Source organism: Haliotis rubra, unplaced genomic scaffold (assembly GCF_003918875.1).
Source record: "Haliotis rubra isolate DU_JTF1 unplaced genomic scaffold, ASM391887v1 Scf750, whole genome shotgun sequence".
NCBI lineage: Eukaryota > Metazoa > Mollusca > Gastropoda > Lepetellida > Haliotidae > Haliotis > Haliotis rubra.
The window spans coordinates 339,337-483,515 of NW_025767469.1; the positions used below are offsets into that span (position 1 = coordinate 339,337).

At 40.3% G+C, this 144,179-nt stretch overlaps 2 protein-coding genes across 6 annotated transcripts; both read right to left on the reverse strand.

Annotated features, from left to right (window-relative positions):
• Positions 1-1,757: 1,757 nt before the first annotated feature.
• On the reverse strand, positions 1,758-12,093 carry LOC124260133. The gene is made up of 8 exons (XM_046694379.1): positions 11,792-12,093; positions 10,972-11,120; positions 8,393-8,506; positions 7,922-7,948; positions 6,214-6,400; positions 3,807-3,935; positions 2,439-2,514; positions 1,758-2,232 (listed from the first exon to the last, which is right to left on the reverse strand). Exons 1-8 carry the CDS (start codon positions 11,985-11,987, stop codon positions 1,758-1,760), a joined length of 1,353 nt encoding a protein of 450 aa, XP_046550335.1. The 5' UTR covers positions 11,988-12,093.
• LOC124260126 (protein MTSS 1-like) lies at positions 12,020-111,016 on the reverse strand. Of its 5 annotated transcripts, none has more exons than XM_046694370.1 (11): positions 110,603-111,016; positions 85,298-85,359; positions 79,456-79,529; positions 40,109-40,193; positions 38,681-38,772; positions 37,960-38,034; positions 20,543-20,700; positions 19,792-19,947; positions 17,248-17,388; positions 15,561-15,677; positions 12,020-12,232 (listed from the first exon to the last, which is right to left on the reverse strand). In XM_046694370.1, exons 1-11 carry the CDS (start codon positions 110,678-110,680, stop codon positions 12,020-12,022), a joined length of 1,251 nt encoding a protein of 416 aa, XP_046550326.1. In that variant the 5' UTR covers positions 110,681-111,016. The 5 variants fall into 5 exon arrangements, with proteins under 5 accessions (XP_046550326.1, XP_046550325.1, XP_046550324.1 ...); XM_046694369.1 differs by having other exon boundaries at positions 17,248-17,391; XM_046694368.1 differs by having other exon boundaries at positions 19,786-19,947.
• Between the last annotated feature and the right edge of the window lie 33,163 nt (positions 111,017-144,179).

The following is a 144,179-nucleotide window of genomic DNA, read 5'->3' on the forward strand; positions in this document are numbered from 1 at the left end:
CGATGTACATAAAGGTCGTCTGAGCAGACACTGGAATAGTAGACTTGATACTGTTGTGTGTACTGTCATATTACAAAGGGATCATGGAGACCAGAATCGCAGTTTCACTGAAGGAAGGACAAGCCAGAACAACGCAGCAAAAACATATTTTGCCTTTTTTGAAACATACATATCACAATTTCAAACTTATTTTGATACATATGATCATAAATTGGCTTTTATCAAAGAAGTCAAATTTCTCCACTCTTGAGAAAACACAATTTGAGAAAGTTAATGTGATTTCGCCAGTACATTGAGATCGAAAATATTTCCTTCAGAAACAAGTCTGCAACTTTTCATGCATAAACACTTTCATGCGAAGTTGACAAACAGCAGTTCTTGAGTCCATGCGAGAAGATTCCTACTATCGAAGATACATTGAGATCACGTGACTACATATTGCGTTCAAAAGCACCTTTGAAAATAACATGAAATAACTACTGTACCACTGATACAGATGGAGATGCTGAATCATTCAGGTGAAGAAGATGGAGGAGAAATCTCAATTCACATGATTATTGCAATTAACACAAGTCCAGTCGTAAATAAATTGTCTATTGAACATAGTCATCTTAACCTGAATACAACGGCATAATTCTCTACGTGCATATAGGTCTTTATTAAAAATGCTTCTAAAACATAACAGAACCTCTACAACAACTGGACAAAGATCTGCTTAAATAAAAAAGTTAACAAATAAATCAACTAAAGTGACTTGGCGATAAGAGTAAGAGCATTGTACAAAAGCAGTATGGTAAAATTCGATAAGAAGTCATCTGAAATTTAAAATAACTGCGCTAAAACATCTTCAGCATCCCAGCATTGTTCCCCTTGAATATCACAAGAGTATTTTCAAGGCAGCAGCAGGTTACACTGCTTCCGTTACTACATCTGACACTTGTAAGAATCATCTGTACAGCAAAGACACTGATCACAGGACCTGGAACATCTTCTCCATGGGTAACCTCGTCTTGAAAGCAGTATATTGCTCCAGATCGACAAAACTGGCGTAATTCCACGGAAACCTGCAGGATCATGGAAAATGGCCACCTCCACAACTGCTATCGCTCCTATACCCAGGGAACACTAGATCCATTGAAAGACTGCATACAACTGCTGCTAGACGAGCTCACCAGCTGGTGGAAATAGTTCTTGGGAAAATAGCGCTAACTCCACTGCAATTAGTTACCATGGTAACATCACTTCTTTGATGCCAACACTTACATTTTTCCTGTTTGTCAACAGTTATATTTCTTCGTTTCAAAAGTAAAAATTCCATGCAACATTTCATCAATCTTGACACAGTGTTGAATAAATCCTGCTTCACAAGATGCAAAGCATTGTCACACAGCCAAAGCTCATCATGCTTAACTGCACCCAACTACCGCCTGCAAAACCTTGAGAACGTTGAGAGAGCCCAAATGTACATCTCAAGAAAACATCTGACAAATCACACGTACATTACTCATCAAAGTAACAAACTGCAATGGTTCCAGCAAAACAACAGTTTCAAAAAGCCACAATGTATTAAACTTCAGAACTATCAGCAACCCTTCGTTTGAGTTCTAACACAAGTGAGTCTTGAGTAGGTGCACGGGGAGGAGGAGGGGCTTTACTGTAGATCTGCTCCATCTCCTGCAGCTCCTCCTCAGTGGGAGGCAGCGGAAGGTCATCGTTTGTGGTCGGCGCCCCTGCCACCGACTCGGAAAACTTGCGTGTCAGGCTTTGTATAACATTGGCATGTCCGTGTGTTTGCTCCAGTATAATGTGAGGCTCTGCATAGTGGGGACTACTTCCTGGGGCCGCTCTGCTAGGCGAAGCTGACCCTCCACTGTGCTGTTGGTGCGGCGCCTGCTGCTGTGGCCGGTGATGTTGTGGGATACGTCTCTGTTGATGGTGGTTGTGGGGTGATGCAGGATGTCCTTGCGGGTGCCCTTGTCCATGACCTTGATGTCCTTGAAGGTGCCCTGGGCCATGACCTTGAGGATGTCCTTGATGTTGCCCTGGACCATGTCCTTGATGTTGCCCTGGGCCATGACCTTGAGAATATCCTGGTGGATGACCTGGGCCATGGCCTTGTGGGTGACCTTGAGGATGGCCATGACCTTGAGGATGGCCATGACCTTGAGGATGACCATGACCTTGTGGGTGTCCACTTGAGTGTCCTTGAGGATGAGGATGACCTTGTCGTTGCTGTTGTTGTCTCAATTTAGTATCATGTATACTCTGCTGGATTAGTTGCAGTTCAGCATACGGGCCATCAGAGTGCTTATCCCCGCTGGGAATCCGCTTATGCTGCATAACTGGGCCCTGAGGAGGCCCAGATATCTCCTTGGGGGCGAAGCACGGACCTTCTGGGCTGCTGGGGATGCGCCTGTTACAGATACTGTCCTCCTCACAGGGGGAGGGGGCCTGGCGCTGTTGGCAGAAGTGTGCGGCGTGAAAGACTGTTGTTGGTTGTTGGGGTCGGGATGCCTGCAGCGGAAAGGAGAAAATCAGATGAAGAAAAAGGTTACACATCACAATATTATTAAAAACCTTACGACTATCAATCTCAATGATACAGTATTCTGAACAAGCAATAAAGAATCGCAAATAATTTAATTATTTATTACAAGTGAAAAGTGATTCAACATCAGTACATTATCCATCTGTTACAACATGGATGCTCATTACACAGGAAGCAGCAGAAGGAACGATGGGATGTCAGGTTTAGACTCAAGCTGCACGGAATGGCCATGTTAGTTGACACAAAGCATGCTGGTTCGAGGTGTTAGTGGCAGGAAGGTATCAGCTTCAGTTTGTACATGTATTTACAGTATTTTGGGTTTAAAGCAACTTTCAACAGTATTTCAGTCATGCCATAGGATGTCAATACCGTTACAGCCCAAAGCAATGCAGATGATTGATATTACCACCTCACTTAAGTCTCATGAACATGAGTTTGGTGCATCCAAACCAAGAAACAAGCAGGGCCGATTAACCAATGATCACTGCTTCAGGAAGTGCCAAGGGAGGTAACTCAATAAATAAATTTATCATCAGAATTCCCCTCCCACTTTCTCAGTCTTCCAAAAGTATATAAGCTTAAACCAGAGACACTCAAAAAATGAAAAACAGGACTTATCAAAGCATTAATTTTATCTGACGAGCAGCCATCAATTCAGCCATATCTGAATTCTGTTAACTGGCCCTCTAGAAACACGAAGTTACACGAACTGTTAAGTCGGGTCATGGAGTATATTCAGCATTTGTGACCCGTGAATATCCGGATTAGAATGGGTCTTCAGTAACCCATGCTTGTCATAAGAGGCAATCAACAGGATCGGGTGGTCAGGCTCGCTGACTTGATTGACACATGTCATCATATCCCAATTGCATTGAACTGTGTTACTGAAAACCAATTCTTACCCGGATCTTCACAGGTTTTTAAATCTTGGGCAGGCAAACTGATGCTCAAGATAATGATCACAGATCCATGCCTTTCATCAGGCAAGGGTATGTTGCTTCAATATTTCCAGATAAACAAATATCTTTGCATTTTTATTCACTGATCCAGAAATATTACAGCAACGACACAAGGGCCTTTGGGTCAAAGACACACATTCAGCCAAATGATAGTGACCACCCAATCCTCAGTGGTCACTCCAATAGCATGTTGTACTGGGACCTATTCTTACACGAATCTCAACGGGCATTTTGGAGCAGAACTACAGACCGCTCCATGCTAGAATTGTATACATATGGTCCTTTACAATGACACACACCTGCTGTTGACGCAGGGCGTTTGGGTTGCAATACACTACGATAGGCAGTATACACGTCCCGACTGCGCGGAATCGTGTAATATTTCTCGTGATCAGTTTCCACGACGCCTGTAGGAGCTATTTGAAAATCTGCAAACATAGCAAAAAACAAAACATGACAGACAGGCACGATGCAACAGTGAAGAAATGTAGCAGTACTTGCTGAGAGAGCGACACATCCCAAGAAACCAGTGTTTGTGGTGACTATCTTAACATGGATACACAAGTAAAGTACTTCTGAAATCATGTGGGGCGGTGGGGTAGCCTAGTGATTAACATGCTCCCTCGTCACACTGAAGACCTGGCCGCAATTGCTCGAAACAAACTTAAGTCTGAGTTTTGACTTAAGTTAGAGCTTTTACTCAAATTTGAGAAAAATCCATTTTCCAGAATGAACTGAAATCGACATTAAACTCAAACATAGTAGACAATTTGAGTTTTGTGGATAGATTACTTAAGTTATTTGGGCTTTTTCATTTTATAAGTGCAGTTGAGTTAAAAATACAGATTGAAATTTGAGTAAAAACTTAAGTTTGTTTCGAGAAATCGGGGCCTGGATTCGATTCTAGACATGGGTACAATGTGTGAAGCCCATTTCTAGCGTCCCCCGCTGTGATATTGCTGGAATATTGCTAAAAGCAGCATAGAACCATACTCACTCACTCTAAATTCATGTTAATACATACAACTTATCACTAATTTTTCAGCTTTGTGGATTTCACTCATAACAGGACCTATCAACAGAACAGTTATTAAAGCTTAGTTGTATATTTCCGCATTAATGCCATCTAAAAAAACGTTGAAATTTCAGAAAAGAACTTGAAATTTTTTATTTTGGAACAAATATTGATTTTAAACAAATTATTCCTACCAGAGACACTAAGTCAAGTATCCTTGAGAAATTCTGGGGTTTCATGTAGTTAGGAATTGAACCTGGGACTTTGGTAAAGGCTTTAATCACTAGGCAAAACCCATCTCCTCCATACTCATATCATAGGACACCAACCTAGGTGCACATTCTTCATGTGATATCTAACTTTCAAATTTAAAAGCACCCCAATACCAGATTCCTGGGAGTGTCTAATTCTTCTCTCAGCAAGTAACACAGCATAATCGTGTATTTATAATAAACAAAACACATACCAAACTTATCACGGAGACAAGAAAATAAACTCCAGTTGCCTACCACTGCAAGACCAAAAAATTGATGTGGATACATTCATAAATATCACAATCACATGCTACAAGTAATATCAAACAACAGTCAAACATGCAAGGGCAGTTGATCAAGGTTTCATAAACTGCAGGGAGTATATTTCTGAGAGTATCCAACTGGAGATTTATTTACAGGAACTTAACCTTTTGCATATTGCATACTTATCATCCCAGTCATGGAAGGTGACCTTTGATCTAACACTGACTGTTTTGACTTGTTTCTGAGACCTTTTTGGGGTCCAAAGGTTTTGAAAATCTATCAATATTTTAAAGCAATTTTTGTGTTTATTACACCATTGTTCAAACCAAGGTTTTTGAAAATCAATCAGTATGTTTAAAACCAACAATGTTGATGCAAAAAATATTATTTCCTATCTTTTATACCATTAAAACAAGAAGTTTTGAAATCCAAGTATATTTGTTTAAGTAATCCATTTGTTTCAATGGCAAAATGATATAAGCTAGCTCCTTAAATATGTTGAAACATTCTCTTGAAACACATTTTTTAAAAATCATTCAGTACGTTTTGAAGTCGGTGTCTGGACGCCAAAAATTATGATCCATAACAACCACGTCTTCCAAAATGAGAATATTTTTTTATGAAAATGTGAACTGCATGCAGACATACCTGGCATTCATGAGAAAAATAATATTCCCTTGAAACAAAATATTTGCAGACATGCTATATGCTTGACATATCCGTGAAAATGAACAATAAAAAAAACTTGATCATCCCACAACATGCATTCTGTCTACATGGCACAGTGAACGTCAATCAACAACTTCAACACGAGGGATGAGAATGGAATCTCATTGAAGCAAATGGGGATAACTATTGACCGAACACTGATATTCAAAACAAGGGGGGATAACTCAGTACTAAGTTGTTACACTTTCTGTATAGCTTAACTGAACTGCAGACCAATTGGTAAAATGATATATTTAAAAAACAAAGCACCTGCTGAACATTAAATTATCATAATCAAAACATTTTATAAACATTTCGAATTCTAAACCCAAAGATGCCTTTGAAAGGAATGACTTGGTAAATTTCGTAAAATGAAACCTTTATGTTTATCTCATCAAAAAGTGTAACAGTTTGCTAATCACTTCACTCCGACAACATCACTTTGTAACCACGGCAACTGCCTACCTCCTGAGGCTATGGTGTCCTCTGATCCTGACGGCGTACTGTTCATGGTGCCGTAGCCACTGGAGCACTGTAGCGATGTGTGGCTGGTGTGGCTCTGGGTGTCGTACGTACATTCCAGAGCTGCGGTACTCGCCTCCAATTCCCGTATCGCCTCGGCTAACTCCAGGGAATTCTGCTGCATTTGTTGCTGGAAGATACAAGTCGACAATAAAGCAACAGCTGAAAACAGTCAGTCACGAGCCACAAGTTAACGCTAGAGAGGCTGCTAAGAGCAGCAAAGTCATGAAATGAATGTGAAAAGCCCTACCTTCAATTTTTCAGTTGCTTCATTGATCTCAAAGAAATCATTATCAAACGAAGGAACTTTTGTCAAATTGTCAGCACTTCTGTACTTCAGTTGCACATGTTTTTCTATAAACATCTTAAAGTGTTTATGCATTCTAAAATATAATGTTTTTTGCTCCTGTGAACTCACAAACCACTGACTGGCTTGTCATTGCACACAGTTTATGAGAAGCACTGCTTTTAAACTGACATTGTGGCTTTATTAACGGAAGGGGAATTCCTATTAATTATACAAATTTCATATTTGCATTAATTTCATGACTTAAACTGACTATTTCCATTAATATTTATTAATGCATATATCATGTAATTTATCAGTGAACAGGAAAATACTTAATAAATCTGTTACGAATTTTTCAAGCATTAAATTATCTAAACTTAAGAAATTTATATGATTCAGTTTATATTTAAGAATAAAATGAAGCACTTACAGAGTGTTGGACAAATACATTTGATACATTTTTTTACAAAGACACATTTACAAATCTAAAACGTTAATTACTTGATCTAGACTTTTGTTTCAGTATCAATGAAGAACTGATAAACATGTTCATGCACAAACACAGACATTCTTTAAGAAAATTGTTAGTTGTCGAAATGTCAACATTCTTTTGAGACCATGATGCACAAGATTGAACAAGGAAACTAGAATTCACTGACACTGGACAAACATTAGTTACTTTCTTAACTACACAATATTTGCTAACTTAGCACATGAAAATGAAACTACAATATTGACCATTAACACTACAGACACAAGTTTTAGTTATTCCTAAGAGGATCTAATTAGTTATATTAGTTCCCTGTTATTTTCCAATTATTACTGACAAGCTTGGCCCTGTGTTGTGCAGAAACAAAAGCAAAAAGCATTACACAATCAAAGCGTGAGTGAACATGTGTCATATTTCTCATGTTGTGCCCGGAAACAACAAACTTTACTTAAAATGGGTTAAGGTGTAAAAGCAGGGGAGGTAATTGGGGAAGTATTCCAATTTACATTAACTTGTCCTCACTATTACTGAATAGGCAGGATAATTGTTTCAAGTAAAGGTATAAACACAAATACTTCATAATAATATGAATGTTGTGATATAAAAAATTAAATGGTTTTATAATTTTATAGTTGAACATTATTGATACACCACCCAAAGCAGAGACCATATACCGGTATATGGTCTCTGCCCAAAGTGACAATAATTTACTTTACTCCTTGAACTGTGACAATTTAAGATGCCCATAAATATTGTAAATAAATAGAACTAGTAAATTTTTGGCAGATGGTTCTGAGATAGTGACTCTTGAAAAACAGGTGCAGATGGAAGAGAAGCATCTTTGCTTGATCTTATTGTGAAAAATGTCCTACCAGGCTGTCTGGGCTTCCGTTTCTAGTCTAAAGGAGAAACGAAATAATTTAAGTTTTCTTTCCATACTTCGGCATCTACAAACACTGAAAATTTCTCCCTTTTCAAAGAACTTCTATTTCAAGTATCAGGAAACAATAATTTTTTTTTTTTTTTTTAAAGATCAACGAAGAAGTAGTCTAAAGAAATTAACATACGGAAAACTTCACAATTCACAAAAATTCCACAAGACATACTACAGATGCTGCACTAACATACTTCGTTATTCTTTTCTAATCCAGAAACCATTTATCACAGACTGTTACAAAAAGACAACAATTTAAAACAATTTTTACTACAAATTGAATCGAATCAAAGAATCCAAAAGTGCCAGAAAAAAGTGCAATATCCAAAAACCTTGACACCACAGAAGCAAATCTATCTGGAGCGCACACTTTTCACACGCGATGGCGACAGACGTCAATCAATCTTGCCTTATGTACATCATCCTCGTCGCTATCATATTCAACATTTAAGGCTGCGGTGCAGCTATCAAGTGACTTGATGGCCTCCTGAAGGTCCAACATATCTGATTGAGTCAGGGACGGCTGTTCAGAGGAGCAAGAGGTCAAAGGTCAGAGGTCAAACCAAGAAGATAGCTCGAAAATAAACTAAAACATGTTGGTAATTCAACATAGACATGTTCAACCTATAGAGAGTGTGTTAAAAAGAGAACTTTGCTGTCGGACACCCACTGTGATTGAATTAACAAAAATTGTTTGTATTTCAATCCCAAGAAGTAGATATATTGGTCTCCTGAATAATTTTGATTTGGCGAACATTGTCCCAGATCACACGATGTTAAGATTAGTTTGAGAAGACAGCTTTTGTGTACTTATATTGCCATGGCAGCTATCGGCTTTCAATATTGACTCTAAGCTAAGCAATCCTTGTTTTATCCCTTGGAGTCATCATATCCCAATTGCGTAGATCAATGCTCATGCTATTGATCAATGGATTGTCTAGTCCAGACTCAATTATTTACACACTGCAGCCATATAGCTGGAATGTTGCTGAGTGCGGCGTAAAACTAAACTCAATCACTTATACCCTTGAGCCAAATGCAATGAAATATGTACCATCTTTTAACATATTTTCGGATAAAACACGGGCAGCAGACATAATTTATTCCGTTCATCAAGGCACCTAACTTATACTGACAAAGTTGAAACTTAAAGTTCTTTAAGTTGTAACGGGTCCAACAACAAGGCTATGAAGACACTACAAGTTGTACTCTCACACTAATGGCTTCCCTGTAATCTTCCAGGAAATCAACCACAATTGCTAAAATGTCGAGAGACGGCTGAAGGAGAGACCTAGGATCAAGTGAATCAGGGATGTGTGTCCGACAAGAAAGTATGACTACATATTACTGCTTAGAAAGGAGGACAAACCCTTGAGCAAGAAGACAACCACAGAGGGATTCAAACCAATGTTCGCAAGTGAACACTTTAACCGCTGCACTACCCCCACTGACTCTAATCACTCAAGTTTTGGTTGAGAATACTGATCAAAAGAATCAGCCAAAGTCTGAATTAATCAGTAGTTCCCATTTATGATTGGGTTGGCTTCAGGGTTCCAGCGTTCTAAGCAGTCATAGGCTCTACATAAATTGTTAAAACACAGCATAAACACAAGACTTGCAACTAAGTATAAGCAAAGCATTCATTTGAACAGAATTTCCGGTGGAGACCAATTACGATAAAACTTTCTCAATGTTTACACTTCTCTTTTTAATTCTAAATTTTCATACTTTGTTTCTGCCAATTTTGATAATTAGTGAGAAAAAATCATCAGTGAGAAGACTTATGTAACAGGAATGCCAAATATCAGAAAATGTTAAGAACTTGACCTGGTACTACTTCAGCATAAAGGAAAGGGTCCAAATAATGTCTCCGATCACTTCCATATTCACCTTTTGTAATAGTAAATAGCTCCACCTCAATGTTCAAAACATATCTCTTTAAAAAATAATCTTAAAAAATCAAACTTTTTATCTTTGTCTTAGTAGCATGTGAATATAGAAGTAGATCAAACAAGCATCAAATGCTGTTTCCAGAAGAGCAAAGTTTGAAAGAAAATGATGTCAAACAAAGAGGAAAGTTCCAGCTTGCTTGATTGAGAGAGCATGCTCTACAACTGGTTTCAGTGTTAGCAATCAGCATGTCAATCATTAAAGAATTAGTCACATATAATGGCGAGACAGTTTCATAGAGTTGTGAATGTCACCAAGGGAGACAACAATATGTTACACCATATCAGGATTCAGGGCGCATACAGGCCTTTTAAGGCCCAAAGTCGGCCGAAACCCTTATCTACCTACCTATTAGGATTCAATTACAAGTGTACACTGAACAAATATATTGACACTGACTAAATTTAAAACAAGAAAATATATTGTGGGTTCTTCCAAGACGTTTCTAGTTTTTGAATAAAGGAAATTGAAATATCAGTTCATAATATATGACAGAAACAACTGACACATTTCAACTCAAATAATTTTCTTTCCCCAGTCATATATCCAGGGATCTGTCCCAAAATCAATCTTAGAACTATAACATTACCTATAGAGATAAAATATATGAATTACAATTATTTCAGGCATAAGATGGCTTTGTTGAACAAGGGGCCTGGGTTTAGTCTGCTGCAATTAGATCTCTAAGAAATCTTATCTCCCTTTATCAAACATGGATCTATGATACAAACAGCACCAAGATAACAATATATAACAGCACAGGATGAAATGGAAACTTTGATGACAAGTAAAACAGAATTGTAAGAGTTATCCCCCTTGGACTGTAAGAGTTATCCCCCTTGGATTGTAAGAGTTATCCCCTCAGACTGTAAGAGTTATCCCCTCAGACTGTAAGAGTTATCGCCCTTAGACTGTAAGAGTTGTCCCCCTTGGTGATGTCCACAGAAGCCCAGTGGTTAAGTCTTGTATGAGTCAGCTACAGGAGTGATGATGTGACCATGACATGGCCAGCTGGAGCCCCCGGAGTCCTGTCGTTACCTGTGCAGCAGCATTATTAGATGGGGTTGGGGGCGAGGACGATGTGTCGCTGTCGGGGGAGTGGACGATCACTGGCTCCACGTCCTTCTTCTTATCAGCAGCCATCTGAGCTATCTCAGCGGCGTTTGCGTAGATCGGCGATTGGGAAACTGAAACCAGGATACCCACAAAATAATGTAACACACGCAATTATCCAAGTACTGGTGCAGACACACACACACATCTCCCTCTATTGAAGAGAGCAAAACATTAGTACCCTGTGAACCACAGCTCCGTGAAGCATACCACTCATGTACATCGAACACACACTCTTTGTGAAGCATTCAAAACATTCATACATTGAAAACTCCACTAATTTAGAGCCTACAAAAATATATGTATACAGAGCAACCCACACTATTGATGACAACAAAATATTTATACATTTATCAACATTGCTTTTTTGAGTGAGTGAGTGAATGAGTGAGTGAGTTTAGTTTTACGCCGCTTTTAGAAATATTCAAGCAATATCACGTCAGGGGACACTAGAAATGGGCTTCACAAATTGTACCAATGTGAGGAATCGAACACAGGTCTTCGGCGTGACGAATGAACGGTTTAACCACTAGGCTACCCGACTGCCCCTGCTTTTTTAAAGCAGATTTCACCTTTATAAATTTGGTTATAATAAACAGAAATCTAAATTATTCCTTGAAAAGTTTTCCACGAAACTAATAATACTGCAAATTATCTTATGACTGCATTCATCAAACAAGCAAACCCAGGCATGGCTAAAGGACGTAACTCAATATGGCAAATGAAGTCATCCTACAAAACTCACCTGTATGAGGCACCATAGGAGGTGGCACAGCCTTGGGTTTGGGTTTGGGCCCAAGCGGTGGGAGGACTGGCTGCATCTTGTTGATTGTAGCAGACGGTCGCGAGTATGGCGACGCACTCACAGTACTGTGTGGACGTCCATGTTTAGCTCCGCCCTGAGCTCCACGGGAATCGGCCTCCTTCAGCTTCTCTAACATCTCCGGTGCTGGAGGTTGGAAAAGTTCCGCTTTCAGAGCTGGGCGATTGTGATGTGACTTTTCATAGGCAGACGAAATCGTGTGTGGGCGGAAGTCATCTCCCTTCTGAGCGCGCTGTTGGGGGCATTAGGCCAGTTGTTCCATGTGGAGCTGGCAGACGGGGTAGCGGGGTAGTGTTCTGAGGGTGTGGTTGGGGTGGAGTCAACGTCAGGGGTACCAGTACTAGTACTGTCCTTGTCCGAGTTCTGAAAATAGTTGTCTTTCTTGTCAACAAATTATTACAATATTAACTATATACAAACATATCAAAACTTGAAAAAGTAATAATTGTTTTAATACAAAAGACTCAAGACTTCAGATCCATATTTTGATTCTCCTAAGGCGAGATGCTGTCTTCAGCTGACTGGGTGACGTTACATATGAGTATGATGTTAAAGCCAGGTAAGCTAATAACAATATATTACCATCTCACAACATTTGTAACTTAATCTTAACACAAGGTTTTATTATTCGTTTTTGGCTTGGTTTACGGATTAACTGAACTTAAAAACTGACAGAAAATATCAGAATGAAAAGCTTTTTTTTTTTCAAAAATGACTGTAAATATGAATATGAATGCACACTGCAAATGTAACCCAGTCAAATGACTGTAAAAACTTCTTTTACCAAAATTATCAGAGATATTTATGTGATTGCAAGTAAAAAATTTGCAACCATAAATCATTTTTCTTTATTTTCTTATCAAGTAAAGGAACCAAATCAAATCAAACTTTTGACTAATTTTTTCGACCGTAAATCAAAATCCGTCAACCAAATACCAAGGTCTGTCTCAGTTTGTCTGTCTCAATGCACTCGATGCACGTTACAGATTCAAGGTACTTGAAGCATTAAGAAGCAGCAAGCTGCAATTAGAGGTTAAAAGGCACAACACTGAGGGTGGGCAGGTGATGGTAAAATGCAAGCTGGACACACAACACTTACACCCACAAAATCATCTGATAGTTCGGTGATGGTGTGCAAGCTTACTGTTGATACACCTAGACAATGCAAGACAGTGTTCGAAATTAAACATGAAATTCCAGGGTCCTTGCCGTAACTCAAAAAGACCCTAGATTCAAACACTTACTGAGCAAACTTCAAGGACCCCCGAAGACCTGTCAAAATTTCAAACACTGCATGTCCTGCCATATTTGACATACCAATGCCTAGTGTCTACGTAGTTAAAAACATTCTATTGGAAGCTGAGTAAAATGCACTAGAAACCTGGTTTTACTCTCCGGGGTGATCAGCAACTTATTTATGTTTAGTTACATTCAGAAGCCACAATAAACTGACTGACTGACTGAGTTTGGTTTTACGCCGCTTTTAGGAATATTCCAGCAACATCACGGCAGGGGACACCAGAAATGGGCTTCACACAATGTACCCGTGTGGAGATTCGAACCCGGGTCTTCGGCGTGACGAGCCAACGCTTTAACTACTATGCTACCCCACCGCCCCGACACAATAAACAAAAACAGAATAAGTCTTGGTTCAATATATTTTGTTTGATTGCTCCTTTTATGATAGATTACAAAAAAATGTGACTAAAGATAGTTTGTGAGCAACATCTTATCGAATGCATATTTAGTCTGTGGTCAATGCTAAAGAGGAAGTCTTTTTTGGAAAGTCTGTTGTTTGTTGTTTAACGTTGTACTCAGCATTATTCCAGCTATATGACAGTTGTCTGTATATGTCTGAGGCTGAACCAGACAATCCAGTGACTGACATCATGAGCATCCTTCTACTCAACTAGGATGTGAGGACAAGCATCAACCACGCCTTTTCTGTTAGTCGCCTCTCAAGACAAGCATGGATTGCTGAGGAGTCATTCTTAATGTGATCCTCATAAATACATATGTCTGCAATTGTGCAAAACAACTAAACATCCTGCACTAGACCGACTGACTGAGTTTGGTTTTACGCCGCTTTTAGCAATATTCCAGCAATATCACGGCGGGGGACAGCAGAAATGGGTTTCACTCATTGTACCCATGTGGGGATTCGAACCCGGGTCTTCGGCGTGACGAGCCAACGCTTTAACCACTAGACTACTCCACCGCCACTCCTGCACTAGAAACAGTACAAGTATTTATTTTTTTCCTCATAAAAGAGATCAACTCAACGATTGTCTGTGACAGTGACCATGGCATTCCCAGAGTTCAGCTACTCTTCCAAATGACCAATGAGTGTAGGTATGACTGAGATGACTGAGGCACTTTTCACAGCAAGCAATGACCTAACATCTGACTAAGTATATGACATGATCGATCTGAGGGGCACCTGTTGCCATGACGATGCTATGGAATGACATGATTATTGTTGCAAGTTGAACAAATGTTGTGAAAGCAAGAAAAGGGAAATAGTTCTGAAGCTTCTTATAACATTGAAATATTAAACATTGCTTCATGAATGTGGACTGTCTGTCTGTATGGAGACAAGTGTTTCTACTTCCATTTCACTAATATTTCAATTCATGTTTTGCAGATAGTAAGGTTTTACGCTGCTTTCCAGCAGTATCATGACCGGGAGACACCAGAAATGGGCTTCACACAGTGCACACGTGTTGGAAATTGAAAACAAGTCTTCAGCATTACGGGCAAACACTTTAACCACAAAGCTACCCTACCACCCCTCCTGTTTTGAAATACCTGATTGGTTTTTGTGTCAGACCTACTTACATACAGCTTTGAAATTGTAGTACGACAACAATAAAGAGCAGTATTAATATATATTCTACGAAACATCGGACTCATATTGCGTGTACAATAGTATTTCTTTGCTTTTCTTCACTGATCGGTATACCCCAAAGGGATCATTCATTCATCCATAGTGCTTACTCATGCATGATCAGGTACATGCTTACAATATTGGGGGGGATTAACTGACTCTACAGAGATAACATGGATATACTGTAGGAAATGCCATGCTGACCAGGAAACGATGTTTGGCCCTGAATGGCACTGGTCAGACGAACAGTAATTCATATCAATATATCACCAGATGCATTCAAGGAAAGGGATGGACGGTATAACATATTTCCAATTTTATGAGGTAAAATACAGTTTTCATTCTTCATGCTGCAAAGAGGTAATCTCCCCTCGGGGCAAATATTCATTACTTCAACATTTGTGAAGGCATTCAAGGAAAGGGATGGACGGTATAACATATTTCCAATTTTATGAGGTAAAATACAGTTTTCATTCTTCATGCTGCAAAGAGGTAATCTCCCCTCGGGGCAAATATTCATTACTTCAACATTTGTGAAGGCATTCAAGGAAAGGGATGGACGGTATAACATATTTCCAATTTTATGAGGTAAAATACAGTTTTCATTCTTCATGCTGCAAAGAGGTAATCTCCACTCGGGGCAAATATTCATAACTTCAACATTTGTGAAACTTTGACGGAGGAGAGGTTTCTGTCAAGACGAGGGTAAAACCAGGCAGATCTATGACTAATGTCTAGATGCTGAGAGGCAGTTGCCGACTGTTGGCGTGTACGGTCTAGACGAAGTGTGGGGACAAAGCCTACCTGTGGCAGATTAAGGGATAGGGGAGTGGTGGGCCGCAAGAACAGCGTATCCTGGGACGTGAAGCCGGAGTCCTGTGATGACACGCTCATTAAGCGTTGAGTTCCCACGGTCGGTTGCTGTGTGTGTGGAGAGAGAAAATAATAGCATACACATGCCCAAATGCATGATGGTTGTCGGGTATTCAGAACGGCTGCTCGTATACGCCTTATATCCAAAATTGGTACAAACCGGTAATATTGCCAAGACAGCTCAGGACCTTACCATTATCGCCCCAAAATGCCAAATATTAAACGGACAAATGACTTCAAGAAAAAACTGTGTAAAAATCACACGTCTTACAAGGAATCAGATGTGACTTAAATTTCTGTGGAAAATTGCTAATGTAACCTTTTCAATTGGGTCATAAAGATTGTGCATTTCAGATTTACAAGAGCTGTCAGTGACAAGAAACTCAATTTAAAACTGAAACCATAATTTCACGAAAGTTAAATTTCCTGATGTGACGGCCTAATGAGCAGCAGCGCTGCATACAGCAAGCGTCTTGATTGACTGCAACATGCACAAACCGCAGACACCATAAACATGATTCAATATAGCATGCACCAGTAGCTCAATGTCGTAGCTCAAATAATGAACATCTGCAAATAAATGGACATCGACCCAGCTGGCGACACGATTCAGCGGACACGATCATTGACTGGATGGTATGAAGGCATGCAGCAATCATGTAGGTTATATGCAGTGCCAGGAAAGACTGATCGAGTGATGGAGGGAATCATGGGAAGAGGAGATAACAGCGTTTACGTCTGTTACGATAAGAACGTTCGACTACACAGTGATCATGGGATTACAAAAAGGCATAATGGGTAAACAACCCTATATTCTAATGTACTATTAGGAGCACAACTGATAATGGGTAAATGACAGTGAAGAGGATTTTGGTTGAACATTGAAAAAACGTATTGTTTGATGACAGCAAAAAGACAAGAGTGGTTGCTCTGATATCATATTAGTATATATTTATAAGAAATTGTGACAACTCTCAATGATTTACCATATATACAGAAATATAGACTGTTACGTTATTGTTTCATTGTACTCTGTTATCACAGCATATCACACAGATTAATATAGTCTCTGAAATAAACAATATTATATTGGAACCTTCAAGTATCTTAACTTCCTGAAAAGCTCAAACAGGGATGTGAGTAAAGCCTGGGATGAATATTTCATCAAAGCCATGCTTCGGGATCTGTAAGAGAGACTACATGTAACAGTGTAGGGGAGTGGTGGGATCCAAGCATTCAGACTGGTTTCCATTAGGCACAGATCAAACATTACAAGACTAACCAAGATTATTCTCTCTACTGTACAATAGAGCTTGTTTGTTGCTTAACACCTCATGAGTTATATGAATGTAAAAAATTGAGCCTGAACGAGCCAACAAGTGATTGATGTCACGAACATCATTCTCAATATTGTCAGAAACCAGCTGCTGCAATCAGTACGGCAATGACGCATCTGACAAGATATACTTCAGTGTAGTACCGGAATTGAATAATGCAAATTTAAAGTAGTCCCGCCATGGTATAACAAACAAAGATATGGTATAGTTAATCACATTGTTAAACATTTCACAGGACAAATTTCTACCGAGCACTGACAAATACAACGTTGGAGGTGTACCTGTGAAGTTGTGCGGTTGCGCACGTTGTGGTGGCTGGGCGAGTGCGACTGCGTGGAGCCGCTGGAGGAGCTGTTAATGCTGCTGATGCTGCACATGCTAGACTTGCGCGATCCTAGTGAGCTGGGTGAACTTGGTGGCGTCTGCTGGAAAAATAGAACAATCTACATGACTACAAAGAAACGTTGTCATTTTCCAACAGACAAAATATTCAGAAGCAAAATAAAAAAGAAAGACACACAAACTCCTTCAGCAAAACAATCAACAGATGTTTATGATTTTCAAAACTCAAAGAAAACTGAAAGATTTATACAGAGTTATCTCCCTTTGCACAATTCTGATATTCTCTTGCAATGAATTATATTAAAGCAGATATATAATATACATTATTTATCCCCATAATCATGATTATCATTTCCATATTCGCAGGAGTTAAAGATAAAAGAAAAGAATGTCTTTTTATTTAATTCAAAACCAAATTCCCAGCAAGGCTGCAGTTGTTCAGAAACACATATTTCATAATGAGACTATTAATAAATCGTGGTCTATTCAAGTGGCCAGGTCAGATTATCTGTAGTAACATGAAAGAATCAGATGTCTCTTAACCTTTTTTGAATACTATATATAATACACTTAACAACTCCATTGTCGATTCTTCCCAGGAATAGCTGTTAACAAAGAACACAAGAAGCAGAACAGAGTGATAGAAGGATCAGAGACAGCGTTTTCACTGAGCAGCTTGGCGCTATGACAAGTACTTCCTTCCTGCCGACACACAGTGTGTCAGATTTGCTAGTCTATGAGTCATGGTGATACTTGCACTCTGAACAGTTGTATCAAATATCACTATTACACCAAGTGTCCAAAAGATCTAGGGGTTGGATATGCATGGTGTCCCTTTTCATTTTTCAAGTTGTTATGTTGTTGTTGTTGTTGTTGTTTACATCTGTAATTCCATTTGTCAATATTATCTTCAAGTGTCACTCACTCACTCACCAGATCAAACCCCAACCATTGGTCAATATTATCTTCAAGTGTCACTCACTCATCAACCAGATTAAACCCCCACCATTGGTCAATATTATCTTCAAGTGTCACTCACTCACCAACCAGATTAAACCCCACCATTGGTCAATATTATCTTCAAGTATCCCTTGCATTCACTCTCACTCTCCCACCCATCCACCCCCCTCATTAACTCCCCACCACCGCACCAGAATAAATGAATAGTATTTACTGAAGAAACAAAAACAAAACTTGAAAATCTGGATAATATCATGTCTTTGGTAAGAGGTATCAAATGAGAAGAACATGGCTCAAAATATAACCATGTATGGTTCTAGATTTCTTCAGCTCAGTCAAATCCCCATGTAATGTGCTGCACTGTAAACATGGCTTGTCTATCTCCTAATACATACTCTTTCAAACTGACATGGAAATTTATGGGCTGTGAATATTCTCAGTACAGCCATTCAAAGTTTTGTGTCAACCTTTAGAACACATGACAGACGGTTTCACTTCCAGGAGCCCTATCCTCAGAGTGGTAGCTGCTTTACAGGGCTAGATGGTGGGTACACAGGAAAAGGGTATTAAACAACTGAAGTGGATCAGAAGGGAGTATCAATTCACTAATTGGGTCAGAAAAGAGGTATCAAACCAATGAAGCAGTCAGAAGGGGTATCAAGTGGTACTTCACCAATCTCGGTCCCTAACAAGGTCTTAAACCCAAGGATGGGCAGATTGGGGTGTGTGGGGATGAAGTGGGTTGGTTGCTTTGTAATAACAGCATTGGGTCCAAAGTAAGGTATCAAACCATTAAAGTATGTCAGGAGGGGTATCACAAGGAATGGAATAGAGGCATATAAAGGTCAGAAAGGGGTATCAAATGACTTAAGTGGTTCAGCAAGAGGTATCAAACCAGTGAGCTGGGTGAGAAGAGAGGCATTTAATGACTAAAGTGAGTCAGACAGGCATATCAAAATGAGAAAAATACCAGGTACAGATCAAACAGTGCAGAGAAAGCTTGCAAAGTGAGACAAAACTCCACACATGTCCCATCCAGGATGATCAAATACATACTACTTATCTCTATATAACAGTATCAATGACAAACTTACCAGATTTCTTAAAAATTCTTTCACATTTATATCATGCCAAGCTGACATGAATAGACATGGTATTCAAAGAGATGGCCCAATAGTTGCTTTTCAAAATATTTACAAGGTAATTAGAGATACAAGAAGATAGAATTAATTACACTTCCACACTATCTTTACCTTGCAAAGGAGTACATATCAATCTTGCACTATGTGGCACTGTTAATGTCAGAGTGAACTATTTTCTTGTCTACTGGCTTATTTTTGGAGTGACTCATCCAAAATGACCAAAACATTTTTAAATTTGGAAACAATATATATATAAATGACTTTTTGCGTGGAAATGTCTGGATACTTGTCCTCCTCCCACTGATACCATACATCCTGACTGAGACGGGACTCCACAGCCACATCAAACAATACTCCCTGTCAGACGGTCTTTACCTTTACCTGAAAGTTCCACACGCTGTGGTCGACCCCCTTCAGGTCCATGATCACCTGCTCACTAGATGGCGGCAGTGTACTGGGGTCGGAACTCTGATTACACAAGCTGTCGATGATCTCCTGGAGGTGCGTGACCTCTGTGAGGAGGCTGATCTCATTGTCCTGAAACACACAGACGCGTGTACATTCATGGAGGAATAACACTGTCAAAAGTCAGGCATTACTACATTTGTACTCAGGAAAAATAATGTTCAATTCAACAGTATTACTGAAATCACCCAAATTAAGATATTTCACTGAAATAAGATTACATCTGTTTAATCAATTCACATATTTTCCCCAAAGTATCATCTGGGACAGTAGAATGTTTGGGTACGCCTGATGAGTGATTATTGCTAAAAGCTGTATCAGAAACCTTGCAGCTCCATGCAGTCTGAAATAAAGCTGTTCAGTAACAGAAAAAGTCAAAAGTTAAGTTGAGATTTTAGTTAGTTATCTGTCTCCCAGAACATAAAGAACACATTAAGAAATAAATCCAGCCAACATCAAGAACGACTGGCAAGTCTAGATTGCGTCTGCTCTTGGAAATCATTGCTCTGGACACATTTAGGTTTTATTGTATACTTTGAAGATACAGATCTTTAAAAAAGATAACTGTATTTCTGGGACTACATGTTAGTCTAGTCAATTTTTAGAAACTATTAATCCCTGTTCAAATCTTGTTATGGGTTCAGCATTCAGTCCTGGCTCTACTCACAACAAACGGCTTGAGAGCACTGACGAAGACACAGTATCTGGCCCGCTCCTCGATGAGGGCTGTCCGCACACAGCTCTTTTCAGATTCCTCCAAAAGGAGGTACTTGTCGTTTACATCCTGCATGGCGTTGTCCAGTCTGCTCTGAATGTCACCCTTGCCTGAAACAAAGAGAAGAGACTTAGGGAACGGACTGTCTGACATCTGCATGTTTCTACTGCCTGGACAAAAAGAGAGGCCATTCAGGCAACTGACAATTTCACCTTCTGCATGTCTACCTTGCATGAAATGAAGACAAGACAAAGAAGGAACTGACCACACGTCATAATTCTAGAAATATTCTGCCATAATACTATTTACCCAACTCATCCATTATCTGTATTTTTCTTAAGAATGGTGTACGTAACATGTACACATCACGTTCAGGTCAGAACAGGACCCAGCGAACTCCAAGACTGCCATCAGAGCCAAATAAAATGTGTTTCGGTTTTTGCCTTTCTGTAGTTCACTATCCCACTCAGTTGAGATATAAATGTAAATATGTAATTTTCTGAGTAAAATTGATATTTTATACTTATCCTGACTCATGCTCTTTTGCTTGTCCCCTTCCTCTTGCGAACATAGTGGAACACTTGTATCTCCTTAATTGAAGCTCCCTTCAATGTAAAATCACTAATTGGTACTCACCCCCGAGTTACCTCCCCTGCCGTAAGCGCGTGAACAGGTGTCGCCACCCTCTGGCCTCATGCTTCACTCTCTCCTGATTTTGTGAGCCCAACACTTGAATTTACAGGGAAATCCAAAGTGTTATGTGGGGAGGATGGAGGAGCACTCATGAGTCAGGATAAGTATAAAATATCAATTTTACTCAGAAAATTACATATTTTTCCTTATCCTGACTCATGCTCTTTGTTTGTAGAATCCAATCGGAGAGGTGGTGGGTAAACAGAATACTTTGGATTAATTAGTGATTTAAGTAAGTGATATTGTAATAACTTCAATGGAACTTCATAAGGCATTGAGACTTAGGATATTTCCTTATAATAATCCATAGATATATACACTATAAGTGGGGTATTACCTTACTAATATACTGATATATCAATATATATATATAAACTGCTACTCTAACGTAGCTGTACACTGAATATAACTCAGTATGAGCTTAAGGTTGAATAACCTAAGCTAAATATGTACATAGCCCTAGAACTCCATGGAGTTATAAGCTAGTGAATATATGTATCATATATCTAATAATCTCGTGGGGGTGAATATTAACGCCACGAGGGACTGTCAATTGCTGAGCGAGGACCAAAGGACCGAAATGATGAATGCCAGAGACGCCCTCGGTGGTGATATCTCTGAGATAGTGATTAGCAAACACCATGTTAGATTTCCAAAAGCATCCTTCCATAATTGTATTCAATGAACAGTTACCATGAAGGGCGAGGGTGGATGCCAATGCCCTGATTTCATGGGGATTTGATGCTGTTGGAGGGTCCAGTCCTGCTGCCTTATAGGGCCAGAAATGACAGTTCTTATCCATATTGATATGGTGGTACGAGAGACTTCTGTCTGATTTGTAGGCTTATAACGGGATGAACAATCTTCTGAGCGATCTTCTTGTTTTGTTTTGGAACGACGTAAATAGATTATGAGAGCTCAGACTGGGCATAGAGATAAGTCCAATGTATCTTGAGATCCAAGAATTGAGGATAGCGCAGGGATGTGAAATAACCTGTCTGGTTGACCTGGTAGTTGATTTTAGCGATGAAATCCCATCTTAATCCCAGGTGCGCTGTCTTTGATTTTCATCAAACTGTATCCTCTCATAATCTAGAGCATGAATTTCAGATATTCTGGCTGCCGTGGCTAGCGATAACAGGAAGACTGTTTTCTGTGAGAGAAATTCAAACGCTTGTCGATTCCAATGGTTCGTAATCCTCACTTGTGAGGTGTCGAAAACTACATTCAGATCCCAAGCTGGGCGTGGAATTTCCGCTTTGGTCCTCCAATCGGAAAGCACGTAGTAAGGCCAGTAACTCTGGTGTTCTTGTTAATTTAACACCCGCTCTCATAGAAATCACAGAACTAAGCCGCAAGATATGTTGACAATGTCGAGCCTTTTAAATGTTTGTTTTGCCGTAAGTAACACAAATAGTCTGCCACTTGAGGATGCGCGAGCATCTCTCGCTGTAAAACCCTTGTTTGTTGCATAATTTTTCAAACTTTGCCACTTGTCATCGCGACAAGTTACGCTGAGTATCGTGAAGGCAAGTTTGACCGCTTTTGCAGCCCTGGTAGAATATCCTCTCTTGTTTAAACACATTTTAATACAGTCCATAACGTGAAGTTTGAATACTTCTGGGTTTCTGTGCACCTGTTTGGTGTGAGGATGTATTAACAGGTTTGCGCCGCTTGGGTAGTTCTAGTGCCGTTGACCGATATCTTGTATTAAGGCGGAAACCACGCTCTGGCCGGCCAATAGGGCGACCAAAGTGAGTTGTAGGCTCTGGCGCTTGGTTGATTTTCTGTAATACTAGAGGTATTATTGCTGGGGCGGAAACGCTGCGACGCATTGAGGCCTTCCCATGAAATGCTTAGAGCGCCTGTTGCCCATGCTTGTGGGTCTGGCACTGGTGACACGTAATGTCGGTAGTTGATTGTTGAACCTTGTGGCTTAATAGATCTACTAGCGGCCCTATTTGCTTGATTATCTGTGCAAATATCTCTGTATTGAGCATCCATTCTGTCGGGCGACGGTAGATGTGGGCCGAGAGTGCGCCTGCTAGTATATTCCTGGCTCCGGAATGTGGCATGCTTTGACATGTAGATTTAGATCTTGGATTAATTCAACAGTTGAAAGGTTAAATTCAAAAGGTTCGGCGATCTCGTTGAGCCTTGTCTGTTCACATAAAACGCCACTGTCGAAGTTGTCGGTATGTATCATCAGGTGCGCATTCTGTAGAATGTTGCTCCAATGTCTTATGGCGCTGATTACAGCTTTCATCTCTAATGCGCTTATGTGGAGTTTGCTTCTAGCTGAGTCCATAACCCTGATGCCGTCCCGGTTGGAGAGATGAGCTCCCCAACCTTGGAGCGACGCCGCCTACATATAGATGGGTCTTGAATTCCTGCTCTGCTAAACAAATCCCTTCGCAGACATTCGATTTCTTTGTCCACCATAATAGATGAGGTCTGAGATGTATCGGTAGACTGAATGGTTGTAGGTCGTCGAGATGTGTATTGACGAAGACCTGTAACGGACGTAACTGTAATCTGCCTATGACTGTCAAGTCTTGGGCTGATGTTAGAAGACCTAGTAAGCTCTGCCATTGTCGAAGTGGTAGCGTGACAGTAGAGCTGGTGGAATGATCTGTTGGATCTTGAGCCAACGGTCTTCTGGTACTACTATACGGTTGAGATTGGTGATAAATCGGATTCCTAGGAATTGCAGATCTTGGCGATGGTACTAGGTCCGACTTGTGTAAGTTTACTAACCATCCCAGCTGTGTTAGTAGCTTTATGATGTAGTTTAACTGTAGTTTGAGATGCTGTGGATCTTGATCTACTTGTATCCCGTCGTCGAGGAAGAACGCACTGCGTAGCCCTTGACGATGTAGATAGATAACAATCGGTTTCGCTATCCTCGTGAATAACCATGGGGCTGATGCTATTCAATGGGAGTACTTTCCACTGGTAATGTAACCCGCCTAGCGTAAAACCGGAAGGTATTTCCTGGATTCGGGATGTATTGGGATGTGCAGATAAGCATCTTGTAGATCTATACTGCCCATGTAGTCCATGGGGCTTAATCATCTGCCGAAGCTGCGTAGATGTATCATAGTGAACCTGGGTGGTTTGTTTAAGTAAGTCTTGTTGAATAAGCTCATGTTGTAAATGAGTCTGTATTTCTCCTTGGAGTTCTTCTTGGGTACTAGGAAAACTGGGGAGTAGAAACCTGGTTCGATGTTTCCTTGCTCTATTACTTCTATGGCCTGCTTGGTTAGGAGTAATGTAACCTCTTAACTTTAGTAGTTGTTGTGCCTCTACCTCGAACTTGTGAGGGTTGACTGTTAGTGGAGGCTTGGCCTGTAGTGGGATACTTAAAACCGCTGAAGAATGTTGGAGACATAGGTGTCTTGAAGTATTCCCCAGTTTTCCCAGTGTAGTTGAAGACGCCCACCCACTTGTGACGGTTGTACTGGAACGGCTGGGGTGGAAGACTCCAGTCGCTCCAACCTGTCTTTCAGCGCTTATAGTTGCGGGAACCTCTGGGTGTCCTGCCTCGCCCTGACCCTCCTCTATAGTTGCCATATGGGCTTAATTTAAAAGAATCTCTTCCCTGAACTGGCAATCTTCCTGTCTCTAGCTCTTTGTAGGCCCGTGAATTTAGATCTCCTGAGTATCTTTGTGAAGTCTGTCGAATGACACTGGCTAGCGGTCCATCGATTTAATCATCAGGACTTTCTAGAATCCTTGGTGACTTCTTTGGAGACTGTGTCTATTCCTCCGCCAAATATGGATGGGGAAGACCACGGGCTGTATATAGTGGAGCTGTAAAGTTCTCACCCCAGTTGCAGGAAGCTAGGAGGCCTTGACGACGAGCTAAGGTCAGTGCTGCTGAGACAGACGCCAGATGATCTGTTAAAACTGCTGGTCCTTTCTTTTGCATCAGTAGGGCCGAGTAAATCATTCTGTCATCTTCAGAGGTCGTCGGTTCAAATCTGGAGATAAGTGTCTCATTTATTGTTCTAGATCTATTTAGACCGAAGAACATACTCGCCATGGTTTCTATCTGAACCAATTTCCATCATCAATCTTGTAGTACTTGTTCTGGCATCGAGATCAGCTTATAGTTCTCATCGATGTCTTGGCGCTTTGAAGAAGGGTTCCATATTATGCGTGGAGAACTTCTTGGCGCTGAAATTTGGCAGATGTGGCGCCTGAACCTTTGTGGCTTTGTTAAATGCTGTATCTAGGTTCTGAGGTACCGCTAATCGGGTCGATTGGGGTAGTGTAATAGCATCTGCGCCATCTTCTTTCATCAGATAAGTCTGCTCTTTATTGCCACTCTTGAAGGTGATGAGAGATCTAGATTATTGACCATCCAATATCTTATCTCTGCATCTGAGAAAATAATTCCTCCATCATCTTCCATTCCATCATCATAGATAAGAGGTTGTTGCTCTTCTGATGTAGGGCTGTGTGGCTCTATCTCTATATCGCTTGACGCTTGTGGAGATCTAGTTGTAGGCTTATGTGCAGACCTGTGAGGTGATCGACGTGGTGATCGGCGAGGTGATCGCCTTGGTGATCTATATCGATAGGTTGACCTTCTTGGCGATCTATGAGGGGACTGATAGCTTCGCAAGCTCTTGTGTAGTCCCTTGCTGATCTTTTAGATGAAGACGATCTGGGTTCAGGTGTCCTTCGCGAACGCCTTCGCGAAGCTTCGTATGCGTCCGGTCCTGGGGAACGATGATATGACCTTCGCGAAGGCTTGCGTGTGGTCTGGTGATCAGATTCCATATCTGAGTATGACGCCGAAGAAGGTGATGATTCTTCCCGCCGCCAAGGCCTTCGCCGAAGGCTGTACATCTGGGTCCTTCGTCGAGGTGGTCTGTGACTTCCTTCGCTCGAAGGCTGCATTGTCGCGGGCTGCTACGTTGACAGATGGTGCCCCTGGGTGTTGTCTCACGTTGGAGCCTTCGCCAAGGCTCGGACCCTGGGATGGCTGCTTCTCCAGTCTATAGTGGCCTTCCATCATAATCATGATCTGTTTCATAAGATCGTTTGGGATGATCTGCGACGAGTAGATGGTGCCCTTTCTGCTGTGTTAGCGGTGGGGCCCTCAGCCATCTCGCCTGACATCAGTGTAGAGGCATCAGGCTGCTTGTTGATCTCTGCTGACGCCACTGTCGCTGTCACTGGTCGCTTCTTGTATGCATGTCGGGTATGATGATCGGCTGGTCATCGTAGAGGCCCAATTCTGCTGCTGGAACGATCTCGCCTGAGAAAGTTCTCGATGACTTCAGAGATTTCCCTTTGGAGGAAGACGCTGCCCTGGGGTACGAAGTCTGCGCGTTGAGAAGACGTTGAGGCCCTCTTGGACTTTGTCTGCGATGACTGGATGTCTGGAGAGGCCGGTCGCTTCTTAGAGGTGACGGACTGCATCCCACGCCCCTCTTCCGATGGGGTCTCAAGCAGAACACCAGACGGAGGGGATCACTCGACAGCAGTTGACTGGATGGGCAATCCGACGATCGGCCATGTCTACACCTAGTTGGCGCGGACCTATCTGCAACACGCCTCAAGACGCAAAGATGGTATTTATCAAAGGCAGAATTGGTTAAATTTATGCAGTAACTGCAACGTGAGTCAAACGCACAAGCGTAGTACAACTAGGGCATACCACATGCGGATCCGCAGAGCGAAAAACGTAATCTACAAATAGTACAGTTTTTCATCAATGTAAAACTAGCTGAACAATCACTTAACTCACGGAATAAACAGTAGAAATAACGATTAATTATTAACGCAAATAACTGAAGGATACTAGCTATACCTTTATAGTAAACTATAAAAGGTAACTAACTAAGAAAACCAAAGGATATAGTGTGTAAGGAGACACAGGCGCTCTCACATCCTGCTCACTGGGCTTAAGAAGGAGAGAGTGAAGCATGAGGCCAGAGGGTGGCGACACCTGTTCCCGCGCCACGGCAGGGGAGGTAACTCGTGGGTGAGTACCAATTAGTGATTTTACATTGAAGGAGCTTCAATTAAGGAGATACAAGTGTTCCACTATGTTCGCAAGAGGAAGGGGACAAGCAAAAGAGCATGAGTCAGGATAAGGAAAAATAATGAAACCCACCCCACCAAGATAAAACAAGGCCTCCACCCCCAAGTTTTCAATGGCTTCATCCTCCAAAGTCTCCACCACCAAGGAACATCCACCATGACCACCATGTCATCCTCTACCCCTAAAAGTTTTCCCTCCTGTGTCCTGTTCGCATTGCAATCTCTGTTGATGCAAGAGAGACTGACATTTCGTTAAAACTAATCAAAATTGTAGACTGCATGCAACATATAAGTGACACTTCCATTTGAATTTCACAAACCCCTGTAATGGAGGTCTGAGCACGTGCAATAAGATATTGGTAAAATTCCTGGAATCAACTGAAACATTCCACATGTCATCAGCCTGGTATTCCATGTTTCTATATTCAATTACACTTGAGAGGAACTTGCCACTCAAATATAGACAGACCCTGCAAGCACCCATAACCCTGTTTACTTACTCCATGGTAATACCTATCAAAATATTAATATATTTCTTAAATATAAAACGCCCATGCTGCAACAAACACAACAGAAATGATAGAAAACGGGTTAGGATACTAAATGCAAATTGATATTGATTTTCCAGAACACCATGATAAAAAAAGAACTTATTCATGACATGATCATATTTCTACCAAAGCTGATGCTTCTGGCACCAGTGCTGTAATCAGTGAACAGTATTCATTGACTAGCAACAGTGCTGAAGATGACGTCTGCTCAATGACAACATGATAATCTTATTTCTACCAAAGCTGATGCTTCTGGCACCAGTCCTGTAATCAGTGAACAATATTCATTGACTAGCAACAGTGCTGAAGATGACGTCTGCTTTACTTCTGTTCCCAGCCATCTGCTCTCGGGGCACAGTGACATGCAGACGACAAAAAACAATATGGAGGGCAGACAGCAGATCTATCTCGTAGGTGACAGTAATAGCAGTTACAGGAAGTGCTGCCATCATGGGATGCACCAGATCTTATCTTAAAGATAAACTCTCTTATCAAAGACACTGCTTTATAGCACACAGAGAGAGCAGACATCGAACAGAAGTGGCAATTGTTACATCTTCCTGTGTTGATCCAAAGAGGGGACCAAATCTTTAAGCTCAATATCGACAGTTTTTAACAACTATTTTTGATGACTATGCAAAAAAGTTAAGTTAGTAACATAATCTTCATTTTTCTAAATTTGAGCTGTTTTTAACCCCGTTTGATTCTAATATCTAAGGACAAAGAAAGTTGGTGAGCAGGGTCAAATATAGACTAACAACTAGTCTCTGAAATGAACATATTTTACTGAAAAAAGTTCATAGTAAAAAAAATATTAAAATATAATGAAAAGGAGCCCTGAGACTTTCTTCATTTAGGAAATCTAAACTTGCCAATTTTCTAGACTTGCGTGGGCTTTCTTGGATATATTTGCTTCAGGGTCTGTACGACAAACTAGGTCAAATAAACTTTTCACTTTTAATTAATCTGCTCCTATCACTGGTTAGCAGTTACTTGTAGGTAGAAAAATTTGAAGTGACACTACTAGACTTTCCAAAGGCCCAGGTTCGATTCACCACATGGGTACAATGTGTGAAGCCCATTTCTGGCGACTCTCCCACCATGATATTGCTGGAATATTGCTAAAATCGCGTAAAACCATACTAACTCACTCACTTCAGAATCCTTGGTTAAAGCCAACAGGCACAGGTTTGGTACCATTAGGTCAAGAATGACAGAGTGAACCCATGATCAGCAGATCCTAGCACCTACGGGGCCCAAAGGACAGACATTACACAGAGATGACACAGAAAAGACACATGCATCTTCATACAGATCACATGTCGGGCTGTGGATTTTCCTTGCAGGATGACAACACTATCACTTCTGGGAAAGAAAAGTAACTGATGAAGCAGCATCCGAGGCAGTCCCTGCATCACGAAGCAACACACACCAGGCCATTCAGTAATTAATAGCTAAAACTCTGTCTATTTTCACGCCACGGCTACTCAAGTGGATTTATTCACATTCCCCATGGGTGAGGATATGCTTAGAACACGAGCATCTCCACATCATGCCCAACATGGAAATAGCCACTGCATTATCAATCAGCACCACTAGAGTGCTGCTCTAATCAGCTAATGTAGTTAGGGTTAACCAGGCTATCTCCTAGACACAACCAATTAACCCTTTATGAGGCATGTCAGCAAATAGCCATCGCGGAGTGCTTCATTTACATAATGGTGTCTAATCAATAAATATGTCCCTCATTCTAGACCTCAGGAAGAGCTGGTCCAAAGAGATTGTTTGAATACAAGATATATTAAATATTTATAAGAGAATGAACTCAGTCGTATCCATTGATGGAATACAAAGGAATATTATGTATTTATAACTGTACGTACCCCACAGCATCCACTGATAATCAATAATCAAAACGGAACAAAAATCTGGAGGGGTTCACTGAAAAGCTGACCATTTTTTGCTGACCAGCAATTTTTTCCCCAACACTGTTGAACCAACCTATGGCCTCCAGTTTATCAACCAGCATTGGAGGATAGGTCTGCCAGAGATGTACAATTCTGCTGTTGCTAATGAATGCAAATACATGTAGAAATGGTATAATTCGAAGGGTAGTTGTGAAAAGTGTAGTATGTCTTACTACTTTGAAACAGTAGGATGTTAAAATGAGAGTGTAATTTATAATACTTGTAATACCAATATTACAAAGTCTAAGATACTGTTTTCATCTGTATACTCAATCAATTCATGTATAACAATTCATCTTTTCGTCAACCAGAATCACACCAATATAATGATTGATTATTATTGATTACAGGATTGCTTTCATTCAAGCTGAGGTCAGGATTTGATAATCTCTATCCTGATCAGTATAATACATGTCCTGAGCTCAATGACAGCTGAATTATAACTGGACAATACTGAGTTCGATTTTCAAAAATTTCCCACGTACACATTCTCATCATTCTCAGTCACCTGTTGTTAGACAACCTTTCCATGACCCATTGGGGAAATTGTGGTCAGTTCCTCAGACAAATCCCTCACAATTAGTTTTCTCCAGCAACAAGCAACAGCAGGATGCCTCATTGCAAGACTGCTTGTTTAAAACAAGGTTTCATATTGCAGAGTGGCAAGCAGACGTCACAGGCTGGGGTTATTCAAGGCGCAGCAGACGTAACAGAACCCATGGATCTTATAGCAATGACTCATCTTTTGGAGCCTATGCATCAGCAGTAAATATTATCAATCAATTCATCACATAAGAAAAGGAAACACACAACATTAAAAACCCAAAACTTCATCATATTTTTTCTCAGTATTTTGAGATTCTAGACTGTGGGTCTTGAAAAATATCTGGAAACACATCATCTTGAGAGACAGGTTTTATGAAAGACATGATCTGAAGAGAGGGGTGTATAAAGAGAAAGTGTTTGAAAAGATAAGCCCACTAGTGCTACAACTATCTTAAATCAGTGTAAAGAGTATGGTAGTCATGATCTTCAACACACCAAGATTGCTTTGTTTAATTGCAACAGGGTATGGAGTGATTGGGTCTGTGAGAACAGTGTCTGGAAAGATAAGTTACAGTTCCAACGAATATGACTGTCAGTAGCTTTAATCACAAACAGACTGGCACTGGTTACCATGGGTTAAAATAATGATGAACATCAAATGGACATTATTTCAGCCATATAGCAATGGTAACTATGATTGAGACGTCACACCTTGCATCTGTCAGTAATTACTAGGGGTGGGTATTGCAGAGAATTTTCATATTGCGATATATTGCGATGCGAAAGCATATATTGCGATATGTATTGCAATATATTGCAAGAAGTTAATGCTTGATTTATAAAGCAAAAACACAACAAAATCACTACGCTTGATTAAGCTTTAATAAAAACTGTTAATTTACTTTACCATTGCATATTTTACATACCGCGTTCCTCTTATCAATAGTTCCATCTAACGTGAACTTTTTCAACCCAAAATGCTGCCATACTGAAGCTTTGCCCTAGTATTTGGCACCACAATAAATATTGTTCGTTGTTGGGGTCGAGATTTTACAACAAACGCAAGACTTCCTGTGTGAAAAACGGAAATATCCGAAGATTTCCGAGTGTTACGAAGTTTTCCGAATGCATGTGAAAATACCGGTTTTTGATCAACATATCGCAATACGTATCGTTTTCATGTCTGAACCGGTTATATTGCGCAGCCCTAGTAATTACAGCGTCAGTTTCATTCATTAGTCGGTGTAATTAACCACAACACATCTCTAGACATAGGCTATCAACACTCATCAGTGGGAACACATAATACTTCAACATTTGATGTCCTGCCTGATTATTATCTATAAATGACATGTGCCCTTGCTTAATGATCAGCGCTATGCTGTGCAGGATTGGTAGTTAGTGCCATGCTGTTCTACATCATTAACTACAGTGCTTTGGCATTCCATATTGTTCTTTATCATGCTTTGTTATTCCATATTATTATTCAGTATTTGGCTGATCAAAATAGAAAATAACAGTGCTCCGTTGTTCCACATTGATATCTACAAGGCTTTGCTGTTCCACATTGTTTTTTACAGTGTTCTGCTGTTCAACATTGTTATTTAAAGAGCTCTGCAATTTAACACTGTTATTACCAGAGCTCTGAATATGAAAATTGATTTCAAGTTATATCTTTAATTATCACTTCAACATGAATCCTTGCAATATTTTGAGAACATCTGAAACCTATATGTATGTATATTTAAGCGAAGGCCAAGGGAAGTTTAAGGGAAATACATTAAGGAATGCCTGCGGTACGAGAGAAGTGTTCACTTTCCGTTCACAGGCACAAACCACTAATTAGTCATCTCCGCTAATTGGAAGTTGCGGAAACAAGTCGCCCCAGCAAGAAGTCACACAATGCCACTTTTAAAAAACTGCTCGTTTATTTAAGTGTCTAAACAAGGAGAACTATATTTTCTTTTCCTTTTTCACATTTAGTTTTGAATTTGTATTTCAATTAACTGTTCGTAGATGCTCTGAAACAGATTATGTATCAGGTGTGTACATATTCATTCGAGTACATTCGGGACTTCCACAGACAAATACGGAAGGATGTCAAAGTGAGTGAGTGAGTGAGTGAGTGAGTGAGTGAGTGAGTGAGTGAGTGAGTGAGTGAGTGAGTGAGTGAGTGAGTGAGTGAGAGTGAGTGAGTGAGTGAGTGAGAGTGAGTGAGTGAGTGAGTGAGTGAGTGAGTGAGTGAGTGAGTGAGTGAGTTTTACGCCACTTTTTGCAATATTCCAGCAATATCATGGCGGGGGGACACCAGAAATGGGTTTCACACATAGTCCCCATGTGGGGGATGTCAAAGTACTTTCGTGTACTTCTACTGACTGTCATTTGTCACTGATGTCCACAGTCACGCTACAATGGGACACACAGTGAGGAAACCAAACCACAATGGAGCCACCAGCCTGGAAATCACGACACATCTACCACCAGTCTGTCACGAGTGCTCAAATGTAACCTGGTACTGGAGTTATGCATGGTTATCACACTGTAGAGGTGACATTGGGTTCAACGTCACATTCACAATAATGTCATTTGCATGCCTGTGTGTCTGGTTGAACTAATCTGGACTGATGCCAGATTTATTACGCTAGCACAGTGAGATACCATGCTGTAGTTGATCATGGATGCCCCACTCAAGTATACAGACTCCAAGCCCACCAGTCCTTGTCACTTCCCCTGCATCAGTCAGGGTAACAACAAGTGCCATATTTAATGTCTTTTGATATCATCAAACCACAATTCCTCCACTCTCAGGTCAGAGGCTTTATGTAAAGGACAATGGAGTCCTCCACTGCTAAGATTTTAGTGAGAGATAGTTGTGTTGCCCATGAACTGTAGGCAGTGTGTGCTGGTTTCTGAGGAATGTGCACTGACTTGACCTTCTATCTGTCACTAGAGCATTGACCAGTGTGTTATGCAAGCTTGGAAGATTAGGGACTTTTGAGACTACTACCAGGGACTTTTGAGACTACTAGCCCAATTATGGAACTTCGAATTATTTTCAGGAGATTTCAGTTTGATACACACTGACATAGATTTGTTGGTTTGTTCAAAGCCACAATCAGCACTAATCGAGTGGTCATTAGGCATCAAGTCAGATCATCGACCAATGATCGATGTAGTACGCTTGGTTGGTTGGTTTGTTGTCGCCTTTTACAACAAGCATGGGTTGCTGAAGACAGGAGCTTCATGGGTATGATGTACTGACTGACTGAGTTTGGTTTTACGCCGCCTTTATCAATATTCCAGCAACATCACGGCGGGGGACACCAGAAATGGGCTTCACACATTGTACCCATGTGGGGATTCGACCCCGGGTTTTCGGCGTGACGAGGCAACGCTTTAACCACTAGGCTACCCCACCGCCCCGAGTATGATGCAGCAAGCAACAATCTGAACACATGTAATCAACTCAGTCTAACCACTCTATGCCTGTAGCAATCATGTTAGGTTGCCGAGGACCTAGTCTAAACCACAACCCCCGGATCAGACACAGGATTAGTATCATAGTATCAGCAGACGTCACTGGACTGAAAGAAATCTTGCCACTGGTTTCAGACCTATGACTAGGATTACAGTCTGCTACACCCATACCCATATTGAAAAGAACTTGAAATAGTAGCTCCCAACAGGTACACTTCTGCAACAAGATATCAACAAGCTGGGTATGCGACAAGAGACATCTCCCTCCATACAGCATTTCTGTCAACCATGCACTAAGAGCTCTTTCGCTTCTCCTGATCATACCCTGCAGACATGTTATCTGATGTCTTCAGCTGCCTGTCACAACATTACACAGATGGGAATGCCAAGTTATAACATGAAACAAGAAGACAAAGTCATCAATATCCCCCGCAATGGCAAAATACTCTTCATGATTATGTCTACGAGTTATGATTATGTCAAATATTTAGGTGTGTATATAGAAAAGTGGAAGGAGAGCATTGAAAGGTGCACTATCACCAATTTCAGTCTCAGTCAGCCATGGAAAGGCCAAAAATATTTTATTCAGAATTCCAAAACTACCAAAAGGCACCAGTACACAACCAGACCAATCTATGTGCCAAGTTTGGTGAAGAAATAGTGAACGGTTTTAGAGTTCTGCTCCGGAAAAGAGCACTACCATCAATTTCAGTCTAAGTCGAACTTGTTGCCATGGAAACGCCAAAAATATTTTATTCAGAATTCCAAAACTACCAAAAGGCACCAGTACACCACCAGATCAATGTATGTGCCAAGTTTGGTGAAGAAATATTGAATGCTTTTAGAGTTCTGCTCCGGAAAAGAGCACTACCACCAATTTCAGTCTAAGTCGAACTTGTTGCCATGGAAATGCCAAAAACATTGTATTCAGAATTCCAAAACTGCCAAAAGGCACCAGTACACCACCAGATCAATGTATGTGCCAAGTTTGGTGAAGAAATATTGAATGCTTTTAGAGTTCTGCTCCGGAAAAGAGCACTACCACCAATTTCAGTCTAAGTCGAACTTGTTGCCATGGAAACGCCAAAAACATTGTATTCAGAATTCCAAAACTGCCAAAAGGCACCAGTACACCACCAGATCAATGTATGTGCCAAGTTTGGTGAAGAAATATTGAATGCTTTTAGAGTTCTGCTCCAGAAAAGACAAATGTGCACGGATGGACGGTTGGACAAACGGACGGACAGGCGGACGGAGTCCATTTTAATACCCCCCGAAAAACGCGTTGCGGGGGATAATAACAACCTGTATCATGTATCTAAAAGCAATTGGGTGAGTGAGTTGGGTTGACGCTGCTTTTAGCAATATTCCAGCAATATCACTGCATGGGACCAAGAAATGGTCTCCATACATTATATCTATGTGGAGATTCAAACCCGGGCTTTGGCGTGACGAGCAAATGCTTTAACCACTTGGCTACCTTACCACCCTAAACACAGAAGGAATCCTGTTGTCCAAGGTCCTTTTCTCGTGTTGTGGTGTTCTAATAATGCTTCCTTCACTGGTTTTAATCAGCTGAACACAGAACACATCCACAGGATAAGTTCCAAATCTATTATAATCTGCTCTAACCTGTCATATCTTCATGATCAGACCACACAAAAGAAATAAACAGACAATTATAAAGAAAACCTCTTCTGTCCCAAAATAAATTCCAACTTTACAAATACTTCATTCATAAAAAAATAAATTCAAATTCACATTTTAAATTTTAATTTAAGTGAAATTTATAAAGAATTCTTAAAAACAACGTCATGATAAAACATCACAAGGACTGATGGTTTTATTCCAATCTCCTCTGTGCAGATTCGGCTGAGAATGAATGGCCGCAGACTAATCACGGAGTCTCGAGGCAAGGTGCAGGGTGTTTATTCATTCAGCATGTTCCCTTTTAGCGACCTTCTCACATCATATAAACAATGGGAAATTGGATTTCTCCACAAAGTGTTCACGAAACTAAACACCTCATACATCTCAAGCATCATTAATCCTGGAAGTGAGCTCTTAATATAAGTTGTACGAGTTCTAACAGCATCATGAGAGCTCTATGTAGTTTCATGAGTCCCGTCAGGTTTTATACGAGCCAAGGTAAGCGGTATAAAACCAAACGCAGGACACATAAAAATACATACATCCTCATGATACTCACAACAATTGATCTTGCCGACATGTTTAAATCTGACACTGTAAAAGAATTAAAACAAATTAAAATTTGATAGAAGCTGTTTGAGGTTATGTTACTTGTAAAGTGTCAAGTGACTTCAAAACATATGGTTTTCCTTCCTTGTAGGGTATATCAGATTTATTCTCCTTAGGAATCCATGTGCAAGGTGTTTTCTTTGTGGGAGGGAATAAAGGAATTTATTCACCCACTCAGAAATGTATTTCCCTCTCGGGCACTATTTTATCAAGATTGTATAAACCAATAAGATGTCAACATTCTGATATGAAGGTAAGATAAAGTTTAAACCGGTATTTACGTTGTTGCTCATGCTGTGGTTAACGAACTAATGGTATCCGCCATACTTTAACATAGATATAGATTGCTTTAACCAAGACAACCGACAGTCATATTTCTCATGCTTTAACACGGAACTACATTAGTCTTAACTCTGTTTTAACACCAGTTAAATCTTACTATAAAAATATAGTGAGTGAGCTTAGTTTTATGCCGCTTTTAGCAATATTTCAGCAATATCATGGCGGGGACGTCAGAAACGGGCTCATGTGGGGAACCGAACCCTGGTCTTTGGCATGACAAGCAAAAACTTTAAGCATGGGCTATCCCACCGGCCCTATAAAAATATAGAAATTAATGAAATAGTTTTCAGAATTTAGTAGGCTATGTCAGTTCAGTGTCTGCATACCATCATCATGATGGAATTAGACCATTCCCTTTTTAAGTTCCACGAGTGAGTTTGTTCTAAGGCTGATTTCAGCATTATCTCAGTGCCATTGTGTGTTGTCATTGACAGACAAGTGATCAGTTAGGTCAACAAACATGTTCTAACTGAACAAAATGAACAATTTCTGTTCATGAAATATAGAGCATCCAATTTTCTTTCTTGAATGTCTGAATAACTTTGCATAACAATGTTTGCAAACAATATCCATAAATATTGGAGAAGAATTGAACCAAAGTTCCTAAAAGACATTTACAGCTTTGTTCCTGACAGTCCATCGATTGTAACAGGGTGAACTGAACATTCAAGTCCACAACCAGCAGATCCTGGCATGAATAAGGGACATAACTCTGCACTGCAGATAACAGCACACCAGCCGAGTGAGCCATCATGCCTTAAAACTAAATATAGATTTCGTGAGAGTTCTAAAGTCGAACCCTGCAAGGTCACGAACTCTGCCAAACAAAACTCTCCAGAATCTGTTCCCTGATCTGGTCTGGGCCTGAGAAGGAATTAACAGCCAAGTGTAGCAGATCACAGCATTTCAAGCCCTTACCACACACATGAAGCCAGTTAAAGCTGGACTGGGATACTGTCTGTTAGTAGAGAGTAAATACTCTGCTATTCCAGCCTTCTCTTCTAAATGATATCCAAGCTGTTAACCCTGTAATCCTGTGTTGGAAAGTCAATATGGCTGCCACCTTAATTGAAGCTGTACCGACACTTTCCATGGATCTTGTGGTTAGGGAGCAATTCCATTCCAGAGCGTCAATATTTGGACTCTCTATTCAATAAATTCTTCTTATCACTTTTGTGGTCCATGCCAGTGGACATATTCAGAAATAGCATGTTTTACTTATTGGTTGTGAAGAGGAATAACAAGGAATGGTTACAGAAGACACTGAAAGGTACACAGAGGGAGAGAGGGAAAACAACTCATCTAGACGGGTGAGCTTAAGGACATATCCTCAGAGTTTCTGTCAGGTGGTTTGTGTCATGGCATTGCAATATTCAAGCTGTATGATGGCAGCCTTGGATTGGGCTGAGGACATATATATATTATGAGTGTGGTAAAAAATGTTTCGTTCGTTTTATTCCATCCAAGCTAAACTTACCTTTCTTCACTTTCTTCTGTAATCTGACTGTGTCTGAAGCTGCTTTCTTTATTTCTTGTCTGGCTTTCTTATATTCTGAAACACAAGCACCATCCAGCTTATTCTAGCTAACAACATCAAAACATTGACATCATCCTTCATACTTCAGTTTAATAACTAAACATTAAAATCATCCAGCTTATTCTAGCTAACAACATCGAAACATTGACATCATCAATCATACTTCAGTTTAATAATAACTAAACATTAAAATCATCCAGCTTATTCTAGCTAACAACATCGAAACATTTACATCATCCTTCTTGTTTTAGCGCAACAACAACTAAACATTGACATCATCCTTCTTGCTTTAGCTCAGTGAGAACCAAACGTAACATCATACGTCACTTCTAGAAGACCAGGAATCCAAGTAAGTGAGTGAGTGTTTTACGCCACACACAGCAATATTCCAGCTATATGGCGGCGGTCTGTAAATAATCGAGTCTGAACCAGACAATCCAGTGATCAACAACATGAGCATAGATCTGTGCAATTGGGAACCAATGACATGTGTCAACCAAGTCAGCTAGTCTGACCACCCGATCCCATTAGTCGCCTCTTACGACAGGCACGGGTTACTGAAGGCCAATATTCTAACCCGGACCTTCACGGGTAGAATCCAGGTAAGCCACGTATTGTAAAGGAAAAAAACTCATTGGCATGACAAACAAGAGTTACCTACCCTTAGCATGATCCTTATCCAGTTGAGCTACGACCTTCTTCCATTCCTCCAGCTTGTCCTGAATCGGTGCGACCAAGGTATCCAGCATGCATCTGTAGGGGCATACATACAGGATTATGCAATGTCCAGTAAGAGTAAACTAAATAAACTCTCATATACTAACACGTGTGATATTTACGTTATCACGATGTTCGTCACTGTCGTATTGCTGGCATATGGCTGACTGGGATATTAATCAAACAACAAACTCTAACTGTCCACACACCTTTTCCTTTGCTTCAGTCTCATCCTGACTATAATCATAACATTGTGAGTAAAAGAATGTGTGAGTGATTGACATTAATGAAGCTTACTAACTTGGGCTGCGCAATATAACCAGTTTACCAGTATATACCGGTTCAGATATGAAAACAATACGTATTGCGAAACGTTGATCGAAAACAGATATTTTAACATGCATTCTGAAAACTTTGTAACACTTGGAAATCTTCGGATATTTCCGTTTTTCATATCGGAAGTCATGCGTTTGTTGTAAAATGGCGACCCCCAACAACGAACAATTTATTGTGGTGTCAATACTAGGGCAAAGGCATCAGTATGCCAGCATTTGGGGTTGAAAAAGTTCACGGTAGATGGAACTATTGATAAGAGGAACGCGGTATGTAAAATATGCAATGGTAAAGTAAATCAAAAGTTTATATTAAAGCTTAATCAAGCATAGTGATTTTGTTGTGTTTTTGCTTTATAAATCAAGCATTAACTTCTGGCAATATATCGCAATATGAAAATTCTCTGCAATACCCACCCCTATTACTAACTGAACAGTGTTCCAGTTATATCACTGCATTGAACATTTACTCACTCATCCACCAATCAAACCACCTGCTCACCAAAACTCACTTTCCTTGCCAACCCCACCCTTCCCTCAATTGGAAATTAATTCATTCATTTTCTCCTACTCCCTCCTTAAACACGACTCACGAATGGACAACACAAGGTAATCATTTGTCGACAGGTCACTTCAGACCTGATGCAGTATGGCGAGATCTGGGAGAAGACATGAAATCTATGTATGTTGTAACCACTATCCAGGGGTGGAAATAACTTTAAAATTGCTAGTGTACTCCGGAACAGTGGCACATGTAAAATCACTTGCCCTGATAATTTTCCACTATACCGGCTGTTTTCTTGTTGATTTTTTAAATAAACAACATAATTAATATTGGAAAGTCAACTGGACACCGGTACAGTGTCATATCCAAATTTGCTTGCCCGACAGAAAAAAAACACTGGACTCAGGCGTCGGGCAATGGGTTATTTCAGGTCAAGCTGACCAGTGACTGTGTCAGCGCACTTTACTGCACTGGATCCTCCCAAGACTCCCTAAAATCTTTAACGTCTCCGTCAATGCTGAAGCAGCACGCTTACCCTGTGAATGACTTGAGTTTGCTTTCTATACTTCTGTGTCTCATGCACAGTCGGGTCAGAGCTGATCCAATCTCCTTGGTTGCTCCTGCAAAACAAAGAATAATCATTAGTAAATAGGAATGATTAAAATACTTGCTCAGTGACAAGAATATACAAACATGCTGCTTTGACCATTCAAAAGGCTGTCAGTTCCTATTGTGGAATCACTGAATCTGGTAGAAACAATCACAGGTTTGTCAATAGAATGCATATGGAGATTCCAGTTCAGGGTTCAAACTCCTGCCCACAGGCCCCTGGCACATAGATCTTGTAGGGGCATACTGTTTCAAAGACGTATCAGTGCTTAAATTTATGTGTCAAACCATTTGTAACAAACAGTTGCAGTTTTTTAAATGAGTTTAGTTTTACGCCGCTTTTAGCAATACTCCAGTAATATCACAGCAGAGGGACACCAGAAATGGGCTTCACACATTGTACTCGTGCTGGGAATTGAACCCGGGGCTTCGGCGTGACAAGTGAACACTTTAACCACTAGGCTACCCCACCACAATTGTCCATAACAGCAGTTGTCAGCAAACACTATTTACTATCACAGTATCAACTGATTGAATAACAACATTTACACAATCCAAGGGAATTACACACCAAAGGCTGAAAACAACAGTTATTTCATCAGCGGATTGTTGATTTATTTTGTCAGGAAACAGACCATTGCTGCACACATTTCATCAATAGAATAGACCATCGGCAGGGACCCTTCACATCATGTCTGTATTCCACAGATCAATGGTTGGACAAACGGGCCACTATCTTACATAACCCAGAAACAAACAGAATTCAATTTCAGTTGAGTCAAAGACCTCATGAATACATCTGTATGTCCATCTAATTAATACACTATCAACATTAGTTGAGAAATGCTTCCTTCAAATGCCCTTCCGGAAACCACCAACTGACAACACAAGCCTGGAAGATCGAAGGGATACCTGACCAGAATACACCACCATGACTTCCCAGTTTCACCGGACCCAGCTCTGTAACTACCAGTTTATACTCATGAGTATACTTATTCATGTATTGCAGTGAGTGAGTAAGTTCAGCAATATCAAGGTGGGGGGGGACCGCCTCCGTGGTGTAGTGGTTAGAGCGTCCGCCCGGAGAGCGGAAGGTTGAGGGTTCGATCCCTGACCGCGTCATACCAAAAGACGTTAAAATATGGTACCTGTTGGTCCCTGCCTGGCGCTCGGCATTAATGGGTACAACAAGGACTGGTCGGCTCGGAGTCAGTATGTGTCTGAGTGGGGTATTCATGCTTCACGGTATCTCAGTAGGCTAGCACCATGAAACCAACTAAAGTCTACACATACACACGCATGCACGTCGTCATATGAGCGAAATATTCTCAAGTACGACGTAAAACCCAATTTCACCTCACCTCACCTCACCTCAAGGTGGGGGACACTAGAAATGGGCTTCACGTATTGTACCCATGTAGTGAAAGGAACCTAGGTCTTCGGTATGCTGAGCGAATGCTTTTACCACTAGGCTACCCACTATCCCCCTTTTGGATTAAGCAGTAATAGCAATGAGGTGAGGTAACATGTCACGAAACGCTGCATTGTCTCAACTTCTACCAGTTTTACAGTGCTAACAACTGAGATACCATGGTGCAGTTTAACATTGATACAAACGATACTGACATAAACCAATGAATCATTGTTGATGCCGTGATGCTGAATGCAAGGCAAGGTAGGGATGCCACAATACAGCGATACTTTTTCATTCATTCAAAACTGTATCGATATTTAGTTTTGAAAGTATCGGTTTAAATATGTTTAGGTATTGTTTACATTTTGCAATTGTATCATGTTTTTTGATGTTATGAGAGTTATAAATGATTATTTTTCATGCACAAAGACGGGAAATTAGAACTTTTTAATCTCTGAGAATCAAAAAGGGTGATCTTTTAATGGACAATAATAAATTATGACATATCAATGTTCAAAATGTAACTAAATTTACGCAATAATGCAGCGAAAATAGGTATCATGATACGTATCGAATCGTGACATGGGTATTGTGATACGTATCGATTCATGAAACTTATGTGTCATGACATCCTTAAGGCAAGGTAACAAAAAAGTATCTTTAAAAAATCAGGATCTTTGGGCTGACGTTCTATTCAAAAGACATTGGCAGTACGCAATTGGAACCAGCCTTCAATTATTACCTTCAGATGACAATTAAATTTCGCCGTTCTAAAGATCATAACATGCCTATCTATAGTGTGCCATGACAAATTTTTCACTAGGCAAATAAAATCAAAGCTATGGTGCAACTAAAGAAATAAGAGAGCAATGGAAGGGCTTTTTTCGGAACGGATCTGCAGGGAAACAAGAATTTATTAATTTTCTTTTTCGGCCTTTCACCATCTGTTGCACAGTGTTGGAACAACTCAGGTGAAACTTCCACATATTCCAGTCACATTAGCAGATACATTACCATGCTGTTATAAACTACACAGAATATATTTCTACAGCCCTGCTTGCACCGGACATGAGGCCTCTTTCCAACCTTCAAGGTTTGTGAACAGCAGAGATCTACATTACATTCCCCTCACAACTAACTACAATAAGCTGCAAAACATTTGGTCCCAATGAGCAGTTAAGTGTGAAATGGGTGTTAAATTACATCTACTTCTTGTCCCTTGTTCCTGATTGTCAAATGTATTTTAGTAGGTAAACCCAGGCTAAAGAATGTGGTGAGCATGTTCTCGTTTAGATCGTCTAGCTGATAGCTTTGAGCACTTGTCTCGAGGTACATGGTTTATTATGGGTGTTCTGAACATTACCTGGAGTAGGTGTGCAATTCTACACAGTTTATGTAGAATGAGTCCAAATCACAGACAATGAACAAACAGTTGTAGATAGAATCTGCTCATTGGACCAAAGATTTGCATGTTCTTGGGAATCTGAGTTCATTTGTGCTGCCAGACTGGACGTGGTATTTGTGGAGAGTTTGTACACAAGACATAAACTGTGTAATTGCATCATTTTATCATTTGTTTGATTATCAGTACATGCTTATGAAGGAAGACAAGAAGAAAACAGGGTTGTGGTTTAACAGCTGTGTTTACTTTTCTTTTCATGCTGTACTCTTAAAACTTGGAATTTGGACCAAACAAACCAGATAAATGCAGATCCTACGTCATCAGTGTACAATGACACACAATGAAGTGAGGTGAGGTGAAATTGGGTTTAACGTCGTGCTTGAGAATATGTATCTCATATGACGACGTGCATGTGTGTGTGTGTGTGTGTGTGTATGTGTATGTGCGGCTGCTGGTACTTGCCCAGACTGAAGCTGGTTTTATAGTGCTAGCCCACTGAGATACCATGCCACAGTGAAGCAGGAATACCCCACTCAGACACATTATACTGACTCTGAGCCGACCAGTCCTTGTTGTACCTATTAATGCCGAGCGCGCCAGGCAGGGACCAACAAGTACCATACTTTAACGTCTTTTGGTATGACGCGGTCGAGGATCGAACCCGCGACCTTCCGCTTTCCGGGCGGACGCTCTAACCACTACACCACGGAGGCGGTCCACAATGAAGTGAGTGTGTGAGTGAGTGTGAGATCATGGGTTACTGAAGATCAATTCTAACCTGGATCTTCATGGGTCGAGTGAGTGAGTGAGTGAGTGAGTGAGTGATATTTACCACTCAAGTGAAACTCATGATCTAGGGTATGGTGCTAACAAACCCAAAATCATCATCAGGCCAACCTAGGATTCAAACCCTCGATAACAAGTTTCTGGCCCAAGGGAAGTAACTCTGCACTGTGAGCTGAACCAGGTGCTTTTGTATAATGTTGCCAGGACAAGGATGATTACCGGGTAAATCTGGTCAAGCCTCCATAATGAAAACATATAAAGACTTCATGAAATAAAGTGTTATTTAATACAGCTATTTGAAAGAAGCCCAGAGAATCTTTTCAGAAAATTGAAGAAACCTATCCTGCTAAGGTATTGCAGACCTGCTTGGGAGATTAGGGGGTAAGTCTCGGAATAAGTCTTGGGATAAGTCTTGGGATCAACCTGACAGACTAATCAGGTCCATCATGGTATATTGGTTCGAAACACATAGAACCTTTCAAAGTTAATTGTAGAATCAAGAGTTCCATTCTTCATATACCAGCTATCTGCATACCAACTGTAATTTATTTTAAATCCTGCAAATCTAACAAATCCACGCCTGTCACCACCATTCTTGTCACATGATACATTTGAAGCCACAACCACCTATGTGAGGGCAACACTATCACCAAACAGTGACTGCCCTACAGAACAGTACAAACACCCGAGACATCATGAATGTCTGAGCAGCTGACCTTCGACCTCCGCCTGACCAATATCAAATACAGACACAATGGCAGCTCACCCGGTCTCCTCGTTAACAAACGCAGCCAACGATAGCGTATCTTTTACCTGTGCTATCAAACACACCTATCTATTTACCTACTGGTTTATGTCTGTACACAGGTGATCAATGCACACCTGGTTAGTGTCAATAAAGGCAAGCCACTGCTCGTTAACAGGTAACGGCACACTTCATAGGGGGTAATTCTCTTCGGCTTAACTAGAGGTTTCAAAAGAAAGGGGAGATAACTAAAGCAAAAGACATGTTTGATGGATGGATTGCAACAGATTTTCTAGACAAACAAAACTAATAAAAGGGTATTACTTGTCTTCGGGCCTATTTAAAGCCTATAGACTGACATTCTTAAAAAAACACCAGCAGAATCACGTCTAAATGTCCCCTACAAGAATAATTTCTATATTTGTTTACAGGTTACTCCACCAACCAGTTGCCAAAGTTCAACCCTAACAACATAAAACATTTACATTCATCTCTTTCGCTTAAGTGTATGCAGCTAAAAAGAAAAGTTTAAACTAGTTGTGTGGATAGTATATTTGTTACCTAAACCAAAGTGCAGACAGTCTAGTTTCTTTTTCATGCATCTGAATATATTTTTTTTACAGGACAATAAAAACATTAAAGTCAAATGACCCCAACTTGGAGACCCTGACAATAAATTATTTCTTCCCTATTATATTATGAAAGTTTCAATGACATTTACTGAAGAAACTCCAAATTACTTATAATTTCATTTAAGAAAACAACCTAAAGTGGTCCGGAAACAACTATTATTTCACCTGGCCTTAGCTATTTTAAACCACAACCAAGCATCATAGAGGTGAGGAGATCGCTGACCCCAGTTAGAACCCCACAGAAGGCATCTCTCAGTGTGACTGTGTTACAAAGTTATCTACCTCCTTGTGATCACAGACAGGTGTAGTCTCCCCTTGTCACAGATATGCCAGGTAACAGCGAACACCTGTTCCAACCAGGCGACCCTGTTTGTAGGGTCAGGTACAAACCCCCGGCTTTATGTCAACATTATAGACTTGCTCGTTTCTAAATGGTTAGTTGGTTGATTTGTTGTTTAACGCCGCACTCAGCAGTATTCCAGCTATATAGCTGTATATGATAGCGTCTGGACCAGACAGTCCAATGATCAACATCATGAGCATCGATTTACACAACTGGGATACGATAAGCATTTTCAAATGGAGCATCTTCACCATTACTCAACAACAGTGAATTGTCTGCACTTGAATTGGTCGACCTTTGTCATAGAAATATAGAGAATATTTTCTAAAACTGAATATTTATTGACGTTTTTGAAAATCAAAACCACATTCAGGAGCTGTGGGTTATATTTTATTCAGCAGTCAGCAATATTCAAGCTGTACGACAAATGGCATTATTGGACAAGGCAAACCAGTGGTTGATAGTATGAGCAATGGCACACAATCAGCAAGGTGACACTACCTTCTACATTCCCATTACCCAGCTCATACAAGCAAAAATATAGGTGGGCTATTCTGATTCCAAGTGAGGGAATTATGTGCAATATTCACACAATGACAGTCGTTGGTTTCCTGATGCAGATTTTATCACAGCAGGGGTCCAGGGTAGCAGAATGGTTAAAGCATTGACTTCTTCCATTGAGGCTCAGTCCCTCAAATGAGAACAATGTGGTGGCTGTGTGGGTAAGACGGCTGTCTTTGCGTGCTATCGATTAGGAGTCTGACTATGAGAGTGTGGGTTCGAATCCCAAATGGGACACAACCTAACAAAAGTACTACAATCTGTACTTTACTGAGAAAGTGTAATACAAAATATAACATGCTACATTTGACCACTTTCTAAAATGGCATTGTGTATTTATACCCTTTCTAGTGTCCATTGTTGTTATATCGCTGGAATATTGTCAAAAGCAGTGTAACCCTACTTGTATGTTTTTAAGTCTTTTCCTATGTTCCTTAGATACTCCACTGAGAGATCACCCAGCATATGTTCATCAACCAGCCAGTATCATCACTTCAAACTCTACACAAAGAATCCACTCCAACAATACATTACACAAACATACACATGGTCTTTGGAAAGATGAGCGTGTCATTTTAGACATTTCCTGAAGATCAGCCTCCTTCCCTTTGTAAACAGGAGCATCTAAGGAAATTAATGGCACTTCCGATGCAGATAAAACCCACTCACACATGGTATCTACACCAATAAAACCTGACTGGCTGATAAGACACCAAAACTGACAGCAGAAGAAAATCAGCGAACAATATGTTTTGGATTTCAACACAGACTCAGCGCCCATGTTCCACAGAGCGATTTTGGCGCTAATATGATGTTACTCTGATATTTTGCCATATTCCTGCAACAGCCATTGCGGTAAGATGGCCTGGGTGGATATCAGTCAATATCTGTCCGTCTTTCTGAGCAGACACCAGACACTTGCTCTATGAATACATTTGATTCCATGAATACATCCTTGTTCTATGAATATGTTTGTGCTATGATCTGACTCATCATTCTTTGACATTTATATTTGTGTTAGCACCATAACAACAAGCTCTATGAAGGTTTTAACTCGAAGAAAGTTAGACTGAAAGAGAGTGAGTGAGTGATCACAGATTTACGCAGCTTTTAGCATTATTTCAGCAATATCACGACAGGAGACGATAATGACCATTGAAAAAGATGACATGTGGTTCCAGGACTGTCACACCTCCACACCTGGCTATGAACACCTGGATACTTACATCTGGCTCCCCCACAGTGCAGCAACCGAAACCCCCACCCCCACCCCACCCCCAGCGGTCATGTACTACAATGACTGATGACAGTGAGGGTCTCATATACGGACACCCCTGTAATTACAGAAGTACGGTTATCATGTTTCTCCAGCGTGATCCTGGCAAGCGATACAAGGATACAACCTTGTTAGCTGGTCAGGCGATATACTTCCAACTCTAGTTGGCAACACTGTTGAACACTAGGAATGTTGACCAACCTAAATGTAACTCCAATCAGTATCACTTGCTTCCTGACTCGCTGACCTTCACCCTTTCAAGGTGAAGGCTGAATAAGCAGCGGATACTGATGGTCAAGCAAAGAGGCTGATAAAGCCCCACAAGGAGATACCAAGCTATTCCTAGCTTCTTTGATGACAGCCCAAAGCTAAAGTGATTAGTCAGCAAATTCGTGAAAGATAGATACTGCGATTCCTCAGCTGCTGCTGATCTATAGTGGTTGTCTATTCAGGCAGATGTTGTCGTTCATGTTTAGAACATTCACTGATGTATATGAATAGATAGTGCAATGTATCAATGAAAAGAATCCATTAAAAAGCAGGTGCCAGGTGCATTACGCATGATAAACTCAAACCTGCAAATGATTCCAGTATTATTACTAATGTACACAGAAACTGTGTTTTCCACGACTTGAAACTGGGGTTAACATGGTGAAAATATCCAATCTTGTCGAAAGGTTTCCTCGCATTGTTACAATATACTTTGTAGGAAACCGATCAATCTCAACCCTGGTTGTCAAACTACTCGAATTTTGACAAACCAAGCGCAAAACTAACTCCCTCACTCAGCAAGACTCCATAATATTGTACTGACTATCTCATCATGAAGATTTAAAAGAAATACTGTGGAAAGGACAGGTTTGTCGTAGGCCATATTTGTCCTTGCAGAGCCGTCTGATCATGTGGTCAGCACTGGCAGATTAATATATCCATACCAATCCAGTAAAACAAGGACTGTCTCAAGCTCCTGCTCTATGATCTGTCTGATTCACTTATTCCATCTCTGTGGGGAGTCTGAGCCACAGGGTTGAATGGATGAGGATGTCCTGATAGTCAACATGGCTGACTGGGCGCCATCATGCACTTTGTGGTGCAGGACATATATCGGGGCTATGGGGTAGCCTAGTGGTTAAAGTGTTCACTCGTCATGCCAAAGACCCGGGTTCGATTCCTCACATGGGTACAATGTGTGAAGCCCATTTCTGGTGTTCCTCACCATGATATTGCTGGAATATTGCTATACTTGCTCACTCAGGACATTAATCATGATATAGATTGAGTATTTCTGTCATAAAACAAATTTCTCTCTCAGTGACATTAAGGCTACAATAAATTATCCCCTTTTATCCAAATTTAGAAAATAATATTATGCAGGGATATGTGATTTTAATATTCTAACAAGGCATCTATGTACATTATCTGTTCAGATGGCATTCACATTAAGAATGAATGTTTGGTAAATTTCATCCCTATGGTGTTTTTCACAACGTCAACAAGACAAGATGTGTATGATTTTCTACATCCATAGATACATGAGGCCATTAGGTGAGTCCGCTGTTCAGTAATGGAGTGGGCGGGAAGAAACTCACAGATATATCATGGACCTATTTCCACACATAAATGCAATTCATTCTTCCTTTCATCCATCTGATCTCACATTCCAGAACCTGGCCACGGTGGGACTGTATCTGGTTCCAAGGCAGACCGAACAGATATGGGGAGCTAATCGGTTCCAGAAGCAAAAACGGCCATGTGTTTACCTGATAAACTCAGCACCAAGGTAATTTGAGAAGAAACAATGTTTGAGAAAATTCCATGTTTGAATGCACAAAACCTGCAGGACTGTTCATGTTCTGATGACAGATTATGCCATAACTATTTTGAACATGCACTGGCATTCCATAGGATATGTGAAAGCTATTGGCCTGCAGGTGATTAATGAGGAAAAACATGGATTGTTGAGCGTGAGTGTGACTGCATCTTCTCTGTACCAAGGAAATATGGAGAATTTACCAAACATGCATAACAATGACTAATGCTCGGGTCTTTTTATTATAAAGCACATGTAGAAAAGCTGCCTTATGAACAGAAAAACAACATTTCAAACAAGTTTTCACTACCCTCTGCTAACAGATGTGTGACTGAATGTTGTTTTATGGTGTAGTTAGCACAAATGACAGCCAGATGTAAATATATGAGTCAACCAGACTTGTATTATTCAGGCCGTCTGACAAAATCAGCCAGGTGAAACATCACTCCCACACAACCATCCAGTTAGTGAATTCTCACTTGCATCTCTGGGTACTTAAGTCTACTGTGCCCAGCAAATCACAAAGGCTCCTTGAAAGTCTCATCTTAGTAACATCATCAGTTAAACATGCATGCACACGCACGCACGCACGCACACGCATCATCAGTTTTTGCTAAGCAAAAATTGAACACACACACACACACACACACACACAGAGTCCAGCATGACTCCTGTCCTTAACAATCCCTACCTTTATCAAGAACATACGACAATATTGCAAAAGCTTGACATTCATTGCTCTCGCTATTAGGTACCCACAACTTCAAACACTGCCCGGGGCACTGTATGTTCACAGCAAAAGCTGGCATCTCAATTTCTGTCCAGTTCCGAACTTCATACAAATATAAACAGGAAGGACCCTTCAGCGCTGGCAAGGCCATGTAACTCAAACATGTCCCGTCAAGCATAATAACACCCTTGAGCTCATCCACTTCCGGCAACGTCTGTATTAATCTAAAGTCAAAGACAACAAGGCCTTCTTATGTTGCTCTCAATGCAGATCTCCTCCGATAAAACACTGCACTGAATCCACTGCTTCTGACACAAGTAATTACGCCAGGCTTGTCAGGTCTTGTGTCACGACACAATGCGCCTCGGTTCCAGCTCCTGCTTCTCCAAGAAGACAAGGATGGCATTATGAAGGAACATGGTTTTTTTGTTTATGAACATCCTTTATACCACTGGTTGCACATTTACAATGACTTTCAATTTCAAAAGAACAGTTTCAGGTTAAAGAAACTAATCATGAATTAAATGCAGAAAAGTGAGAACTGGCAAAACCTTCATAAACAAAAACATAACTTCACCCTTTCATCTCAACTGACAGGGTTTTAACTGGTGGCTTGGGAGCATGCGAGTGATGCTGGCTTGAGAAATCAATATTTAACCCAGACAGACTACAATCAAAATTCAGAATTATGAAGTGAATGCAATAACTTTCAAAATCAATATGATTCCTTTTCAGTGTAATGGGATTTTGTCATGAGTTTCAAAGTGATGGAATACACAGCAGGACAGGAGTGAAAGTGAAAGGGCAGATTATTGTAGAGGTCTGTCAGTCACTTTACTTCATCAAAAGAAGACCTGTCAAAAGGCAATGTGCGCAACATGCATCTTAAATATGATACGGAAGTCACTTCAAAACACTGCAGGAAATAGGAACATTATGAATAACGCAGATGAAAAAGAATAAACATGATACGAACCCTCGCTCTTTTGTATGAAACCTTATCTCGCTCTTTTGACCAAGGACATCATAATTATAACTGAATGTGAGCGTTCTTGACTAATGAGGGCGTGATGCTATACCTAGTATACCTCGTCTGTAAATATATGTACATTCAAATGTTGATCACAGTGATTGAGAGCAGAGGCCCAGATAAGCTGCGTATCCGGGTAAAATATGCATAGAAAATTTCCAATTACGCATTGAAAAATAATTGTTGTGTACCAATTAGGCATTTAAAATGTTAGATGCACAAAAAGTTTAAAACAAATCCGTACGGAATATATTTATAAAAATCGCTTGTGTAATGAAAAAGACATCGATTGCGGTCAAGTTGTACTGTTAGTATAGGACAAGTGTTGTACTGTCAGTATAGGATGAGTGATTTTTTCATGAAATCATTTCCATTATTGTATGACATAAGGCAGAACATACCTGCTTAGTAAACTTACTCAATGACGTAATACTAGTACTTAGGTGAGTAAAATGACTGAAATATGCACATATATTTGAAAGCAGTGGGTAACGGAAATTGAAATACCCACTCAACATTCATAATACCAACTCCACAAAAATACAGTGGGTACAGTATCCACAAGAGCTAAATCTTATCTGGAGCTCTGAGAGCATGAGCAGCGATGAAGTGTCTGGGCATGACTAAACCCTACCAACCAGGTAATGTGCTCTCGTCTTATTCACCTATGTTGGAAGTCTGGGAAGGGATACACTGAGCAGTGTGAGGTGGTGATGTTGTGGGGAGAGCAGTGAGACGGTGAAGTGTGATGGTGAAGCGGGATGATAAAGCTGAGTGTTAGCTGAGTGAGTGAGTATGTGTAAGTTTAGTTTTATGCCATTTTTAGCAACATTCCAGCAATATCACTGTGGGTGACACCAGAAATTGTACCCATGTGGGGAATCGAACATAGTCTTCGGTGTGATGATCGAATGCATTAACCACTAGGCCATCCCACCGCCTCAACAGGATGGTGAACTGGGGCGATGGCAGAGGGAGATGACAATATGGTGAAGTGTGGTGGTGTGGTGGTAGCAGCAGGGGTAACAAGATGGTGAAGTGGGTTGGTGGGGTGGTAGCATGGCGAAGTGGAATATTGGACAAGAACGAAAACCATAGAACATATTATGACTTGCTGGAATAATCAACCGTACCTAAGACTGAACAGAGTCCAATGGATCATTACAGAAGCAATTACAGCTCATTCACATCCCATTTTCCAAGTGAATACAAATTAATAGAAGCAGAATAATATCAGACCCAAGGACATTTTATCAATTGCTATTTCTAATGACTCCATGGCTCATCAAGAGTATCAGTCAACAGTTCAAGGTCATCCAGGATGCCATTACCATGGTTCCCCCCTCACTGAAACTTCATCCCCCTCCTTGACAACCACTTGACAAAGAATCCTGTCTGCTGGATTGACACATCTTAATATGGTCATTAAGAATTAAACTGGGCTGTGTCAAGTTTCATTTCACAATGCAATTTCCTTTTCAATCTTGTACCACAAAAGGATGTGAGGCGTGTACGTTCAGTCAGTTGACTAAAGTCATCAAGTAAGTATGTAGCTCACAGTTAGTGTGAATCCAGACTTATCACAATTGTGGTGATCACTTGGATCAGTGTGGAGTGAGTGACTTTGGTTTTACCCCACTTTTAGCAATATTCCAGCAATATCACGGCAGGGGACACCAGAAATGAGCTTCACACATTGTACCCATGTGGGGAATTGAACCCGGGTCTTCGGCGTGACGAGCGAACGCTTTACCCATCAGGCCACCGCCCCTCGCTTCAGTGTGACCCAGTCTTGATACCTGATAAGGGTTCTCTGATTCATCAAGTCCTTCAAAGTGACTGGCCATGGATTACAACTGCCTTAACAACAAAGCTTCATGCTCCACTCTACACCATCAGAATGACCATGCTTGATGGTGCACTATTCACTCAATACATCCAGGTGCAGAAACAAACCAAAATCTCTGACACAACAAATGCATTATCACTGTCCCCAATGCATCAGGATCCATGACAAAGCCCAATAACTCGCCATTCCTCTCACTCCAGAAACAAAACAATTATGTTCCACTAGCATCGACTAATTCGCTTCCTTCATCAGCATCCAACACTCAACAGCAGGATTCACTCCAGTTGAATATTCAATACTGCCAAATCAAATTTGAAACCATTTCAACCACTTGATTCAAATATCCCACAAAGACAGACAATAAAAGACGTCTAATCCTTTTAAACCTCACAACATCAATACTTCCTCGAGGTCCTGCTGAGGAAACAATTGCTGAAATAATGCATCAAATTAAACAAAATGGCCGCATTTTAAAACCTGCAATTCCATCACTGCTTGCAATGAGCAGGACATGCTATCTCCAACAATTATGTCCATAAACACATGTCTCCTCAGATTTTCTATTGATCCACCCAGTTTTAATAAGTTGCATTCCATCTGGTCAAAAGTTCATCCGTCTCGTTTCAAACCCTCCTATATTGTCCAATCTGTTCCAAACTCGCATTTGTTCGTTTTCCCTTCACCCTCACCGATGAATAAGGAGGGACTATTTCTAAAGCTTCTGCATTTTATAAGAGGATTAAGATAATTACAGGCCATCAAAACACTTGTGACAAAATCAATGTCATTCTCCTCCGATATGGAACTTTATCAATGGCTGCTGCTAGAGACTCCGGTGTAGAGTGACTGCATATGAATGGTGGAATCATTGATCTCGGAAATCAATATTCACACAGGGGGTTAGAAAAATGTTTTGGAGGTCTATTTTCACGGGAAAATTGCCTTAGTAGAAAAATTCAAGAATTCAATTAGGCGAATGGCACAGGCCCTGTTTCACAAAGCCTTCGTAGCAGTAGGACTGTCTTAGGTTTCTGTAGAGTATAGTGTTATCAGAGTAGTAGTCGCATTTTTCCTGCTTTGTCCAGACACATTCTTAGCAATGCTATCATGTTCTGTTAAACTATTTCCTAAACTTAAAGAGTGTAGATACTGAGAAACATGAGCCAACTCTGAATACTATTCTATTTCCTGATCTTGTGAAAATCAATGAACAATGTATTTTCCATCTTTTTGTGATTCCCAACTTAATACTGGTCTCAACTACTTTAAGTCTTCAGGAAAGTAACACTATATATATATTACTCCACACAACTGTTTATTATTCATGAGGGAGCCATCATGGGGCATGCCTGTGATCACTCATATGAATCATACCCAAATTCCTAAAGAACCAATTTTTCAGGTCACCAAGCAACCAGAGGTTTCATGATCACCATGGCAACCCCAACTAGCCCAAGACCTTCCGACCTTCAGGTAATGCAGTAAAGATACCATTCCTGAGACCGAGGTTAGTATCAGCAGTCATGTGGAATAATTCACGACTGCCATGACACGTTTGCATATTAAGTCAATACTTGATAAGAAGAGATCTGATGTATCATGATGGATATTCCAGATGCAATATAGACAGGGCAGCCATGACACGGAACGCACATAATTTGTCATAAGTAATTTTTCTTGATGCTCATATCAAACATTGGGATAATTGAAACTCAGATGAGTGATTGTCGGTGATGTGTCAGATATGACCTTCACCTTCCAAGTTAAGCATTCTTCTGTAATTTCAAGAATGAATGAGTGAATATTGCAAAATGTATCTGGCAACAATATTCCACACAAGCCAACCCTGTATCAGCCATATAAAGGAGGTCTTTGAGTAAACTGGTGTTGTGCCCATGTGCCCCCACAAACTCAGTCAGTCAGACATTGCAACAATTGGATTCCATCAATCCTTCAGTGTGAGTTTGGTTTTATGCCGCTTTTAGCAATATTCCTGCAACATCACGGCAGGAGACACCAGAAACGGGTCAATCCTTCAGTTCCAGGTGAGAGGTGTTTGGAATAAAAGCTGGATTGAAATCTCGACCAAACAGCCAACCCTCCTTTGACAGAATACATAGAACATTGTAAATACATGTTGAGATCCCTTGTAACAGACACAGCATGGAAGGGATTACTAACCACAAGCTTCCCATTCAATACAAATGTGGTCAATTCCCTCAGAAATATAAACACCAGGACAATTTGTGCAGGCTTCTGCCTGACCAGCGACCAGCCTACCCCATGCCTCCTCAGCAAGCCTGAAACACCACAAAAAAACTCCCTGCCAGTCCAATAAAGGATGGTTCTGGACTGAAATCACTTCCCCCTGACTACGAGCTCGTGATTCACATTGCACTGTTCCTTCCATGGGAACCAGTACGCTACACACCTCACAGACAGTAGTCTGTTGTACCTGTAGTGTGCGATGCGTACGTCGTGTGTGTGAGTAACTCTCAGATCAATTAAACCTTGGCAGAGTTCCACTCGGAGCAGAAGGCAACGGCAGAGTTCCACTCCGAGCAGGAGGCAACACTGACATATGTCTGGCATACGGATTTATCGCGAGCTGGAGTGAGGTTGAAGTTTATCTGTTTGAATTACCACTTGCAGCAGAAAAAGCTGTATCAGCTATAACGTAAACGACCTTGGCGACCTTGCATTGCACAGGAGCTTAAGAAGCTGCAAGTCTTATCAATGAGTGCAGGAGCATCGGCATGACTCAGTCCAGGCTCACACTGAGGCTGTTTGTAACCATTCTATGTTGACTTGTCATCTCAGGTTGCATTGCAAACTCCGTCTATTTTCTCCACAATGTGTCAGTTCAAAACAGGCTCTTTCCTCACAGTAAGATAAACATTTTTTCAGTTCAAATTGTCCTTGAAATTTCATAATGTTGACATTCCACAAACATAAATAATTAATACAAAGCATTTTCATGCCATTAGTTTTCAATACAAAGTACGTCTGTCCTTTCGCCAATGGGGAAAACTTTAGCTCATGATGTTTAGCTGTCGTCACTCATCAAGTGTGATGTTTGTTAAACTGAACATGATTCACGGGGATGTTATGTACAACATCACATGTTACAAGCTCCATACACCGGCTTTCCATTACACACACCACCTGCTTAGTATCTGGCAAAGAATGAAGAAAATTATGAGAACCCTGTGGAGAGCAGTCAGCAAAGACCATCGACATTGCCCAATTGACAACAGAAGCAGTAGTTGGTTTATCAAGCACCATCTCTAAACAAAGATAAAAGCTCTACAATGATGGTGTTTATTCATATGTAAATAATCCCATCACTGTTGAATGTATCCTATCAGTGGGTGTGGGGAGAATCTTTGACGTCTGCTCCTTGCCGGTTTTGGACTCATTCCAATAATCTGACATTATATATATGTATCTACACAATACTATATTAACCTTATCAATGTTCATTTAGTGCCTACAGATTAATTACAGGATTTTCATCCACCCATCCCTATTTGTAACAGCCTTCTTTAGGCTTCTTGTTAATTATTTTTCACTTATTAAGAATATATTTCATCAACATAAAACTTCCAAATTTCAAAGATACTATTGACAGTAAAATGTACATTATGTACACTTTATACTTAATAAACACCTCACAGAAATATCCTTAGATTCATTGGGGATTGGCGAAATGATGCAAACATTAGACACTGCACTCAGCAATAATCCAATAGCAGTCTGCAAATATTCAAGTCTTGACCTGACAATCAAGTGACTGACATCATCAGCATCAATCTACGCCAGCTATGTTAGAACTATGTGATCCAAGAGCTAAGCATTCTGATGTACCGTCTGCGATTTCAAAGTAACATACGCTAGAATTACCCAGTCAACATCAGATAGTCATCCCTCTGACATTATAAAGCATTCACTACTAATTAAACTTGAAACCATTTTTTAGGCTGAGACTTCTTACACAAAACTCTCCCTACAAGCTGCATTCCCTGCTCAAATAATGTTCCACGATCACGGTCCCTTGCCCTTGTGTCATATCATCCTCTAGGTCGTTTCATGTCGAACTACGTAACCGGCATGTAAACACTTTCTACATGTTAGTGATTACTCTGTATCCCACATCTGAACACACTCCTGTGAAAGGCCTTTCAAAGGTCAACAACTGTAAGGCCTCTGCTTGCTCATCATTGTCCAATACTCCTGCCTCTACCACCGACTTTGAACCAGTGCAGGCTGGTTACCCAACAGGCTTTGCAGAGGTCAGTCGTGAAGTCTGCAAATGTCAGGACTGGCTCTTCAGCAGCACCAGGACCAAAGGTAAACCCCTTATGTAATCAAGACTGGTTTCTCTCCAACACCAGTAATTGCCGTCTGCTCGACTATCCAGCTCTGTCTCTTGAGGCAGACGTTAAGAAAATGCTGCACTTCTGCTATTCCCTGTCTCTTGTGGTCAGTGCAATCCCTAATAATGTCGCATCATATTGGTATGTACATCAACACCACCAAGTCTTTCTTCTGGGATGACAAATAGGTTTAGCTTGACATGGCCAATGGAGGAGGAATGGAAAACCAGGTTGACTAAACCATCACCAGCTATAGTATTCATTCAGGAGGAGATATTGGCAAGGTAATTCCCTTGGCAGAGTGTATGAACGTCAGTATCGGGATCATTATCCTCTCAGCTCCGTCCCAAGATGAGGGCTTATTATTTCTCCTGTCACACTAACCATGGCCACCCACATCAAAGGAGAAGATAAAAAGGAACAGTACTCAGGCGAAATACATTAGTTTCCTTGGCAATAACCAATAAATTCAGGGAAATGGATTTGTTTCATCCATGGAGAGATGGTTTCAAAAATTATCTTTAAGGCAGAAAAATACACAAATGAAACATGCCATGTACAATAATTGTCATGGCCTAACTAAACACTGTGGATATGAAATATTTTCATTAGAACTGATTTTAACCATTTGCTTTTGAAATACTTGATTTATGTCTAAAATAATTAGCCCATAAAAGCATGCTTGTTCTGACAACTTTCAGGGGCAGATAGCAGCAACTACACCCACAAGAAATCATTTTAGAGGAAAAACAGTCAGCCCTTGTATAATCTCACTGGGTGTGACTTAGCCTGAACATAATACATCGACAGAGGCTGTAAAACTAATACTGACTGAATATATAATACTGTTTTCTATCGATCAATACTTTTCACATCCTTCCATGATCAATGATACGACAACACCATCTTAAGACCACGCCACCACCACACCCATTACATCGATATCAGCAATCCTATGCATCGTATTCCTGTCATGCTCAGACAGCCTGTAGCCTCTTCTGTCCTTGAAGACAAAAAAAGTTGGACACCCACAGGATCAACTTACACCAGTGCACTTTGCAGAAAATGTTCCATTCTTGATGGATGTTGTTTAGTAAAAAACTGATCACACTGTCAGACATTCCTGAGCTCCTCCCTTTCTGCCGGACTGAATTGATCATAAACATTCTGTACGACCTTAAAATGCCTACAATCTGTTCAAGATCGACTTGAGTGAGTGCGTACATGCGTGAGTGCATGCGTGAGTGAGTGAGTGAGTGAGTGAGTCAAGTTTTATGTCGCTCTTAGCAATATTCCAGCAATATCACGGCGGGGAACACCAGAAATGGGCTTCACACATTGTGCCCATCTGGGGAATTGAACCCGAATCTTCGTCGAGACAAGCGACTGCCTTAACCATCGCCCCTTGTCAGAAAGACTATTACCAGCTGTAAACTGGACAGAGATGTGGGTGGAAGAACAGCTACTTGTTGTTTATGCTACTCTCAGCAAATTCCACATGTATGACAGTAGTAAAGTCTAGTCGAGTTTGGACAAGACAATCAAGTGATTAACATTATGAATATCTATTTATACAACTGAGATAAAATGACATGCAATAATAACTAACAATCCCAACCAGTTGGTCCTTTCAGTCACTTCTTACATGCTGAAGACAACGAGTGATGAAACATTAGCACCTTTCTGGGATTTTCACAGGAGTGCTCTGTGGCCGTTGAAAACCTCACAAGCTCCCTGGTCAGACAGAAGGGCAGTTAGACCCTGATAATGATCACATGAAACGCATGTGCCAAATTCCCCACAGCTCTGACCACATAAATGGCCACCTGTAAACACAGGGGCTGGAGAGTTTGGGGCAGATGCCTGGAGTTATCCATAACAAGCCACGGCCAGCATATGGCCTGTGAGGAATGTTGGGGAACTGATTGCGCCCAGCGGAATACTGGACACCATTCTGGCAACAGTTCCTTGGTACGCTGCAGTTTGAGTGAGTGAGTAAGTAGGGCTTCATGTCACTCCTAGCAATAAAACAGCTTTATCATCACAGGGGTCACCAAGAATTGGTTTAACATAGTGCATCATGCAGGGAATCCAAATCTGGTCTTCATCGTAACAAAATGTATGTTACTCCAACCACTTTGCAGGTTAAGAATATCCTTACAAGCCAAAGAAAACAGTCTGTTCCCGATACTTATCACTCACAAGCAGAACACAGGAAACCAGAAACTGTGGAGTGTTACGCCACTTTTAGCAATATTCCAGCAACATTATAGCAAGGAATGCCAGAAACAGGCCTCATATGTCAGGAATGGTACCCAGACCTATGCCATGACAACTGAATTCTCTACCCATAAAGCCTACCAAATGCCCCATCCAGAATTAAACAATATTCCCAATTCCTCAGGAACTATGTAAAAATTGAGTGAAGAATAGTCATAAACAGGCTCAATTCTAAACTTTCACCTCAGAATACATACAACATAGATGGACAGATAATCCACACATAAATCTGTTCAAATTTCCATAAATACTGAGGAATATGTATTGAGCAAAGAATCAAAACCAAGAACCCAATTTCACCTCACATGTGCAGACCAGATCATCGATCGGTCAGCGGCACCTGCAGGAGGTAAGCACTACGTTAATGTGTCAATGTCTACCAGACAGGCCGCAACAACGAATGCCTGACCGGTACCTCAACCCAACCATCCTCCCACTTCACCCTGGTGCCATAAAACAGCACACCTGGACTCCAGGTCGCAATAGATCGGCCAGACCTGACTCTACAGCCACAAATCAAACTCCATCCTTATTCAGACTGACATCCAGCCTAAACTAACACTTCAATATTGGGATGCAATTTTCTGCTAGACTAACTGGCCCTTGAACCGGTTAATGGCAGTATTTTTCTCAGAACTGTATCAGACGAACTTCTTTGAGTACCTGGTTAAGGCTGAATAGTAACATTAAAGACAACATCAGAAGTAATCCATTAAAAGTTCGGTCTCATAATTCAAACTTTATTCAAGCTTAAATCAAAATAGATGGATCATTTAAAGTTATCTGCAAGCCAAATTGTGACCTATTTTTTATAGCATCTATGATAGTAGTGAACTAAGTTTATAGCTTGCAAGTAGTAACATCCACGCAGCTCGTCAAACCAGTGGTTGATAGAATGAACACCAATCCATGTTGACAAGGCCATTACTTATAACAATGCGAAATTTCTTCTCAGTCAGCTCTTATGACCAGGATACAGTATTGGGTCATTTCCCACAAAGCCATCTCAGTGGTAAGACTGACTGACTGAGTTTGGTTTTACGCCGCTTTTAGCAATATTCCAGCAATATCATGGCGGGGGGACACCAGAAATGGGCTTCACATATTGTACCCATGTGGGGATTCGAACCCAGGTCTTCGGCGTGATGAGCCAACGCTTTAACCACTAGGCTACCCCACCGCCCCTCAGTGGTAAGAACTCAATACTTAACATTTGTTCACAGCACTAAGAACAGTTTCAGAAAATGATCCAACTGAACTTTGTCTGACCAAGAATCCCAACATGTCTCGCAGGATATATAAATCAATCAGTCGATCAACCAAAATGATCTATTACTTTGTACAAGGAGCTAATTTTCATTTGTATTGAACTGCATGCAAACTTGAACAGTTCAGTACAAAACAAATCATTTCTAAATTAGCCAGACATAAAAGCACCTGTCTTTACAAGATGCACTTGAATTCCTCAAAACTACATAACTGTTTATTCCAATCTCATTATTGAAATAAGAAGCAACTTCAGACATTTCAATAATTGTCTGGACTAAAAGTAGATTCCGTTTGATAAAATAGTACTAAACTATGCTCATGTGTTTATGAATCATTATCAAATATTGATGATACAAGGAATTTGGGTGAAAGCAAACATCACAACCACATGCAAAGGCAAGGCAATTGTTTACCAGCAAACACACATGAAAATGGGTGTAGTAAGAAAGGCGAGAAATATTAAGTCCCAATATCATACAACAAAGGCTCTGGAAGTTTTAAATAATACGTACTCAATCACAAAACAACAGAAGTTTGTTTCCTGCATGCGTGATGTCCTCCATCAATGCTAACCAACACTGGGCAACCTAGATAACCTTCCCCTCAGGTAATGCTCCAGGGATCAGAGCAACATCCATGGCTAAACTGCCTGTCAGACAGGAGCGGGGATATTGACTCAGTTGATGAAGTTCCAGAGGTTTCTGCCATTTCTTTTTCTTGTTTTAAGCTACATTGTTCACATCTCTTTGGTTGCCATCAATCATGGACAGAAAAACCATCATCTGAGATCTAACAACATGGAATTAGCTGTGTGGAAGATACTTTCATTGTTCGGTGAGCTGGGGTGAAATGGGGTTTAGCATCATGTTCAGGATTACTGAAGTCATGTAGCGATGTGTGGAAGGTTGTAGTAATCCAGATGTATGTTGGTTTTATGAGGTACCGAGATACCAGGCTGCAGTTTAACATGGATGCATCAATCAGACACATTAAACTGATGAGCCGGCCACTCCATATTTTATCATCTTGAAGCCGAGTGCCATACAGGCTAGCAACAAGTATTTATTTAATGTCTTTTGATATGAAGCGTCCAGAGATCAATTCATACCTCATAACTTTACCCCTTATTTCCCTGCTAACCAATACCCTCCGTCCCTCAGATCTCCCACCCCTAATGTCCATGGAGGTCCAAAGCCATCTCTCTTTGGGACCTACACACACGAACGCATGCACGCATGCACACGCACACACGCACATACACACAGACATCTACCATTACCAACATCATCTGCTAAACTGTGATGACCAACAGGTGATCAGCACAGCACGAAAAACATTACATGTTGTCAAATACGGACAGGTGGCCATCCCTTTCATCGTTGCACTAGAATGGCATTCATTGCAAGAAATAAAGTCACCTTATTAAAAAAATATATCTATACACTATTTTTCATAAAAGACCCAAATGGAGCCTAGAACAATTCTATATTCAGAGTTGAGGCACTATAGACTTGCCCAATGACTATGGACTTGATAACACATCAATCAAAACTCGGGACTGACATATTCTACAACAAAGGAACCACAACCATGAATCTTGTACAACACATGATCTCAAAGTTTAAAAATTGTTAATTCATATCATCAAAAACAGCTTTGTCATATCAAGATGAATAATGACTGTAGACTGTTCACAACAGAGTGCAGCTTTGTCATGTAGGGCTCCGACAAAATATACGACCTTGCTGAGGCAATCACCATATCTCTTGCTAAACAGCCACAGATAGACTCTGTCCCTAAGAAACTTAATGAAGCGATTCCTTCAATGCTGTGCAACAGACTCTTGACGTATTGTGACAGAAATAGTATCATGAGATAAGCATATCCTTTTAGGCAGTCAAATGCTAGTTTCATTGTCACCACAAACCAAATTTATGTTATACAAGCATATGAATGAGCAACTCGTGTAACCTAGGTTCTCATAGGTAATTGGATTTACTGCACTGTGAGTGAGGATGTTAAAAGATGATGCAAATGAATGGTTGCGAATGTAATAACAATTTATGTAACAATGCCAACAGTTAAAGCTCGAAAACTTTCAATCCGACATCAGAACGTTAAATTAACACAAATTATGATTAAGATACGATGATCATATTATGGTCGCTCAACATGATTCCCTGGTTTTCTGATTCACCAGAAGCTTGATAGCCTTGCTCTCCGACACTGTACTGAATGATAAATTAGTCCTTGAATGTATAGTAATTCTGTCCAATAACAGGCAAGGCTACAGAGGCCATCAGGACAAAGAGGCCAGTCTTGTATGGAGACAATTGTATTTATTATGTACATAACCTAGGAAATAAGATTAAAATAATGATAATCGGCTTGGAGACTACTGCAAGTCCGGAGGCCAGACAACAAGTAAAAGTTTGGGCTTCACATTAAGCATACTGCCATACGATAACTGAAATACTCTACAATATTATTCAAGGATTTGTTTAACTTCACTCACAAGAGAGTTCACTTTTTTCTTAATGATAATTCAACTCAAATAACAGTTTAGAGAGTTGACAAGCCAAACCAGTGGTCGCTATCATGAGCAACCATCCATGCCACCAGTTAACATACGATCAGCTGGCAGCAACCAAGTCACCAAGAAGCTTCTTCCAACCAGAGCAAATAACTAAACATTCATTCTAGCCCAGAATCTCCAGGGTGATTGTCCACAAGAACAACAAAGGGCAAAATATTTGGGTTCAGGTTCTACAAGAAATCCTGCACAATTCAAAAAGAACTTTGTCTCTCCTGAGAAATTTAACAAACTTTGGCTCGAAGACAAAAAAATGAACGTTTTAATCAATACTGCTCAACCCTTGGAATCTTGAATAAAAATAGTTACAACATCAATGAAACTGCCTCTCTCCATTACAGTTATCAGCGCTAGCCGATGTTGCCATTATCAGCGCCAACCGATATAACAGTTATCACCCCGAGCTGACCAGATACCAGCATACACCACAGTGCCAACTCCTGGCTTTCCAGGCAATCTATCATCAACAAGAACATTACTTCCCTTACAGCTTTCCTATGTTTGTAGGGGCGGTGGGGTAGCCTAGTGGTTAAAGCGTTGGCTCGTCACGGCGAAGACCCGGGTTCGATTCCCCACATGGGTACTATGTGTGAAGCCCATTTCTGGTGTCCCCCGCCGTGATGTTGCTGGAATATTGCTGAAAGCGGCGTTAAACTATACTCACTCACTCACTCCTATGTTTGTAAATGACCCATGAAAATCCAGTGATTGGCCAAATCAAACAGTGGGTTTCTTCACACCTCCACAAGATATCTGAAAGGCTCAATGGGTGCAAAGTCTTCAGTTTTATCTATATTGGTTGCCAAGGGGATTCCTGGAGGTCTTGGAGGAAGGGCAAATCCATTGATCATTACTAATGGGTAGCAATTGGGAACTCTCCTGGGAATGGTTTATTTACTTGAGGCAAATATGGTGTACCTCTTCTGGGGTTATACTGTTACAGAATTTGCTCGTGTTTTACATTTTGTCCAAAAAAAGCTTCATTGATAGTAACAGTGCATGGAGGAGCTCATCGACTTACTGACTGAAAAAAATTTAAATGATTTCTTTGGAAAATAGAAAACCTCTCTACTAATATATGAGATCCTTGAGTCCTAAGTCATGTTTTTTTGCTCTCTGTGAAAAAGACACCAGGTGCTCCATTATTTATTGAGATCTGAGTCTACCATTTCAGACATCGTTTTTATCATCATTATAGTAGATATTTTTTTGTTGCTACATGGAAATGTCTTGTGCTTTGGATAAATGGCTAAAGTGACAGACAGTTATCGACATCCTTTTTTCACAATCTTTCCACTGATCTATATGTTTCAGTAAGAAACTGAGTGAGTGGTAGAGTGAGTGAGTGGTTTTATGCCACTATGTAAATGCCACTTTTAGCAATATTCTAGCAATATCACGGCGGGGGACACAAGAAACGGGATTCACACATTGTGCCCATGTGGGGAATCAAACCCGGGTCTTCAGTGTGACGAGCGAACGCTTTAACCATTAGGCTACCACATCGCCCCTTGATGTTTTAGAAACACGTTGAAAGCTTTAATGAAAACTTCAAGTGTTTATCATAGTTAAGCTAGCCATCCATTCAACATCAGTGTTTAAGGTTCATGGATTAGCTTCAGAAGATGGATTGGAAGAAGATTCTGACACAACAATGGGGTGGAACTCTGTTCAACAAACATCAGTGCTTAATATCATCTGACCGACTGAATCCACTGAGATAAATCTGTCACTGTGTACTGTCTGTTTATAGCTATTGTCTCAACACTCCAACATCTCCTCAGCTGCCTGGGGCTGTCTACTCCAGCGTATACTCTCTCCTCTGTCAGCCATCATTACAGCAGTGCTTTCCACCAGGGGCAGTAGAACAGGTGCCCTCTGTAAAGGTCATTACCCTCAGGATGACTTGGTGTGAGTGAGTGAATGGGTTCTGTATCATAGATACATCAACAGCATTGAAAGTGAGTGTTGATAATGAATGTCTCCTAAGCTGTCCTTCTGCGCACTGAAGTGCAGCTGCTGGATAAACCTCAGATAAACTGGTGGTCGACAGAGTGAACCTTGTTTTACTCCCCAGTTAGCAATATTCTTGACATCTGACAAATCATTTTCGAAATCTACCAGTGAAGGTCTGGATTAGAATATTCATCTTCAGTAACCCATGCTTGTCGTAAGAGGCAACTAATTGGATCGGGTGGGCAGGCTCGCTGACTTGGTTGACACATGTCATCTGTTCCCAATTGCGCAGATCGATGCTCATGCTGTTGATTACTGGATTGTCTGGTCCAGACATGATTATTAAATTACAGACGACATATAGCTGGAATATTGCTGAGTGTGGCGTCAAACTAGACTCACTCATTCATTTTCGAAATCAAATCTTTCAAGAATATATCTCACATAGAAATGAATATCCAACATTTTCCAAAATCCAAAGATAAATTGTTTTTGAAAAACCTTTATACAGTCTGTATACTACTCAATAGAGGTCAAGAATCAAGCAGCCATTAACTTCTTTCAAGGAGTAAGTATACATACATCCACTTCATCACATTTCAAAATGTCAGGAGGGGCCACTTCATCACCAATAAAGTCCTCTTCATCCCTAAAGACCAAGTCAAACAGTGGCAGCAATGTTAAAGATCCTTAATTCCCCATCTCATAACCCTGTGACAAAATGACCATAAACCCATGCCAAATGTTTGTCTTCAGTGATAACAACTGCCCTACGACCTTCATTAGTGGTCATTCTAGTCTTTATTCAGTTAACCCTACGGTGACCTGTCCTCACAAGGTATCCTAGCCATAAAACTGTTTTCTGATATTTGGCTTACACAGCTCCAAGCTTGACAGTACCACATATGGCCTCTAGACAATGACTGCCAACATGGTCCTAAGGATGCTTTGGACTTCACAGAGGACACTGAAAGCCTTTCAGACCAACTAGTGTTTACCTTCAACAGCCATAAATCTTTGTGTGTGTGGCTTATTATCCAGATGAATGGCAGTGCTCAGATTTAACCATGTAAGTCAAGAGGTCCTCTTCGTGACCCTAATGTTAATTTCGGAGGACCATATATTTAGGATTCCCCCAGCCATAAACATTGAGTCACCTCAGCTCCCCTGACTTCTAATGCTGTCTAGTTTACAGCAAATTAAACAGAACATATTTCAAACATTTCAGGCTCAATAAATACATAAGAGATTTGTCACTAGTATAAGATTTTTCAATAAAAGTTCTTGAACTGTAAGAACTCTGAATTACCGAAACACACTTTCTTGAAAATGAGGACAATGTATTCAGCTAACAATACAAAATGATGATTCAGCACACCGGTGATTCTACTTCATCACTGACCTTTTGTTACAGACATTTGTGTCACTCTCCGGATGAAATATCAAATTTCCATAAAGTGAATATATATGGTAATAAACCTTACAGAATACTAAGTGAGCGAATGTTGTTTTATGCTTATTCCAGCCATAAAGTAGCAGCTTGTGTTTAATAAACTCAGGGCCATCTAAAGCAGTGATTGGCAGGATGAACAACAAAATATTGCAGTCACAGTTCAGAAATGCAATCATCCGTTAGGCACATCCTTTCTCCCTGATTTGTCATTGTCATCTCTTATGGGTCCAAGTATGATCAATAATGTCTTTCCAAAGAGAAAAAAAAGAAGCTTTTTTCCAACTACCAAATAGATGTAGATAGTAATTGGTTAGATGTCTATTCTCTCTCTTTAAAATGAACTTTATGTATCATGATTGCATAACATGTATTAGTCACGGTATGGATGAAATACAGCCTAAGTGACCTAAAATCGTAACTCACTTACTCTCTCGCTCACATTTCGAAAAGTCACTTGCCTCCCCCCCTCTCCCCACTACATCTCTTTCTTTCTCTCTCCCATTCTCTCTCTTCCTTACTCTCTCCACTACATCTGTCTCTCTCCCTCTCTCTTCTCTTTCTTTCTCTCTCCCTCTCCACTACATCTTTCTTTCTCTCTCCCTCCCTCTCTACATCTTTCTTTCTCTCTCTCCCCCTCTCTCTCCACTACATCTCTTTCAATCTTACTTTCTCTCCCTCCCTCCTATGTACACACACCATCAACATACAGCTGTTGAACTATCTGAATCAGAATATCACCTACAAATCTCCACTGCAAAAATACAAAAAAGAAAAACCTATATACATAAATTTATGTCCCACTGTAAACTTTAAACAAATAGCCCAATAACTGATGACCTTCCTTAAGGACAAGCCCCGACACAAAGCGGTCCTCGTCTGGAGGCGAGGTGACACTCAATACATCAAGCCTAAGATGATGTGTGGTCACCTACAGCAGCAGTCAGGTGATTTATTACCTGCAGATGTAACATTACGAGTGTCGCACAGGTAATTTACAGGTGTAAAGACAGGTAGGCCATCACACTGGAACAGGTTCCTGCTTGTACAAAGCTCACATTTTTCGGGGGGCAACCTTTCAAAGGTGATGGTCATGCTTGTTGACTCATCAGGTTTACAAATAGGAGAAAGTGAATGATGGCTTTCATCTTCTGCAGTTACTCATGTGGACAATAAACCCTGACATAACAGATTGAGAAATACCACGAACATGCATGCTGCTAAAAAAATGTGAAGGATTCGTTGGCTTGTTGTTCAACGCCGCACTCTGTGATATAATATTACAGCAAAATGGTGGCGGTCTGTAAATAAATCGAGTCTGGACCAGACAATCATGTGATCAAATTCATGACGATTGATCTACACAATTAGCATACGATGGCATGTGTCAACCAAGTCAGCAAGCCTGACCACCCGATCCCGTAAATCAACTCTTACGACAAGCATGGGTTACTGAAGACCAATTCTTACCCGGATCTTCACAGGTCGAAGGATGTTTTTACATTACTTTTGCTGATCTGCCTTCAGCAGTTCAGCTACTCAGTCTTAACCCTGGGCTCCACCAGTCCTGACACATTCAGGTTTTATTGGATAGAGTAATTTGGCAGCTAGTTCAATCAAAATCAAAATCAATGATCAAGTTCATTCAAAATCAATTATCTTAATAGCATCTTTGTAAACTTAGTTCAGCATGAGACATGTATAGAATTGGTCTTGAGCAACACGTTTGTTGTAAAAGGCTACAAACAGAATCATGTGATCAGGCTTGCTGACTTGGATGGTGCATGTTGTCCTGTCCCAACTGCGAATGTCAATGCTCATGACGTCAGTCACTGGGTTGTTTGGCCTGGACCAGTTATTTACAGATCGCCATATAGATAGAATGTAGTTCAGTGTGTTAAACAAATAAAGAAAAACACCTGAATGTTTGGTAACAATAACATCCATTTGATTATTTACTGTCATCACATGGCTTGAATATTGCTAAGTGCAACGTTTCACAACAAACAAGTTTAACATATCTCCACAGGGTAGGAACTGAACATGTCGAATATCATCAGACCAAATTCACACTTCCGAACACTCAACTCTCACATACCATCTTCCCTCTCCTCAAAAGCTCTTAAACCATCATTGAAGATGAGAACTATTCCTGAAGCTGTCAGACAATGACAGTTCCTGAAAGCAAACCCAAACCTAGAAGCACTTCTTACACACAAATCAACCCCCAGCAAACTGTTTCAATTATTTCCACACAAAAGTAACTCCGAATGTGGAATCCTAGCCCATGAAGTGACTCCAAGACGAGACAGTAAGTTCGGAGTTGATTACTATTCCCCAGCATGGAGCTAGCCTGCTACCATTAGACTGATTAACTCCACCAACCTTTGCAAGTGGTGTCTACCTGGGATGCTGTTCACCGAGTGACATTAGCCAAGCCACAGGCCAAACTAGGTGTGAGTAAGGTCAAAAAGTTGCATTCGCGATTACTGCACTTACATTGTGACACGTGAGTCTGAGCATCTATCAGCTCATGCTGGGCAGGCACTGTGTGCATTCATGTGTGCGCTGACTTGTACTAGACTGCTATAGTACTACTTGTATGTACTAAACGTGAGTCTGAGCATCTATCAGCTCATGCTGGGCAGGCAGTATGTGCGTGCATGTGTGCGTAAGTGTGCGCTGACTTGAACTAGACTGCTATAGTACGACTTGTATGTACTAAACGTGAGTCTGAGCATCTATCAGCTCATGCTGGGCAGGCAGTATGTGCGTGCATGTGTGCGTAAGTGTGCGCTGACTTGAACTAGACTGCTATAGTACTACTGGTATGTACTAAACGTGAGTCTGAGCATCTATCAGCTCATGCTGGGCAGGCAGTATGTGCGTGCATGTGTGTGTGCATGTGTGTGAATGCATACATGTTTCAACGCACATGTGTGTGCATGTTCGTCAGCTTGTACAAGTCAAACAAAGGTCTCTACCCAAGTACTGAAGTATGGGATCTAGGGACTACAGTCAACACAGACACTGCCACATGGTTACCAACAAATATACCGTAAATTAGCACAGATAAGCCAAATTTTTAGGACCAAAAGAAGTATTCTGTAGAAAGGGGTCGGCTTATCTAAAGGTTACACTTTAACCAAACATTTTTTCTGGTTTTAAAGCCTGACATCGCATTGCCTCGTGTAGGCGAACAAGAGAAAAAAGATGTAAAATTTGCAAGCAAACATCACTAGACGTGATGATTTACCTTTTCAGTTCTAATTAGTTTTTGCTGGACATTGTATTATACGCTGGGATTAAATTTCTGAGTGTATTTGTCTTGTAAACTGAGCCGGAAATAGCAATCAGCTGAGCACACGTTTCACCCATCCACAGGTGATTCAGTTCACACATACCCAATAATTTAACGGATATGAATTTGACGCAGCGATCATAAAAACAGTGCAGGTATGAGTAGGGGCAGTATGATAGTGGATGCTGTAAATGATGTACACAGAGGCTGTAAATGATGTACACAGAGGCTGTAAATGATGTACACAGAGGCTGTAAATGATGTAAAAAGAGGCTGTAAATATGGGAGGGTCACATAATTTTGCTGCAATTTATATAAACATTAATGAATGACATTTTGAGTACAATCAATAAACTAGATTACAAATACAAGTCCAGATATGCAAAGATTGTTTTATTACGAGATCGTGCAACAACAGGATTAACTGACCACATCGAGAAGATGTACATAGATTGGTGGTCCAACTTATGTACCAAACATACCATTTTGATACCGACTTGAAAGGTCAAGATAGAGACTTATCAATGAGATCGGCCTATCTACGGTCACACAAGGTACGAGAGTAAACAACAGTGGCAAGCAATTACAAAAATAATGAAACAAAACCATTCCCTTGACATCAAGAGCATTTCTGAGAACAATTACAGATTTACTATGTGGCTATGTACGGATGATAACAAAAGGAACAAAACCATCAAAGGTCACTGTCCTCTAAAAGAATGTGGTAAACCAAATCATAAAACAAGGAACACATTGTTCTTGTTCATAAATCTTCCCTGACCTAGATCATCGCAATGTGGAACTAAATTAACTGGTCCCTTAAATCCAGCGAGTGATTTGAGAAAACACTATAATTATGTGAAACACTGTCATGGTTAGAAACTACCATGACATGAGGAAAAACAGTTTTGAAAATATTCAACCTCGTTGGAATGAGAAACAACCATGTTAGCATATCCATATCATGAAAATCAACCTTATCCTGAACACAACCTTATCCTGACTGACTGAGTTTGGTTTTACGCCGCTTTTAGCAATATTCCAGCAACATCACGGCGGGACCTTATCATGAACACAACCTTATCATGAACACAACCTTATCATGAAACATAATCTTATGCGCGAGTGAGTGAGTTTAGTATTACGCTGCACTCAGCAATATTCCAGCTATATGGCGTCAGTCTGTAAATAATCACGTCTGGACCAGACAATCCAGTGAGCATCAACATGAGCATTGATCTACGCAATTGGGAACCGATGACATGTGTCAACCAAGTCAGCGAGTCTGACCATCCAATCCCGTTAGTTGCCTCTTACGACAAGAATGGGTTGCTGAAGATCAATTCTAACCCGAACTTCACAGGTTCATCTTATCATGAGAAAAAACAGTTGCACCTAGCAACAACACTCGTAAACAGACATCAGACACAACACTGTCATAGTCAGAAACACTATCTGGAAAGCAATACTGTCATGAGACACAACACTGTCATCATCAGACACAATACTGTCATCATCAGACACAACACTGTCACCATCAGACACAACACTGTCATCATCAGACACAACACAGTCATCATCAGACACAACACTGGCATCATCAGACAACACTGTCATAGTGAGAAACACTATCTGGAAAGCAATACTGTCATGAGAAACAACACTGTCATCATCAGACACAACACTGTCATCATCACACACAACACTGGCATGAGACACAACACTGTCATCATCAGACACAACACAGTCATCATCAGACACAACACTGTCATAGTGAGAAACACTATCTTGAAAGCAATACTGTCATGAGACACAACACTGTCATCATCGGACACGACACTGTCATCATCAGACATGACACTGTCATCATCAGACACAACACTGTCATAGTGAGAAACACTATCTGGAAAGCAATACTGTCATGAGACACAACACTGTCGTCATGAGACACAATACAGTCATCATCAGACACAACACTGTCATCATCAGACACAACACTGTCATAGTGAGAAACACTATCTTGAAAGCAAAAATGTCATCAGACACAACACTGTCATCATCAGACACAATGCTGTCATCATCAGACACACCACTATCATCATCAGACACAACACTGTCATAGTGAGAAACACTATCTTAAAAGCAATACTGTCATGAGACACAACACTGTCATCATCAGACACAACAGTCATCATCAGACACAACACTGTCATCATCAGACACAACACTCATGAGTCATGAACCACAACACTGTTATCATGAGACACAACACTGTTATCATGAACCACAACACTTATCATGAGACACAACACTGTTATCATGAACCACAACACTTATCATGAGACACAACACTGTTATCATGAGACACAACACTGTTATCATGAACCACAACACTGTTATCATGAACCACAACACTGTTATCATGAACCACAACACTGTTATCATGAGACACAACACTGTTATCATGAGACACAACACTGTTATCATGAACCACAACACTGTCATGAGGAGAAACAATACTTTCATGACGAAAAACAGCAATGTCATCATGAGAAATAGAATCAGACTGCCCTACAATATCTTTCTCCTCAATCAGGATATCTGCAGTAACCAAGACGATAGGTGAGAAAGGGAGAGGACGATTATCCCCCTGATTACCTGAACAAGGAGGCTGAATACAGAGGTCAGGAAAACAGGGCAGGGTCATCTCGCTTCACTAACAGGTCAAGAGGATTTTATTTCCAGTTTTGTCAAGTCTGTTACCGAGATAATCCTCAAATACTGCAGCTTCTGAAGCAAATTCATGGATTGTGGATTTTGACGACAGTTCAAGTTACAGGTGCTTGACAGTCTCGTCACTGAATCCCGTCTTTGACATTTCTACCCAGGAACATGGCGCTGAGTCACAGACAACAAACACATCAAGGCTGGGAACAGATGCTGTCATGAATTCATTTACATTCACGGTTCCTTCAAAAGAGAATATTACATGCCAAAGATGGGAACTTTACATGTCACTGTCAACTTGATTTTTTGACATCTTGGCAGTAATGGAAAAGAAATTTAAATGCAGTGTTTGAAAATTGAACATGTGTGTCAGCAGAAATATATTATCTTTCAGCAAGTCTGACATTCTAAACTTTTGTTGCAATGGATATCAATTTCGGACACAACTGCCATCACAACCTCCATGTAATGGTATCGGCAATAACACAAGTGAGATGGCGACAAAACTTTTAGACTCTTTCATTTTATTTGATATTCACATTCTTTTATAAAAAATCTGTTGCATGATAGAAATGGAAAATTATTAAGGATGTTAAATGAAATAGGAGACGAAATCTCCAAGTTCTTATACTGAACAAGCTAGTTTGCCAATTCTTAACCACAACAATTTCATTCATCTTACATGAATATCCTTGTTCAATACACCAAGAGATGGATTAAGATTAAAAATTGCAAATCTGGAATCTATTTTTACCATTAAATAGAAAATAACTTGGCCTGGACAAATAAAATCAATGAAAAAACATGAAAAGAAGAAAAACAGCCTCAGACAGGATTTGTAACCCTTACAAAAATTTGGTCTACAAATTTCACCAATATGACAACAAATCTGAGCTTAATGATCCTTCCAGCTTACCACAAAGTCAGTGCAGTCAACTCACTCCACCATCAACTGTATCAAGGCAATTGTTGGCCATTTATTAGCGTGACTGGCACTAGCTTAATGACAGAGATTACAGTCATCCCTACCGGACCTGGCGGACACTAAGTGTACCCTCATTTAACTTCATACTACCAGCTGTTTTTTCTTACAGTTTTCTATCAAAGATGATTCTAGCGTGAAAGGAGAAATCAATCTCGCTGAGGCTGATTCAGAGGAAGAGATTCAAGGTCAGGAGTAAGGGGTTTAAACTTGCCGAGGGAAATGAAACAAATTATTCGCATCATCTGCAAACATCGCCTATATTTCTTCATTTTTTTATGAAAGCTCTTTTTTGCTGCATTTCCCCATCAAGCTTGAAAGTTAAATGTTGCAGCTTTTCTGGACAGGAAGCCATTAGGACTCAAATAGTTTCATCGGGGTCAGAAAAGGGTAAAAAATGTTGAATGACAGTAATGACATCCAACATTCAAACCTCAGCAAATACTCACAGACTTAACAGCAAGGGAATATGTTTTTTTGCCACTTTTAAAATATTTCAGCAAAATCACAACAGGGGACACTAAAAATGGGCTTCACATACTGCATCACAGTTGGGAATTGAACCCAGGGAAGTGACCACTTTAACCACTTGGCTACCCCACAGCCCGAAAACCTTTTTTCACATTCTATATTTCTCAATGACTAAAGTATATATTTGAATGGGGGAGATAGGTAAAGAAGGGTCCCTTCCAACTATACTAGTCATAATTGCCAAGGATTGCCAAAGGGTTGATCGTGGGTCATCATGACCCAAAAGTGTAGAGTGTTGCTCACTACATCGTTCACTGGTTGTCTGATGTAGACTTGATGTTCTCAGTAAGTACTGACTGAGTTTGGTTTTACGCCGCTTTTAGCAATATTACAGCAACATCACGGCGGGGGACACCAGAAATGGGCTTCACGCATTGTACCCATGTGGGGATTCGAACCAGGGTCTTCGACGTGACGAGCCAACGCTTTAACCATTAGGATACCCCACCGCCCCTTTCTGGGTAAGGAAGGATCCCTGCAACCTATGCTTGTGGTAACTTGCTACCAAAAGGTGTTCATTTGAATGGGTGTCATCATAACCCACAACATCATAGCTCACAACATTGATCAGTGGTTGTGATGTAAACTTGTTGTTCTGGGTTAAGAAGGGTCCCTGCAACCTATGCTTGTCATAACTGGCATAAAGGTGTGTACTTGGCTGTGTGTCATCGTGACCAAACAGCTTAGGTTGTTGCTCACAATATCAATCACTGATTAGTCTGATGTAGACTTGATATTTTACAGGCTGACATTTTACGGCTAAAAGTTTATTGAGTGTGGCTTTAAACATTTCAAAATGGCTTCCATGAGGTGTCTGGTTCATGGAAGCTGATCCAGACGACATGTCAGAAAATCTATTTCTAATTCAGATGATTGAATGTCGGTGTGGTGAAGTCATACATAATCTTGTCACAACATCAATCACACAACCATCAAACTAGGCACGGTTTCAGGACTCAAGAAGCTTACCCAAGTTACTGAATGAGAACTGTTCTTCATGTAACAGGCTTCAGGCATTTTGAAAGAAGAAAATGCTTTTGATACATCGATTCATAAATCATAACCAAACCATGACTCAAGTCATGATGCATATCCAAGCTTTATCTGGGACTTAAAACTAAGTGTCCTTGGCAAGTAAAGTTGTCAGAAAAAAACTTACTTTGTTCTGAATTTAAGGGACATGTTACCATCACTCACAAATGCATTAAATTAATGCAACAGCCTTAAACAAACCCCAAATTCCATTGTCTTCACTTGTTCTGTTTTAGAACAAGTATGGTTTTAGCAATATTCCAGCAATATCATGGCGGGGTTCACACATTTTACCCATGTCGGAATCGAACCTGGATCTTAGGCATGACGAGCGAATGCTTTAACCACTAGGCTACCCCACCGCCCCCGGTTTATTTGAGTCTAGTATGTACTTGTGCTGCTTTATATTGGTAGTGAGCACCACAACGTCATGAACCTTTAGTAAAACACTCTGCGCATATCTTCACCAATTCACTCTGGCTGTTGCAGCCCCATTAACAGAGAACAATATACTTCAGCGCTCACATCTCAAACACAAGCTGATGCTTGGAGGCTCAAGCAAACCAACCGAAGGACCAAGATCTCAAGACCTGATTCATTCTTCCCTCCGAGTCATAAAAACAAATCTTGGGAAATGCTTCAATAGAAATCGCCAAGAGTAAAGATTTGGCCCAGCGCTTCAAATAGAGCTGCTGTGGAATCATTGAACAGACAACTGAAGATTTGTCGATGAGATCTCCTCCTAAGACAACATGCTGTTTTTGCACCTCGCGTGTATTGATTAATCTCTAAACTGTTGCCGTTCGCCACTCAGTTGGACGAGGAAAGAGAATCAGGTTATTTACACGATGTGCACTGGCATTACTTTTGACATGGAATTTATAGTAATACCTTATTTCCAATTTTGTCACTTATAACAGAGGAGGAAGCAAATATTGGATTATCAAATTTATCAACAATTTTTGACAAAGAGAAATGTTACAAAGGAATGTTCGTTTCCTGGATTTTCCAAACACAGGACGACGACACCTGGAACTTCAACTTCAAGGAAAGGAAATATGAAAGCTAATGGTTCAGAGGTCCGTTTGATAAAGTCAACATTTCTTCAAATGGAACACTGACGTCTTTCAAAGATTTCTCCATTTTTTTAAAAAGACAATTATTCTGGGGCATCTAAAGATGTAATTTCCGCAGATGCAACAACATAGGTTGTGTTTGTTATTCTTGTATACTTTTTAGCATCTGAGTAGCATATCTGCAGAAGGAACATGTGCCGACTTCCTCACTGAATCAGATAAAAGATTGAGTTTCTTGTAAACAGGGAAATAGGAATCTGTAGTTTTCTTTAAGAGACCCAACCTCATGGGTCAATATTCCATTTGAAGAGGCTCAGTCCATGCAATGGTTACGTCTGCAGAATCATGCATTCATAATACCACATCTGATGCCCATAAACACCTTCTTCCACACACCCTGAGTCATAGCTCAACCCAGGCCTTTCACTATGACAAAGACCAGTGACAGAAAACAGTCCTATCAAATTTCACAAATTTCGGAATGATCTGACTCACGACACTGCTTCTGTTGACCTTCAAAAATCACAGCTCAGGCATGGGCCTAATAAGGACTAGCTGTGTATTTGTTTGTATGAGAATGATCTGTACAGTAGAACTCTTGAGTCAAAGATTCAGGATCTAGATAGGATAGGTCAGGTGCCACGTGAGATTCAGATGAGATTTGGTCATCACATCTGCTGTCAGTGACAGCTTGGGCGGCCATCTTGGACTCTCTTTTCCACAGATGTGGAGCATGCACATGCACAGAAACAAACACAGACAGCCATTAAAATTGCCGACCATGAAAACATGATTCATCATCAACCCAACACTCATCGTCCTTCAATGGCCAGGATGAAAGAAACACATTATGCATTTGAGCTCTTAATTTCTGTTTGATGTGAGTCGGTGTGAAGCTGGCAGTTGAGTAATTGCTTGAACGTGATCTGCTATATTTTGAAAATTTTACATTTCACCAAAACCACAGCCTCTCTGACAGAAGATTAACAAAGCCACAAATTCTTCCCAAAATAACCATAGTTTCAAATATTGGCCAAATTTCAACAGTTTAAAACAAATTCCTCCAGGAAAGAAATTCAAATAATAATATGTCTTCCTCAAGTAGATCCAGAAATTCCCTTGAAACAATACAAAACAAACCACTCAAAACAATCAGAACAAATAAAATTGATGCCATACAATCAAATTCGCAAGTGTAAGGCTAATGGTTCCAACACGTTCCAATATCAGCCCGATCATGGTTTACCGGGAGTTCCAAGCTGCTAACAGCTAATCCTACAACTGTCTGACACACATGTTTGATGCATGCCTTGTTTCTTTGTCTGCACAAATATCTTCAATACCCGAGAAATAAAAACATACTCCTGGCATTCCTTCCCAGCAGCTCAAACAAAGTGCACAGGGTAAATACACATTTGGGGCTAATTTGAGCAATGGGATCTGTTTTCAGTATAGCATTAGGGGTTTGTTGGGAAAGTGTCATTCATGCGATCAGACTTGACAAAAATAGTTCTCACAATGTCACGGAATGTCAAGCATATTGATGGTGCAAATATCAAAGTTTGTGCCAAAAACATTCCGAAATACAAAATTGTTTTTGGTCAACCTGTAAGCTTGAACTTGAACAGTGTGTTGCACTTTAGCCATGAAAAAGGCACAGTGCTATTTGGGTCACTTCAGTTCACATACCAAGTCTCATTCATGAAATGATTTCAAAACTATTTTAAACTTTCAACTCACATCTGCAGAGACCTGGAAAATGTGTGCATAAATTGAAACTTTATAATGTCATATAAACACGGGAAAAACAACATTCCAAGAGATTTTCTTGAGTTTGTATCATGAAGTTGTGAACCTTGGTTATATTGCAGGAACTACCATGGAGGACGTCAAGAACAGGATCACTGATTGCCCAAATGCAGAATGAGATCACCATCCAAATATGGACATCACTTGACAATAAGTTGACATGTAGTACACGCTCAAAGAACCATGTCACATTACACACTATCTTGAAAATGTAAAATTAAAAGAAACAGGATACTTTTTTAGAATGCAGCAATGAATACTAAGAAATACTTTGAAGGGAAATTGTGCCATGTCATCTAAAACTTTGTAATCTTTGTAACCAGGATGCAGAAGATGAATTTCACTTCCTATATGCCTGACCTGCACCTGCTGAGTCAAGGCTACAAACATGTGAAGTATACACCCCATCATGACATACGGACTATTTGATGGCTCTTGTGACATCTGGTAACTCGAGATTATTTGTTGCTTATAGTAACTACATTATGGAAACATTAATTTGGAATAATTTGTTGAGTTCAGTCATGGACATGAGCCCATGTCCTAATACTGACAGACTGATTGACTCGAGGAAGTTGTCAACACTATGCTCCATGACTACCAAAACCTCTCTCATAAAACCCAAAACATGTTGTGGTTGTCCAGTGCGTGGACATGAGCCCTTGGCCTAATATTTACTGTGTAACTCCAACAGAGTTGTCAACAGCTATGCTACACGACTACCAAAACCTCTCTCATAGATGAGGTGAGGTAAAATTGGGTTTAACGTCGTGCTTGAGAATATTTCCTCATATGACGACGTGCATGTGTGTGTATGTGTATGTGTGGCTGCTTGTACTAGCCCAGACTAAGGCTGGTTTTATAGTGCTAGCCCACTGAGATACCATGCCGAATTGAAGCATGAATACCCCACTCAGACACATTATACTGACTCCGAGCCAACCAGTCCTTGTTGTACCCATTAATGCCGAGCGCCAGGCAGGGACCAACAAGTGCCATATTTTAACGTCTTTTGGTATGACGCGGTCGGGGATCGAACCCGCGACCTTCCGCTCTCCGCGGGCGGACGCTCTAACCACTACACCACGGAGGCGGTCCCTCTCTCATAGAACAAAAAGAACATGTCGTGGTTGTCCTGGTAACAGATGCATTCACAGATTACCAGTCCGTCCCTGGAACCCTGAATAGTGCATTCCATCACTGAAGTCACTGTCTGGACAAAATGTCTTTATTCAGCACCAGAACTCATTCCACTGCAGGTGATCACACTCACTTGCGTAAGCATTCCAAGCAATGACCTTGAACTCACTCACCTCGAGAGCTGGTGGCCATATCTGCCACTTTCTGAAAGGCATCCAGGAAGGCGCTGATCGCTATGAGGGTGGATCTGAAGGAGAAACAATCTGTGGTTATCTTGTGGAACACAGCTGTAAATCAGACATAAATAAACAGGTGGTTAAAAGCTTACACAAATCAAATACTACTTGAGGCTGGGAATCAAGTGTTTAAATGTTTATGTACGGCTGAGTCTGAGTATGCATGGAAATATAAATGGGAATTTTTTTTATTGATTTTTTTCGAATGGGGGAGTAGTATGAGTGTTGTTACATAATGTAAGTGAACTGTCACACTGTCTGTCGGGGTTTACAGATTGAATATCATGGGGGAAGAATGATTGACAATGGTCGTGTACCATTATTGTGTAATACCAGCAGTTACACATATAATTACTCACAGTGACTGAGCTTTGTGATCATGCGATGCTATGACGTGTTTGCAGACACAAATCATCATGAATAACCATGAATGACGGATCATTATTCATTCTTATGGTGATAATGGACTCAACAGTTAATATTGAGATTTGTCTTGCAAAAACTAAGGATTAAGAACATTTTCTCGCTGCTTTTAGCAATATGTCAGCAATATCAATGCAGGGGACACCAGAAATGGGCTTTATACAGTGTATTTTATACAGTGTAGACCAGGAATCGATTCAAAGTCTACGGCATGACGAGCAAACACTTTGACCGCTAGATTAGCACACCTACTAGAAGATGAAGACATCATACTTCTGACAGATGATAACGCAAAAAGGTGAGGTGAGGTGAAATTGCGATTAACGTAGTGCTTGAGAATATTTCGCTCATATAATGACGTGCATGCTTGTGTATGTGTGGCTGCTTGTACTAGCCCAGACTTAAGCTGGTTTTATAGTGCTAGCCCACTGAGATACCATGAAGCATGAATACCCCACTCAGACACATTATACTGACTCCGATCCGACCAGTCCTTGTTGTACCCATTAATGCCGAGAGCCAGGCAGGGACCAACAAGTACCATATTTCAACGTCTTTTGGGATAACCCAAAAAGGCACCAACTGTCTGCTACATCTCTACAGATACCTTCATCTCTACAGACAATATGTTCTTCTGTCTGAATACTACCAGTGAAGATCCGAGTTAGAATTCATCTACAGCAACCCACGCTTGTTGCAAGAGTTGACTAACGGGATCGGGTAGTCAATCTCGCCAACTTGGTAATCATGTCATCATATCCCAATTGTATAGATTGGTGATGATCACTGCTGATGCTGCTGATCACTGGAGTGTCTGGTCCAGACTCCTTATTTACAGACCAGGCCATGTATTGCTTAGTGCGGCATTAAACAGCAAACAATGGACTGTCTGAATACTCAATGACCTGTTCAACAAGGAAGACCACTATCTAACATGATCTAATCTATCATATTTCCCACAAGGTCATGGATCGAGTTCTAAGGGGGATCACATTCAAAACAATTGTACGTTGCTCCACAGACATGATGAGTGTCCTGTTTATGATGGACTCTGGATTTCCTTTTTCAAAGTAAAACTGGCGTAAACATGAGTTCTTCAACAAGTTTCAAGAATGATGGCAGCAGTGAAAACGTGCACACTGAAAACCATGTTGGGACATTAACCCTGTCAACTTGAGGTGGGTGGGTGGGTGGGTGAGTGAGTGAGTGAGTGGAGTGAGAGTTGAGTGAGTGAGTGAGTGAGTGAACATTTCCCATCACAGTCCCATACAGAGACAAATTGGGAGTGGATGCAAGTAACATATTCTGCTAGTCCTAAGGGATGTAAAAAAAGTAGGAATGTCTGAATCAATGACACTTTTTAAACTTGTAGATTGTGCATATCAAAAACACACACTGAAACAAGTAAACATGAATGAACAAACTAGTTAAAACCAAATCAGAAATGAAAGACTAAAAAAAAGACTAAATGAACAAACAGAAAAGAAAGAATGAACAAATTAAAAAACAACAAAACAAAAAACCCATAAAATTTTAAAACACGAAAAATTAATCTGGTGTCTCAAAAAAAACCATAAATTAGACTCTCAAACACTGCACACACTCCACTGCGGAAAACAGCCATGTTTTAAAGTGTGGCAACACATCTGCCCATCATTCTATCCTCAACACCAACCAAACAAAAAAGAAGAGACACACACATTGCCCTGCAAAGATCATTTTGTTGAGGTGTAGAATTGCACAAGACATGTATATTCCTGGGAAATTCCCCCATTTTCTCCCCCTTTCGCATATCTGGGGATGACTCACTCCATCGCACATGCACACGACAATCTGTTACGACAATCTGTTACGTGGGCCAACACATCTCTCAACATTCACAAAACGCTATCTTTACATGAGGCTCTGGTCTCATCGCCATGTTTTTGTATTTTTTTGTACAAATCTTTTGGTCATATCGAGCTCTGTTACAATGAATAACAAGAAGATGTGAATCATCTGTTCAATTCGTTGAAAAGCAGTCACTCAAAGTATATTTTGGTTGAGCTGTTAAAACATAACTTAAGCAAGACGTGTTCAATAATCACACTTTCACAGTACATCTGACTCTTAATATCTCAATGCCTGATAACTTAAAACGCTTCATATTTCAAAGAAAACACTCCTTCCGAACTTCATCGTCACATGTTGATTCTAGTTCTTCTATCTGAGATACCAGCACAATATTTGTTGTTTCCTTCAACCTGAAGACCTCCAAGTCCACCGATTGTTTTGTTTGTTGTTTTATGCGACACTCAGCAATTTTCCAGCTACATGACCGCAACAATAACCAAATCTTGACCAGCCCAATCTATGATTGATATTTAGAGCAATGTTCCATGTCCTTGGGCTGCAATGAGACAATCACACTCCGTCCAATTCCCCAGGGAGTTGAGATTGATAATGCGATGTGCCGTTGAGATTGACATCCAATGATCGAGGGAAACAATACCAGCGCCTTGAACATGCACTAGTGCGTGGATATGTGCGCTATATAAATATCCTATAATGAATAATAATAATTCATATTCCTGCATATTACATAAGTAGTAGGTATGTCACGATACGTAAGTTTCACGAATCGATACGTATCACAATACCCATGTCACGATTCGATACGTATCACTATACCTATTTTCGTGGCATTATTGTGTAAATTTGGTTACATTTTGAACATTAATATTTCATATTTTATAATTGTCCATGAAAAGATCACCGTTTTTGATTCTCAGAGATTAAAAAGTTCTAATTTCCCATCTTTGTGCATGAAAAATAATCATTTATAACACTCATAACATAAAAAAAACATCATACAATTGCAAAATGTAAATGATACCTAAACATATTTAAACCGATACTTTCAAAACTAAATATCGATACAGTTTTGAATGTATCGATAATTGTATTGTCTTAGAAAAAGTATCGATGCATCGTGGCATCCGTAACAAGAAGGTTGTGGACCCAGAATTCCACAGCATCTTCTTTCTTCCCGATTCAGGGTGTACACAAATTCTCTGTTCATGATTCAAAGTGTACACAGCGAGTCCTATCGAGCTATGTCCTAACTTACTGAACAGCACTACAACTGAACATGGCTGTCTGATATTTCTTAAACATCACCGACAGCGACCTTCTACACACCACTAAGCGAACTTGACACTGTAGCATTTCATGTCAGGATCACATCTATCTTCCAATAGATATCACTAACTCAAAACTATCTACTAAACATCACTGACATTCATATTCTAACTTCAAAGCAACCAATCTACTAATATCACTCACACCATCTACTAAACATCACAGACTTTCATTTACTTGACTTTCATTTACTAAACTTCAAGGCAACTAATCTACTAAACATCACTGACACCATCTACTAAACATCACAGACACCCATCTACTAAAATCTATGAAACCCATCTACTAACATCTATGACCCCAATCTACTAAACATCACTAACACCCATCTACTAACATCTATGACCCCAATCTACTAAACATCACAGACACCAATCTACTAAACATCACTAACACCCATCTACTAACATCTATGACACCCATCCACTAACATCTATGACCCCAATCTACTAAACATCACTGACACCCATCTACTAAACATCACTGACACCCATCTATGACCCCAATCTACTAAACATCACAGACACCAATCTACTAAACATCACAGACACCCATCTACTAACATCTATGACACCCATCCACTAACATCTATGACCCCAATCTACTAAACATCACTGACACCCATCTACTAAACATCACTGACACCCATCTACTGATATCTATGACACCAATCTACTAAACATCACAGACACCAATCTACTAAACATCACAGACACCCATCTACTAAACATCACTGACACCCATCTACTAAACATCACAGACACCCATCTACTAACATCTATGACACCCATCCACTAACATCTATGACCCCAATCTACTAAACATCACTGACACCCATCTACTAAACATCACTGACACCCATCTATGACCCCAATCTACTAAACATCACAGACACCAATCTACTAAACATCACAGACACCCATCTACTAACATCTATGACACCCATCCACTAACATCTATGACCCCAATCTACTAAACATCACTGACACCCATCTACTAAACATCACTGACACCCATCTACTGATATCTATGACACCAATCTACTAAACATCACAGACACCAATCTACTAAACATCACAGACACCCATCTACTAAACATCACTGCCACCCATCTACTAAACATCACAGACACCCATCTACTAAACATCACAGACACCCATCTACTAAACATCACAGACACCCATCTACTAACATCTATGACACCCATCTACTAAACATCACTGACACCCATCGACTAGATATCACTGACACCAATCGATCAAACATCAATGCTCTATACCGTCTCTGATATTATCCTCTGTCTCTCATACAGACTCTGAAAGTAAAACTCCTATCTATCTATCTGCATGCATGTACGAATTCTATAATTCATCTGATTATATTTTGTACATTATTCTTTGATCAATATAAACCAAATATCACATAACTTTATTTTTAGATCTATTTCTCCAAGGCAACAATTACCCTTTCAGAACTAACAATAAACAAGTAATTAAATTCTGAGGCCCTCAGCAATAACTGTATCTAGGTCAATACGAGACTATACATCCCTACAGACTGTTTACTCCCAAATACAGACAGTGTAGATCCCTGTATACTGTGCAGGCCTACAGCAGTGAGTACAATATAGAGATGAGTCACACCACAGCACAACATTGAGGCCCCTGGACCATTCAGGGGGACAGGATGGATATAAACACTGTCTGGGACCATCAAAGCAACATCAAGCCTGGTACAGTTGGATGAGTTCACTGACTGTAACTCGGGACAAGTGTCAAAACTTCCACATCAATGGCCGCCATTTAAAACCCAGTTGCTATTTTCTTTACAAAAAGTGTTTTGTAGGTTAATGGTACCCCACATCAAGGAGTAGATTTGTTTGCTTCATAAGATATTTTTGTAATATTTACCGCTACAATACTTGTGGTAATTGATGGCTGTGTGCTGATGTACATCAGATAAATATGCTAAAACTCGATCTGCGTCTGCTTTCCACCAGACGTCATAAAGGACATCAGCACACTAGGTGTGTTCACATGAAATATGTTTGTAAGGTAACTGATGTTCTTCAAGAAACATTTCACAGCAATCTTAACCATTTCTTTCCAGTTCAGTGAGCTCAGTTTGAAAATGAATATTAATGGATATTTGCTATGTTGACAAATGCTGAACTTACTTCAGAGAAGAATGCATTTTCGTTGCCTTGTAAGTAAAATCCTCCCATATTGGCGAACTTCCCCTGAAACAACAGAAGAAAGCATTTAACATGTTGACAGTTACAGGGACAAAATGTTTTAATTTTTAAACACTGAAATAAAAAAACATGATAAAGTCCAGTGGTCATTGTCTGTTAGTAACACTTAGTAACATTCCAGCTTTATTTGTAGACAATCAAATCCGGACCAGGAAATCTAGTGACTGATGTTATGAGCATATATACTAATGCAGTTAGGACACCATGACATCAACATGGATCATCGACCAAGACCACACTCCATTTGACTCCATCTTATCAAATCTTGAAATCCCCATAGCATTAATTGTAAATAAAATGTGCATGCATGTAGCTTAATATTTAAAAATAAGAAAGCAATACATGACGTTTTATGCTGTAGTCAGCAAAATTCAAGCTATAAAACAACAGCAACAGGCTATGAAATGTGATGTCTGGCTATGAATATTCAATTGAATGCATCATATTCTCAAGGGACATGTAATATTCATCAGACGATATGGCACATTTTCTACAGAATTCTTAGTGCTCAAACTGTCACCAAGTCCATGCTGAAGAGTGGGAGTTAAAACATCTTAGTAATAAAATCAATTTTAGAACAGGACCCGTGACTTAGGTCAAACCTGGTTCAATCATCCCTTTAACTGGTTTGACAACGTTTTTTATCTTGGAAATAAAAAATAAGATTGTTATCACAAAAGAATTCTTGTCACAATAGAATTGTTGTGTTAATCATGTACTACGACAGCAACACAAAAGGTTTGCATCATAATACAAGGGTCAATACATGCAATATGATACATATCACAATGTAGGGATATATATGGACTGACTCAGTTGCCCTAACATACAACCTTTGTGAACTTAATATACCAAGAACTGACAAGCATCCGCTGTCCACTCAAAAAACAAAACAATGACAAGCAACCTCTGTCCACTCAACGCCAACCTTTATTATCCTGTCACAAGTGTTTATGAGTGTTGCATCATGGGAATGCTGACAACATGTACGAATGTTTGAGCGAGATAAGCATGACCAGCCCTTTAATGTAAGGAGGTGTTTATATAAATACATTGGTGAACACACGACCTCGATGGCACGTCAAGCATGTCGACACTGCAAGTACTCAAAGGTCCTACTTGTGATCATGTGATAATCTCATGTTAACAGTGACGCTCATATATATACGCCATAAGGCATATACATTTCTGTATATACCAAATGAATCACATATTGAATATAACTGATTATGCATAAATTGTTATTTATCATATGATTTACATTCTGAAAAGTATCAAACTACAAAATTCTGCAATATATTATATGGATGGTCAGATGGTCGTAACCCTTAAAATCCAAAATGGAATATCTATATTTACTACTTTATATTTTTGGGTCACATACAAGATGCCTGATATGACTGGTGTCTGTATAAAGGACGGACGTACGGACGCCACTGAATACATAGTCCCCCGTACCGCGTTGCGGCGGGGGACAATAAAAGTTATAAATAAAATATGAAAATATTATTAAATGATTCATAGATCATTAAACTAGTTAACAGCAATAACAAGTTGAAGAAACTCCTCACATTACTCTGAAAGGGAAAACAGCTGTGAAACCACACATATTCATGTATCAGCCATGCCCAATTTTCAGATGACTCTGCATAAACTGGTAAAACCTGGTAAGCAGAATCGGATTACCAGGCCACTAAAATATCTTCAGTTACATAGATCCACCACACACTTATGTTAGGTAACCAGGTCGTAGCCATTATCTTATCCAGACAAACAGGTGTTGGTTGTCATACAGTTATCATAACATATTTGGCCATCGTGTCACCGCCTGCACTAAACAAACCATCTACAGCATAACATTTCAATCATCAGGTGGCTATATAGAACTCAAAAATCAAATCATCTGCTACCAGTTCAACGAGGGCACTCACTTCTAGAATAACATACCCAACATTGCATGGGTCAAAGGTTCAGGAAATTCTTAAAATGCCGGTTACTGTTTGATATACAATTCAAATGAAAGGGCTGTAAACGGGTTCAATGGTGTCCTTCTTCCTGCAGTATACGAAGTTGGTCAGGCGGCAAATGTACACCTTCTCCTCATTAGCTGCAGCCCCGGCCACAATACTTGGGTTATAAGGAATCTTTGTCCCTTTCCAGTCAATAAATACATTTTAATCCACTGATGTGTTCAGCTGTACTGGCTTAATGTCTGATATTAAGTCAGTTGACATTCTAACAGCAGAGGCCCAGATAAGCTGCGTATCCGGGTAAAATACGCATAGAATTACGCATTGAAAAATAATTGTTGCGTACCAATTACACATTTAAAATTTTAGATACGCAAAAAGTTTAAAACAAATGCGTATGGAATATATTTATAAAAATCGCTTGCGTAATGAAAAAGACATCGATTGCTATCAAGTTGTACTGTTAGTATAGGACAAGTGTTGTAATGTCAGTATAGGATGAGTGATTTTTTATGAAAAAAAATTCCATTATATTAAAGTTGGTTTTGATTAGGTATGACATAAGGCAGAACATACCTGCTTAGTAACTTACTCAATGACGTAATACTTAAGTGAGTAAAGTGACTGAAATACACACATATTTGAAAGCAGTGGGTAATGGAAAATGAAATACCCACTCAACATTCATAATACCCACTTAAAAAAAAATACAATGGGCACAGTACCCACATGAGCTAAATCTTATCTGGAGCTCTGCTAACAGTGTTGTCTAATCCTGTTCATGGTCTGAAGTCTTTGTGACCGTTGCCACGAAGTCAGGCTACACTACTTTCTGGAAACCTGGTATCATCACTAGTTGAGTTGAGTTGAGTTGATTTTAGTTTAGTTTAGTTTTACGCCACACTCAGCAATATTCCAGCTATATGGTGGCGGTCTGTAAATAATCGAGTCTGGACCAGACAATCCAATGATCAACAGCATGACCATCGATCTGCGCAATTGGAAACCGATGACATGTGTCAACCAAGCCAGCGAGAGTGACCACCCGATCCTGTTAGTGGCCTCTTACGACAGTGAGTGAGTCAGCGAGCCAAACACCACTTGATCAATATTCAAACAATATCACAGTGGGTCAGCATAATGTGGAGGAAAACCTATATTGTTGCATTTCTCAGATAAATATCTTTGGTGACATCACCGAAAATGGGTATGATACTGAAAGACCTAGCATCAAAACTGAACAGTTCACATCAAGAACACCCCTTTGAAGGTCACAAGAAAACATTTCCTTCAAATCAGTGAGAGAAAACAATCTAGAATCCGCGGACACGTTCCACAAAGTGATATTACCGCTAAGGTGATCCTAACTACCATACTAACATAGACTTATGACAGTCTTAGCTCTAACCTACTTTTGTGGAAGGCCGCTAATATTTCTAAATAATCAGCAACACAACAACTTTTTAAACAAACAGATAAGCCACATGGGACAAAAAATCCTTCACTCCCTAAACAGCAATGTCGCTTCCATAATCCACTATCATTTACCTCCAATAGTCGAAATATTTTTTCACTACCCATAAGTCGTAAAGTCGGCATAGGAAAACAGTTTGCAAACAGGGGGTGTTTAACTTATGACTGTGAGGTGAAAGGTCAGATAACACAACACCTGGACGAGATCAGCCAATATTGACGCAGAGATCAAAATAGCCCAAATTGTTCCTTGATCATGCTGGTGTTTGGTCACACCTTTGCTGGTCACACCAATAAATAAGGCCGTGTCCAGGTTTACGGATGTGTCAAGGAAGGGCTCTACAACTCGACATCGTCTTAGGTGGGAGTACTGGTGAGAGAGTCAGTGAGTTTGGTTTTACGTCGCTTACAATTTTCAAGATCACAGCAAAAGACACCAGAAATGAGCTTCACACATTGTACCCATGTAGGGAATCGAACCCAGGTCTTCCGTGTGACAAGCAAACGCTTAAACCACTAGGCTACCCCACTGCCCTTTGAGTACGGTGCCCCGTTAATCAAACTCAAGGCGACAGTCATAAATCTATGGAAAAGTGTGGGAGTTACAAGGAACTACAACCGCTTTGAGGAACGGGCCACTGGTAACTACAGATCCGACTATATCGATTCACTGCACTTGTCCATGGCCTAATGGCTACCAACCAACATAAATATAATATTGATGGATGACATCAATACTATGACAGAGAGCCGAGTTTCAATAAACAGGTAATGAGTGTTGAACTGGATTTAATAAGCTTAGAAAGTATGACAAAAATAATAAGGTTAAAAGCAACACGTCCATCCAGCATGTAGAAATGTATGGAACGGATGCAGACAAAAGTATGTATTGCATCCCTAGAATGCACAACAATATTCACTGTACCAAATTCTTGACAAGAAATATAAATATAAAAAAGTAATTATTAAACATTACAGTGCAATACTCAACACCGTTTCAGTACTGAAACGCTGGGATTACGCACAATGCAAGGTCACTTTGAGGAACAAAGACCAGGTTGGAATATATGTTTTTTGCTAAATGCACACTTAGCATATTCTGGCAATAGGGCAGCAGTCTGTAAATAATGGACTAGTCCAGAAAATCCAGTGATCAACAGTAATCTATGCAATTGGGACACTGACATGTCAACCATGTCAGCGAGTCTGACCACCGATCCTGTTAGTCGTCTCTTACGACAAAGCATGGGTTGATGAAGATCACGGGTTGGAATATATCTATCATGTTTAATCAATGAATTGTCCTGGAGGCTAGGTTATTTCTGTAGTAGCTGAGTCAAAGGACATCCATTGTACACTTTCAACATCTGGGTGAAGAATAGGATTCCCTGAGTTTTATGCTTAATTACGCATCATGACAACTGAACATAAAATTACATAAATCCTGTGAAAATTGCATTAAAACCACTTCAAACACATACATCAATTGTAACTTATAACTTCAGTTTTGATCTGGTATTTCTAAATCTGTTAAAAATCCAGGCCTGTTTTTTAATACCCTGGCAGCCTAAAGATACATATGGCATTTCATTATTCAGTTCAGTGGAATTGTTTGGGATCACAATGACTGGTAATTTGATTGAAGCACATCCATCACCATGACATGCATCAAGGGAACAGGTGGATTAAAGTGCCTGCAGCAGGTAGGACATTGATCAGGATCATTTGTCCTGGATGGTCCTTCAGGGTGTGATTAACCCTTACATCGGGCCCAGCTGAACAGGTAGGGGAGTATCTCGTGTGCCTGGAGGGAAGGTTCTCATTGTAGAAGATGGGTTTACAATGACAATCCCAATCTAACCAGGATCAATCAAATGTTATTACATTCAAATGTGAATGAGTGAGTTTAGTTTTACACCGCGCTCTGCAATATTTCAGCTATATGGCTGCAGTCTGTTAATAATCGAGTCTGGACCAGACAAGCCAGCGATCAACAGCATGAGCATCGATCTGCGCAATTGGGAACCAATGACGTGTCAACCAAGCCAGCGAATCTGACCACCCGATCCCGTTAGTCGCCTCTTACAACAAGCTTGGGTTACTGAAGATCAATATTCTAACCTGGATCTTCACGGTCACATTCAAATGTAGAAGTCAAGATAGCGTTGAAGATACCTCCTTTATTTAAGTCCAACTTGTATGAAATGAAACGTTCATGAGGAAAGACTAAACTACTTTCTTATTTTACAGATGAGAAACCCCTTGATCAAAATATAAAACAAAAAATATATATAGCCCATGTGCAACTGTAAAAATAAAAAAATTATTTTAAAAAATAAAATATATGCAACATAAAAAAAAATAAATACTTATAATTTATTCCTTTCATGAAAATTGTATTTCAATGTAGTTTTTCACATGTTTCAGGAAATTTAACCTGAAATTTGTGAGTGAGCAAGTGAAAAAGATATTACTTAAATTCTAGAAACAAACAAATATTCCCGCAGTATCATGTGGGACATGCCTATGTGGGCTACTGAACCAGGCACTGTGACTGAACACGTGGAACAACCTGGGCCCATTCCAGGAAACGATCATAGCACTGGGATCATTTTGTTCAATGGGGCCCCTCGCAAACCCTCCACATACATCATCCTCAAATCAACCATTGTCCTCAGGGTTCCACACTGGACTGACTGACTGACTGAGTTTTGGTTTTACGCCGCTTTTAGCAATATTACAGCAACATCACGGAAGGGGACACCAGAAATGGGCTTCACATATTGTACCCATGTGGGGATTTGAACCCGGGTCTTCGGCGTGACGAGCCAAGACTTTAACCATTAGGCTACCCCACCGCCCCTAGTCACACTGGAACATCAAACCGAACTGTCAAACATCAGCAAGTAACACTAACAGACGAGACCTAATCCTGGCTCCATTCTGAGCTGCTTGCTTGTACCATCTGTTAAACTGCAATAACAAACATTAAACATCGTACAGGTTACGGCAACACCCTGGTTCATGTAATATCTAACCTGCCATAGGTTTCATGTAGACAAAGAAATTCCCTTTGGCATTTAAACGATGAATCAAACATTTCCCCGGGCTGAATGTAATCTTAGCGTGTCTACTGCCTGTAATCTCCGGGGCACAGCACTGCCACATGAACCAATACTAGGGAACTACCAACAAATGTCAGTCACATGGCCGCAGGTAATTGTGCCCTCCGCACTCAGGAAATAAAAGAACTGTATCTGTGAAGCTATGTGTGCCCTTTCAAAATAATCAAACTTTGATCGACGGTTTAAAAAAGAGGAGAAGTGAGAAGTGTTTTGTCTATGCAATGTTCAATGCTGCAGGCAGCAGTATGAATGTTGCTTGTCAAAGCTGGAGTGAGCCAGTGTTCACGAATGGTGTTTCAAAGTCACAGGACATTGGGTCCTGTAAGTTTCAGATGTCTGACCCATTGAAAATGCACAGGACCCATGGAATAAAATTATACACACATTTCAGATTTAATATTTCCTATTATTGTCATTGAAATTATTAACAAACATAAGCTTTATAAACAGCAACAAGTGTCACATGTCACATAAAACAACTTCAGTTAAAGTTATTGTGAAATATACAGTCAGACACTGGGGCCGGCGGGTTGTAGACTTCTGTCTGACCGTTGGCGAATCTGCTGGATTTGTCAGAGGGTCAGACGCTATTCGTGAACACTGGTGAGTGAGTGAGTGAGCGAGTGAGTGGGCGAGTGAGTGAGTGAGTGAGTGAGTGAGTGAGTGAGTGAGTGAGAGCGAGTGAGAGCGAGTGAGCGAGCGAGCAGTCTCTTTTATCAATATTCCAGCAACATTACAAGAAATGGGCTTCGCACATTGCACACGTGGGAAATCAAACTGGATCTTTGGCATAATAAGCGAACTCTTTAACCACAATGCTACCCTACCACACCAAGTTTGGAGAAGACAATCTGATAATTGATATAATGAGCAACCGTCCACCTCACCATGGTACCATGACAGACTATCAACCAACTCACATGACCCGCCTCGTACTTCCCATATTGTTTCCCTGGGACCTATTTAACTAAATTAGAGTCGACGTCACAATATTAACAATTACCAATAAACCCATAATGATATATCATTACACTCACATTATGCTTGTTCCAAACCCATACAACTCTACAAGATCTGGCACATGGACCATGAAGCCAGTATAAACCAAATATTCAATGTAATGATATACTTGTAACGGGGAACCATATCACTGCTCTTGTTCCTTTCAGAAATCACCCCTACAGATTCCAGGTGAATATAGGTCCCAAAGATATGTTCTGAGTAACTACTGGGTTGTCAGTTATTGTCCAGCTGATGGGGAACGTGTACAAAATATCAATATAACTGCCATGAGGAATACATCTATCTGGTGCTATATACGCCAATTAGTAGAATCCAGGTGGGGATTCCTTGGTTAGAATTGGTCCCTAGCGACTGATGCTGGCAGCAAGAGGGGGCTAGTTGCATCAGGTGGTTAGACATTGTGCCTGACGGTGCGTCATCTCTATGATTATGGCTGATGATCGAACTATTAGCAGTTCTACTTGTCCAGACCCCTGATGATCCGGGTTGGAATTAGCCTTCAGTAACCCATGCATGTCATAAGAGGTGACTAACGGGATCGGGTAGTCAGGTTCGCTGACTAGGTTGACACATGTCATCGCATCCCAGTTGCATAGAATGCTGCTCATGCTGTTGATTACTGGATTGTCTGGTCCAGGCCTGATTATTTACAGACAGCCTCCATATAGCTGGAATATTGCCGAGTACAAACAACAAACCACACTGTTACTGATATTTTGAGGGAAATTTTCTGTCTTGTCCGCACTGTTACTGATATTTTGAGGGAAATTTTATGTCTTGTCCACACTGTTACTGATATTTTGAGGGAAATTTTCTGAATGGCAGATGTGTATCGGTAGGGCAAGACATACTTACTCTTTTCACCTATTCCATCTATTTGTAAAGTACCTTTTCCTTCAAAGCAATGTCATCAACATTACTGATGATGTCAAGAACTATAAAATAATTCACATATTCTTCCCATCAGGAATCACACCAGGACCTTCAAGATGCTGAGCAAACACCATGACTACTGGGCCACACTTTGTTTTCCTTACTTGTTGCAAGTCAATCCAGACTGTCCGGTTTCCTTATTAGGTAGTGATGTTATAGCCAAGCAGTAAGTGTGCTTGCTCTACATACACTGTAACCAGGTTCAAATCAGCTTAATAATGAACAAACGTCATTAAGGTTTTCAAGACAGCATTCAAAGTCAAAGCCCCTTAAATCTTAAGAATTAGGATGGTAACCAGGACAAATTGCTTTGCTACTTAGAACAGTGGTAACACAAATTATCCCAATTGTGTGCATCCAATGGTTGATAAATCTTGTCTAAAATCTAATCTACTTGTAACTCTACAGAAGTATCCTCAAAAGAAATATTCTGAGCCCACAACAATGGGTATGACAAACATCTGAATACATGTACTGTCCACCAATCTGGACCTCGGTCACTCTGCACTTGAGATAGACTCAAACCGTTAACGACCCAATCCTTACAACCCTCTGACAGGATTTATGACCGACTTGTACAAAGACTTGCCTCGTTAGCGACACTGGCCATTTCAGGACACGAGCTACCCCCAGTGTCAAGTCGCACGCAATACATCGAGCCAGAGAAGAAAAGGCAGGTATTGTTTACACCCCTGTTGTACAGTACTACATTTCACGTATCTCATCAGGTAAGCTTATGCATGAGTAAAGCTCAAAGGAATTGAGGTGTCAAAAATCAATAGCAGTCAATCCAATTAGTTTGCATGGTCTGAACTTGAAATTGTCATGATACACACGTACTGATATGAGTATATACATACAAAGGAACGATGGAAATTTACTAGTCTGCCTCCCTATCCCTGAACCACATTAATTCCCACTCTGCTCAGCCTTTTCTACAATGCAAAAGCCTAAATGATACAAGTCAAGATTTTCTTTTTTATAAGTGCATTTATAATGTGCTAAACTCCATTCACAATGTGAATACTCAAAGCACAAACAATCAAAGCACTAACAATCAAAGCACTAACAATCAAAGCACTAACAATCAAAGCACTAACAATCAAAGAACTAACAATCAAAGCACTAACAATCAAAGCACTAACAATCAAAGCACTAACAATCAAAGCACTAACAATCAAAGCACTAACAATCAAAGCACTAACAATCAAAGAACTAACAATCAAAGCACTAACAATCAAAGCACTAACAATCAAAGCACTAACAATCAAAGCACTAACAATCAAAGCACTAACAATCAAAGCTAACTAACAATCAAAGCACTAACAATCAAAGCACTAACAATCAAAGCACTAACAATCAAAGAACTAACAATCAAAGCACTAACAATCAAAGCACTAACAATCAAAGCACTAACAATCAAAGAACTAACAATCAAAGAACTAACAATCAAAGCACTAACAATCAAAGCACTAACAATCAAAGCACTAACAATCAAAGAACTAACAATCAAAGAACTAACAATCAAAGCACTAACAATCAAAGCACAAACAATCAAAGCACTAACAATCAAAGCACAGCACATTTCTACCCCGGATAGCCCAAGCTGCCTGTGAGGCGCTATAAGGTTAATAGACACGTGACTTATCCCACCTGGTACCCATTTTCTGCTTGGTGAACAGAGGCAATTTTGAACAAACACACTTGCCTAAAGTGAGACCACATGTTTCTTCAGGTTTTGTTTTAATTTCCCATCTTAATGAGGCTCCATTTCAATTAACTTTCATTTTTATCAAAACTCTACATATTCAGAGACCATTCGTTAGCCTAGATGTTTACCAGGAGCTGGTTGTAGCAACATTCCAACAATATGTGGGGGACCAAGTACTGGCCTTACTCAATGACCCATGGCAAATTATATCTGTTGTTGGGTAGACAAGGAGGACATCCACCTTGTGGAGATGTCAACATGCAGTTACTGGGCGAGATGTTGCTCATAATCTCAATCACGAGTCTGTCTTGTCCGGAACTGCCACTATCATATAGATGAGGTGTCGCTGAGCGACGTAAAAACAAAATCATAAAAATTCCACACATTTTTCCAAACTAAGATGAATCCAAACATCATAAAATGATTATCTTCAACAATTTAAACATAACATTTGGCCGACTAACTGCCCACATGCAACCGACAGGAGAATAATATATCGATATATAAACCACGCTGCCAACCCTACTGTGGGTACACACGTTTCTGAAGATATTCGGTGTTCAGCGATTTTTTACCATTTACCCATTACTCAATACTTTTAAGATTTGAATTAAGTATTATATGGGATTGTGGGGTGAGCAATGAGTGAGTGAGTGAGTTTAGTTTTACACCACTTTTAGCAATATTCCAGCAATATCACAGTGGGGGACACCAGAAATGGCTTCAAATATTGTGACCATGTGGGGAATCAAACCTGGGTCTTCGGTGTAGTGGAACTGACATCATCAAACCAATTACAGCTGTTTATAGTGACTCCCTAATATTTCTCAGCATCAACAATAAAATGTGCTGCCTTCATTTATAAACAGCAGCTAACGGAAGCATTAAGTCATTATCGACTGACACTATACCAACATCCCTGTAGTGTAGTGACAGGTAATTAGCCATGTGGCTGACAGACTACACCACATTATAACATCAACACGATTATCTCGTTAGCAAATCTCATAAATTAACCCAATTATCTCCCCTGTCAGAAAAATATGACCTGATCTCAGTTGCCATTTTCCATCTATTTGATGACAAATTTGCAGCTGAAGTACACAGAATATTCTATATAATTTAGTCATTGGGACTGTCATAAACCCTTCCAAATGAACTAATTACACATAACACATAGCCTTTTAACACGAAAATCATAAACTTACTTGAACCTCAATTATACATCACAAAACATGTGACATTAATGTAAATGTTTAAATGACAGAACTATACATATATCAATAAATCATACCTTAATTAATAATTTTCACACAAGCATAATCACAAAAATAAACATATCTTACAAATTACAAAATTCTTTTTGGGGTAATATTGTACTTAAGCTCAAATGTTCACGCCATCTCCAACCCTGGGCACCTTTTTCAGTTAAAATATTAGGATTATAGCTTAGACTGTATTGAATTATAGCTAAGTCTCTTGACATCCATGAAAACTCCACTAACATGTTACTGCGTAAGAAATAAAATGTTTCTTCGACTTTCACTTCAATTTCTCTACTTCACTCTATTAACAACTTCAGTCCTCCAAACTCCAACCAATCTGTTGTTATGCTGACAGGTCTTAAGAACTCCACGATCCCGAGATCACTTGAGATCCATGACATGCCAAGCAGCACAGGTCCCATCACCTTTGTGTCAACTCCATGGGGTAGATCCATTACCACAATGACACTACCAGAGACTACCTGCAATAATCGATTTGTCGTTGGTTTGATAACATCTCTGTCGCCTTCAACGAGGATCATACCTCAGTTCCATTAGGCAGATACCCCAGACAATGAACCAACCTTGCTTGATAGCATCTTTCAAACAGAGTTAACGGGATTTACCACAGGAGAATCTACTGTGACATGCATTGAGACTTCCTCTTAGATTGAAATCTACTCGCATCAAGAGACTGACCCTTTTCTTCCTGGTCCTTGTACAAATATTTTCATGTCATCCCCCGAACTGAAGTAATCCGATTCAGCTTTGTGCCAGACAAGGACATGTTAGTGTTTACATTACAGTGCACAGGACACAAAGGGTAGAGTGTAGTGAATCTTAACTTTATTATCTTGCAAGCAACTATACATTCAGATAAACAAATCAACTATTTAAGAGCAGTTTTTATGGAAGACAAGTTGCAATGAGTAAACAAGGAAGTTGTTGTTTATACAAGCAGTTTGCTATTATCTTGCCAACTTTTCTGAGCCAAACAAAGCACTGATATTCAGAAATAGAGCATTCTCATTTTCCAAAAAATGTTTTCGTCGTCTTCTTAAGGAATAGCTTTCATCAAAGCTTGTGTGTGATACGCTACTAAGACATTGTACCATTATAGGGCTAATGTTGGTTATTTTGTGTCTAGTCACTGAAACACCACAGTTCAGTAAGGATACCCTCCTCGGACACTTATTGACTCCAATCGAAGTCGTTCTTGTTATAATATTAATAAGAAGAATGCTAATTTTTGCGCCTAGAATCCAACACGATGCTGCTCTCTGGCATTACATTATTACCCTGACGGAACTGTACTTTCAAAGCCGCTACTAAGCGCTTTGTCCATATATGTCCATACATCCAATTCTCAGGTACCCATTTTCAACAGCTGGGTGGACTGAGTGCAATGTGGACGAAGTGGCTTGCCCAGGGACACAACACAGTTTGAGACCCAAGTCACAAATTTTGGTGTCTCCACCGGGATTTGAACCCAGACCTTTGACCACTACACCACTGTGCTCCCCTACTGCTAAGCACCTTATAGGGTATCAATGAACATCTTTAAACTTCTTTTGGTACCAGTGTAGATCTGGATCAGAATCAGTTAGCAGCAACCCATGCTTGTGGTAAGAGTTGACCAACGGGATCGCATGCTGACTTGGTTGACACATGTCATCATCTCCCTATTGCATAGATCGATGCTTGTGATGTCAATCACTGGATTGTCTGGTCCAGACTTGATTATTTACAGAGTTATGTAGCTGGAAAATTTCTGAGTGTGGCATTAAGCAACAAACCAAACAACAAACCATAGTTTTGAACATTGCATATACATGAAGGGACAAACACAAACAAAAACTTCTTTCCATATTATGAAGCTTGGGTTGGAACCATCAAACATCCCCTTTCTGACCACACAGGTGGTCAATTCAGTGACAGGGCAGGTCAGAGAGAGATGGTGACGATCAGTCATAAAACGACCATCATTAATTCATCACTGCTGTATATTAATTGCACATAATGTTCATGTGACATTAACACCATGGAGAATCCCGGGATACAGATCCCTATGATCCCATGCTTGTGGAGAGGACAGACTAAATGGGATTAGTGGTCAGGCAATTGGCTTGGTTCACTGCACGTCATCATACCTCAACGACGGCAGCGTTGCTAATAGCAACCACTGGTTGGCACGGACTGGATTTTTTACAACTGGTGATGATTCAGCTTGAATGGTGCAGACTGACAACAGCACTCTCTCCATGTGACGTGATATCTGTTTTCTGTTTATTGGATTTGTTTGTTTGTTGTTTAACGCCAGACTTTTCAGCCGGCCTGTAAATAATTGAGTCTGGACCCTACAATTCTGTGAATGAAAACATGAGTGACACATGATGAAATCGGCAAGTCTCACCACCTCTTAAGACCAGGTTGCTTAGGAGTGGTGGTCCGATTAATTGAAATAATCGAAGATTGGTCGAAGTGACCAAACGACCAAGCAATCGATCATAATCATTTCTCATAATCGAACACAAACGATTTTGGAACTGCTGTTTTAGTCTTTGAAACACTTGACGATGGAACATAACTTTGAAGTTGTCAGGGCCTGAAAACTTGTTTAATTCTTAGAAAACTCACTTCACTAACTGAAAAGCCATGACTGAATATTTCTTGAAGACCCCAGAAGGTTTATGTTCATGATATATCAACATCACTTTAAAGTAGCAAGTTGCATCATGTTATACATATCTGCAATAACAACCTGGATAGGAAAATCTGAAAACTGACGCTAACCAATTTTTATCGATGATTGTTCGTTGGTAATGAAGCAATCATCAATTATGAGATTTCAACCAATTCCCAACACTATTGCTTAGGAGTGAGTGAGTGAGTGAGTGAGTGAGTGAGGCAAGCGCTTTTATCATTATTATTGATTGTTGATGTTTTGCACATTATACCAATTATATCCTATCATGTTAGCTTATTGTGGGAGCCAATCCCGAAGTGATGCTGGTCTCAAACATTTGCTAATTCGGCAAAACAGGTCCGGCACTGAGACACCAAGCACAGTAAGAATCAAGCAGAATCAGCATTCAAACAAACAATCACAGGCTACTGGCATGCTCAAGGGAGACGACTCTGTGCAGTGAAGTGCGATGTCCTTGACGATTTGGCCATCTGTGTCCTATATTATTCATGAACAGTTATGTTGATGTGTCGCACACTTTCCTTATCTGTGGACCAGTACAGAAGGACAGGATAACAACACTCGTACATTGTATTCGTACATAACGACCCACCCACATTCATAAGCCCTACTCTCCCAATAAAGACGGACAGACAGACAGATTGTTTATTATAAGTCTCACCTCATTTACAGAAATTAAAACAATATAAAATAAAAACATAAGATGAGCCATCCTTAAAAGGATTATGAGACTATTTAAACATAAAATTATACAGAATATAAATATAATGATATATGATATAATAAAATTTACATATGTTAACAGACTAATGGTAAAGTAGGCGTCGTCGTTCCTTTAAAACATCAAAGCAGGTCTTGGCTGTTAATTTACTTTAAAAAGGACTAGACATTATAAACAAAAACTTTTCCACATTTGTACAATTTATAAAGTTACTGTCTAGAAATTGGCACTTATCCAGCAAACATTTTGTAATAGACTGATATAAAGGACAAAATAAAAGTACATGTATTTCATCTTCAACAACATTCAAGCAATTAAAACACACCCTCTCATCCACAGGCATATTACTAAAACACTCTAGTGCAGCATCCCGGAACAGCTGGAGCAAGACCTACAGCTCATGTCTTCCTGCACCGAAACAAACAGGCTCTGTGATTCTTCTATGAACCATGGCAGCTTGGAATGTTATATATACTTACATGAACTCAAATACGCCTCGAGAAAGTTGAATTTAAGTAATATTTACACACCATAAAACATGATCCATGAAGTTTTAAATATTCCTACATGCCTCAAAACAGTATTGAAACTCCTCACAAAATGACTGGAAACAATGATGAAGACCATCCCAGTGTGCCATGAAACATCAAATTTCATCCCTTTATGCCTACAGACAATGCTGAACACATTCTGCCACAGCACGAAAAACGTTTTCTCTCAATGACAGATGCATATGCAATGTTCAGAACAAAGGATGGTTGTTTGGTTTGTTGCATAATGCTGCACTGAGCAACATTTCAGCTCTATGATGGTGGTCTGTAAATAATCGAGTCTGGACCAAACAATCCTGGGATCTTCATGACCAACACTAAGGAGAGAGGTCAGCGATATCTTCAATATGGACCCTGATATCTGGGCCTCTTAACACAAGGGTTTTAACAACATGGACAAAGTCCCTTTCATGTCTAATTTCAAAAAATTAAATATTCATCTACTTTTATAATAACTCAATTTTCAACTACTCTGGGAGCTGCATCAAAGGACTCTGAAGCTTAATGATACTGTGAAGAAGGTAAGCCTATACTCTGTCTCACACAAGTCACAGTCCCTGAACCACATTAATTTCCCTACTGCCAAGCCCTCTCTGCAGTGCTAAAGCCCTAAATAAAGCAAGTCTAGATTTCCTCAGGTTCTCTGGTCTCCCTAGGGCTCCTTTTCAATATAAATGGGCTTGTTTGTTACTATCAAAATTATATATATTCAGAGACTAAGCCTTAGTCTACCTGCAATGCTGAAGCCCTAAATAAAGCAAGTCTAGATTTCGTCAGATTTTCCCCTCTCACTGGGGCTAATTTTCAATTTAAATGGGTTTATTTGTTACAATCAAAATTATATGCATTCAGAGACTAATCTAGTAAGCCCAGCCAGGGGTTGGGAATGTGGTCCAGAGATGAGTGAACAATTCTAAGGGGAGGGGGTGATACTAGGGGGAACTAGGGGAGCTGGAGCACCAGAAGGGGCTGAGGGGGGTTGGAATCTGACACAGCTGGAAAAACATAACTGGGTCTCTCTCAGGAATCTATGTGAACAATGCAGACAGGAAGTTGAGATTCCACCTCCTCAAGTCCGTCCACTGATATCCCTAAAACATACATGCTTTCAACCTCACTAATGTATTTCTGCGTACATCAGACTGTTTATCTGAACCTGTGATTAGTCTACCAGGTAGTAAATGTGATTGCAAATATCCGGATATGATAAAGGCTTCATGCTCATGCATGTGCTTTTCATCTTCATCCAGATGGAATTTCAATCAAGGGCTGAAAATAAAACAACTTCCTCTCACTTTCCCAAATATCCTGTAACAACGCCATCTGCTTCATCACAGCCCAGCATCCTTAACCTCGAGGAAAATGATTGCATATTGTCCCCTTACTTAAAACCGAATTAAGTGAGTGAGTTGGGTTTTACGCCGCTTTTAGCAATATTCCAGCAATATCACGGCGGGGACACCAGAAATGGACATCACACTATACCCAATTGGGGAATCGAACCCGGGCCTCGGTGACAAGCGAACACTTTAACCATTAGGCTATCCCACCGCCTCATTTAAAACTGAAACTAAAAACAACAGCAAACCTGTCGAAAAATAATCACATAAACACTCTCCTTGTTAGGCCAACACAATTCTTGGCATGTTTCTCCCATAATGTGATGCAAAAAGCATCGATCAAGGAGTATTTATAATCTTCATGGAAACTGAACAAAACAAGCAATATTGATGAATACCAAACAAGGTCAAGCTTGACGACATATATCAATAAATAATACAGGCAATATTTCCTTGTCAGGCAATAATGTCATAACACCTACGTACCTGGGTGAAATAGATTATATTCATTATGAAACAAATCAATATGGTTTGACCTAGTTTCGTCTATTTCTTCGATTCAAGCCGCCAGCTCTCAAAATCCTACCAATGCACTTTCACTGCAAGTTCAAACATCTAAAGAATTTCAGTGTTGAAACGGGTTTCCCAAACCTTTATTACTGCATACAAGTTTGTATAATAGCAGAATTGTAAGGTGCAGGGTCGCTTTTCAAAAACACATTCAGATTCACTTTCCTTGAGCAAACATTACATGATCATGTCATTGCATGAGTTAATACATGTCACATGTGTGTCATAAAAAATCGGCAAAGGAAAATGACCTAACACAAAGACTCTCAAGATATTGTTACACCCCGTGGACAATTGATGCTGTCTTTTACACTATCACAATACATACGCCTAAGCAAATTTTTGCCGCAACAGAACATACACATAGGTAGAACATTTTTAACTTCCTTTGGTAGATATTCATTACGTACCTGTACCCACTGTATTTTTTTTTGGAGTGGGTATTATGAATGTTGAGTGGGTATTTCATTTTCCATTACCCACTGCTTTCAATTATGAGCGTATTTCAGTCACTTTACTCACCTAAGTATTATGTCATTGAGTAAGTTTACTAAGCAGGTATGTTCTGCCTTATGTCATACAATAATGGAAATGATTTCATAAAAAATCACTCATCCTATACTGACAGTACAACACTTGTCCTATACTAACAGTACAACTTGATAGCAATCAATATCATTTTCATTACGCAAGCGTTTTTTATAAATATATTCTGTACGCATTTGTTTTAAACTTTTTGCGTATCTAACATTTTAAATGCGTAATTGGTATGCAACAATTATTTTTCAATGCGTAAATGGGAATTTTCTATGTGTATTTTACCCGGATACGCAGCTTATCTGGGCCTCTGCATTCATTCTTTGAAATGAAAATTTAATGTTTTACATGGTCAATGTTCAGCAAAGTTATTTGGGTCAAGAAAAAAAACTGTATGGTAATCTAAGGTCTGAGTGAGAACGTAACAACAAAAGCTTGTGTCCTCATTAATTTCACGGCAGAAGAGGCAGTCAGTATATCATGGAGGATTACGCTGCATTTTTTTCCCAGATACACTCCTTCCAACAACCCTACCCACTTGTCACCTGTCGTTGCTGGTGGGAGTGTTGGTTGCACCTGTCCCCATTGTGTCACAGTGTAATCATGCAACACAACGGCGTATATTTCAACAATGTATTGAATGCATCATCCTCTATAACATGTAGGTGTCACCCAGGTAGCTCTGGAGCGTGTGCCAGCTGTTAGGGGAACAGTACACGTGGTTGGGTTAGAGGTCATGGTTGATTGTGTAACATTGTGTTATCGCTTGTCAAGTTGCTGTTGGAAGTTTTAAAAGTTTGTAAAATTGAAGGGTCATATTTGTTAAATTTTGGGGGTTGGAGGTGTGGGGATTTGGGATGGTGGTAGGATATCCGTTAATGTGAATTTCTGACTACTGATCTGATCCTGTGAAGGTAGTTGAGAGGCCCAGATAAGCTGCGTATCCGGGTAAAATACGCATAGAAAATTTCCAATTACGCATGGAAAAACTAATTGTTGCGTACCAATTACGCATTTAAAATTTTAGATACGAAAAAAGTTTAAAACAAATGCGTACGGAATATATTTATAAAAATCGCTTGCGTAATGAAAAAGACATCGATTGCTATATAGTTGTACTGTTAGTATAGGACAAGTGTTGTACTGTCAGTATAGGATGAGTGATTTTTTATGAAATCATTTCCATTATATTAAAGTTGGTTTTGATTAGGTATGACATAAGGCAGAACATACCTGCTTAATAAACTTACTCAATGACATATACTAAGGTGAGTAAAATGACTGAAATACGCACATATTTGAGAGCAGTAGGTAACGGAAATTGAAATACCCACTCAACATTCATAATACCCACTCCAAAAAATACAGTGGGTACAGTACCCACATGAGCTAAATCTTATCTGGAGCTCTGTGAATGGTTGAAGGAAGTTAGTTTATTGCTTTGTAAGATAGGACAGTGTTACACATTAATGTCCTTGAAGTGTCTGAACTGACATTCCTTGTGACAAAAGAAAGACATTTTCATGTTTTAAAAACTTTCGAAAGAACATTTTCCAGAAATTGATTTAAATTGTCACCCACATTAAACCAGGATGTATTAAAATCTTGAACACAGCCATTATCTTCTGTGGAATTTTTGTTTTCTTCTATAAGTAAAAGCATTTCTTGAATTTTAACATCTGATAAGTTGTACACTATAAAACTTTCTGTCTCCAAGCTAATATCCTGTTTTGTGTACAATGTCCGACTCTGTCAAGACCCCCATTATAGGATTAAAGTCTCAAGGTGTTTCTGAAAGGGCCATCAGTTTACCATGAGTTAATAATGTGAAAGGATTACTTCTGCATTTAATAAAATTCCACAGTCATAAATCTCACTTTCTGCATATGGTCTGGAAACATATTGTTAATATAGCTTGTGCTGGAGAAAATCAATGGTTTCAGAATTCTCGGTGTATTTTTATCATAAGTACAGGGTTTTAGCTGAAACCCCCCAGTCAAAGAAATACCCTGATAGTGATAGCAGCTAAGATAGGTTCCCAAGATAGTCAATAAGACTGGTCCCCAGTAGCTTTTACTTGTCAAAACAACTGTCTGAAAAACATTCAAATTGATCAGGTAATCAGGTGTCTGATTAGCCTTGCACTAAGGCTGTACTGAATGCTGAGCCCATTGATGTATAGTAATTCCATCCTTTAAAAAGGCAAGTCTAGATAAGGGCACAGTAAGGACTCCAGTGTGTTAGAGGAATATTTATATTTTTTAAAATTATCATTTAAACTAATAATTATTACCTTAGAGATTTGTGCAAGTCTAGTGTCTGAGTGACCTGGCAGATTGTGTTTTAAAAGTAAAATTACTAAATTGAGCTAAAGACAATTAAATATCTTGTAAAGAAGGTCCTAATGGCCAGTAACAGTTGAGAACTTAAACACTTTTCCAGTTCCCGAGGCTGTGATGATGTTACAAGCCACACCAGTCTGACTAGCTACATACTATGAGGATCAGTCACGACTCACATACGTTTTCCACCATTCCCCCTGCATTTGTCTTAAAGAAATACATTTCTTTGGCCGTGATATGGATTATTGTAATTTTATTCATAAATGCCACACATACTGAGTGAGTGAGTTTAGTTCTATGCCACTTCTCACAATATTCCAGCAATAAGATGGCATGGGACACCAGAAATGGGCTTCACACTTTGAATCCATGTGGGGAATTGAATCCAGGTCTTCAGGGTAGCGAGTAGACTAATGCTTATTCTCTGAATATATATAAGTTTGATAGTAACAAACAAGCCCATTTAAATTGAAAAGGAGACTAGAGATTCCTGAACCTGAGGAACTCTTGACTTGCTTTATTTAGGGCTTTAGCACTGTAGAGAGGGCAAGGCAGTAGGGGAAATAATGTGGTTCAGGGACTGTGAGGTGAGGTGAGGTGAAATTGGGTTTAACGTCCTGCTTGAGAATATTTTGCTCATATGACGACGTGCATGCATGTGTATGTGCGGCTGCTTATACTAGCCCAGACTTAAGCTGGTTTTATAGTGCTAGCCCACTGAGATACCATGCCGCAGTGAAGCATGAATACCCCACTCAGACACATTATACTGACCCCGAGCCGACCAGTCCTTGTTGTACCCATTAATGCCGAGCGCCAGGCAGGGACCAACAAGTACCATATTTTAACGTCTTTTTGGTATGACGTTATTGGGGATCGAACCCGCGACCTTCCGCTCTCAGGGCAGACGCTTTCAGGGGCTGTGAGACAGACTAGGTAGCGAGCAAAAGCATTAACCACAAGACTACCCCACCACACTCAATAACATTTCAGCTGTATACAACAGTCTGTAAATATCTGAATCTGGAGCACACAAACCAATGATTGACATCATGAGCATACATCAACATCCACCCATTTGGGATATGTCGAAATGCATCAGCAAGTCAGGGAGCCTGACCACTCAATCCCATTAGTGACCTCTTACAACAAGCATAGGGTGCTGAAGGTAGGCCTCTTGTCTTATCTGTTTATCTATAGGCAGCTGCAAAATGGCTGGATTACTGCTGACTGCACAGAAATACCACATTCACTCACTCACAAGGCTCCAGATAATTTTTCAACATGAGGAGTACGTACTCCTTATTTTATATATATAGGAGTACTGGAAAAACTTAAGAGTACATTGGGAGTACTGAATGGAATTTAATGGAGAATATAATCTTGTGTTTCTTTTTATATATGCACCACAACATTGCTACTCTTGTGTAAACAGGTAAAGAAACAATATAACAATACTTTTTTCAGATAAATACGTCTGTAAATGATTCTAAGACCGTACACCATTGCTGTGCTGCGTGTCTGCTACTGTTTCTAAATTATTTCCTACCGTATCGTGCATATTTTTTATCCGTACATACGCCCATAGGGCCCTTATCTGGAGCCCTGCACTCACCCCAATGTCATAAATACCAGTGTGAATGACTGACACACAGTCACAACAGACTGCCTGGGGGTTGTGTCAGACGCTCCTCGGGGTACAAATGACCACCATTTGTTAGTAATTTGGTTCCCCTTGCCTTATATCCCTGACATTACTCATTATTGTCACTGGTAGTGGTGCAAGTCCCCTGACCAGGGTTTGGCTGGACACTAAGTGCTGTGTCCTATACCATATTAAAGATACAAAGACTGACTGACTGAGTTTGGTTTTACGCCGCTTTTAGCAATATTCCAGCAACATCACGGCGGGGAACACCAGAAATGGGCTTCACACATTGTACCCATGCGGGGATTCGAACCCGGGTCTTCCGCATGGTGAGCCAACGCTTTAACCACTAGGCTACCCCACCACCCCAAAGATACAGAGAATATAAAATGAACATGATTTACATATTTGATCCTGGCAAACTCAAAACAGCTTGGTTCTTTGAATTATGAAAAGAATATGCATTGCAGGTTTATTTTCACACATATTTGGCATTCCTATTCTGGAAATAAATACACTCAATACTCAAAGTATCAGTGATAGATCATCTACAATGTAAGGCTAAAATCACCACTTATAATAAGCACATACATTTAAACTGTTTTAAGTCAAGCAAGCACATTTTACCAGACAAAATTTCATGCTTATAACGGAAAGTGAGTGAGTGAGTGAGTTTAGTTTTACGCCGCACTCAGCAATATTCCAGCTATATGGCGGGGGTCTATAAATAATCGAGTCTGAACCAGACAATACAGTGATCAACTGCATGAGCATCGATCTGCGCAATTGGGAACCGATGACTTGTGTCAACCAAGTCAGCAAGCCTGACCACCCGATCCCGTTAGTCGCCTCTTACGACAAGCATAGTCGCCTTTTGTAGCAAGCGTGGGTTGCTGAAGACCTATTCTACCCCGGATCTTAAGAGACCTATAACGGAAAGTCCCTGGACTCAAAATGGGATTGTGCTGGACAAAACCATGATGAAGTCAAGCATCCACAGAAACGTGAACTCTACATCAAAACTTTTCTTACTCGAGTTCTGAAACAAATACTAGATATCAAGGATATTGGGGAGCTCTTAAAAAAGCCAAAATGCAATCATTCACTAGTATGCAAGGCTTTATCCAAATTCCCTCTTGAATTGCTGTAATTTAAATAACCCAGCATTAGATTTGTTTAAGCATGTTAAATGGAATCATTGAATCAATATGGCAACAATATCAAACTGATATAACAATCAATAACATTTTAAATGAGAATTCACAAAACAAGCACTGATCCTTTAAGAAACAATTGTATTGTACTGGGGTATACGCTTACTGACAATCAATTATGAAAGAATTCACATAGCCATTATTTCTTCAAACCCAATCACTCAGTGTAACTAGTCATGTAGAACAGCTCTAAAGGACCTAAACAAAACCCATTATACTAAATTTATAATGATGCATATCAAGTCTATTGCCATAGCAAATTAATTTTAAATCAATACAATTAATAGTAACATTAACAAGCATATTCCAAATGCATCCATCTGAGCTTGCATATCTTAATCTGACATAATGTCAATGATATCTGGTACATTCAAAAACACCAACAAATCAAGATTATTGGAAAAGAAAACCTGTGACATCAAAACCAGACTCTTCATATCAGATGACGTAATCACACACATCTAATTGAAATACAACCGTGGTTATAAATAAAATCACACACCAAATCAGCTATTAGGGTAAATGTTTGCTTTTAATACAATTCAGGCATCTTGATCCTGTAATGAATTTGATAAATCATGTTTAAGCTATCTAAAGCTCTTTTCAAAACAAAATGACATCAAATCATCTTCAGCCATGATAGTGCTGTGGATGTTCAAGATACGAGTACTGAACATGTGTCAGACATAGACCATGATGTCACAATGAGTAACCCATCTTGTTTCCAGGTTGTGCTGACATTATGTAACTCTACTTACAAAGGATAAGATTTCTATTATTACTGTACCAGGTTTGTGATAATACATTGATAAGGAATTAGCAACTGTTTATATAAGCACTTGTAACCCGGGCCTCTGACTAAATAATTTAGAAAAATCCTTTCACATTATCATTAATAGTGAATGAAGATGATCAATGGCGCTAAATATAGCTAAGCTGTTCAAGTTGTATCCATAATGCAAATATAAGTTAGTACATAGCTTAACAGATGAATGGAGAGTGTACGAAGAACTTCTTGTGATGCTTTACGTTTCACATTAAAATATGCACAAAAAAACTCATTCATTTTTTGCAAAAGGTGCAAGGTGTCATTTTTGTATATGAATTCTAACATTAATTTTATCTGTGTTACGTCCGATTAAATCTGAAAGCTTATCGTTGGCTTCGAGAGAGTCTGTCTCACAGTTACTGAACCACATTAGTTTCTCTTCCACCCAGCCCTTTCTGCAACTATGGATCTTCATGAAGCAAGTCTAGATTTTCTCAGGTTCTGAATCTCCAATCTCTCTGGGACTACTTTTCAGAATAAATGCAATTATTTGTTTCTATCAAAATTATATATATATATATTTATATACACATCTACATATCATTAGTCTAGCTTGGAAATAGTTCGAGACAGCTGTGTCTATAAGAGGGAGCTGACTTGGTTAAATGTTTAAGTCAATAACTGACTTTCCCTGAGGAAGTGTGTTGCTGTCATTTTCTTGACAGCCATCTTCTGCTGGCTTCGATCAAAAAACGTATAATTCTCATTTCGTAGTTTTAGAATCATCATGGAATGTTATAGTAGTGCACATTCTCGATGAGAAGGGTGTCATTACTGCACAGCGTCTTCTATGTCTAGCTTGTGCATGAAATAAATTCATTATCCGTACCACACACATGGGTACCAACGAAAGCAAATTCTGTTGGTCACAAATGCAACATTGTGTTACACGTTGAACGTTGAACAATCTAGACGGTGTGAAATCACTCCCGGTATTTAACACCTATGGTTATATACTATGCTTGTAACATGCTTCGTTCCCATTTAACCCTTTAGTACAATAAACAGAGGTCAAAGGGTTAATTGGCAAGTGATCACAGGAAATGCTCGAAGCCGGTACGGTCGCTTTGTTTGTAATATTAACACTTTTATAACTGGAAAAAACATGCAATTAAGATCGTTGATTGAAACTGTGGTAGTAAATAAACAATACGAATAACCTGCCGCAATCAACATGCAATAACGTATTATTGAATAGTACACCGCAAGTCAGTAGAGCGAGACAGTAGCGTTAGAAGACCCAGCTGTCGAGGTCTGAGTTAACTCACCCTCATATCGTTGATAACCGCTTGGAAAAGACCGCCAAGGGCACTGCAGTCTTTCTCAACACTTATATTTCCATCCATGGTGAGCTTCTGTGTAGTGACAGAATTTCCGGGCGATGATAATTATTCCACTGACTTTTCGTCTGAAATTTGAAGATTCAGTACAGGATATCTTCTACCCTGACAATGAATGGAAGGTTGCACGAGTGCTCTATCAGACTAACAAATAGGCCGCCCCTCTTCGTATAATCCACTAGAAATATTATCCAGCACTAGACACAATGTACACAAGTTCTCCTGAAATATCCATCGTCGATCGCATAACTGCACATTATGACGTTCTGTCAAAACTCAGCAAAATCCCAACTACCGTCAGTACACTCCTTTCGCCATCATGCGGGTTTGTGAACATGGCGAGAGCTGCTTCCTTTGGAGTCACGTGACTTGAGCGCGCTTGCTGATTGGGTTTCGGTTTGTGTAGGGTTGGCGAATTCGTATCGGTTATGCTGTGGTGCAGAATATCGCTTTATTACCATTAGCATATATAAAACCATAAAGTAATTGATTTCAGTGATACCGGTGAATCGTATTCTCTTTAAAGTTTGCCAATAATATAGGTGAATTGGACGATACTGGATCGCTATCATCGAATATACATCAAGCCATTTTATCTACTTCCTCTCAATCGACGAATTAAACTGATAAATGTTTATGATATAATATCTATAAACAATGGAGGGATAATCAGCAGATTATGAATAACATTAATAAATACTGAATAATATCGTGACACAGAATGAACTTTACTTTTCGACTCTGTCCATATGATTTTATTGACATATGTATACAGTGTTTTGTGGTAGATTTTCTTAATTATTACTTTAGCATCATGATAAAGTTTAATCGACATTAAAATTTATATTTCTCATTTCTTCTCCGTTGTCAAATATTCGTCTTAACGATTTCAGTCGAAACAAACAAATATTTATACTTATGTGTTTTGTTTATGGCATTCGTGGGTTTTCTTTATACCAATATTTTCTTCAAAGAAAAACAACTTGTTTAACGACAAACCTATTTCAGATTCGTGATAAGAATACAATGTCATGGATAGATATAGTCCGAGTCAATGTGTCCGTGTATTTAACATTGACTTTATCACGCGCTGAACTGAGCAGAATACTAATCACTGGCACCAGTCACAAACATATCCTCCATTTTGGCACGTGCCCCATATATAACTGCTGTCAAATCTAGTACACAATGAACCAGTGTGTGTTTGGAAATAACACATTGTGCCGCACCAAATTTGATAGATAGGAGGTCTCATTAACAGCTCCCTTACAAACGTCCAGTGACTTGATCCCCGAGCCGTGTAGTTTAAATACCATTATACGCCCGTTGTAGACTATTTTCATATTCACCCGGCACCACTTTGGAACCTCGTGGAAATCCAGGTTAAAATTGGTCTTCAGCAACCCATGCTTGCGTGAGTCAACTAACGGGGTTGGCTGTTCTCACTCGTTGACTTGGTTGATGTAAGTCTACGTATCCTAATTGCGTAGATCAATGCTCATTATGTCAGTCACCGGATTGTCTGGTTCAGACTTGTCGTAACACACGCACGCATACGCACACGTACAACACACGTACACACACAACCCAATCCATCTCGCTGGAACATTGTCGACTGTGATGAACTAGATTAGATTGGACTGAGTGAGTGAGTTTAGTTTTACGCCGCTTTTAGAAATATTCCAGCAATATCACGGCAGAGGACACCAGAAATGGGCTTCACACATTGTACTCATGTTGAGAATCGAACCAGGGTCTTCCGCTTGAGTGAACGCCTTAACCACTAGGCTTCCCCACCGCCATAGATTAGTTTGGAGTAGTCAACTACGGTTATAACGAACTCAAAGATTACAACAAGATTATAGTACCTAATGGCCGTAGTTCATTATAAGCGATTCGATTTATTTATACAGCAAGTGATTGGGGGGAAAACCAGTTCGTTATATCCACCAATTCGTCACAAGCGTGTTCGTTGTAAACGTAGTTCGCTGTATGTGAAAGTGGTGCTGGAAATATAAGTGTGTGTGAAGGCGGTCTGCAAAGAATCGAGTCTGGACCAGACAATCCAGTGATCAACAGCATGAGCATCAATCTAAGCAACTGGGATACGATGACACGTGTCAACCAAGTCAGCAAGCCTCACCACCCGATACATACAATTCGTGGCCCCCAAAATGAAGAGTAAACTGTTTCTCCCTTTAGCCTAAATTGGTATATATTATACGTAATAGTGAGTGAGTATGGTTTTACGCCGCTATTAGCAATATTCCAGCAACAGCACGGCAGGGGACACCATGCAGAAATTACACATTGTATCCCGGGGAATAGAACCCGGGACTTCAGCGTGACGAGCGAACGCTTTAACCACTAGGCTACCCCACCGCCCCTACGTAATGACATGGTCGTGACAAAATGCAAAAATAAATCGTATAGCGTAATGTTCCTCTAACATGTTCCAAGACACATGGTAGACTGCAATGTGTTTCCAAAGCTACTAATATATGGATCATTTGAATGAACCGAATACAAAACGTTTGTAACACGACCTTCAAATCGAGCATTCAACCACAGCTCGGAGTAAACAATCTTATCGACCTTTGTACATAGCTGAGCCAGTGGAGAAGTTATAGCTCTAAATCTGCTATAAAATTATTCCACTAACGAGTTTCAGCTTTACGAATGCGAGTCTTTAACCAACACACCCTCATAAAGCGCGGTCACACCCAACCTGCCCTTCTACATCAATAGCTAGGGTATAAAACAACGGGAGGTAATTCTGAACATTCGTGACTCGAGTTTCACAGCCCGGTGCTATTGCTTGGCGCCCGACAATAAAAGCATGCATATTCCACATCGTGAAAGTTTACGTCACAGTAAAGCCCCCACACCTTGTTCAACAGGTTTCTGTGTAGGTATAACGTATACATTGTATATTCTTACTTATCAGTACAATGCGTGATATGAATATGTCGACGAACCCATCCCGCAGTACAAGTGATATATATATATATATAAAACGGCGGTACACTTTCTGCACGGAGAAGTTATGCAGAATATACACTCCTAGGGGAGTGATGTTAATTTAGTTGGGTAGGTATGTTGACATACATGTGGGCGGCGAATAATGCCCGACTTTCTTCAAAATCTGAACTAAAACGTTTATACGTTGATATTAGTGTGTCAATGTCAGTAGGGGCGGTGGGGTAGCCTAATGGTTAAAGCGTTGTCTCGTCACGCCGAAGACCCGGGTTCGATTCCCCACATGGGTACAATGTGTGAAGCCCATTTCTGGTGTCCCCCGCCGTGATGTTGCTGGAATATTGCTAAAAGCGGCGTTAAACCAAACTCAGTGAGTCAGTCAGTCAATGTCAGTAGTTATCCATGGCTCTATAATCATTTTGCAAGATCATCATTGGATTGCTATTCGAGGGTTTATACACCTTGTTTATCTCGAATGCATGTTAGTCAGCCTCAAAGGTAACTTTGTTGTTTAACACCAAACTCAGCAATGTTCCAACTATATGAGGACGATTAGTAAATAATCGAGTCAGGGCTAGATAATCCAGTGATCAACAGCTTGTGCATCATGATACGCAATTGGGATACGATGGTTCAATCAAGTCAGTGAACCTGACCACCCAATCCCGTTAGCTGCCTCTTACGACATATATGGATTGCTCAAGGCAGATTCTAACCCGGATCTTCACAGGTCCCTTGTAATGGGCCTGATGCCTTCATAAAAAAAAAGGGATTGAATTGAATTGGCTGGTGTCATTGGTAATGTTTGTGTGATGTCACACATAATAACTGTAGTTTCATTGGTAATGTATGCACCCGTGAAGATGCTGTGAAGGACTATCATATACAGCTATATCAGTCACACTACCGTCTCATCCCACCGGGTGCCCATTCACAGAGCAGAGGCATATTTGAAACAAAGTCTCTTGCTTAATTATACACCACGTATAAACCAAAGCCCTCAGAACTCTTAACCCTTAAGAATATAATTAGAATTGGTTTTCAGTAACCCATGCTTGTCGTAGGAGGCGACTAACGGGATCGGGTGGTCAGGTTCACTGACTTGGTTGACATATGTCTTCGTATCCCATTTGTGTAGATCGATGCTCATGCTGTTGATCACTGGATTGTCTGGTCCAGACTCGAGTAGTTACAGACCGCCGGAATATTGTTGATTGTGGCGTTAAACAATAAACAAACAACACGTGATAATACCTGTGCGTCTTCATTGGCAATACAGGTGTAGCTTTTACAACAAATTACTTGGGTCTTTTAGCATCACAGTTTCACCGTTGTCTTAAATGAACATTGTTTCGTTCGGCGTGTTCATTTAGTGTCAGTCCACCTAGGTATTATCGCTGAAGGGGTCGTTGTCGGCACGGGTACTACAGATATGTACCTTGGCCATAATAAGAATACAGACACGTACCCTAGGACGATTCCATTCCCATCGTGTCGTATTCTTGACCGGAACTGTCATACTGTTGTATTAGATAATTTGATTGCGTTATGTAAGTAATGTGAATACACAGTAACGGATATTTCGCGATGCACATGAATACCATTCGGAATCAGTTGAACGGGAACAAGTACATACGGTTTCGGTTTTGGATTGCGGAATATGGACTCGTCCACCTTTAAGGGTACCGGGTACGTTTCTGTATTTTGACTTTGTTTAGGGTAAATATCTGTATACATAAACGTACCTGGGGTACGTATCTGTAGTACCTGTGCCGACAACGACCTCTTCAGCAGTATTATCCTTACAGATACAAGGCAACTGGTCAAGTTTCTGAACCAAAGTTCAAGAAAGCATCCAGCCGTTTATATTCATTAAAACTGGTATTGCAGAAAGAAGAAAGAAACTCATTTTTATATCAATGTGGAATAAAATATCAGTACCACATGACTAGTTATGTAAGAAAAGCGGAAATGTCGAATCTAAATAATTATTAGTTCGGTCAGTTTAGCACGCAGGTGCCAGGATGGACTTCCGGTTGACCTGTTGACCCTTAGAACCCTGGGACCATTCCGTCTGGCGAGCGGATGAAGTCCAGAGATTTATATGGCGCGACATCCGTAAATTAGATCTGCTGATAAGAAAGAACCATACATTGATCTCTTTATTCTTTGCCGGTATAATAAATTATAGATAATTATCACAAGATGCCTCAGAACGTTTGCAATGGAGTGAATCTCTTTATGCTTCTAATGAGTGAGTGAGTTGGGTTTGATGACTATTATGATGGTATATGTCATGTCAGTATTAGAGGCACTTCATCCATATCTCCTCGCTGTTTCTTTAAAGAGTTATTGTAATGTGTCCCGATCCACAAATCGTTAGTAGCGCTACGACATTCGTTAGCCTATGTTAAACTATAGGGTTACGACAGGTCGTAACATTACTTTTGTGGATCGGGACGCTGGAGTTTACCTGACATATTTGCATATATAAATATAAACAACACTGACTTTTTAAAATTCAAATTTTGTCAAATGTACTACACTATACACACGTTACAGCGAAAGGCCAGGTGACTGTAATAATCTTTCGTTTGCATCAAAGTACATGTATACATAACCAAACGCCCGTGGAGTCTAGGGAGGAATATAGATCCCTATAGAGAAGCAACGGAGACCCGTATAAAAAGCCTATCCTTGTCGAAAGGGGTGACTAACAGGGGTCTCAGAGACTTGCTATGTTGTAAGTTTTTGTATCCCAGTTCGGTGAATCAATCAATACTCATGATGTCAATCACATGATCGTGTGGTCCAGACTCCACTTTCTACAGACGCCGTTTACAGGCAGACATGTTGTACTCCCGGCGGTGATGCTTTGTATCTGAACCTGTAAAAAGATGCTGGTCCTACGAGTCCCGCCGAGGTTGCAAGCAAAGTTTAAATTCAAAACAAACGCAGGGCCGGTCGACCTGGTTGGTCGAACAGAATGAACTCAAACAAATGATTAGGGGAATTCGACTTTGCTTGAGGTAAATACTTCTTTCTCAGGAAAAACAAGTTCCTTTCGAAGAGTGCACGAGTGTGTGTTTGACTAGAAATGAACGTCATTCCGTGGGGCATGATGTCGCTTTGTTGAATGGGCTTAGCCAGGGTATTGTCTTTGTCCTTTTCATTTTAGGTTAATTTTCCTTATTTTATAATGCCTAGACGTTTTGATATTATTCCCATAATATTCTTGTTATAATGTGAATTTGGAGTTTACCTGACATATCTGCATACATAAATATAAACAACATTGACTTTTCTAAATTCAAATTTTATAATTTGGAGCATTTTGCTTTCACAAAACGTTTCCTGTGGATAGTAACCACAAATTCGCAATATATTGCATTGCATTGGTTGCTGTTTAATCAGAGACCATATAATAGATATAATATAATCTATTATATGGTCTCTGGTTTAATATATACAGTATTATTGTTAACGTTAAGTCGAATAATATCATGCGATAATGATATAGCATTTATCTTCATGCAGCAACCACAATTATTCTGATTAGAAAGGTTGAATCAAATTATATCATAATTAACATATGTGAAGTGTCAAATTAATAATCTAAGAGAATACCTCCTTAACAATCTCCGGATAAAACCGTTCCGCCCAAGTCTGCATTTCCTAAACACGCACACAATAATAACAACTGCCTTTGGCTATTGCTTGTGCCAGTGTCAAAGTGACACGGTTTGAATTCAAACTGGTCTGAGCGATAAGCTTTGTTTGAATAGTAGCAATTTCAATTGCCTAAAAGTGAGTTTGTTCTGAACTAAAGAAAGCAAACGTGTATTGCCCTTGTATGGGGAGGCATGTGGGGGTATTTGCGGTGGCGGATAACTGCCCGGCATTGAATATTCTGCCTTTGACGTGTTCGGAATAGAACAAATTACGCATTTTGTTGCATTGCTCATTAGAGGTCGTGTGTGATGCACGTGTTTATTTTCGGATATATGGGTTTGGCAGTACAATGGGGAATTACTGCAAAATATGGCAAGCATTCCAGTGTTGGGAAACACGGAGGCGTGTGTTATGCTGAATAGAACATCTGTATCGCCGTATCAGACGAAGTCTTGAACAAGTCTTACCTTTAACGACATATATATATGTATATACTGAACCCAAAACGTTAGGGTACCTTTTCTATCTGTCTATCAATCTTTACTTCTTTCTATCTGTCTGTCAGTCTATATATCGTGAATGAGTGAGAGTGTAGTGTGAATTATAAAATTATGTATTATGTGCTGAACTACAAAACATATCTCCCAAAATATTTACGATATCTATTTTCTTGTTCAGAATACTGTAACGAATCTGAAGTCAGGTTTTTATCGATTTCTTTAGTGTTTGAAACATCGATACCCAGAAACGTCGTTATACACAATGAGGAAATTTATGTTCTTCCGGGGACGGTGGGGTAGCTTAATGGTTAAAGCGTTCGCTCGTCACGCCGAAGACCCGGGTTTGATTCCCTACATGGGCACAATGTTTTATAGACCATTTCTGGTGTCCCCCGCCGTGATATTGCTGGAACTTAACTCCCTCACTCATTTTCTTCCAATTTCTAACTGTCAGGCTTGGTTACGTGGTAAGAGTAAAAATGGCGTAGAGAATTATGTAAATGGATCCTCGCTTTAATAACGGGATTTTGGGCCAGAAACGCCCATGTTTGTCGAGGTGACCAGGTGGTCAGTCGTGGTCACGTGGTTCGTCACATGTCACCGTGACTCGATAAATCTGGGATATTAACGTTGACAAACAATCCAATAACAGTTTGAGTGTGTAACTATGGATGTGTCAAGTTCTAAAACATTACATGAGTATGACTGATTGAATCTATTGTCATACATTGAAATCCCAAACGGATGAACTTTGCCATCCATCCCCAAAACAAACAACACTAGCTCAGCACCGGATTAAATCCCTGTGCTTTCGTTTTATTGAACTTCCTAAAACGGCAGACAGAGGGTTATGCACTGGGAGAGTGAGTACGGTTTTACGCCGCAGAAAAAAGGCACAATGACACAAGAAAATTGAAGTGCGTGAGCGTATTGCTCCATCGTACCCTTGTTACTATGACAACAAAGACTGGGTTATTGATAGCTGGTGGATAGTTGGTTAGTACAAATGGACAGACTAGTGAAGAAAGTAGACAGATGAGTGCAGGCTATCAGATTGTGAGTGAGTTGGGTTTTACGCCGCTTTCAGCAATGTTCAAGCAATATCACGACAGGGGAACACCAGATAATGGCTTCACATATCGTACCCATGGGAAATCGAATCCGGGTCTTCGGTGTAACGAGCGAACGCTTTAACCACTGGGCTACCCCACCGCCCCTAATGAACAGATATGAGCCAAGATGTAATGAACAGATATGAGCCAAGATGTAATGAACAGATATGAGCCAAGATGTAATGAACATATATGGGCCAAGACATAATGAACAGATATGGACCAAGCCCAGCAGTACATGCTGTGTAGTACTGGAGAGATAGTCGTATACGAGTACGTGCAGAGCCACCAAGTACGTTGATACAGACACCGTAAGACAGACAGGCAGACATGCAATCAAACAAATAGATACAATGTCCTTATACATTTATGTTCAACGCCCTTAGATAAATAGACAGATGACCAATCAGAAACAGACAGGTACACAGATAGACAGACACAGATATGATTATTGCCACGCATAAACAAACGTAAAGATCAGGGTTAGAATTGGTCTTTTGGGTCCCAAATGTACGTAGCTTTACAACATTCGCAAGCCTATGGTAAACTATACTGTTACGGCAGGTCGTAATGTTACGAACGCTTTGTGGTTGGGAACCTAGCAACCCATGCTTGTGGTAAGAGGCTAACCCGGGTCTTTATGAGTCCTTTGTATATGGCTGTTGGCGCTATATACAATACAGAATTGAATTGAATTGGCTGGTTTCATTGGTAACATACATGTGACGTCACTGATAATAACTGTAGTTTTAATGATAATGTATGGAACCGTGAGGGTTCGGGGTTAGAATGGGTCGCCCATGCTTTTCGTAGGAGGCGACTAATGGGATCGGGTGGTCATGCTCGCTTATTTGGTTGACACATGTCATGGTATCCCATTTGCGTAGAATGATGCTCATGCTGTTGATCACTGGATTGTCTGGTCCAAACTCGATAATTATCAGACCGATGCCATATCGCTGGAATGTTGTTGAGTGCGGCGTTACACAACATACACACAATTGACAAACAGACGACGGCCAGACAGCAAGACAGATTTACACAGACAGACAGATAGCTCCCGTGTGTCTTGTATGTGTAGACAACATGTAGTAAACCCAGACATCTCACACCCCCCTTAAACACATTCACACGTACAGGAATAGAATTCATTTGTATATGGGGCTTAGTCCTCCAATAGTCCGGAGTTACTTTCAATAACGGGCGTTTATACAGGCTGTTATACAACGCATTGCAGCATCTATACCTACGTAAGTACAGCCCAGTGTCTGCCGCCTCATATGACGATTAACTGCTAAACGTACATGTATATTACTTGTGAATACAGTACTAAGCTATATTACCTCTTTATCGACCTGCCCAGTAAGTATTTAATGAATATTCTACACACAACCGAACAACGCCTCAGTGAAATTAAACACACGATACAGTTCTCTTTGTGGCAGTGTCTTGACTTAACCGGCCGGGGGATATTTTCACAGCTTAGCGTATTGAAAGCTCTCAAAGAGGGTTGCAAGCCTTGGCGTGACGTAAGCAGTAGCGACGGGTGAAATGTCTACGGCTTGGCAAAGATTATCAAATAACTATACGTGAGAATTGATTGTTGAATAATGTGAAAAGGTTAGTGATCGGCGATGGGGCTTTTGAAGTACTGGTTCAACAGCCTCCCATAAAGGATAGTGTTTATTCAACAACTGTCGGCGGCGTTACGCGGGAGTTTTTAAACATTATTATTGAAAAGATAATGTGAATTCAAATTGTCTACATTAAAATTTGGAAACGCAGTTTGTACTGTGCGCATTATACACGCGATGTTTCAAATTTCAAAGGGTGAGCAATAATAGCGGAGTAGCTTTGAAATCGTGAGAAACTTTATCGGGTTGTGTGCAATAATGAAGAAGAATGAGTGAGTGAGTATGGTTTTACGCCGCTTTTAGCAACATTCCAGCAATATCACGGCGGGGGACACCAGAAATGGACTTCACTCCACCGCCCCAGAAGAAAAGGAAGAAGAAGAAATACAGCAACCTCAACTCGGAGTCTGATAGACAAAGGCGAACCCAGTGCATATCCCCTGAATATCTGAGTGAGTTTAATTTTACGCCGCATTCAACAATATTCCAGCAATATCACGACAGGGGACACCAGAAATGGGCTTTACACATTGTACCCATGTTGGGAATCGAACCTGGGTCCTCGGCGTGACGAGCGAACGCTTTAACCACTAGGCTACCCCACCGCCCCTTGAATGTCAGAGGGCAGAGAATCTCCCACTGCTCATGATACGGGTCGAACAATGTCGGACCCCGGGTGTGTGTATCCAGACGGCGATAAATATTGCTGATTGCGCAGCAAAACAATATTCATTCTCTTTCCGTTTCATCTGTTGTAAAGTTATTGGATTCACCTGATCGAATTTTATGATGCATATGCCGTAAGTGCAGTGTCTAACAGGACTAACCGTGCTTAAATAACGATGTAATGGGGTAGCTTAGTGGTAAAAGCGTTCGTCAACACGCAGGAGATCTGGGTTCGATTTCCGACAAGGTATCAATGTGTAGAGCCAATTTCTTATGTCCTTCGCCGTGACATTGCTGGAATATTGTTGAAATTGACGAAATACATATTCATTAATTCGCTCTAACATTATATGATATTAAGGAAGGTCAGTGAGGGATTTTTTACACAGTCTGGAGCAATATTCCAGCAATAACCAAGAGAGGAATCGAACCAGCATGATGCTTTAACCACATGTCTTTGCCTATCGAACCAGTGTGATGAGCCAAGGCTTTAACTACACGTCTTTGCCTATCGAACCCGAGTGATGAGCCAACGCTTTAAGTACAATGTGGACAACGACAACAACAACAGCAACAACATGAACTACCAGAAAGACCTCTCCACAGATTAATCACGAGAACCTGTTGTATAGTGGCGTCAGGTTCAATTGTTTAAAATGAAATGCAACCACAATCTTGACGTCATTAAAGAGGTTATATTTCAATATACAAAAAAATTTAAGTAAATTAAAACCACTACATACCTTCATTAATGAAAATTACCATATGAAAAAAAAAAACAATGACAAAACCACACAAATATCTCTTCTAATGGGCTATGTTATCGCCAGGGGTTGCAGCATATTTCAAACGTGTGTGTGCCTGTTGTCACCGCAGCTCTAACACATGGCATTAGGAGATTGCTGGGAGGGCCACATTTGTCGGTATTTGACGGAAACTCCACCATGTGTCGGCAGCGATTCTTTGACCTATTGCCAGTGTCAAGGATCTACCATACATAACTATTACCATTATTTGCAGGGTCGAGTCTGAGCGACAGCCAACCGCCACTTAACAATGTCGCTCTGAATTTTTAACCCCAGTTACTCGATTCCGGTGAATTGTTCGTCGGGAGAAGCAGTTATCTCCCTTTGGCACGTGGCCATCAAGGTCACGGAATACTGTTACGCGCGGTTATGCCTGTTCGTTATCTTTTGGGTATGGCGTCTTATTAAAGATGGGCGTCGTTTGGAGAGAATCGGGGGATTATCAGCCGAAACGTGAAAGGATTGCACAGAGGGTCATTAATCACAACATGGAGTTTCGGTTGGCCAATATGAATTTCACACCATTCTCGTTGGTCCAGGGAATTGTATAGGATCCGCATTTTGTTGTCACAAATGACGTCATCGTATCCCAGTTGCGTAGATCGATGTTCTTGCTGTTGATGGCAGGCAACAAAGTCACCTGACCACCCGAATCCGTTAGTCACCTCTTGCGACAAGCATGGGTTGCTGAAGATCAATTCTAACCCGGATCTTCACGAGTATCTACAATATATACTTACTATTAAGAAGATCGGGTAATCAAATGTGATTTCGTGGCTGATTGTGTGTCCCCCCAACGTCGACATCGTTGCTCTTACTATCAACCCCTGGTTTTCGCGACCCAGTTACGTACTTGCGGTCATTTCCATACATTCCTCAACAGCGTCCAATCTGCTTTCTCAACTTTCTTGGAGTATTTTGTCGAGCGCTGATGGCAGGCAAGAAAGCCATGATCGTGGGTTTGATTCCCGGTTCTTGGTTTGTCTGCACCTTGTTCAAACTGATGAGACTGCTTCACTAAGGAATTTCCTCCCAGATAAAGCTGACGGGATCTGTCTGGAATACTGTTCAATTTACTTACGCGGCATATTTTGATCAGGTAAACCCGTGCGGATTGATCATATTAAATGGTTCCCAAGATCCGGTCGTCCGGTCGTCCGGGGCAACATGATCACTATGGTGGTCAGGCTCTGTGAGTGAGTGAGTTACGTTTTACGCCGCTTTTAGCCGTATTCCATCAATATCACGTCGAGGGACACCAGAAGTGGGCTTCACACTTTGTACCCATGTGGGGCATCGAACCCGGGTCTTCGGCGTGACGAGCGAGCACTTTAACCACTAGGCTAAACCACTGCCCTGTCAGGATGTGATCTAGATTATGTATCATTGTATCGCTTGTTGCCTTGGCGATTATGTCCAAGCAACTTTTTATATAGTTGAGATATTGCGCCTTAAAACAATAAACAAACGAACGAATGTCGGGTAGCTTCACGATGCGCCGTGCAGAGTTACTTCCCTTAGTTGCACCAGGGTCCGGTGACAGTAGGTTCGAAGTCCAGTTTATGTGACTTGGTTTGTCATCAGTATGTTATTACCATTCATGGCAGTTTGATACACCTACGACCACTTATGGCTGACACTCCCTGAGATAACCTAGGTTCCACCCTACGTCACACAACATCCCGGGCTGCCCCTGACACTCACCCACCCACAGGTCATCCAGCACATGTATATCATAAAATACCGATAGACCACTCTACTCTGGAAGGTCCAAGAGCAATGAGGGAATGGGAGGAGAAATATGTTTTAGCATCGCATGCAAGATAATAAATTTACTTATTTATGGGCGTGCATGCAGAATAGTAACTGGACTACAAGTGTCTACATTGAAGAGTGATTTGAGCAAAACGTGCCTATAACGAATAGTGGATGGAATAAAACGTGTCTGTAAAGAAAGGTGTCTGGAGTAAAACGTGTCCATATAGTATAGTGTATATAGTAAAACGTGTCTAATAAAGACAAGTGTCTGGAGTAAAACGTGTCCATATAGTATAGTGGCTAGAGTAAAACGTCTATGAAGAAAAAAGTAAAAAAAAATTGTCTAGAGTAAAACGTGTCTAATAAAGAAAAGTGTCTAGAGTAAAACGTGTCCATAAAGTATAGAGTAAACCGTGTCTAATAAAGACAAGTGTCTAGAGTAAAACGTGTCCATATAGTATAGTGGCTAGAGTAAAACGTCTATGAAGAAAATTGTCTAGAGTAAAACGTGTCTAATAAAGAAAAGTGTCCAGAATAAAACGTGTCCACATAGTATAGAGTAAAACGTGTCTGTAAAGAAAAGTGTCTGGAGTAAAACGTGTCCATATAGTATAGTGGATAGAGTAAAACGTGTCTAATAAAGAAAAGTGTCTGGAGTAAAACGTGTCCATATAGGATAGTGGCTAGAGTAAAACGTCGATGAAGGAAGGTGTCTAGTGTAAAACTTATCAAATAAAGAAAGTATCTGGAGTAAAACGTGTCCATATAGTATTGTGGCTAAAGTAAAACGTCTATAAAGAAATGTGTCTAGAGTAAACCGTGTCTAACAAAGAAAAGTGTCTAGAGTAAAACGTGTCCATATAGTATAGAGTAAAACGTGTCTAATAAAGACAAGTGTCTAGAGTAAAACGTGTCCATATAGTATATAGAGTCAAACGTGTCCATAAAGAAAAGTGTCTGGAGTAAAACGTGTCCATATAGTATAGTGGACAGAGTAAACCGTGTCTAATAAAGAAAAGTGTCTGGAGTAAAACGTGTCCATGTAGTATAGTCGATAGAGTAAAACGTGCCTACAACGAATAGTAGCTAGGGAAAAACGTGTCTAAAATGTATAGTGACTTGAGTAAAACGTGTCTATAACGAACTCCATGGGCTTTTTAATATAATTTACTTCTTATATTCCTCGTCTGTTACATCAACCTTGACGGAATGTCTAAATACAGAAAATGGCACAAGTAAACCAATGCATGAGAAAGACCTCATAGTGCAACATTAAACCTAGAAACCGAATAAACAAATATATTCATTCTGTATGTAAACCTTTGTCCAGTAAAACCATCAAGCTTTCTTATTCTGGTTTACAACCCGTGCACTGTAGTTACCGGTGTCACATGGCACGTCTTGACCTTCACTGTCCATCAGCGCTGTGGAGACGTTACACGTCCAAGTCCACCGCCGTGACCGCAGACCCCTGTTGACCACAGCCACTAAACAGTGGGATAAAAGGGACATATACACTTAAACCCTATAGGGGTCTTCGTTAAGCTATAGGGGTCTGTTATGGGTTTAGACAGCTGCTGTGCTGAACATCGATTCACAATGAAACAGCTTAAGCAAAATACGGAAGTAAAGGATCAGGTACGTTCCATGCAATAGTGCAGGAAATAACACAAGTTTCCCGGTTATTTTCACCTTGTACATCAGTATCTGAGTGAGTGAGTGAGTGAGTGAGTGAGTGTTGTTTAGCGCCGACTTTTACAAAATTTCAGCTACATGAAGCTGGTTTTCTAAGGGATTTAGCCAATACTAAAATGGCCTCTCATGCATACATGAGAATAGTTTCAAATGGTTAGGGAAATGATATTACTTTCTAATGCAACACTTTATGAAACTACGGAAACTAACGAGATTTGCAAAGATTTTGACAACGCTGCATTAATGATTTAAAATATATATATACTGAGTCAAAAAAGAAACTTCACAAAATGTAATTTGAAAAATAATGAATAATTTTTCTCTGATGATACATCTATGTATCCGAAATGGGATCCCTATCTTTCGACTCTAGAAAAACGTTAGCAAAACCCACTCAAACCCATCCATTCGTCGTGCAAATGACGTTAGTGCCAAATCAGGTTGTGCACGTGCAGTCGATCACGTGATCTTCGCATCGAAGTTTTCTTCATATGTACGTGTTTGCATTGGCCTCAAGAATTGAAAAAACAGTGTTAAACCACAGTTCTAACGGTACTTGAAATGCCACGATTGTCAAATGTGCAACGTGAACGTGCCGTTGGCATGTTGCAAGCGGGAAGATCAGTTATTGACGTCGCAAGAGCAATGGGATGCAGCCGTCGTACTGTGTATGACTTGCGAGGTCGTCTACAACAACCTGGCACCACTTCTGATCGCCCAAGGTCGGGTCGTCCACGTGTGACGTCACGAGCAGAAGACCGTCAAATCGTCCTACGTCACCTACGTGACAGTTTTCTGCCGGCTACACGAACCAGGGCTGAGATGTTTAGAGGTCGACTGTCCTCACAGACCATTCGAAATCGGTTGCGGGCTGCCAATCTCCATTCTCCACGTCCATATCGTGGGCCAATATTGACGCCGTTTCATCAACGTCAACGTCTGCTGTGGGCCCAATGTCACCTCCGATGGACCCAGAGAGACTGGAATCGAGTCGTCTTTAGCGATGAATCCAGGTTTACCCTCAGATTCGCGGACGGCAGGCATTGAGTCTGGAGACGACGTCGTGAACGGTATGCCCAATGTTGTGTACAGGAAGTCGACAGATTCGGGGGCGGAAGTTGCATGGTGTGGGGTGCTTTCTGTGGGAACAACCGTTCCCGACTTCTGGTCATCCGTGGAAACCTCACAGCTGCTGCTTGCCGCGACCAGGTGCTCACCCCTGAACTCGTTCCTTTCATGGCGGCTCATGGCCCAGGTCTACAGTTCCAGCAGGATAATGCTCGGCCGCATACCGCGATGTTGACACGAAATTTCCTTCAAAACGCTGGAATCAACGTCATGGACTGGCCATCGAGGTCCCCTGACCTTAATCCAATAGAGCACGTTTGGGATGCACTTAGGAGAAGGCTTCGTGGTCTTAGGAACCAACCTCAGAATTTGCAGGAACTTGGCGCTGCCTTGCAAGAGCAATGGCGCAGAATCCCCAACCACGTGTTCACAAGCATCAGGCAGTCGATGAGGAGACGGTGTTTGGCAGTGGTGAATGCGCGGGGCGGCCATACACGATATTGAACTGAGAAATTTCGCATTTTTATTCTTGTGACTTGACATTCTGTATACCCATGTTTTGGAACGGCGGTGTAGCCTAATGGAACTGATTATGGCACTGTAAGTGTATCGAGTACATCACACAGATCTCAGCAATGAAATAATAACAATTTAACCATCTTACCATCTCTTGTTCTTCTATAGTGCCCTGAAGAAAGAATGTGAAGTTTCTTTTTTGACTCAGTGTATATATATTTACATGAGAACAAAAAAATCAGTACCATAAAATTAACATCTTAAGAGATAGATTGAGAATGTATACACAAACACACTTTCAGAATATATGTGGCTAAACAGAGTTTTAAAAAGCTAGAATTTATTTGAAAAGTCTGTTCGAGGTTATTGAACAGATACCCGTAGTGCGTGACAAGCTGAGTGTCAATATTAGACAGTAGTGAAAATAATAAGAATTCTGCTAGGACCATTCAGAGTCTTCGAGTCTTCATTCCAAGCTCTGCTTAATACCTGAACAGTGCTTACATTTTCGTGTAATTTTAGCGTCTTGAGCTTTTCTACACATTGGTCCTAATTGTTACCGTCCTTGTTCTGTTAAACGCTCAGAGTTTGTATTTTCATTGGGTGGTGAGGTCATTACCTACTGTTGTGCTTACAAATACTTGGGTCTGTGGCTGCATGAGAATCTTGATTTAAATGTTACTGCTAAGGAAATAGCTAAATCTGCTAATAGAGCTTTGGGTGTGATTTTTTGTAAGTTTAAGCAGGGAGACTCTATAAGGGTTGTAGAGTATCCCTGGTTTAAGGCAGTTGGTGGTATGGATTATAAAGTTTATAATAAGTTATATGATAATCTTGTTCAGCCCATTCTTTCATATGGAGCCGCTGTCTGGGGAACACGGCAGTATAGTTGTATCAATGCAGTTCAACATCGGGCAGCCAGATTCTTCTTAGCCGTCGCTAGAAAAACTCCAAATTTAGCAGTTCGTGGCGAAATGGGCTGGGTTTCTCAGTATACCAAACAAAAAATTGAGGTTCTTCGTTTTTTGCGTAAACTTCAGTTACTTGAATTTAGCAGAATAACCAGCGTTATTAGCAGATGGTCATTTAATTGGAGGAGATCTTGGTATATTGGAGCTCATAAATTATTAGTTAGTTTTCATTTACCTATAAATGATCTGTTTAGTATTTCACATGAGGAGTTTGTTGTTCCTAAAGAACACCTTAAGGCGCTAGACAGTTTTGATTGGTTTTCTGGGCTTTGGAATGATAAAGGGCAGGACAATGGAAATAAATTACGTACTTATGGTCTTTTTAAAGATTTTTTACAGGTTGAACATTATGTTGAAACAATTCTACATAGGTCACATCGTAGTATCTTGAGTAAATTCCGTTGTGGCACTTTGCCATTAGAGGTAGAATTGGGTAGATATTCTCGTCCGAAGTCTCCCCCTTTCATGAAAGGGTGTGTACTCGCTGTAGTAGCAATGCCGTTGAAGATGAATTACATTTTCTGGTTAACTGTGATTATTATTCAGATCTCAGATATAATCTTTGGAAGGAAATAACCAGTGTCCATCCTACATTCCCATCTATGTCAGCAGTAGATAAAATGGTATTCTTACTTACAAATAACCAGTTCGTAAAGCCCCTTGCCGCACTCATCCATACTATGTTTAGGCGCCGGAATATTTCTGTAGAATAGTTAACTCTACAATGTATTTTGATAATAAGGTCAACATGTTTGCTATTTATGTAATTTATGCATTTTAGGTAAGAAAGTGTAAGTGTGTGTGTGTGTGTATGCGTGTGTGTCTGTCTGTCGTAGGTGTCTGTCTGTAGGCTCGTGCGCTTGTGTGTGTGTGTGTGTGTGTGTGTGTGTGTGTGTGTGTGTGTGTGTGTGTATGTGTGCGTGCGTGTGGGTGTGTGAAGGTGTATGCGTTTTGTGTTTATGCATACGGTTCGGCCTGCGTGTGTGTATGTGTGGGTGTGATTTTATTACTAATGTTTTATACAACTGTGACATTTGTGTCTCATAGGCCTTATGGCCGGATGCTGCTTTTAAATTCTTGCAATAATGTACCGTCTTTTTTAATGTTCTGCAGCATGTGACACATTAATAAACTATATTTCTTCTTCTTCTTCTGTGATGAATCCCGATGTAACTTATTTATGTCACGTGTTTCTTTAGGTCTTCCAGCCTTTTAATATCGATCGATATCGCCCTTTAGTTTTCGAGTTAATGGAATTGGAGTGAGAACATCTTGGTTGATTCTCACTCCTGACTGAGAGAAAATGCCCTGTTGTCAGAGTTTTATACACGATTTTTCAAGTCTCACAAAATGTATCTTGCATGAAAAATAGTCCATCAAAACAGTTACCCTTACCCAAGGCGGATTTCCCGAACGCTGTGCAGAATAACGGTGTATTATTGCAGATACATAAACATGTAGGTCGAAACGTTGTCAGTGCTTGAGCAATAACATTAACAGTTATGCCTCTGCATGTCCTTTCAGATATTCAAGAGGCGGTGGATAACCTGGTGGTTACAGCGTTTGATCGTCACGCTGAAGACCCGGGTTCGATTCTCCACATGGATGCAGTGTGTAAAGCCTATTTTTGGTGCCCCCGAAGTAATTTTGCAAGAATATTGCTTAACGCGGCGTAAAACCATACTCATTCTCTCACTCAGATATTCTCAGGTAGGCTGAAAGAAACGCATTTGTCTGATGTAAAATATGACGTAAATGATTGATGGTGAAACATTTGCAGTCATCGAGTTTCTTCATTTTGAGATATGTTTATGGGTATCCGGTAGTTTTGTCACAGGTTCGAACCACCGTATGAATATTCCAACATGTGAAACATATCCGAGTGTGATTTACTTCTCTTTTCGGGTGCATGGGTGGTGGCCAAGTGGCCCGAGAAGCCGCAGTTCATTGAGCAGAGTTGCGTCCCTTTGGCACGCCAGGAAGAAATAACCGTGGACTCGCCCCGATTTCATTTTGAGGTTTGTCAGCACCATTTGTTTGCTCGCAAGTTTCTAAAATGTGTATTTTACCCCACAGCAAGCTGATGTAACTCTTATACTGCACAGAGCGGTGTTTAACCATACTCACTATTCACATTTAATATGTCGCCATATAGCTTGAATATTGGGTTTAACGCCACGTGAAAATTGCAGCAAACGTTGGGATACCAGGAAAGAGTTCACATTGTATACCCAAATTAGGAATCGAACCCGGGCTTTAGGTGCGGAGAGCGAACACTTTATCCGCTTGGCTACCTTACCGCCCCGGGATGGAACACAAAAGGCACGTTTTCATTCCCGCATCACTCAACACGGGATGATGAAGATGAATATTTAACACATGTGTCAGACAATATGCCAGACAGCGTCTAGTGTCAAACCGTCTGCAATTTAAAATACATGTATGAGGAAAACCCAGATTTATTAGACCGTATGTGCAATGCGATATAGGTCAGTGTATATTCGTTGCATATAAGGTGGATTATTGAAAATATTTATAATGGTTGTAATGATCGTTTATGTCTCTCATATACATAGTTACACGAATATGAGAATCAAATTCGGTATGGATTAAGTAGACAGCAAACGCCTAATACACGCAGACATGCAACGTAGACGCCATTTGGTGTGAGTGAGTATGGTTTTACGCCGCTTTTAGCAATATTCCAGCAATATCACGGCGGGGGACACCAGAAATGGGCTTCACACATTGTACCCATGTCGGGAATCGAACCCAGGTCTTCAGCTTGACGAGCGGACGCTTTAACAATTTGGCTACCCCACCGCCCAGACGACATTTGGAACGGGCGTTTGCAATATGACGGAGAGAACTCGTATATTTTTAGCTGTCATAAACATTAAACACTTGACAGATCTGATATCTAAATGTCATCCATCACACTATGGGGATAGAAGGTGACGAGACTACAGCAAATGCAGGTATGTATGGGAAATAGAGCGAGAATATACTAAGAAACAAAAGTAAGTATACACTTGAAAAATTTGAATTTAGATTTACAAATGTTATTACACGCTATTAGACAGCAAGCAGTTGGCGATAGACTGCAAATCATCGAAAACACAACCATGTCGAATAAACATTTCTATATTGTATCGTTTTCAGCCAGCATCGAACATTTGTGTGTACTTTCTTTTGTCCGGTAGTGTCTGTCTCCACATAACTCAGTCTCAAAGTCATTGGGCATGTCAATCACATTTTAGGTAGGTTGGGCTACATTACATCCCGATTCAATGTCGTATTTTTTACATATTATGTACATAACATTATGAATATGAAATAATAAATTGGCATAAATGACACATATTGGGAACTATTTCCTTCCATGAAGGAAGAAATCATTTCACGAATATTCATAAATATATCTCAACTTGACACAGACAACATAAGAATATTTTCAAAGGTTGAATACATTACCATAACGAACTTCCCCAAACCGTCAGATGTTTTTTGATGCACGTGACAACCTGTGTCACAAGGTCACAAATCATAAAGTGTGACTTGTCAGCACTGTGTCAGTTTACACAGTGATATGTGATAATTATGGTATAGGATACATGTTTCTGTGCTTCCTATGCATGGTGGGCCAAGTGCGTTCACTCGTCTAAATGCGTGGTTGGTTGGTTCGTTGTTTAACGTCCCGCTCAGCAATATTACAGCTATATAGCGGCGGTCTGTCAATAATCGAATCTGGACCAGACATTCAAGTGATCAACAGCATGAGCATCGAGCATGAGCTATTGGGAATCAATGACATGTGTCAACCAAGTCAGCAAGTCTGACCACCCGATCCCGTTAGTCGCCTCTTATGACAAGCATGGGTTACTCTAGACAAATTCGAACCCAGATCTTCACGGGTACCAGGCGCAGTACAGTAGTGGGTAAAGCGTTCACTCGTCAAGATGAGGATCAGATTCGATTCCCAATGATACAAAACCTTACTCTGCGTCCGGCGCCTTGAGTGAGTGAGTGGGTGGGTGAGTGGGTGAATGAGTGAATGAGTGAGTGAGTGAGTGAGTTTGGTTTTATGCCGCTTTTAGCAACACTCCAGCAATATCACGACCGGTGACGCCGGCGCCTCGAATTTCAAATAAAAACTAGGGAAAACCAAAATGACTTACTCACAATTACGTATTCTAGTTTCTTGTTTAAGGCCGCGCTCAGCGATATTCCAGTCATTTGGCTGCGGTCTGTAAATAATCGAGTCTGGACCAGACAATCCAGTGATCAGAAGCATGAGCATAAATCTACGCAACTGGGATAGGCTACGATGAAAAAATATGAAATGTTACAGAATGACCAATCAATTGAGCAGAAATAAATAATTTGTGCAAAGTTGCGACCCTTGACCTAGTCAGGATGCACTGCTCGGTGTTTCAAATTACTTTCCTTTCTCCCTGCTCAAGGTATTTACCAACATGATACAACATCTGATTCACCATAATTCAACACTTTCCGTGGCCAGTTTGTCCCGGAATGACACGAGAGGTCCCGAATGCTACGGCCCTCGTTTCGCGTGTGACCTTTTGCCAGGGCCATGTCCTTTCTTGTTTCACATAAGTGCTAAAAAAATATAAATGTCTCCCTCCGTGTCGTTTTTGGTTTACCACCATGATATAATCTGAAATACTTTCCAAAGTGTCTTCATTCAATATGAAGACCAAGCAGACTTAACGCCAGCCCTGTTCTCGGCGTTTCAAGAAACACATCCGGGCAAGTGAATGAAAGTCAATCCACAGTGTCAACAAACTCGAGATTAAGCATGCCGAAATCCCATAAGTCGTATGACGCAAACACCGAGTCCTGTTCAGCCCTGCATGGAGCTGGCACATTTGAGATGTACATACAAACAAGCCCTAACACACGCACCCATAATACGAACTCGTTACATTACTGTGGCGAGGACCGCAGTACGAGAACCAGCTTCGTCTACATGCAGTTGACAAACTTTGAGTCTAACGGCACCAAATACGATTCGGATAATATTACGAGACTTGCGTACGTCTGATATTGGGTAGCGTGCTTCAGCATAATAGACAACATGGGCGGATCCAGGAATTTTGAAAGGTGGGGGGTTCGACCACCCCCACACCCCACCCCGGATCCGCCAATGGACAACAAAGAGACAAGACAGAATAGACGAGCCCCTCTGTCGTGATTGATCACATACTTCGACTTGTCTGACTGTTCAAGGTAGCTGTTGTTTTTCAAAGGAACGAAGTCTCTTGACAATAACTATTAAGTGCAAATACTCTCTGATTAGGGAGACCGCCTCCGTGGTGTAGTGGTTAGAGCGTCCGCCCGGAGAGCGGAAGGTCGCGGGTTCGATCACCGACCGCGTCATACCAAAAGACGTTAACATATGGTACTTGTTGGTCCCTGCCTGGCGCTCGGCATTAATGAGTACAACAAGGACTGGTCGGCTCGGAGTCAGTATAATGTGTCTGAGTGGGGTATTCATGCTTCACTGCGGCATGGTATCTCAGTGGGTTCAAATCGACCCAAACCATCTGTTATTTCAGAGTTTGGGGCATTTGGGTAGTCTAGTGGTTAAAGCGATATCTTGTCGCACCGAAAACATGTTCGATTCTCCACAGTTTGGGAAGACTATTTTGTGGAGTCTCTCGCTGTATATCTGGAATATGGCTGACAGCGGCTTTAAACAATACTCACTCAAAATGTATTTGATTCAGTTTTAACTGAACTGAAACAATGAAGAGGCATTCCCATCATCTTTTGAAGTAAAGTATGAATTGTTAAATCTAAAGTTTGACAGAATTTCAATTACATTTTAAACTTTAGTCAAATCCAGACTTCAGATTTACAACATATGGGTTTTATAACATGTAGGTTCCAATAATTTGAGATGCAATCACACAGATTAATTTATTGTAAAAATCTCATTCACCGCTACTTCAAGCTCTCCATACATGCACGCCATTGTATAACGCCCATGCGATGCAGTACTCGACTGTATCCTAGCAGCAGAGTCTTACAATTAGAGTTTACCTGTGATATTTGCACCTGGATTAGCCTGCCACCCCGTGTCCACACAGGGATTAGTGGCCGACATGACAGCTGACCACTGTCAACACCCAACAACAATAGGGAAACACGCGTTAACGTCAGTGAAACAAACGACGCTGTTAAAAACACCCTAGCAACGTGACGGACGCAGTGCAGGCTTGGATGCTGGCTACAGATGGATGGATGCTGGCTACAGATAGATGCTGCTTCGTGTTTGTTTCCCTTTGATTATGCAATTGATCACTGGATTGTCTGATTCAGATTCTTTACAGACCACCGCCATATAGCTGGAATATTGCCGAGTGCGGGTTTAAACCAATCTTTGATTATGGGGTCCCATCGTTCAAAGCGCTACAATTTGATGTGCAGAGTTGCGTCCCCTGGGTTCGACAGAAACCTGTGATAGCATGTTTGAGTCCCTGTTCGCCTCGATTATTTACAGACCGCCGCCATATGGCTGGAATACTGCTGAGTGCGGCGTTAAACAACAATCAACCAACCGACCAATCCGATAAGAACCTGTAAGCAATAAGGTGAGGTAAGGTGAGGTGAGGTGAGGTGAAATTGGGTTTAACGTCGTGCTTGAGAATATTTCGCTCACATGAGGACGTGCATGCGTGTGTATGTGTATGTGCAGCTGCTTGTACTAGCCCAGACTTAAGCTGGTTTTATAGTGCTAGCCCACTGAGATACCATGCCGCAGTGAAGCATGAATACCCCACTCAGACACATTATACTGACTCCGAGTCGACCAGTCCTTGTTGTACCCATTTATGCCGAGCGCCAGTCAGGGACCAACAACTACCATATTTTATCGTCTTTTGGTATGACGCGGTCGGGGATCGAAGCCGCGACCTTCCGCTCTCCTGGCGGACGCTCTAACCACTACACCAGGGAGGCGGTCCTGTAAGCAATGAATACGAAGTCGTGGTTTCTCTGCGCCAAATCGAACTACCTAAGTATTAATAGAACATGAAACGCTGATATATTATTTCAATAAAAAAATATTCAGATGCCTTTCCTTGCTCATATTCATAAAATAATCGTATCCTAAATGTGTAGGTTGATGCTCATGCTGTTGATCACTGGATTGTCTGGTCCAGACTCGATTATTTACGGACTGCCGCTATATAGCTGGAATATTGATGAGTGCGGCGTTAAACAACAAACCAACAAACCAACCAACATGCTGTCAATCACTGAATTGCCTGGTCCAGAATCGATTATTTCCAGACCGCTGCCATATAGCTGGAATTTTGCGGCGTTAAACAACAAACATCAAATCAAAATGTTTACAACTCCGGTAAAGAATGACCATTGAGATATTGATTCCCTCGTCTTGATTCGAAACAATATTGTTGACTTTTGACTGCGGGCCAGACAGCTTGTGCCTCAAGCTTTCTGTACTCCGACGCTAGAGAGTCGTGTTGAGTCATACAGGGAGGTAATTAGCGTTGTCCACAGCTCCAACACCTGTCTGACGCCATGATATGCAAACAGACTTACCATGACATTGTATACGCTTTCCTACCCAGTCTATTTCGATCGTAACTTATACAATCAACATTCAGAAACCATTGTACATTTCCCGATCTTAAGATCAGGGTTTAATTTAATTCCCATACGGTGTTTGTCTATTTCATTATCCGGTTTCACTGAACACGATCCTTCTGAACCTGTGACCTTCACCTTGCGTTTGTAAACAAGAAGCAGGGACCTAGAAACCTCAAAAGTTGAGTGTCGGGGTCATTTTTCACAACTTCAAAACAGTAAAGTGTTATTCAAACATACTTGCAATGCTGTGTACTTTCACTTCCTCTGACGTAGTATTTTTATCTCAGCTCTACGACTCTCGTAAGTCTATGCTTAAAGTATGGGACTAGCCAAGTTAGCTTGTACTTTGTGCAACGGGACTCGTGGTCATTTGAAAATCCTAGCTCGACAACTAGAAAACCATGTTGTCTTTGAAATAGACATATCTTACTTAAAATGTGTATCCAAATACAAAATGGAGCCCCCAAAATGCTTAATTTAAGAGAGCTGAAGCAATCTGGACTTGACACTTGAGATATCATTTTGTAATTGATTATGTTATAATGTATGCTAAAAGCGGGGGGCGGTCAGTATAATGGGTAGCATAGTGGTAGCATAGTGGTTAAAGCGTTCGCTCGTCACGCCGAAGACCCGGGTTCGATTCCCCACATGGGCACAATGTGTGAAGCCCATTTCTGGTGTCCCCCGCCGTGATATTGCTGGAATATTGCTAAAAGCGGCGTAAAACTAAACTCAGTCAGTCAGTATAATGTACAGGCGACAGACTATTCCACTAGTGTCCTTTCCGGCTAAGAAATTACTTCCAATACGTTTTTAATATGGGTGCCACCGTAAGGAAAAGCTGTACGTACCTTGTTACCAACTCCTGATGTCATCGCAATTTGATAGGGATTCGTAAAGTCAGAATGGACTCTGCTTTTGGAGGGTTTTCCTTTTACGACAATCGTAACGCCAATCGGCTTACAATGAAACTCATCTGGAGAGTAACTTGAAGAGGCCTGGGCTGATTTCGCTGTGTCGGTTCAAAACGAGTTGTACTACACTACACAATGAAAGGGAGAGCCGGTTTGATCGTTTTGTATCCCTACGCTTGTTTCCGATGTAAATGCCAGCTGAACCCCACCTCCTTGTGTAGTTCCACCAAACCTTTGTTGTTTGGTTTGTTTACCACTGCACTATATGGCATAGGTCTGTAAATAATCGAATGTGGGCCAGACAACCCCATGATCAACAGCATGAACATCGATCTACGCAATTGGGAACCGATGACATGTGTCAACCAAGTCAGTGAGCCTGACCACCTGATCCCGATAGTCGCCTCTTACGACAGGCATGGTTTGCTAAAGATCAATTCTAACCCGGATCTTCACGGGATTCCATGAAACTGAGTATGTGTATTGTTGTGGTAGGGCCACAAGGGGTTACGTCGGGATTTTAAAGTCCAATTCATTTGTTCATTTGTGTCTTGATTAAAATTAATGCTGTCAGAGTGCCTCGTCGTTTTTTAATTCGTAATCAAAATGGATTCAGGCAGTGGCTTTTCAGTGTGTAAAAATAAGAAAACCGAGAATAGGGGAATGTTAATTTTCGCCGTAGTCAGGAACAGCAATCGTGTACTGGCAATGCATACAAGAAGATGTACGTCAATTTCGTAACCACTCGTTTCATTCCGAGACAATCCGAATGGCGTATTGGTTACGGAAAGAGGCGAGTGGTAACGAATGAATCGGTTGTAACAATTTGATTTGAGGCGGCGTGTAACAAATGGACCTATTTTGTCCCAGATTTCCCTTAGAGAATTGGGCTGAAGAATTGTATGACGACAATATCGTACTGTTATACAGCAGAACGTAGTTAGGACAGTATTGATTTTTCTTTGTGGTCCATGAGTTCGTGTCTGCTCCGTAAAACAGTTCAGTGATAAATACGGCAGGATTCACGTTGTAGACGATAGTATTGACTGTATACGAATAATGTGAAAGTTGATGAATGTTGTGAGACATTCTTGTATCTACGCTGCACTTAATGCGCTCTTGTAAGGGTGAAGGCGAGGAAGCTCAGTCGGTGAAACGTTCGCTTGTCATATAACAGAATACAGACCCGTGAAGATCATTAATGCTTTATATCTGGGCAATGACAAGCACTTAGAATGTTACCCGTTAAGATCCGGGTTAGAATTGGTCTTATACAACCCATATTTATCGTAAGAGGCATTTAACAGGTTCGGGTGGTCAGGCTTGCTGACTTGGTTGTCACATGTCATCGTATCCCAATTGTGGATATCGCCAGACCGACGCCATATAGCTGGAATACTGCTGATTTGGGCTTTAAACAACAACAATAATAACAACAACACACACAATTTAAAACAAACAAAACAAAACACAACAACAAGCAAAACAAAATAAAACAAAAAAGCAAAACAACAGACGCCGGTTCGATTCCCAACGTGGTTTCAGTGCTCGATTCCAATTCTGTTTGTCAATGATGATGAAAAAGCGCCCTTAAGATAAATAAAATAAAAGTGATAATAATGAACGCTGATAAGCAAAACATCAGGAAAAACAACGGGGGACCCCAACAACAACACAGACAGATTCTGATTCTGTTTTGACGGGCGATGATGATCGCCTAAAGATTTACAAACTAATAAATGTCCAGCATTCATGTCGAGATTGAGGGGCGGTGGGGTGCTTGATCTTGATGACAGAACAATGTCAAACGTCGCACGCCAGTCCTCTCGAGCGACTAGTATGGGGGCTTGATCTTGATGACAGAACTGTCAAACGTCGCACGCCAGTCTTCTCGAGCGACTGTTATCTTCGGACCTTAACCTAGACAAACATCGTTCACGCGTGTATCTTCACACGCGACCACAACGTTCCCGGATTGACCGACGCCATCAACGTCAGACCTGGACAGCCAGGCTACGACCCACAAGGCGGATATCTCACCTCACGAACCGTCCTAGCGGTCATCACAGCGGGATACTGACCTCAACGTTGTTATCGTTGACCACCATCTCTCAGCGATGTCTTTGATGTGGACCACAGATATATGTTTGATCAATGCAGGATTGTCAACCGTCTGTTGAGTGTTGGCCCACAAATAGGCCCAAATAGACGGTGACTATTCTCCGACGGGCTTGCGTCATGTGAACAAACCTAGACAAATAGCACGTGTCTTTAATATCTCTGGTATCTTTCCCTTGTCAAATCTACATGATGGATCTTCCTTGTCTCGTGAGTGATGGTTATGGTATAGCGGAGTAGAATATATCCCCAGTTTTGGTGTAAGGATGGAATGAAGATCGGGTGCTGTGTCGATTGCCTGGTTCCCATTCGATTATTTCGAGGTGCGACAACATATTGTGCAATGCATACCCAAACAATGAGTCAGTGAGTGAGTGAATGAAAGTTTATGCCGCAATAAGCATTACTCTAGCCAAGTCACCTTTTTGTGGGTGACACGAGTATTGATCGTAAAAATGAGACACAAAACATCTGACTACAGAAGAATTAGGTTAAAGAACAAAACATGAAAGGAACATTGTCGGCCATCTTGTTAAAACAACGGCCATATTGAATGTTCATTCCTCAATATTTTTATTCTTAGTTAACCAAAGATGATTTATCATTTGAAAATTATTTCTGTCCTCTGTAACAATCATGCGTCATTGTCCTGTGTTTTCCGCTCCGTTCTTCAGCCGTGTTCTGAGGTAGAGCGTTTGACGTGGAGTTAAAGATGTGAGAAATCAAATCTGGTCTCACGGACAAGGTAGTTGATTAAACACCATCTGCCCAGCTGTATAATGGGTACCCAGAAGGACAAGTTGATGTTATATTAGACGGGCTACCGTAATATCACATTATATACTCATGCCAATGTTGTCATTCAATTTTTAAACGAGAGGGTGGGAGTTGGTGTGAGGTGAATGGTTAAGAGGGGGTTTGACAACCATTATTGGCATGAGTATATTAACGTTGGTGGTGAATGGTTAAAATGTTTGCTATTGACAAACCCTGGATTGCCACATGGCAGTGTGTGAAACACCATTAGAGTCTTGGCATTGATAAAACGGGACAGGGTCAAACATACACAGACACACACGCACACACACACGCACACACACACACACACACACTCTCTCTCTCTCTAGTCTCTATTACACAGACGCAGATTAACGCTAGGGTTACACGTTTTATCGACTATGTTATGTGTGGCGTGAGTAGATTGTATCTATTCGCGAAACATTTACAAATATTGTACGAGAAGCAGTGACACAGGGACACTTCCTACAACATATACCATTGTCAGAATATTGTCAGCACATTGTCAGATTATCTGGCGACATCCTGTTCTCCATTGATCAAAAGATTCTACTTCTCACCTACAGCACGCCTCCTTATCGGTTAGAATATCCTTTCACACAAGCGAGGTGAGGACAATTACGACGCGACAATTTGGAAAGTCCAATTGTCAGCGAAACACGTTCGTTTATCGGGTAGTATCTCTTTTCACACATTTCGAGTGCAAGGGCTAATTAGGTGACAGTGTAAATGGGTTGAAATAATATTGTATGGGTGTGGCACTTTTCGACCGATTTTCTCTGTAGTTGAAACTGTAAATATGAACGTTCTTTGATGGTAGATCAGTGGTCGATGTGCTGTATTGACCCAGGCTTCCCGGGCCTATGTGTGTAGAATTGTAATGTTTTATGAAAAAATATTTTAAGTAGTTGTTAACGTATCTATGTCTATCCATCGACCACTATTCCTATGTCATCAAACTATCCATATGTCATCAAACTATATATATGTCATCAAACTATATATATGTCATCAAACTATATATATGTCATCAAACTATTCATATGTCATCAAACTATATATATGTCATCAAACTATATATGTCATCAAACTATCCATATGTCATCAAACTATATATATGTCATCAAACTATCCATATGTCATCAAACTATATATATGTCATCAAACTATATATATGTCATCAAACTATATATATGTCATCAAACTATATATATGTCATCAAACTATATATATGTCATCAAACTATATATATGTCATCAAACTATATATGTCATCAAACTATATATATGTCATCAAACTATCCATATGTCATCAAACTATATATATGTCATCAAACTATATATATGTCATCAAACTATATATATGTCATCAAACTATATATATGTCATCAAACTATATATATGTCATCAAACTATCCATATATGTCATCAAACTATCCATATGTCATCAATCAAATATATATATGTCATGAAACTATATATATGTCATCAAACTATCCATATGTCATCAAACTATCCATATGTCATCAAACTATATATATGTCATCAAACTATCCATATGTCATCAAACTATCCATATGTCATCAAACTATATATATGTCATCAAACTATATATATGTCATCAAACTATCCATATGTCATCAAACTATACATATGTCATCAAACTATATATATGTCATCAAACTATCCATATGTCATCAAACTATATATATGTCATCAAACTATATATATGTCATCAAAATATATATATATATCATATGTCATCAAACTATTCATATGTCATCAAACTATCCATATGTCATCAAACTATCCATATGTCATCAAACTATATATATGTCATCAAACTATATATATGTCATCAAACTATATATATGTCATCAAACTATCCATATGTCATCAAACTATATATATGTCATCAAACTATATATATGTCATCAAACTATCCATATGTCATCAAACTATATATATGTCATCAAACTATATATATGTCATCAAACTATCCATATGTCATCAAACTATCCATATGTCATCAAACTATATATATGTCATCAAACTATATATATGTCATCAAACTATATATATGTCATCAAACTATCCATATGTCATCAAACTATCCATATGTCATCAAACTATCCATATGTCATCAAACTATTCATATGTCATCAAACTATCCATTTATCAGCCATCGGTCATGCGACCATTCATTTACCCATCACCCACCAACAGGCCATCATTGATCCATTATACAACCATCCATCAAACACACATCCGGTCTGTTATTCATCATCCATCATCTATCCACCAACAGTCCAATAGTGCGTCCATCATCAGTTATGTGTCCATTTCAACAATGCCTCCCCCCCCCCCCCCCATTCTTTCACAATATATCCATGACTTCACACTATTTTTCTCCCTAGACACCCACTAATGCTTGCATTAATGTAAAAATGTATTAATTCACAATAAATCATATGTCCCTAATGGAACACTACACCCCTCAACACTCCATTAATTCACAATCCATCAATCCATAGCCATCTGTCCAACACTCAACAATGAGTTCCTCCCTCCCTACATCGATTCAGCCACACATCTACAATCCATTAATTCATCCATCCATGGCTTAATACGACACCCCTCTCTCCATCCATCGATTTAGCCACACATCAACAATCCATTAATTCATCCATACGTGGCCTAATATGACACCCCTCTCTCCATCCATCGATTTAGCCACACATCAACAATCCATTAATTCATCCATACGTGGCCTAATATGACACCCCTCTCTCCATCCATCGATTTAGTCACCAATCAACAATCCATTAATTCATCCATCAGTGGCCTAATACTACACCCCTCTCTCTATCCATCGATTTAGTCACCAATCAACAATCCATTAATTCATCCATCCATGGCCTAATACGACACCCCTCTCTCCATCCATCGATTTAGCCACACATCAACAATCCATTAATTCATCCATCAGTGGCCTAATACTACACCCCTCTCTCTATCCATCGATTTAGCCACCCATCAACAATCCATTAATTTATCCATCCATGGCCTAATACGACACCCCTCTCTCCATCCATCGATTCAGCCACACATCAACAATACATTAATTCATCCATCCATGGCCTAATACGACACCCCTCTCTCCATCCATCGATTTAGCCACACATCTACAATACATTAATTCATCCATCCATGGCCTAATACGACACCCCTCTCTCCATCCATCGATTTAGCCACCCATCTACAATCCATTAATTCATCCATCCATGGCCTAATACGACACCCCTCTCTCCATCCATCGATTCAGCCACACATCAACAATACATTAATTCATCCATCCACACTTCAATACAACACCCCTCCATCCCACCATCGATTCAGCCACCAACCAACAATCCATTAATTCATCTGTCCAATTCATCACCCAACAATCCATCCATGTATCAATCTCTGTATAGCTTTATTATCCCCTATCTATATACTATCTCTCCACGCCTTGGATAACCATTCCACAAACTGTATGCTTTTCACATGAATTTAATACATGCCACATACGTTCAATGCTACCGTCAAGTAGCAGAATATATAAAACAATCGCCAAGAGAACTTCAATCTAATGACATTGATGGCATAAATGTTCGCAATGGGATCTCGTCTATACCTTAATCATAATGGCAACGCATGCCCAGAACCAGTTCAAACGACTTCCGCTAAAACGCATTAACTATTGCACAATATCAGTCATCTTATAATCCCAGACCGCGATTTACACAAAAGACACGCTTGGGAGTATTTCTGGTGCAAATTGGTGTGTCTTTCCTTGACAAGTGACCGATATATCTTCTGAAACATTTCAGTGCCTAAAGACAAATAACCCAGTTTCTGAATATAGACATTGACTGCAATGGCCGCTGGCAACACGACAAGACTATATATCAGTTACCGACTGTTGTATGCTTGTTCAGGGCTGGAGTACTGAATATCGTTATGTACACCAGTGTATATAACACAATCTTGAAACTAATCACACAATGGGAGGTATTTCATATATTGCCAACTGATTGTCTGATGGTGGTGATGTTATACACCACTCCTGTTGATGTTACGAAGTCACCGGTTCTATAGGACCACGCATATAGGTGGAAGCTGAGTGCAGCGCTTAACAACAAACACAGAAACACCGCCACAAGCTGGAATAAACAAGCAAACAAACAAACACACTAACAAACAAACACACAAACAAACAAACAAACACACAAACACACAAACAAACAACAAACAACAAACAAACAACCACACAAACAAACAACAAACACACAAACAAACACACAAACAAACACACAAACAAACAAGCAAACAAACAAAACATAAACAAATACACAAAACACAAACAAACAAACAAACAAACAAACAAACACACAAACAAACAAACTGAGCATCTGTTGCTCAGAAGGCAAAGCCGGCTTCCATGTTCGGTGCAACTATCTCCGATCACGAAGGTGTTTTAAGGTGCTTATCACTTGCAACAGAGAAAGCGATGGCCCTAATCAGCCACCATAGGTTTACCCTTTGCATGTCTGTGAATTTGTGAGTGCGTGCGCCTCTCATTATCATTCATATCATCTGGACTTCAGAAATGTACA

Bases quoted from the DNA above. Each gene is read 5' to 3' on its own strand.
- LOC124260133 (XM_046694379.1), bottom strand. From the start codon at position 11,987: ATGTTAGAGAAGCTGAAGGAGGCCGATTCCCGTGGAGCTCAGGGCGGA. The intron at 11,121-11,791 runs GTGAGTTTTGTA...TCCTGGTTTCAG, and splicing joins TCCTATGGTGCCTCATACAG to TTTCCCAATCGCCGATCTAC. The intron at 2,515-3,806 runs GTGTGTGTCATT...TTTCCGCTGCAG, and splicing joins ACGCCCTGCGTCAACAGCAG to GCATCCCGACCCCAACAACC.
- LOC124260126 (XM_046694367.1), bottom strand. From the start codon at position 110,680: ATGGATGGAAATATAAGTGTTGAGAAAGACTGCAGTGCCCTTGGCGGT. The intron at 38,035-38,680 runs GTAGGTAACTCT...CTTGTGTTTCAG, and splicing joins GGATAAGGATCATGCTAAGG to AATATAAGAAAGCCAGACAA. The intron at 12,233-15,560 runs GTAGGCTTTGTC...AACTATTTTCAG, and splicing joins TATCCCTTAATCTGCCACAG to AACTCGGACAAGGACAGTAC.